The sequence below is a fragment of the Saimiri boliviensis genome, chromosome 20, assembly GCF_048565385.1.
Source record: "Saimiri boliviensis isolate mSaiBol1 chromosome 20, mSaiBol1.pri, whole genome shotgun sequence".
NCBI lineage: Eukaryota > Metazoa > Chordata > Mammalia > Primates > Cebidae > Saimiri > Saimiri boliviensis.
In genome coordinates, this window is record NC_133468.1 from 3,051,565 (window position 1) to 3,192,165 (window position 140,601).

Sequence of the window (140,601 nt, forward strand, 5' to 3'; positions counted from 1 at the left end):
CAAACGCAGTGGCTCACGCCTGTAATCCCAGCACTCTGGGAGGTTGAAGTGGGGGGGGGGGTCAAAAATATATGTTAACCTTTATTTTCACCTCACGCTGTAACAAAAAATTTAAAATAGACTTTTTTTTTTTTTAGATGGAGTCTCGCTCTTGTCGCCCAGGATAGAGTACAATGGCAGGATCTCAGCTCACTGCAGCCTCTGCCTCCTGGGTTCCGGTAGTTCTCCTGCCTCAGCCTCCCAAATAGCTGGGATTCCAGGTGCCCACCACCATGCCTGACTAACTTTTTTTTGTATTTTTTATAGAGCCGGAGTTTCACCAGGTTGGCCAGGCTGGTCTCCAACTGCTGGACCTCAGGTGATCTGCCAGCCTTGGCCTCCCAAAGTGCTGGGATTACAGGTGTGAGCCACCACTCCCAGCCCTTAGAATAAGAGCTGAACATACTGACTTGCTGATTCTCTGAAGAGAAACTTGGAGTTCACTATACCTAACAATAGTAAGGGCAAGAGAGTCCTCAGCAGAATTTCCCTTTTAACGAAAAGCAGCCCCAAAGTCATTTCTTTTCCAGCAAAGAGCATCCTGAAAAATTGAGCTGCAAACATAGATAAGCCAGCTGGAAGCTGGCACGGGTGAATGCCGGTAGCTGAGCCAACAGAAAAGGGCTACCTGGGACCAGGTATGTTCAACACAGAAGCTCCATCTTCCCTTTCCTTTGTCGCCCAAGAGTGCAGTACAGAAACAGGCAACATGGCCTAGGGCAGGTAGAGAACCATCTGCCTAATAAAGATTGGGGTTGGGGGGCAGCCAGCTTTTCCCACCCTATGCAAATGACACCTAGCCCTAACCAGTTTTTCTCCCCTTATGCAAATGAAACACCTGATCTGACCTATCTTTGGGGCCCTATGTAAATCAGACATGGCCTCCTCAAGCTCTTTTATAAAACCTGCCGCATTTCACCACAAAGCCGGCAACCCATTTCTCCGAGACCCCTGTCTGATACCAAGAGCTCTTCTCTCTCTGTCGCGTATTAAACTTCAGCTCTAAACCCCACTCTTTATGTCTTTGCGGCCTGTTTTCCCCATGGCCATGAGACGACGGGTATGTACCCCAGATAATGACACTTCAGTAATTTTCTGGCACTTTCCGGAGAGTCATTAGCCAATGTGTAACTTTAAAAGTCACAGAATTTTGGTCCATTAATTGTACTAGATATTTATTTCTCTGTATAATCATTATGATGTTATACACAGATTGAACCACAAGGATAATCTTGCAATGGGGGGGAAATCTCAATCTAAATGTCCAACCACAGTGACTGCTTAGATACCTAGAGTTCTTCCAAACTCTGGAACAGGAAAAACGGTGTTGTGGGCTGTTTTTTCTACCCCCGATAACAGTCCTGCCCCGAGTCTGGTTGAGGGATACAGGGAGTTCCGGCAGGCCCAGGTCTCCGCTCCTCCTGCGGCACTGGGCCCGGGCTCCGCTGCTCCTGGCCCTGCAAGATCTGCTCCCCGAGATCCCCGGGCGACCGACCCCGGGCCGTGCGGTCTGCACAGCGCCAAGCCTGCATCGCGCACCCGCCAGGACCAGAGCGGCGCGAAGGTGGAGTCCCGAGCGCCCCAAAGTGGTGACGTGTGCGGCACTGACCCAAAAATCCAGAAAGAGTCGCCTAAAACCGCACTCCTCAGAGAGCATCTGACGGTCCTCACAGGGAACTGTAAACCGTTACGAAAAAGCACGGTCTTATGGGCCCACGGGTTGTCTTTTGAAGGGCGACCCCTGCCCCTACCCCTACCCCCGCGTGGCCTATGGTTCTTTGTTTACAGTTTAATAAAAGTGAAAAATGAAATGTAGAAATGAATGGCATCACAGTACCTTTGTTGAGGTTTTTCTTTTTACCAGGGAATCTTTCTAGCGAAATGAAGTCTTTTTGAAAAGGCAAGTTACCAAACGCAATGCAAAGTATTCTTATGAAAAACATAGCTCGGCCTGGCGTGGTGGCTCAAGCCTGTAATCCCAGAATTTGTGAGGCCAAGGCAAGAGGAGTTCGAGACCAACCCGGGCAATATGGTGAAACGCGTCTCTACATAAAATACTAAAAGTAGCCGGGCCTGGTGGCGTGCACCTGTGGGTCTAGGTGCTCCGGAGGCTGAGGTGGGAGGATCACTGGAGCCCAGGAGGTCGAGACTGCAGTAAGCTGTGTTTGCACCACTACACTCCACCCTGGGTGACGGAGCAAGACCCTGTTTCATAAATAAATAAATAAATAAATAAATGACATAGCTTGTAGAGCTGAGTGGGGTGGCACAGTCCTATAATTCCAGCTACTCAGGAGGCTGAGGTGGGAGGATCCATCAAGCCCAGGAGTTCGAGCCCACCTTCAGCTAAATATCATAAACCCCACCCTCTGCCTCAAAAGACAAATAAGTTAAAGTATCCATTAAAATAATCTACAAAGCTCTAAAACAAAATATTAGCAATATGTGTGGCATGGTTGACGGTGCTTTTCATGTTCTTTAAGCTCATTTATGCTACTTTTTCTTCTTCTTTTTTTTTTTTTTTTTGAGATGGAGTTTCGCTCTTGTTACCCAGGCTGGAGTGCAATGGCGCGATCTCGGCTCACCGCAACCTCCGCCTCCTGGGTTCAGGCAATTCTCCTGTCTCAGCCTCCTGAGTAGCTGGGATTACAGGCACGCGCCACCATGCCCAGCTAATTTTTTGTATCTTTAGTAGAGACGGGGTTTCACCATGTTGACCAGGATGGTCTCGATCTATCGACCTCGTGATCCACCCGCCTCGGCCTCCCAAAGTGCTGGGATTACAGGCTTGAGCCACCGCGCCTGGCAATGCTACTTTTTCTTCTTAGATGTGTCTCATTATTCCATAGTGAGCACGTTAATGAAAAATGTTTAGTGTCTAAACAACAAACAGGAACTCATCAGGAACTGAAACAGCAGGCTGGAGGGGACAGAAAAGGCGTCTGGCATGAGCTCCGAAAGCACCATGGGGGCTGAGCTCTGATAGAAGCCGCCTCTGTCTCCCGATCACCCTGGTGCAACACAATGGTGTGCTCACCTAGCCTGAGGATGCCAAGGGGACCCAGGAAGCCAGCGTGCCACACAGCAAGGAGGAAGGACAGGACTCCCCCTCATCCCATCCCAGGGGCATCTTTCAACAAGTTACAAAAACAAAGACATGTAGGAAAGCCTGCTCTGCTGAGAGACTCTACTGTTTTCGGTTCTCAGGCCTGTAACTGTCATAGGGAGAACTCAGAGATGGCCCCAAGATTCCCACCCTGATGCACACGCCCTGTAGACCACCTGCCTCTGAGTGAACATGACAGCATGTCACTCCCACAACCATGTCACATTTTATGGAACAAAGGATTGTGCGGCTGTGACTGAGGTCCCTCGTCAGTTGATTGTGATTGATTAAAAGGGAAATTCTCCTGGGTGGGTCTGACTTAATCAGGTGAGCTCTTTAAAAGAAGGTGAAGTGCCAGAAACTGTGCACTGCTGGCCTCAAGGAAAGGGGCCTCTGGTTGCTGAGAGTGGCCCTCAGCTGATAGCCAGCAAGCAAACGGAAGATTCCAGTCCCACAGCCACAAAGAAACACATTCTGTCAACAACCAGAAAGGCTGGAAGAGAACCCCCTGCCTCAAACGAGACTGCACCAATAACCAACTGATACCACAACTTGCTGCGGTAACAGTAGAAGACCTTGCTAACCTGTACCCCACAAAATGCAAGATAATAAATCTGTGCTGTTTTAAGACACTAAATCTGTGGCAATTTGTTACACACTAGTAAAATCTAATACAATAGCCTTTCCAACTAAGAGATCTTAAGTGTGAATTGAATACACTTGCTTGTACACATGTGCACACACAGGTGTACCTATCACTGAGATCTAAAAGGAATATTTCCAGCATTACAAAAAGTTTCCTCATATCCCTTGCAGCTCAGTACCTGCACCTCCTTCTCCCAAGTGACAGGATTTTTAACTTCCGTTACCATAAATTAGTTTGGCTCATGCCTGAATGTCATATGCGAAATCAACAGAATGGAGATCATTGGTGTCTGGCTGCATCTGCACAATATTGATGTTAGTGAAATCCAGTCATGCTGTTTGCAGCAATAAGCTCATTATCGGTGTTATAATTATCCCATATAAGGCTATATACAATTTTACTCATCCAGTACAAAGATGGTGGGCATTTGGACTGTTTCCAGATGTGAATTATTATGAACGAAGCTGCTAAGAACGTTTCTGCTCATGACTCATAAAATCAATACATATGGCCGGGCGCGGTGGCTCACGCCTGTAATCCCAGCACTTTGGGAGGCACAGGCGGGTGGATCACGGGGTCAAGAGATCGAGACCATCCTGGTCAACATGGTGAAACCCCGTCTCTACTAAAAATACAAAAAATTTGCTGGGCATGGTGGTGCGTGCCTGTAATCCCAGCTACTCGGGAAGCTGAGGCAGGAGAATTGCCTGAACCCAGGAGGCGGAGGTTGCGGTGAGCCGAGATCGCGCCATTGCACTCCAGCCTGGGTAACAAGAGCGAAACTCCGTTTCAGTAAATAAATAAATAAATAAATACTCCCAGCCTGTTGTCTGTTTCGTTGTTATTGTTGGGGTTTCTGTTTGTTTTGTTGTTTGGTTGGTACAGGATCTTGCTTTGTCACCTAGACTAAGTGCAGTGGGGTGATCTCCGCTCGCGGCTCACTGCAGCCAAGACCTCCAGGGCTCAGCCTCCTGAGTAGCTGGGACTACAGGCACACACCATCACACCCAGCTAATGTTTCTATCTTTTGTAGAGATGGAGTTTCGCCATGTTACCTAGGCTGGGGTTTTTTGCTTGTTTTCCTTTAGGTTTTTATTTTTCTTTGTATTTGTTTTTGATTTTTTGAAGTGAGAGTGTAGAAGTCTTCCCCTGCTCTGGAGCCCATTCCCCAAAGGGGGCCGGCAGTGGCTTCCTGAGCGGCCTTCCCAAAGCAGATCCTGAGGCCCGCGCTTTGAGAATCCTGTGTGTGAGTTCCCCGACGGAGCCATTTCCCAGCCAGGGGATTTGGGGGAACGCATCCTGCCTTGGTCTTCCCTGTGGATTCACCCCAACGCCCTGTTGGCCCAGAGCCCCTTGGGACACTTTATACAGAAGGAAAACATGTAAATGTGTCATTGTGGTGAGGTAGCCTGGCCGAGCGGGGTAAGGCACTGGATTAAGGCTCCGGTCCCTTCAGGGGCGTGGGTTTGAATACCACCGCTGCCAGTTTGCTGTCGTTGAGTCACTTTTCTGCCCTGTAAGTTATAAAAGGAGTAATGGGCCCCGCATTTACTCAGGATCTGAGGTTCCATTTGGCAGCGTGCAGCTGTCGAGTGGATGCGCTCTGTGATGAGTTTGTCCACAGCAAGTGAAGGTGGGTTGAGTTCTTAGAAGTACGGGTGGTTGAGGCTGGAAAGCAAAAGAGTAGGTGCCCTCTTCTCTTAGTGCCTCTGCACCCGGTGGACATTGACAGTGGGGTGTTCTAGGTTAAGTCCCCAGTGTAGTAAGAGTGTGTGATGAGATAAAATTTACTCTAAGCTGTTTCCCTCCGGTTTCAGACCGGGGATCCTTTGCATGTTACACGAGTAATAGCCACTATGCCACAGAAACCCACAACTTGCCAGCTTGTCATAATGTTAGACGAGTGTTCTCTAGCTGTGAAAGGAGAGCCCCACAACCCTCAAGAGCATACACCTGCGTGTGGGTCTATGGCCAAAGTCTTAATAGCAACTCTTGGTTCCGGGGTGGCTTGCTTAGTCTCTTATTCACGATTCTTTCCAATCCCCAGCATTCCCGGAAATCTTGGTGATGCCACCACTAGACACTGTTGTGGGGCAAAACTGTCAAAGTAACACAAAATTTAGTTGAAATGAAAAAGAGTGGGCTCGTCCGGGATTTGAACCCGGGACCTCTCGCACCCAAAGCGAGAATCATACCCCTAGACCAACGAGCCGGCTGCCGGGAGCGGCGCAGAACCTTCCCATGATTGTGCTGCTCATGGGTCCGTTCACCGAAGAGCGGATTTTTTTCTGCCAGCTTAAAATTCTCAAGATCTCTCAGTCCAAGCCCAGCCTGTCCTCGCTGCTCATCTCCGCCTCCGCCTCCATCCTCGGCCGCCGGTCGCTCGACGCAGGGTAAATGCTCGGCACAGCCCTGCCTGCTCTGGTCTCCCGGAACCCGAATGAGCGCCTGGCTACCGTCGGTCCGCTCGGGCAGCAGCAGGGGCGTCCGTCCGCCCTCCAGGCTGGGCGCCCCTTCCCGGGGAAGTCCGAGAAAGGCGCAAATCCTGAGGCCCAGGGGCAGGACGCAGAGGTTGGCAGAGCCGGAGCGCTCGGGAGAGAGCGCCGGACCCGCTGTATCAGTAGCTGCCAGGAGCGAAGCGAAACCAGGGGCGGGGGCTCTTTATCGTCTTAGGAAAAGAATTTGAAAAATGTTCAGGAAATGTAGGGAAGTGTAGGGCAGAAACGATCGATAACCGGGAACTCTGTCTTCTGGTGGTGACTCGGGCCCCTGGGTTGTTGCACAGCTCCGAGGCTGGGACCCGCGCGCGCGCTCCCGGGGTGCAGGGGCCGGGGTCCTGGCTCTTGGCCCTAACCGCGTTCTCTCGGGATTGTCCCCGGGCCGCCTCCAGCACAGGGCAAAGCCGGGGTCTCCAGCTGGGTGGGCGCCTTCCTCTTCCTTCGCCTCGGACCTACTCTCGCCTAGCGCGCTTTAATTACACTGGTTTATTTATTAGTAAAAATAGTGACTCGGGGCCGGGCGCGGTGGCTCAAGCCTGTAATCCCAGCACTTTGGGAGGCCGAGGCGGGTGGATCACGAGGTCAAGAGATCGAGACCATCCTGGGCAACATGGTGAAACCCCGTCTCTACTAAAAATACAAAAAATTAGCTGGGCATGGTGGCGTGTGCCTGTAATCCCAGCTACTCAGGAGGCTGAGGCAGGAGAATTGCCTGAACCCAGGAGGCGGAGGTTGCGGTGAGCCGAGATCGCGCCATTGCACTCCAGCCTGGGTAACAAGAGCGAAACTCCGTCTCAAAAAAAAAAAAAAAAAAAAAAAAAGTGTCTGGGATTCCCTGCTGTAAAATTCGCGATAATCTACTCAGCGCTCAGTCACAGGTTTATTTTTGTGTCACTAAAAGAGACATTTGCTGTAAAACAGCGTGGGATGGTGGTTAAGCGACTCCGGGGACCCAAGGCTCATTTTTCCATTCGCTGTCTCCGCGATCTTGCTCTGCCTGCGCCCGCCGCTGCCCTCGCGCCTCCTCTCCGCCTCTCCACGCTGGACTCTCCTGAATGCCGCGGCTCTTCCCACCGTGAGCGTTTCAGATGAAATGTGGACATTTCCGATTAAACGGCCCTGGGTCCGCCCCGCCCGGGACAGCTCTCCCTGGTCCCAAGCCTCGCAGCCACGCCTCCACCAGCGCCACCTGGACAGGAGCGCGAGCGTGGAAGACCTCTCGGCCCCTCACCTGGATGCCATCGAATTCGGCCAGGTGACCAGTGAGGGCATGGGAGCGGCTGTGGGGCCCAGGCTTTGAACGCCCCAGAATGCGAGGCCTGAGGTTCGCCCACCTGTGTGTCCGCTGACTGTGCGGTCTGCCTGCCAACACCCCCACGCACAAGCGCACGCACGCACCCTGGGAGCCCGCGGTTTCCGTCCCGAGGGTATCGTAGCTCGCTGCTGGTCCCCGTGGCCTGACTTCTAAAGTAGGGTGATCTTCCTGCGGGGCAGGCGATGCGGGATCCACGAGTTTCCGAGCGGCCCCAGGCGCGCGGGCGCCGCCATGTGCCGGTGGGCTCCCGCCCTGCGCGGAGCGAATCCCTCCCGGCCTTGACCGCAGTCTCGGCTCTCCGGACCGAAGCGGGCGTGGGTGACCGAGGGAAGCGCGTCCTCCCGGCCGGGGCCGCAGGCCCCGCTCGCTCCTCCTCCCCACCCAGTCCACGCGGTCACCGCTCCGGTCTCTACCGAGGCGGCTGCGAGCGGTTTTCTCGTCTTTGGTGCACCGGACACGAAGTTTTCGAACCCTGAGCGACCCCGGAGTGGCGCCTGTACAGGCCGCGGCCCCACGTGCGACGGGGACTCGCTCACGGCTTTTTGAGGCCCCTTCCGCTGGAGAGGGGGCGCCTGCGACGGGGGCGTGCGCGGAGGGGCCGGGCCGCCTCCGCCTGTGCTCAGGCCCCGGAGTGAGCCTCGCGGGAAAGACCCAGGCGCGGGCGGTCCCGAGAGCCCCGGGGGCCCCTCCTGCGCCCGGGCGCGCCCCCACTGTTCGCGGAGGCCTCGGGCTCCCTTTCCACTCCTCGCGTAACAGCAGGAGTGAATCAGTCGGAAGGCCAGCATTCGTTCGGTGTCTGTTTTGTTTAAAATAAGTTTTTTCTAAAGGCTTGAAAGCGAATCTTGGCAGGGAGAGCCGTTAGGCCCGGGTCACAAGTACGGCCGTCCGCGCTCCTCTGTGTTAACGCACGGAGAGGAGTCAGAGCTTGCAGCGCGGAGGCCGCGGGGACCCGGAGGCCGAGGGCGCGGAGCCGCCAGGCGCGGAGCTGTGGACCCCACGCTCAGCGCGCGCGGGGAGCACGCCACAGACACGCCAGGCGGGAAGGGGCGCGGTAGTGCCGTCGTCTCCCCCCGGAGAGAGGGACAGAGACACAAAGGCGAGTCCCTGGCAGGAGCGGGAAGAACGGAGGGGAAGGGAAAAACGCTCCCGGCGAGCGCGCGCAGACGCTAAGTGAGCGGGGTCGCGGAGAGAGGGCGCGCGGGGCTCGTGAACCCGTGATGAAAAAGGAAGCCCGCAGCGGGTCTGACTCCTCAGGAGATGAGAAAACGGCAGGGAAGCAGCCTTCCGCGGCGGGTACCTGGGAGGTGAACAAAGTCACTCCGCCACGGTTCCGCCTCCCAGGAAGGCAGGAGTAGGTTCGCGCATCTTCCACTGTTTTTCAAGGAACAAAAGCAGAAGCAGGCCCCAGCGAGAATTGAACTCGCGACCCCTGGTTTACAAGACCAGTGCTCTAACCCCTGAGCTATGGAGCCAACTACGGGTACCGCCTTCGCGCACAAGCAGTTGCCGCCGTCGCCAGCGTTGCGCAGCCGCAGTCCGCCGAGCCCGGCCGAGCTCCGCGGCGGCTGGACCCAAGCACCGCCCCCGGCCTGAGTCCCGGGAGGAAGCTCCGCGCAGACCGCGCTGGCGTTGGGCGCTGGCGTTGGGCGCGGGCGCGGGCGGCGGCGGTCCGGTCGGGTCGGGGCGGAGCCCAGCGCGGAGGGCGGCGCGGGGCGCGCGGATTGGAGAGCCCGCGTCGCGGCGTGTTGTTGGTGAGGCCCCTGGGCCGGAGGTCGGGGCTCTGCAAGTCACGGAGGGGTGTGCGCACGCGAGCGGGGGGCCCGGGGCCGAGCAGGTCGGGCGCGACCCGGAGCGAGCGGGCAGTCAGTCGGGGAGCAGTGGAGGCCGAGGGGGGTGGGGAAGCGGGGAATCGCGACGGCTGGGCGTTTGGAGGCGCTGGGGCAGAAGGGTCTCGGTAGGGTTGCGGGGGGGTGCTAAGGCCCCTGGGTTCCCCCGCGTCTGGATACTGAGCGGCCCCGTGAGGTTCTGATGGCAGAGGCCTGGGCTTATGGCTCAGCAGCTGGGGCCAGCGGGTGGATAAGAAGGGCCCAAGTTAGGCCAGTTGTTCTCACAGACCCAGAGATCTCTAGAGTTCATAACGCCCAGAGTATAGGAGAGGGATGTGTATACACGTGTCCTCACACCAGCATCCTGACATCCAAGTTACTGCACTGCTCTGGTGACCAAGAAAGAACATCTCTTCCCTTCGACATGCAATTGTTACAGTAACTGTTGTTACATTTCTTCAGATATATAGATATGTATGTAGTTATTCTGCAAACACACACTCTCAGACACACGATTACACCCATGAACACAAAAACTGAAAATATACATGTGGAGAGCTACTCCCAGTCCCTAGACCTGACCCTTATGTGGTGCCTCCACCAGACATTGCACCTTCTGGGACCTGTCATGCGTTCTGATGCCCGGTACATTTATTGGATGGTACAAAGGGAATTATGATACTTAATCAAAAAGCCATACAAGCCAGAAAACATTAGCGCTTAACAGTAACAATAGGTGATTTAGTTAGGAAATGAATGTTAGAGATTGGTTTTCCTTACGGAAATCGGAGGTATTCAAATGCCGGAATTGGCTACCAGGTTTTAGAGGTGCTCTGCGTGTATACGCAAGACATAGGATTCATTCTCTGGGATGCTTCTGTAGGCAGGACTTTTAATTGGTCCTGTCCTCAGCCCAGAGGATACAGTATTCTGATTATCTGGTGCTGTGTCAACTGGGCCTGCCTTTGGTAGTGTCATGCCTGCCCCTCGAGAACCCTATGTGCAAAGTGAGCTTGAAGCATCTCAGAGACACAGCACTGAAGCTCCATGACACAGGGCAGTTCAACTGTCATTGTCCCTGCTTGCCAGCACATCTGTCTAAATAACCTGTGTGGACAGAATTAGATCTGAGCCTGGTATTCTGTTCATCCAGCCTGGTAGCCAAGTAGTGAGCAAAGAAGTCTGTGGCCCTTGCCTAAATAGAAGGTGGTTAATATTTAAAAACAAATCGACAATAGAATATGACCAAACTGACTTCGGTCTGTTTGCGATACTTGAACCTTATGCCATGCTTATAAATGCTCTCTCCAAAATACACACACACATACACACACACACACACACACACACACACACAAGAAAGGTGAGATATAAACACACACTGCTCCTACATATAAACATGCACACTTACTCACTCTGGCAGAAACCCTGGCTCATACTTATGCTCTTGCACTCGGATCTAGGGAGCAGAAAATGAGCCAAGCTAACTCTAAAGAGAGTTCATAGTCTTCATTTTCGTCTCCCCACCCCCTTCCCAGGGGAGCACTGAGCAGGGAGCAGCCCACTGCCACCCTTCCAGAAGCCCAGCTATCCAGAAGCTGGAGAACAAGTAGACAAGGGCTGAGGTTGGCCAGGGGAATCCCCTCCAGCGCATAGGCTGAGAAGGCCTTGACAGCAGGGTGCTCTGCTGTTGGCAGTTTCCTGAAAGAGTCTGTCAGGATCATGTTTGTGCTGTTTGTGCGTTGTTCAGAACTGGCTGCATCTTTAAAATTGTAAGTACTGGCCGGGTGCGGTGGCTCACGCCTGTAATACCAGCACTTTAGGAGGCTGAGGTGGGTGGATCACAAGGTCAGGAGTTAGAGACCAGCCTGGCCAAAATGTTGATAACCCCGTCTCTAATAAAAATACAAAAATTAGCTGGGCGTGGTGGCACGTGCCTGTAATCCCAGCTACTCAGGAGGCTGAGGCAGGAGAATCGTTTGAACCTGGGAGGTGGAGGTTGCAGTGAGCCGAGATCGCGCCATTGCACTCCAGCCTGGGTGACAGAGTGAGACTCCGTCTCAAAAAAAAAAAAAAAAAAAAAAAAAATTATAAGTACCATCTTGTGTTTTGTGTTTCAGAGTTCCAGAAGCCAAAACAACAAAAAGCAGTTCAGGTACAGTGGCTCACACCTGTAATCCCAGCCCTTAGGGAGATGGAGACTGGAAGATCACTTGAGGCCAGGAGTTCAAGACCAGCCTGGGAAACATAACAAGACCCAGTCTCTAAAAAACAGTTAAAAAGAGGCTGGGCACAGTGGTTCATGCCTTTAATCCCAGCATTTTGGGAGGCTGAAGAAGGTCGATCACGAGGTCAAGAGATCCAGACCATCCTGGCCAACATGGTGAAATCCCGTCTCTACTAAAAATACAAAATTATCTGGGTGTGGTAACAGGCACCTGTAATCCCAGCTACTCGGGAGGCTAAGGCAGGAGAATCACTTGAACCCGTGAGGTGGAAGGTTGCAATGAGCTGAGATCTTGTCACTGCACTCCAGCCTGGTGACAGAGTGAGACCCTGTCACAAAAAAAAAAAAAAAAAAAAAAAAAAAAATTAAAAAGAAAAAATAAAGTTCCAGAAGCTTTGATCTCCTTATCCCAGAAGTGTTTATACTTTGGCACTGGAAAGTGGGGGAGTCAGGTGTTTGTGAGAGCACATGCTGGTTGTTGCTTTGGTCAGGACGCACCCATCACTGTATCTTCTGGCTAAGAGTGCTGGAGAGCTGTGATACCCAATGGCTGTTGTCCTGGTCTTCTCTCTCACAGACTGTCTAAGGACCTCCTTCCAGTTCTGGCCTAGACTGTCCTCTGAGCTGGGAGCACAGGGCTCCTCCCTGAGTAGATGACCTGTCAGGCCAGCTGGATCCAGAGGTCCCAGAACTTCTCAAGGCAGAGCTGGCAGCTATCCAGAAGGCAGCAGCCATGGTAACAAACCTGGCTGGCGGGGGCCCAGACCTGTCCCCTGGCAACGGGAAACAGCAGGACTGGCTTTGACATTTTTTTAGGGAGTCGGATGCCTTTCCAGTCAGGGCAGAAGCCCTTTGGAGAGCTGGGCTCCCGACCTCACCAGCCTCCACCTCCTGAGGGCTCTGGCCAAATCCACATGTGTCCTCAAGAAAGAAACCCCCAAGAGTCCAAAGTCTCTCTTCCCCTGCTCAGTTGGCCGTCGTCTCAGTCTCCTGCCTCAGGGTTGTGTCTATAGCAGCCAGGATCTGGAACAGGGAGGGCAGACCCAAGATGGACCAGGGAGCTCTGGGGAGGCGATATCCCTTCCCACCGGCAGCCCGGAGACAGCAGCTCCCCAGCAGTGCCGCTCAAGGCCAGATTCGCAAGTAGGTGCCCGTGGAGCAGACAGAGAAAAGCGGGAACACGCGCTCCTGGAAGTTGACACGGAAGGTGTAGAGGTGGCGCATGTCCTCCACGGCGTAGAAAGACACGGCTCCCACCTCCAGGTCCAGGGCCACCCGCACACGCGACAGGTGCCCGCAGCTGAGGGGCGACCTCTCGGGGCTGGTCACGGCCCAGTACCGGCCGCCGTTGAGCTGCAGGGCCCAGACGCCCTCCTCGGGGGTGAAGGGCGTGAGGCCCTTTCGGCGCACGCTCTCCCGGGCCACGCCGAAAGCCCAGCCGTCCTTCGAGCCCACCTCCACCTCCCAGTGGTGCCGGCCCGAGGAGAAGCCGCAGGACGCCAGGACGCGCGTGTTGGTGTCGAAGCGGCGGGGATGGTTGGGCAGGTCCTGGGCCCGCTCGCCGAGACGCACACTCTTAAGATCCAGAGAGAGGATGAGGCGCGGGTTGGCCGTGTCGGGATCCAAGGTGAGCTCCACTGCAGGCAGAGACGGGGAGAAACGTCCCCACGAAGGCTTGGCACAGTCTTTGCAGGGCCCGCCCGCCCCTGCTTGGCAACCTGCGTGCCTTTCCCTCGAGAATCCTCCCAGCATCCAGCGCCAAGTCCCAACCAGCCCCCACTCTCTGCCTCCCAGCTATTTTGCTTCCCTCCTCCCTCACCACTCAACAAATACTGAAATCAAACAAATGGAATGTATGGGCCTGATCTGAACCCCAATTCAAACAAATCTGAATGCTAGACATTGGAAAGAATCATTAATCTCTCCAGGTACGATGACTGCTTTATGGTTATGTTTTACAAACTGTTTCTTTAGAGCTAACACACTGAAATATTTATGGCAATAATATGTTGTCTCTGATGGGCTTTAATACAGTGGGGCCAGGCACCTTGACTCCCGCCTGGAATCCCAGCGCTTTGGGAAGCCGAGGGGGAGGATCGCCTAAGGTCAGGATTCGAGACCTGCCTGGCCAAAATGGCAAAACCAGTCTCTACTAAAAATATAAAAGTTAGCTGGGTGTGATGACATAGACCTGTAGTCCCAGCTACTCTGGAGGCTGAGGCAGGAAAATCGCTTAAACCCAGAAGGCGGAGATTGCGGTGAGCAGACATCATGCCACTGCACTCCAGCCTGGGAGACAGAGGAAGACTCCTGTCTCAAAAATAAAAATAATAATAGGCCGGGCATGGTGGCTCATGCCTGTAATCCCAGCACTGTGGGAGGCCAAGGCAGGCAAATCACAAAGTCAGGAGATCAAGACCATCCGGACCCACCTGGTGAAACGCTGTCTCTACTAAAGCTACAAAAATTAGCTGGGTGTGGTGGCACATGCCTGTTGTCCCAGCTACTCGGGAGGCTGAGACAGGAAAAGTGCTTGAACCCGGGAGGCAGAGGTTGCAGTGAGCCGAGATTGTGTCACTGCACTCCAGCCTGGTGACAGAGAGAGACTCTATCTCAAAAAAATAAAAATAAATAATAATTATTATTATTATACAGTGGAGGCTAGCCGAGATGGCTCACAGCTGCAATACCAGCACTTTGGGAGACCGAGGCCGCTTGATCACTTGAGGTCAGGAGTTTGGGACCAGCTTGGCCAACATGGCGGAAACCTTGTTATGTATTTTCTCTACTGAAAACACAAAAATTAGCCTGGCGTGATGTCCTGTGCCTGTAATTCCAGCTGTTTGGGAGACTGAGGCATGAGGGTCACTTAAACCCAGGAGGCAGAGATTGCAGTGAGCGGAGATCAGGCCACTGCGCTCCAGGATCTCACTCTAGAGCAAGACCCTGTCTCAGAAAATAAAAGAATCCCATGAGAAGTGGATAGCAGTGTCTATGGACGCTATGGCCACTAATTGACCACTGCTGAAGGTGAGAGACGGGTATGTAACCTTCTTTATACTCTTCTCTCTACTTTTGAGTATGTTTGAAATTTCCCATGATAAAAAGTTAAGGCCAGGTGCAGAGGCTCATGCCTGTAATCCCAGCACTTTGGGAAGCAGAGGTGGGAATACAGCTTGAGCCCAGGTGTTGGAGGCCAGCCTAGGCAATATAGTGAGACCCCGTTTCCACAAAAAAGAGAAAATTCAGCAAGCATGGTGGTGTGCTTCTGTAGTCCCAGCTACTCGGGGCGGCTGAGAAGAGAGGATTGCTTGAGCTTGGGAGGTTGAGGCTGCAGTTCTACTGCGCTCCACCCTGGGCAACAAAGCAATACTTTGTCTCCAAAAAAAAGTTAAAATACGTACACTTATTGTGAGCACTACTACCGTCCAGGCCCTGGGGATAACACCGAGTATCACAGTAGTTCGGCCTGCCTCCAGCTTCCTTCCGGCACAAGAAGGATTGTGGATAGATGATAAACATAGCAGATAAAAGGGACCAAAAGAACAGGCTGTAACTTCAACCGGAGTGGCCAGGGAAGACCCTCACTGAAAAGGGGCATCGAGCAGACAGATATAAAGAAGGCGAGGAAGGCTGAACGTGGTGGCTCACGCCTGTAATCTCAGCACTTTGGGAGACCCAGGCAAGCGGATCACAAGGTCAGGAGATCAAAACCATCCTTGCCAACATGGTGAAACCCCATCTCTACTGAAAATACAAAAATTAGCTGGGCGTGGGGGCATATGCCTGTAATCCCAGCTACTCGGGAGGCTGAGGCAGGAGAATCGCTTGAACCAGGGAGTCAGAGGTTGCAGTGAGATGAGATTGTGCCACTTCACTGCAGCCTGGCAACAGAGTGAGACTCCCATCTCAAAAACAAAAACAAAAAAAAGAAGGCGAGGAAGCGAGCCATGTGACTGGCTGGGGAAAGCATGTTCCAGGTAGGGGGCTGGGGCGGGGGAGCCTTGCAGTGCAAAGGCCCCGAGATGGGTGTGTGCTTGGTACACTTAAGGAGCAGCAGGCAGGATATGTAGCTGCGTGGAGTAGCAGGGGTGTGCAGTGAGGCCCGATCCCTCGGGGCCTGGAGGCCCCCATGAGGACTTTGACCTGTACTAAGTTAGAGGGGCTGTGGCAGGGCTCTGAGCAGAGGAGGGCCTAGTCTCACTCAGGTGCTTTAGGTGTCACCCAGACACACTCTGACTTAGCTCAGACATCAGCATCAGGAATATGTGCCCTCCACCCCGCTCCCCTGAATGCTGGATCCCAAACGCTGGAGCTCTGCAAGACTGAGAACCATATTCCTTCCAGCCTTCAGCCTCCCCTCGCTTTCCTGGTCCCCTGTATACACCTCATCTCTAGGAGAGGTTTCCACCTCTCTTGGAGTGGGGACTGGGGAGCGGCTTGACCAGATGGCCGAGCTGCCTTCCCCAGTCTGAATATCTCGTGGTATGGAGCATTCCTGCTCCTAACCTGCCTGCAGCATTTGGGCCAAGAGGCCCCACTGCCATCTGTGTCAGAGTTCCCAGGCAAGGACAGGGAGGGGTAGGGGACAGAGGGACAGGGTTGCCGAGGTGGGTCGGTGGAAGGAACCGACCATATGCAAAACCCTGAGGTGGTCACCAGCAGGGAGTAGGTTGTCTATGTGGCAGACAGTCCATACCCACCATCATAGCACGATCCCTACCTTTCTCCTCTTTCTCCAGCTCTCCCCGAAGGTCCTCTGAAGAGGAGAAACAAAACAGGGTGTGCATGAGCGACATGGGAGATTCTACGGCAAGGTCACCAGCTCTTTATAGCCCAACTGACTCACTCATTCCTGAGACTCCTGAGGCCAAGAATGAATGTGCAGGCACAGGGCCAAGCATGGGGGGTGGGGGGCAGGGGGCCAATGCCCAAGCATTCTAGCTCTACCTGAGTGGCTCTGAGTTGAGCTCTCCCTACACAGCCATCTTCCTACCCCCAGAACCCCTAGCAGCACCCTCTACCCATCTGTCTCTATGGGAAGCTGCGTGGCCTGGGGAGGGGGCCTGACTAGATTTGCCACCACAGGCCCTACACCAATCTACACCAATCTAGCCATGGCACAGCCATCTCCTATGTCAACACACAGCTTCTGGAAAGCACACCCAGGGACCCCTGAGCCTCTACCACACTATGTGGCCCCGCTCGGTACCCAGGCCCCTACCTTTGAACTTCTTCAGCAGCCCTTTTAAGACAAAGGTCTTGAGGGAAACATTCCAGACTTTATTCTTCATCTCGGAAGAGACTGTGGTTGGCTTGGGGCCAGGCACATTGCTGCACCTGCAGGAGAGGGGCTCTGAGAAGGCCATGGGCACCGTTTTGCTCCCACGGGCTATGACAGTTAGGATGGCAAGGTCTTCTTGGCAGAAAGAGGTAGAAAAGGGAGAACCAGACCCCTTTCAGAAAAACCCATGGCCAGGCAGGCAAACATTTGTCTCGGAAGGTCCCCGGGCAAGCCAGTAGGGGGATCAGGAGGTGAGAACTCAGCGGGTGGGGAGAAAGAGAAGGCTCAGTGAAAACGGAAGAGGCAACTTAGAGAGGCCCCAGGAGCTGTGAGGTCACTCACCTGCTCAGCGTGCTTTTGAATTCCTGGAAGGAAAGGTGGAAGAAACCAAATCAGCATCAGGTAAACTCCATTCGTCTTTGAGAAACAAAGCTTGTCCCTTGCTGTGCCTCCAAGATGTAAGCAATAATTAGGTGTGCCACACCTCACTGGCCGCATGGACTTCAGGTGACAGCAGCTTCCAGGGGCTACTGGCTGCAAGGTGTCTCATCCACACAGTGAACTCCCTCACCCTCTGCCACAGCTCTTCACATGCTTTCTATCTTTTTTTTTTTGAGGCAGAGTCTCCCTCTGTCACCCAGGCTGGAGTGCAACGGTGTGATTTCAGCTTGCTGCAACCTCTTCCTCCCAGGTTCAAGCGATTCTCCTGCCTCAGCCTCCCAAGTATCTGGGACTACAGGCGTGAGCCACCATGCCCAGCTAATTTTTGTATTTTTAGTAGAAACAGGGTTTCAGCATGTTGGCCAGGATGGTCTTGATCTCCTGACCTTGTGATGTGCCCACCTTGGCCTCCCAAAGTGCTGGGATTACAGGTGTGAGCCACCACACCCAGCCGGTTTTTTGTTTTTTAGAGATAGGATCTCACTCTATCGTCCAGGCTGGAGTGTAGTGGCGTGATCATGGCTCACTGCAGCCTCAAAATCCTGGGCTCAACCAATCTTCCTGCCTCAACCTCTCATGTAACTGGGACTACAGGCTCCTAATTTTTTAATTTTCTGTAGAGACGGGGTCTTGATATGTTGCCCAGGTTGGTCTCAAACGCATGGCCTCAAACAATCCTCCTGCCTCATCCTCACAAAGTGCCGGGATAACAGGGATAAACCACTATGCCCAGCTGCTTTCTTTATTACAGAATCATCACTGGCGCTATCCCGTGGACCCAGTGCTGCCTATGTCCTGAAAACCATCTGAGGGAGGTCACAGCCCTTATGTACCTACTGCTCACTCAGCACAGTGATGACTGTTCTTAACCTATCTGTGGTTTGTGAAGTTTGTCTAGTGGTTTATAACTATTTTGTTTTTTAGTGAAATACAATAGAAAACATCAAAGTGTATACACCTAGCAAAGGTATTATTTTCTGAGCCTTTTTCTCAAGCATATGATTCTGAAATATGATATAAATTATTGTGGCTCATAGTCAAGAAAGTTTTATCATGTCCCTCTAGATCTCCAAACCCAGGAAAATCAGGGGGACTTCTTTCCAGTCCCCTTCAGCTCCAGATCATGTGATTCTCCTAACCTCCCAGGACTGACACTGTTCTCTAGCTGCGGGTCCTGATACCTCAGGATAAATGACTCAAGCTCCTCGCTTAGCAAGACTCACCTGGAGAAAGTCAAGGTCAGGCTTTTGAGCTGTCTCCTGGATCTGGCTGCTGAGCTTGGACAGCTGGGTGATCTCATTCCCGAGCTGGGCCAGGTTCTCATTCTGCTTCTGTGTCACCTCCCGGGACAGTTCCTCCAGGCGACCTAGCAGCCGGCCCTCCTGCTCCACTAGGAAGGCCCTCAGCGCCTGGAACTCTGCCCCCACCTTCTCCTGCTCCGCTGCCATCTGCTTCTGTCTCAGGAAGAGAAATTAGAGAGGTAGGGGGCTTGGGCATGGAGATAGAACATTTGGCCAGGGACCTGAGTCATCTCACCGGGCAAAGCTTCGTCCCTGTCACTGCTGGAGGATCAGAGACACGCCATCTATGCACATAGTGCATACTTTATTTTCAATGTCCCAGCTCCAAAGAAGCTATAGTCTCGACACATGCTTTTCTCTCCCTTGCCACAGATGTGCCTGCACATGTCTGTGGACCTGGGCTCCAGCACCTAAAAGCCTCATACTCTACCTAGAAGTACGCCAACCTGCAGCTTCCGTACTTGAAAAGTAGAAGGGAGGCCAGGTGTGATGGCTCACACTGGTAATCCCAGCACTTTGAGAGGCCAAGGCTGGAGGATCACCTGAGATCGGGAGTTCAAGACCAGCCTGAGCAACATGGCGAAACCCCGTCTCTACTAAACATACAAAATTAGCTGGGCCTGGTGGCACATGCCTGTAATCCCAGCTACTCAAGAGGCTGAGGCAGGAGAATCACTTGAACGCAGGAGGCGGAGGTCGCAATAATCCGAGATCATGCCATTGACATCCGACCCAGGAGGCAGTGCAAGACTCCGTCTCAAAAAAAAAAAAAAAAAAAGGCAGAAGGAATAAATTAGTGCCTCCTGGGGCAACCATAGGATTAAATGGAGATTGCTTTTTCTTCCTCAAGCACATTTACTCCATCACTCTCAAACTTTCACTCTTCACTTTACTTCTTTTTAAAGGCGGTCTTTCCGTTTAGTAATTACAATGGTAACAAATGCTCAAAATACAAACCCTGGGAGATGCAGGAGAGTAGAAAGGAGGAAGAAAAATCCAATGCCAGTGACCAGACGTAGCAGCATACCCCCAAGGAACTAAGTGAGAATATGCTACGTGCAAGCTGGCTATTCTATTCTTTCCATTAACGGCATACGCGGGATTTTTTACTCCTTAGTTTTCAGATGCAGACTCATTCCCTGATCTCTTGATTTCTTTTATGTGAACACATTTGTGGTACTCAGTATGTCCCACCAGGAAGTTCCTCTTCCTTGAAAACTCCTGGGCGGAGGAAGGGAATTCCAGGAAGTTGGGAGACCCGGGTTCAGGTGTCCCACAGTGCCCTCACCTTACCTTCAGCTTCCAGGCAGGCTGCAGTAGCCCTTAGCGCCTTACAGGTATTAACTCCCTCAACCCTGACAGCAGCCCAGTGAGGTGGGCACACTTCCCCTCGAGTCTTACAGGTGAGGAGACAAAGACAGACACATCACCAGAAAGTGTTAAGCCAGGCTTCTAGGCCAGGGAGCCAGACCCCAGAGCCTGAGCTGCTGGCAGCTACATCATATTGCCTTGCAAGGAAATAACACAGGTGAAACAGTATTTGCCAACATACTAGTCTAAACCAGGGTTTCCCAACCTTAACACAGTTGACATTTTGGGCCAGATACCTCTTGATCGTGGGGGGCTGTCCTATGCTTTGCAGGATGTTTAGCCAGCCCTTCTGGCCTCTACCACCAAATGCCAATATCGTCCTTATCCCATTGTTGACAACCAAAAATATAGTATCTCCAGACTTTGCCAGATGTCCCCTGGGGTAGAAGTATTTTCAAATAAGAATATTTCCTCTCCCTTTTATGTTGCAGCGATATTTAGACTCTACCTCTCATGTTTCATTAAGCAGGGTATTGTAAATGACACGAGTATCGTAAATCATAGAAGTATTTTATCACTGTGAAGAATGGGTGGAGCTCATTCTTTATGTAGTCTCCTGTAATCTCAGCACTTTGGGAGACCTGTAATCTCAGCACTTCGGGAGACTGAGAGGAGTGAAGTCTGAGAAGGGGGATTGCCTGAGTCCACAAGTTCCAGACCAGCCTGGGCAACATAGGAGACCACCCTCTGCTACACCTCTACAAAAACTAAATTAAAAATTCGCTGGGTGTAGTGGTGCACACCTGTAGTCCCAGCTACTCAGGAGGCTGAAGTGGAGGGATCACTTGAACTACTGTAGCCATAGTGACAAAGTGAGACCCTTCTAAAAGCAAAGCAAAACAAAACAATAAAAACGAATGTGGGGGTGGATGGGCGGGTGTTGGCAGAGGACAGGGCTGGAAGGTGCGAAGCAAGGCCTGGGGAGTTGGCTCAGAGACCTCCGCTGCCACCAATGCCTGGGAAGGCCCTCTGGTTCATGGATGTCAACCACTGACAGAAGAGCTGTGTTGGGACTGTATCTCCAGCGGAGGAGGGATGAAGGTCTAGAGGGTGAGCTCACGGAGGGAAGTAAGTGATCGAATGGGAAGGTCTGGGATGAACACTGGATGCAGGCGTAACAGATGTAGTTGAGGGTCTGGAACCGACCTTGGGGTGTTTGAACTCCAGGCGTCTCCCCTACCTCTCCTGACATTGAGGCTAGGAGGGTCCTCTCGTTCCTCTTCCTCCAGTTCCCTGCCTTGACAGGCCCTAGAAGGTCCTTTCATTCTTTCAACACCTATTTACCGAACTGGGAACTGAATTTGCAAGGTAGAAAATGACCATTGGTGATTCATGTTTGCCTATCTTCACCAAAATGAGCCCCCATTTCACTTTCCTGTTCTATTCTAAGAAAGAGAAAATATCTTCCAACTTCGGGTGGAGAAGTGCCAGTACCCAGACCCTGGGCTGTGCAGCAGGGGTTACCGTGAACCCAAGACTCCAAACTTCCTCCTTCTACCAGAGCCAGGGGGCAGCCCTGACACCCTCTAGCCGTTTCTCCCTTAGCTCAATTTCAAATCAAAATCTCTGAAAATGAAATTTTTTTTTCACTACTGTTTTGTTGACAAAACATGCCATGAACTGATCTGAGGCTCTTTATTGTATTAATATTCCCGCTTACTGAATATTAATGTTTCTCTGCAGAAATATTAATGTGTTCTACTACCAGATGCTTCCACAGGCCCTAACTGGTATGTTATGTAATATCAGAGTGACTGTACATTCTGATTCACCGGGACAGTTGCAGTTTAAGCCAGTAGTTTTGCAATAATTATTTTAGCACTCTCAAAAGCGCTGGTTTGTGCAATAATTATACGGTCACCCTATATAATATACACTCCATTATCTTTGTGAAATCCTCCCTCTGGTTCCATAGCGCGTACTCTAACACCGCATACCAAGCCCTGATGCTGAGTGGGCCTCTGTTGTCGCCCACAGGGTGCCTGGCTCACCAGGAGCTCCTTGCTCTCCTTCTCTTCCGTGGACCGGAACACCTCGTAGTCCTCCAGCTCCTTCTTCAAGACCCTCAGCCTGGACTCCAAGAGCTCCTGCGGGTGAAGGGAAACAATTTCAGGTGTGGGGAGGTGGGAGGATTCTGGAAACCGGCACCTGTGCCTTCCTGGAGCCAGCCAGGAGAAAGGGAAGCCCCTGCTCACTGAGGGAGAGGCCGGGTAGAAGTCATCTCTACAGGCTGCAGGCCACACTTCGAGGCGACTCTGAGGGCCTCGGGATCTTGCTTCCCCAAGAGCATCTGCTGGACCAGCCAGACTGAACACGAGCCTCCCGCAGCCCTACCTCTCTAGTCGTCTCCTCTGCTCTCCACCCCACCATCAGGAAGCCCTCTGGGTAGGAGAGTTGGAGCAGGACAGGCGAGCAAGGAGAGGCTGGGAACTGCCACCCGAGCCGCCCCGCCCCCACCCCTGCGTACACATTTGCGGGGCTCGGCGAGAAAATAGCAGAGGACGGGCGCCCAGAATCGACAGCCGTGGCACAGTCAGACGGCTCTAAGTGCGCTGCTTAACCCGGGAACCCCAGCCCTGGACCTCTTGGAGAGGTCCTCCAACCCAGTTCCACGAGGTGAGAACTTTGAGCCGAGCCCGCTTCAGGGAAAAAGATAAGATTCGGGGCGGCGGCTGCGTGGCTGTGCCGGAGACTTCCCGCGGGCTGAGAGCTGCGGAGATGCAGACGAGGCTAGAGGCTCCAAACAGACAGGAAGAACATCGCCAAGTCCGTGGGGGACGTCGCGCAGGTGGCCCAGTGTCTGGCTCAGAGGGAAACGCAGCGGTGGTGGGGTGGGGTATTGGTGATGTTAGGGGTGACAGAGAACAGCGCTCAGCCCAGGAACGAGTCCGAGGCTTCCCGGAACAGGCGAAAGAAGGGAAGGGCTCACCCAGGCCTCCTGACTACCCGTGTGTTCTCTGCACCGCGAGCGAGGGAGCCGGGGACCCGAAGGGAAGAGTGGGGCCTGCGCTCACCTTGGCCTCCTGCACCGCCTCGTCCAGCGGCAGCACGGCGTGTTCGCGGTGCTCGCGGGCGCGGTCGCACACCACGCAGATGGCGCGCCCGTCGTCCTGGCAGTAGAGCTTGAGCGGTTCGCCATGCTGCACGCACCGGGCGGCCGCTGCCCTCTGGGACCCGTGCTCCCCCGGGGCGGCCGCGGGCAGGCTAAAGCGCCGTAGCAGCGTGGCCACCGCGGCCAGCTGCCGGTTGGGCCGCAGCTGGCTGGGGCGCGCGGGCTCGCGGCACTGCGGGCAGGGCAGTGGGAATGGCTGCGCGCGGGTCGCGGCCCCTACGGCCCCGGCGCCCGGGCGCTCCCAGCAGCGCCCTATGCAGGCGCGGCAGAAGCTGTGGCCGCACTCGACGGACACCGGCTCGCGAAAGAGCTCTAGGCAGATAGAGCACGTCGCCTCGCCCTGCAGCTCTGCCGCCAGCGCTAGCGCCTCGGCCCCGGTGCCGGGGCCGGTCCGCGGCCCCACCGCCGCCATGTGCGCTCTCCGCTCGCCTAGGTCTGGTCGCGCCCGGGCGGCCACTGGACCTCACAGGACGCGGGTCGGAGCGCGACGTCCGGGCTGGCCGCCGAGTGCCCACTGGGAGAGGAAGGGCGGGGCTGCCGCTGGACAGGCCGAGACCTGAGCCCAGGGCGCGCCGGGCGGGGAGCCGCGAGGCGCGGCGCAAGTCGACTGCGGGCGGGGAGGCACCGGGCCGTTTAAGTGCTGGACAGCGCCCCGAGCCCCAGTCTGCGCGCTCCCCGCGCCCCGCCTCTCCATCGCCCCCGCCCTGACCGAGTCAGCCGCGGGAAACAGACCGCGACAGGTGGGCGCACAAACCCTGCAGGGCGCCGCTCCCGGTTCTTGACCGAGGCCGACCCAGCATCGCCGTGGCGAGGGCCTGGTGCCCGGGCCAAGGTGTCGGGTTCCCCTCGCGCAGGTTCGCCCCGGCCCTGTGCTGAGCTAAGTTTAGCGTCTGGAACCCGGCCCTGTCTCCTCACCCGCAGGCGTGGCCTTGTGCCCACTCCATTTCTGCGACTGTCCTCCCTCTTCTTACTATTTGAACAAATAATACATTTATGATTTTATTCAATATTATTTCCCCCCACCCCAAAGAAAAAAAAACGACAGCGCCCTGCGTGCCCCGTCTGTCCCCACAGCCCCACCGGAGAGCTGCGGGTGTCAGCCACGTCCACGCCCTCCCTCCTGGTTCACTCTGGAGGCCGCTTGCGTCAGGCGTTCCCCCTGCATCCTCCTCGGAAACCGTCAGCGTCACCGGGAACGCCCGCGGTTCTGACCCGAGGGCCTCGCCCCCTCTCATCTGCCCGCGGATGCTGACTCCGTCCCGAGGTCGCCTCTCAGCGCCTCCCAGCACCGTGTCCCCGACCTTCCTTCCTTCCGCTGTTGCCGAACCGCGTGGCCCCTGCGCTGGCTGCCCCCCTTGCATGGACCTCTTTTCTCCCCCCACTTGCACCTCATTCTCCCTCCCGCCTCCTTCGGTTTCAAACGTCTGCGCCCCGAAAGCACACGCTGTGTCAAGTCGCCTCCCGGCGCGCCCGCCGCCCGGGGCTGGCTCTGGGCCTGCACTCTGTCTCCTCCGGCATGTCAGCTCTAACGTGGACGGTACCAGGTCTGCTCACGGCCGAATCCTGTTTTTAGAGCAGTTCTTGGCAAGCTCAGTAACGTTTTCTTGAATTAAACGGGGTTCAGAATTCCGAAGACGAGCCGCAGTTCACGGTGAAAAGCAGGCCCATGGGCTGTGTCCCCCCGAGCAGTGAACTTCACAATCCTGGATCCTGTCAGTCGAACACTCTGTGTTTTACTGCCTCGATCTCTTCTCTTGTTCGGGTCACAGTGCATTTTTGACACCCCGCTTGATGATTTTCTCTCCTTTTTCCACCGCTGCTTAGCCGGGCCTAACTCCTCCCTCTTGGAATCCCCTGGTCGAGATCCGCTGCTGTGGAGTCGGCGGGGGACCCTGGGCCGGGTTTTTGCAGCAGCTGAGATCAGCTCACAGCGGCCGCCGTCCACGCCGGGTGCCGCGAGCTAAGCAACGAATAAGGTCGGTCCAGGAGGAGCGGGCCCCGGAGGTGGGGATGTAGCTCAGTGGTAGAGCGCATGCTTTGCATGTATGAGGCCCCGGGTTCGATCCCCGGCATCTCCAGCGACGTTTTGCACCTTCAATACCTGTTTTCGATTTTCCTTTCAAATTTTGAAATTTAGCACCTTCGCAGAGCGCCAGGAAAAACCCCAGAGGTTGGACGCTGCTGGGTGGAGAAACACCGCGGCGGCCCCTGCCCTCCTCTGGGCCCCATTCATTGTCTTTCCCTCCTGTTTAAAAATCCACACGGTGAGAGCTCCAGTGGCGTCAGGATACACTTGTTTTTCCATCTCTGTGCCGTGAGCTTCATCTCGGGTAGAAAATGGCTTGGTCGGCCGGGCGCGGTGGCTCAAGCTTGTAATCCCAGCACTTTGGGAGGCCGAGGCGGGTGGATCACGAGGTCGAGAGATCGAGACCATCCTGGTCAACGTGGTGAAACCCCGTCTCTACTAAAAATACAAAAATTAGCTGGGCATGGTGGCGCGTGCCTGTAATCCCAGCTACTCAGGAGGCTGAGGCAGGAGAACTGCCTGAACCCAGGAGGAGGAGGTTGCGGTGAGCCGAGATCGCGCCATTGCGCTCCAGCCTGGGTAACAAGAGCGAAACTCCGTCTCAAAAAAAAAAAAAAAAAAAAAAAAAAGAAAATGGCTTGGTCGCTGGTAGGGTGGAAGAAGCAGAAAACAGACATAAGTGGGAGGGACGGTCAGGTTTGAACGGATGACAGAGTTTGAATTTCCCAGGAGTCGAGACACTTTCGTAGTTTTACCACACTCCAAAAAAATCCAAATTCAAACTCGTAGCTGAGTCCAAATCTAATCTAGAATAAAAAATTGCCGAGGGCTCGGTACCGGGCGCCCGGCTAGCTCAGTCGGTAGAGCATGAGACTCTTAATCTCAGGGTCGTGGGTTCGAGCCCCACGTTGGGCGTGGCCAGTTCTTTTACTCCTAGATCTGCGATTATTGGCTATACCTAAAAATACATTTGGCTGAACAACTCTTAGGTAAATAATCTGTTCTGAAGTCTTCTGCTTCCGTGTGTGCCATACTCATGTGGGGGCTCCACAGTTCGTAGTCTGATGTGTATCTAGTGACACGATTAGGGTTTTAAACTCTGATAAAATATACCCAACAAAATTTACCACTTTTTTTTAAAATTGCATTTGAGGTTTGGGGGTACATGTGAAGAACATGCAAGATTGTCGCATAGGTACACACATGGCAGTGTGATGTGCTGCCTTCCTCCCCTTCACCTGTATCTGGCATTTCTCCCCATGCTATCTCTCCCCACCTCCCCAACCCCCATCCCTCCCCCATTTCGCCCCAACAGACCCCAGAGTTTAGGGCTCCCCTCCCTTTTTAACTGTGTAGTTCTATAGCATTAAATACATTCACATCGTTGTACATCCATCTCCAGTCCTTTTTCATGTTTCCCAGCTGAAACTCTAAACCCATTCAACACTAACTCCCCATCCCCTCTGCCCACAGCCCCTGGCAACCACCATTCTACTTTCTGTCTCTATGAATTTGCCTTCCCTAGGTACCTCATATAAGATGAATCATGCAATTTTTTTTAACTGTCTTATTTCACTTCATGTCTTCAAGATTCATCCATATTGTAGCATGTGTCAAAATTTCCTTCCTTTTAAAGCTGATTAGCATTCCATTGCATGTGTATATACCACATTATCCATTCATCTGCCAATGGACACGTGGTTCCTTCCTTTTTTTTTTTCTTTCGTTTGAGACAGAGTCTTGCTTTGTCGCCGGGCACCAGGCTGGAGTGCAGTGGCGCGATCTCACCTCACTGCAATCTCCACCTCTGGAGTTCAAGCAATTCTCCTGCCTCAGCCTCCCAAGTAGCTGGGACTACAGGCGCGCGCCGCCACGCCTAGCTATTTTTGTATTTTTTAGTAGGGACGGGGTTTCACTATGTTGGCCAGGATGGTCTCGGTATCTTGACCTCGTGATCCGCCCGCCTCGGCCTCCCAAAGTGCTGGGATTACAGGCGTGAGCCACCGCGACCGGCCGCTTTTTCTTTCTTTCTTTCTTTCTTTCTTTTTTTTTTTTTTAAGAGTATGCATCACTAAGTGAAATTACTGGTCATATGGCATTTGTATGTTTAAGTTTTTGAGGAAGTGTCATACCATTTTCTACAGAGGCCACGCCACAAAATCACCTTTCAAGTGATTCTCCTGCCTCAGCCTCCCTAGTAGCTGGGACTACAGGCGCCCACCACCATGCGGCTAATTTTTCTATTTTTAGTTGAGAAAGGGTTTCACCCTTTTGGTCAGGCTGGTCTGGAACTCCTGAACTCAGGTGATCCGCCCACCTGAGATTCCCAGAATGTTGGGATTTCAGGCGTGTGCCACTGCACCTGGCCTTTTTGTTTATTTTGTTTTTTGACAGAGTCTCTTGCCCAGGTTGGAGTGCAGTGGTGCAATCTCAGTTCACTACAACCTCCACCCTCCATGTTAAAGCGATTCTCCTGCCTCAGTAGCTGGAACTACAGGCATGCGCCACCACCATGCCCAGCTAATTTGTTCTGTTTTTAGTAGAAACCGGGTTGCACCCTGTTGGTCAGGCTGGGTCTTGAACTCGTGGTCTTAAGGGATTGCCTGCCTCAGCCTCCCAAAGTGCTGAGATTACAGGCTTGAGCCACTGTGCCTGGCTGGTACAAGTATAGTTTTATTTTTCTGTATTTTATACAAAATTTTGTATTTTATTACTGTTATATTTTGAAGATCTTCTTATTTCAAGACACAAAAAATGTCTTCAATCTTTTTTTACTGCTGCACCATATTCCACTGTAGATGAACCATCTTTTATTTAAGAGATCACTTATGGATGGACATTCATATTGTTTCCAGTTTTTTTATGCTACAGTTAATGATGTAGCAATTGTCATTTTACGCTTTTACACTTTATCTGTGGAGGTAATTACCAGAAGTGAGATTTGTTGCATGCAGGTTTACATGCAAGTAATTTTGTAAAATAGGTAAATCGCCCCACTGTAGAACCTACCATTTGATATTACCTTCCACTAGCCATGAATGAGATTGCCTGTTTCTCCACAGTTTTGGGGAAAATGGGCTGCCTTGACAAAAGATTTAAATGTGTGACTCCCCAACTTAAGGTTGCTGGAGTCCCTCACTGGCTGCCTACAGGACATACCCACTGGAGGGCCTACGGGGTGCCACCTGATAGGGAGAAGGACCCTCCCACACCCCTTTACATCACACAGGAATGTACTCAGATAAAAGATTTTGCAGAGTACAGTGTCACTTTTGTTTATAGTTCTTAATCCAATTCTATATGACAGCACTGTTTTTTCTCTTTTCAGGGCTGTTTCTGAAGAGGCTATCAAGTTCTCTTCACTTGCAAAGCCAGGACACCATTAGAAAGGACGGCTCGGTTGTTTCTTACTCTACACATCTTCTTCCTTGCACAGGAAGAATCCAACCAGACATAAGAAATAAAATTTATGGCTGGGTGCAGTGGCTCATGCCTGTAATTCCAGCGTTGTGGGAGGCAGAGGCGAGTGGATCACCTGAGGTCAGAAGTTCGAGACCAGCCTGGCCAACATGGTGAAACCTCATCTTGACTAAAAATTAGCTGGTGTGGTGGTAGGTGCCTGTAATCTCAGCTACTCAGGAGGTTGAGGCAGAGAATTGCTTCAACCAAGGAGGCAGAGGTTGCAGTGAGCCACAGTAAGCTGCAGTGAGCCAAGATTGAGACATTGCGCTCCAGTCTGAGAGACAAGAGCAAGATTTTGTCTCAAAAAAGAAAGAAATAAAATGTATATGTCATTTTCCATTTGGCCTTGGTGTCATATGGAACATGTATAAATTATTAGAGCACAAATATGTTTTGTGAAGTGGTCTACAAAAATGATTTCACATAATTTATACATAAATTATTAATCAACAATTTCTGAACGTTTTTATTTTAAAACCTCATTTCAAGGCCGGGCGCGGTGGCTCAAGCCTGTGATCCCAGCACTTTGGGAGGCCGAGGCGGGTGGATCACGAGGTCAAGAGATCGAGACCATCCTGGTCAACATGGTGAAACCCCGTCTCTACTAAAAATACAAAAAATCAGCTGGGCATGGTGGTGAGTGCCTGTAATCCCAGCTACTCAGGAGGCTGAGGCAGGAGAATTGCCTGAATCCAGGAGGCGGAGGTTGCGGTGAGCCGAGATCGCGCCATTGCACTCCAGCCTGGGCAATGAGAGCGAAACTCCGTCTCAAAAAAAACAAAAAAAACAAAAACAAAAAAAAACCTCATTTCAAACAGAAAATTATCTTCAGGTTTAATATATTCATGGCTGTTATCTACCCTAACCAGTCTAAAATACTCCAGTGTCTCTTTCTTTACCAATCACTGGTTTCTCTTTACTAAACTTGAGGAAATCATTCTAGGATCTCTGTGGTAGCATCAGGGGAGATGGCTCACCTGCCATCAAATGCTCACTCCACTGTTTCGTTGCTGTTTCTATCATATCACATTGGATTAAAGGTGTAAGTCCCTCAGGCAAAAGGCCGGCCTCCGTCACATGCTGGTGTTCTACAGCTACCTAATTCTGGAGGACTGCCTGCAGAAGGAGGAGTGGCCAAAATGTTGACCCAGAATGGCCTGCTCTTCCATTCCGTGTTGGGACCAACTGGAGTAGAGCCATAGGATATTCTGAGAAATGTCCCTGCTTATCACTGTCATTTGAGATGTTTAATATCTAAGGGTGAGGGGGGACACTTTTGAACACAAAACAGAATACATGCTTGCTTTGTGATTAAAATTCAATTTCTTAGAGTAGTAAATGTTAAGGCCTAGTTTTTCTGAAGGCTTTATGTTCAGCTTATAAATATTGTTATTTTTCTATAAAGCTATCAATTTTTGAAACAACAAGAACGATCCCTTCCGCTGGTTCCTTCAGTAACTAAGGCTATCAAACAGAGGCATTCTGAATGGCTAAGACTGGTAATATTCTCTTAAATGTTTCAAATTACAATTATGAATTTTATATTTATGAACCCTCATTGCGTGGACAAGGAGGCAGGAGAATGAGGGATTAGGTGACAGCTGGCAGTGGAGAGCTGGTATCCAAACTTCCTTTGCTGTTACAGACTCCCTGCTTTAATCACTAACCCACAGCACTTTTAGAAATCCTGGGAGTATTGTTTATTTGAAATCTTCTGAATAAAGCTATGTACTTATCTATCTGTCTTTCACAGTCCTGCACTGGGACCCTACTGTGTGCCTCATTAGCCTGGGGGTCCCATAAGATGCAGATACAATGTCTTCCACTCATTTTTCAATCTCTTTGCAAAACAAAAACAGCAACTGGTGTGGACGGAGTCATGAGAATGCATGTTTAAGGAAGTCTAGCTGTGGCTCCTTACCTCCCTACAAACAAGGTCTTCCCTCTTGAACACATCAACCTCACTCCTACTTCAGGGTCTTTGATCTGCCTCCACTTCCTCTCCCAAAAGCCTCTTCTCCGAGATCTTTAAAAGGCTCCCTTTCTCTTTTCCTGGCTCAACTCAGTGTCACCTGTTCTGCTGTCTCTTTCCTGGCCCCTCTCTACAGTGCCATCTTGTTTACCTGCCACTCTACCAGATTGCCCTCATTAATTTTGTCACAGTCCCTATCACTCTCTGAGGTGGTTTTTGTATCTGCCTGTTGTTTGCTATTTAAATCACCCATCAGAAAGTGAACTTCAGGAGGGCAGGGACCTGATCTATCCTTTTTACTGCAATATAAATGAATGAGTAAATGCAGTGTCATTTTAACAGTGCACACCACAGGTTGCTTGTGAGGATGCAATGAATCAGTGCATGCCTAGCACATAGGACAATGCCTGGAATGGCGGTGTGTGCCTGTAACCCCAGGAGAGAGAGCTGAGGCAGAAGGATTGGATTGCTCGAGCCCAAGAATTCAAGGTCAGTCCTAGCAACACAGGGAGACTCTAGATTCATAAAAGAAAAAAGAAAGAAAAAGAAAAAAAGAAGGGGCCGGGCGCGGAGGCTCGAGCCTGTAATCCCAGCACTTTGGGAGGCCGAGGCGGGTGGATCACGAGGTCGAGAGATCGAGACCATCCTGGTCGACATGGTGAAACCCCGTCTCTACTAAAAATACAAAAAATTAGCTGGACATGGTGGCATGTGCCTGTAATCCCAGCTACTCAGGAGGCTGAGGCAGGAGAATTGCCTGAACCCAGGAGGCGGAGGTTGCGGTGAGCCGAGATCGCGCCATTGCACTCCAGCCTGGGTAACAAGAGCGAAACTCCGTCTCAAAAAAAAGAAAAAAGAAAAGAAAAAGAAAAAAAGAAAAGGACAGTGCCTAGTCCCTACTAAGGATTTAATTTACGAGATTTGTAGCTGTTAGTATGATTCCCTAATCCTCAGAGGGTTATAGAGTATCAGGACAGCCACAGGGAAAGGGAGAGTCAGTGATGTGACTGTAGAGGGACCGTCCAGGAGATCTGGGAGGATTAGAAAGAACAGGGCAGTGGGTTGGAGATGGATGAAGACAGGGATAAAACAGGAATGGTGGGAGAGCAAGAGTTGTTGAAGCTGGGAGATGCATATTTGGTTTAATTACACCATTCTCTCTAAATTTTTAGGCAAGGTCATGCTCTGTCACCCAGGCTGGAGTGTAATGGTGCTCTCTCGGCTCACCGCAACCTCCACCTCCTGAGCCCAAGCCATCCTCCCACCTCAGCCTCCTGAGTAGCTGGAATCACAGGCATGTGCCACCATGCCTGGCTAATTTTTGTAGAAAATATGTATTTTCTACTTTAACATAGAAAAAAAAAAGATAAAATAATTTTGTAATTTTTGTTTTGCCATGTTGCCCAGGCTGCTCTCAAACTCCTGGGCTCAAGCAATCCACTCACCTCGGCCTCCCAAAATGCTGGGATCACAGATGAGAGCCGTCATGACTGGCCTGTAATTACTTTTGAGTGAGAGGTTAAAAATCTAAGTAGAGGCCAGGCGCGGTGGCTCACGCCTGTAATCCCAGCACTTTGGGAGCCTGAGGCGGGTGGATCACGAGGTCAAGAGATCGAGACCATCCTGGTCAACACGGTGAAATCCCGTCTCTACTAAAAATACAAAAAATTAGCTGGGCATGGTGGCGCGTGCCTGTAATCCCAGCTACTCAGGAGGCTGAGGCAGGAGAATTGCCTGAAGCCAGGAGGGGGAGGTTGTGGTGAGCCGAGATCGCGCCATTTTACTCCAGCCTGGGTAACAAGAGCGAAACTCCATCTCAAAAAAAAAAAAAAAAAAAAATCTAAGTAGATAATTTGGTAGGGAAATGATGTTGGGGTTTATTTGGGAAAAAAACAAACAAAAAAAAGCAGGCAGGGCATGGTGGCTCACGCCTGTAATCCCAGCACTTTGGGAGGCTGAGGTGGGCGAATCACCTGAGGTCGGGAGTTCGTTCGAGACCAGCCTGACCAACATGGCAAAACAAAAATTACAAAATTTTGTTTTCGTAGAGAAACCCCATCCCTACTAACACTACAAAATTATCGGGGCATGGTGGTACACGCCTGTAATCCCAGCTGCTCCGAAGGCTGAGGGAGAAGAATCGCTTGAACCCGGGAGGCGGAGGTTGAGGTGAGCCTAGATAGTGCCCTTGCACTCCAGCTGCAAGTAAATAGAACCCTCAGTGTGAAATCACCTCCTTCAAACTATTTCTCTAGGGTACCTGCAAGTGAGGGAGCCAGGTGCTTTGGCTCCATGCGCTGTCCTGGCACCCGGAGTGGCTCTTTTCTTTTATTCTTCACTGAAGAAGAAGAAGAAGAAGAAAAAAACTATCAAACGTCCTGAATATTCTGCATCATAGGGTAGAGAAGATACGGACAAGCCAAAGCAGCATTTGGAAATGGGTGCTTCGAAATTGTCAGGACAATGGTGAAAGGACAAAGGGCCGTGGCAAAGGGACATCACCAACAAGCAGCTGCAATTCAAGCATCAAAAAGAGAGTAATAGCACTGAGTTCCAGTTAACTGAAACAAGATGAGTTAAGGAAAGCTGTAAAGACATGACGACAAGCTGGCATTGTGTAACCTAAGGCCAGCCACAGTGGCTGCGACCTGTGACCCCATCAACTCTGGGAGCCCTCCGGGAGGATCCTTGGAGGCCACCGCCCACTCCATGTCTCTAAAATATATATAGTATATATAATATGAATATATGATATATTTATTATTTATGTAATACCCATAAAATAAATATGTATTATATATTTTTATAAATATATAGTTACAAATATATATTATCTGTTTTATAAATATATATATAAAATATAGAGAGAGAGACATGGAGGGGCCAGTGGTCTCAAAGAGTCCTCCTGAAGGATCCTCCCAAAACTCCATCTCAAAAAAAAAAAAAAAATACACATATTTATTATTATTATTACTATTATTTGAGACTGAGTGGAGTTTCACTCTTATTGCCCAGGGAGGAGGGCAATCGCACGGTCTCAGTTCACTACAACCTCCACCTCCAGGTTCAAGCGACTCTCATGCCTCAGCCTCCCAAGTAGCTGGGATTACAGTCGTGAACCACCATGCCTGGCTATTTTTGTAGTTTTGGTAGAGATAGGGTTTCACCATATTGGTCAGGCTGGTCTCGAATTCCTGACCTCAGGTGATCCACCCATCTCAGCCTCCCAAAGCGCTGGGACCACAAGCATGAGCCACTGTATCCGGCCCGTTTCTAAATATTTTTAAAAGTGTAATTCGAAATATGACTTCAAACAGATTGTTTCCTGTACATCTTGTTGCCCCATGCAGCTAGTTGGCTGATGTTGATTTTGTTGCTTTGAATTTGCTTCTCTGTCTCCACAAGGAAGACCAATGAGAACTGTTTTATGTTAGCTAAGACACAGAGCAAAATACACTTATAGAAGAGTGACAAAGGACTGAGCGATGATCCCGGCCTCCCAGAATCCTGGTAGCCAGGGAGGTCAGCTTGAAGGGATGCAGAAGGCACTCTGTCAGAAAAGTACAGACTCACTTCAAACCTGAGGGAGGGAATGCGAGGGGGGCTCGGTGAAGAAGGGATGAGGAGGAAGAAGTTGGGCCAGCAGGGGAACTCCGGGAGATTTATCCTGCATAGGGTCTCTAAGTTCTAGGCTGGCTGCCGGACTTTCTGATCCATAAATTCTGGGACTAGATACAATTAAGCGTGAAAGAGCAGTAATAAAGAAACGGGCATGACATTGATGTTTTCTGTGAACTTCATGCTAACGCTATCCCAACAAGTTTTGCCATCGCGGGACTCTGCTTTTATTACGCTTTGTCTGCATTTAAGATGTATGAAACGTTAAAGAGAATTTTGGTTTTTGCCACTTTTCTTTTCTTTTCTTTTGTTTTATTGGCTCTGTGCCCAGGCTGGAGTGCAGTGGCGTGATCTTGGCTCACTGCAGCCTAGACGTAGGGTAGTAGCTGGAACTACAGATACGCACCACCATGCCGAGTTAATTAAAAAGATTTTTTCCCTCCAGAGATGGGGTCGAGGGGGTGTTGGGGCAGTCTCACTATGTTGCCTTGGCTGGTCTCGATCTCCTAGGCCCAATTTTCGAGTAACTGGGGCTAAAAGAGCGGGCTGACCTTGCTTTGCCACTTAGATGTGGCATTTATTTGACTTTCCAGTTGAGCAGAGGACTCTGGGAAGGAGGTGGCCTGTCCCCTGCACGCGCACCAGTGTGCCCGTGCGACGTGAGAAAGGTGGAAGCCCATTTTCCACGCGGGGAAGCAGCCTGCGCTGCAGGGGCCGCGCGGCACGAGGGTTTCCCCCGACTTCTCTCTGGCCAGGAGCGCTGTACTCGCGATCCCGACCACCGCTGCGGCTGCTTCTCTGAAGCCTTTGCTGCCTTTTCGCTGGAATGGCTGCAGAGGCCCCCTGGGGAGTGGCTCCCCACTCACCCGCCAACCAACCACCGCCCGAGGCCTAAGCGCTGCAAATGACTATGGGTGCAGAGGGAAACCGACGGCGACGCCTTGGAGATGCTGGTGGTCCCCTTGACTGCCCTCCACCGCCGCCACGGACGCAAAAGCCTTGTCAGGGCTGCAGGCGGGCCTGCACTGGGGACACACGCCAGGAACCGGAGCGGACCACGTGGATGCGAGGCGCCGGGGCGGTCCCGCGGAGCAGAGGTGGGGGCAGGCGCGAGAAGTCAGCGGGGTGCAAAGTCTCAGCCTCTCTCGCGCTCGCTGCAGAGGGGTGACAGCCAGCACTCTTCCGCAGCGCCGCGCCGCCGGGCGTGGGTGTCTGCACCGCTCGGGTTTGTCCTGAAACTTACTGGAACCCCGCTTTTCACGCAGTCACCAGCAGTCCTCCGCCCGAGCCTGCGCGAGTTTTCCGCCTGCATTTCAGTTGAATTTCTCTGTGCCGTTTATCTTCCATTCCCTGTCCTTTAGCTCCTTTGTGTGACCTGTCCCTGCCTGTGGCCTCATCTGTAAACAACCCTCCCAGAACGGTTAGGTTCCTCCGAGGGAAGCCCAGGGCCACGCCTGCAGACAACTTGCTGGGTGGTAGACGTTGTCGCTACCGCCGTCACTAGGGGCCTGCCGGTGCACACCTTCCAGCAAGCATTTCCAACCCGAGTCTTCCTGCACGTTTTAATCGCTGATCTGTCATTCCGTAGCATTCCCTGGCGGCTGGCTGTATTTGATTCGCCTGGGCGTTGCAGGCAGACCCTAATCATGACCAGCAAGACCACTTACTTCTCACCTTCATATTCCAGACCTAGACGTGGAATACACCGGTTGAAGTTGATCGGCAATGGATTGAAAAAATCTGGCTGGTCTGGAAGCGGTGGCTCACGCCTGTAATCCCAGCACTTTGGGAGACCGAGGCGGGCGGATCACAAGGTCAAAAGATGGAGATCATCCTGGCTAACATGGTGAAACCCCGTCTCTACTAAAAATACGAAAATTAGCTGGCCGTGGTGGCTTGCACCTGTAGTCTCAGCCACTAGGGAGGCTGAGGCAAGAGAATCGCTTGAACCCGGGAGGCGGAGGTTGCAGTGAGCTGAGATCGTGCCACTGTACTCACTCCAGCCTGGCGACAGAGTGAGACTCCATCTCAAAAAAAAAAAAACCTTTTTGAAGCAGGGTGTGGTGGCTCACGCCTGTAATCCCAGTACTTTGGGAGGCCGAGGCAGGCGGATCACGAGATCAGGAGTTGGAGACCACCATGACCAAAATGGTGAAACCCTGTCTCTACTAAAAAAAAAAAAAAAAAAAAAAAAAAAAACAAAAAAAAAAACAAAAAAAAAACACCTGGGCGCAGTGGTGTGCTCCTGTAATCCCAGCTACTCGGGAGGCTGAGGCAGGAGAATTGCTTGAACCCGGGAGACCAAGGTTGCAGCGCGGCTCCACTCCAGCCTGGCGACAGAGTGAGAAAGTCTCAAAAAAATAAATAGATGAAATAGTAAATAAATAAATAAAATTAGAAATATAGGAAAAAAACTTTTTGAGCTTGAAAGAAAACACAACTCAGATGCTTCTACCTGATTTCAAACCTAGGACCTCTCACGTATTAGGCAAACGCAAAAACCACTACACTAGGGAAACAGGTACCCATGATGTGCGCTATTGTTTTTGTAAGTCTTCTCGTCAGCATCTAAGTGTCGGCTTCACCAACTGAGTCAGGGCTCTGAGACCCATTCTTCCCCGGAATACCAGTCTTCTTGTAGCTCTGCGTAGTGGTGTTTGTCAAACTGTAAAGTGTGACCTCTAAGGGTACCCCAGTCACGTCCAGCAATTAAAGCAAAACAAAACAAAAGAAAAAACTAGCGAGTATTACAGGAGGAAAGGCACATGTGCCTTCGGATATGCTTCCACACTGCTTCCTTGTCTTCCAGGAAAGACAGCCCGAGGTTTTAATTTTCACATGATTTGTGCCTTATCGACAGTAATGACAAAGAGTTTATTTAAAAAGGCAAAATGGGCCGGGCGCGGTGGCTCAAGCCTGTAATCCCAACACTTCGGGAGGCCGAGGCGGGTGGATCACGAGGTCAAGAGATTGAAACCATCCTGGTCAACATAGTGAAACCCCGTCTCCACTAAAATACAAAAATTAGCTGGGCATGGTGGTGTGGGTCTGTAGTCCCAGCTATTAGGGAGGCTGAGGCAGGAGAGTTGCTTGAACCCGGGAGGCGGAGGTTGCAGCGAGCGGAAATCGCACCACCGCACTCCAACCTGGCCCCTGGCGACAGAGTGAGACTCTGTCTCAATAAATAAATAAATGAAATGAAATTATTTTGTCCTTTCATTTCTATGAATTATGCATAATTATTACAATGAAGAGCAAATATACATTAATGAATATCAGAGTTTTAAGTCAGTTGTTGAAGATAAATCTGAAATTTTTATTGCATTTTAAAAGTTCGATGAAAAATTTTAGGTATTTTAATAAAATTAAAACTTGCCAGCCAGGCACGGTGGCTCACGCCTGTAATCCCAGCACTTTGGAGGTGAGGCGGGCGGATTGCCTGAGCTCAGGAGTTCGAGATCAGTCTGGGCAACACGGTGAAACTCTGTTTCTACTAAAATACAAAAGATTAGCCCGTCGTGGCGGCGTGCGCCTGTAGTCCCAGCTAGTTGGTGGGCTGAGAGAGGAGAATCGCTTGAACCCGGGAGGCGGAGGGTGCAGTGAGATGAGATCGCGCCATTGCACTCCAGCCTAGGGGACAGAGCAAGACTCCGTTTCCAAAAATAAGAAAAAATAAAATAAAAATAAAACTCGCCAATCCTAGCATCCAAGGTATGTACAGAGTTGGACCGAAGCTTAACGCTGGTCGTATAGAGATTTGCATATATGCAAATTTAAAAGTAGTAGCGATTGCCTAATATTGTAAGATGTTTTTCCGCCGCCGACGCCTAATTTCCAAATGCCTGGAGAGTTTGGAAGGGAGGCGCAGTCCTGTTGAACAGGGATCCTTGCTGCCTCTGTGACCTCGAGGCGGTCAAGGTCACCACGGGCCTCCAGGTGGCCCAATCCACCTTCTCCGAGGAGACCGTGTGCCGGACCGGACCCTGCCAATCTCCTTCCTTGCACTGTGGGCGCCCTCCGCCTCAGCTGTTCTCCCAGCCCAACTCCGAGCGTCACATCGGCTTGCAGCAGGACCCACTCCTTAGCTCTGTCTCTGGTTCCAGCAAGAACTGTTCTCCCAAGCTTCAGATCCACGCGTGTCTTCGGCAGCTTTTCTAGCTGTCTGGCAGCATCTCATGACTAATCTGTTCGAGACCTAAGTCACTGTTTTTTTCTCCCCTTCCCTCTGGCATCCTCAAGTCTGTGACCTCGGTTGTGGAACCACCCCACCTACCTCCGCCGCAGACTCTGCATCCGCTCCTTCAGCTGCGTCTCCCTCTGGCCGCCTCCTGTGTGGACCAGGCCTGTGTCCTTCCAGTCCCTGTCCCGGACAGTCTTACTCCCCCTCATAGTCCCTGTTTGCACCATCCCTGAAGGAACCTCCTGGAATAGAAATCAGAGTGGTGCCTCGATCTCCTCAAGCTCCATCACCACAGGCCTTGGTGGGGGAGACCGGAGATCCCACCAGGTTCCATGTGTTTATCATGCTCCTCTACCTGTTGAACGCTTGCCGCCTTCGTGCCCAGAGCAGCGTGGGTCACTTGCCTGGCACGGCATCTCAAACCTGGCCTAGGCTTGGATAGGTGGAAGGGTGGAGAGGAGAGAGAGCAGGAATTGCAGCAAAAAGCTCTAGCGGACGTTCCCTCGGCTTGCTGGGGGATAAAGAAGAGAAGCCTGCCCACTTCATGTCCACTTTAATTAAAAAGCCAGAATCCTTTAAGAATGTTTTCCAGTCCCAGTGAAGGTGGTAAGAAATAATCCTGAAACCACACTCTGCGAAAGAATCCGAAAGCGTTTGTGCAAGGTGAAATGTCAAACTTCAAACTCATTTGAACACCAGCTTGTTGAGACTCTCCCTGATGTTCCAAGACCACAGCCCCAGAAAGTCAAGTGCTAGGATTGCACTAGCGACGCTACCTATTTACAAATTCTGACCAACTTCTGCCCAGACCGCCCTCACGGACTACATAACGCTCCTAAATCCCCCCCTTGACACACGTCTGAGACAGAAGACGATGCTACCTTTTGCTCAGCGAATTTAAGCCAGCTTTCTATGATCGACAGACTTCTCTTGTCGTGTGGTGTGCATGCAGAGACTTCCACAGCTTAAAAATATAAAACGGGCCACATTTGCAGGACTATGGAACGGTCAACACAGTTTTTCTTGGCATAGATGCGAATCTCATTATGTTGCCCAGGAGTTCAAGGCCATACTGGGCTCAAGCGATCCTCTCGCCTTGGCTTACCAAGGTATTGGGATCACAGGCATGAGCCACTGCGCATGGCCCGTTTTTACCTTTCTTTATGTTCGGGGAAAACGTGGAGGCTGGTATGTGTGGGGCAACATCTCACAAAAACAGGCTCTTAAAATCAAGAGCATAAAAGACAATATACTGAAGACAAGTGTCTCGAATTACACGAAGCACCTTTCTTGATAGGGAGTCAAAAGCAGGTCGCAATGAGGCAAAGGGCGAATCCTAACCGCTAAATCTCCTAGTAAAGTGGCAGTGAATCAGATAGGTTTTGACACTCACCAATGCCGGGGGCCGTCCTGTGGTCTCACCCTAGTTTCGGTAAACCACATCAAGTCTCCGGCACTAGGGCAGGGCGTCTGGTAAAGAGAAAATACCTAATACGTGCTGCCCGCGGGTGCGTGGACTACAGCAAAGCATCACGCATGCACCATAGGTCACGGTGCCGGCCGGCAGGAATTGGTTTGCAGGTACCCGCCTCTCACCGAGAGTTAGCAAGGGTGCAAAGGTGGTGAGAATTCTTCTCAAGGCCTTCAGCACACCGGGTAAGCCCAAGCTCTAGCACCCACCGTTGATGAATCCGCTACCCACCAGATCTTCGTCCATTGCTGCATTTATGTAACACAGCTTGCCCTAATCTTTCCAAAAGACACTCCACCCAACGTGGGGCTCAAACCCACAACCCTGAGATTAAGAGTCCCATGCTCGGGGCCGGGCGCGGTGGCTCAAGCCTGTAATCCCAGCACTTTGGGAGGCCGAGGCGGGTGGATCACGAGGTCAAGAGATCGAGACCATCCTGGTCAACATGGTGAAACCCCGTCTCTACTAAAAATACAAAAAATTAGCTGGGCATGGTGGCGCGTGCCTGTCATCCCAGCTACTCGGGAGGCTGAGGCAGGAGAATTGCCTGAACCCAGGAGGCGGAGGTCGCGGTGAGCCGAGATCGCGCCATTGCACTCCAGCCTGGGTAACAAGAGCGAAACTCCGTCTCAAAAAAAAAAAAAAAAAAAAAGAGTCCCATGCTCTACCGACTTAGCAAGCCAGGCAGGTGTGTTGATGTTCTTCGTCTCGGAAGACTGACCTTACCTTCAATGTTTGTACGTTCCCACTATACAAATACTAAGAAGCCCGCGCCTGGCTGTGTTCTAGGTCCCAGAGACAAGGATCTGAAATCTACGCATTCCTTTACATGTGGCAGCTGCATGGGCTTCAGAAAGGAAAAGCAAGAGATTAGATAAGGTGCAAGACCTGAACACACATTGCGAGCATTTATTAAGGGCCTGCTCTGCGTCGGGCTTTCCCTCAGTTTTGCTTCAGTCCCTGTTCCTCCGAAAAGCCGGAACACACACAGATCCTTCCTTCCAGGCGAGGCCGAACTCGGGAGAGGGGTTCTCTTGGCCAGACCAAAAAGCAGCTGTTTCCGCCCGGTTTCGAACCGGGGACCTTTCGCGTGTGAGGCGAACGTGATAACCACTACACTACGGAAACCTCCCTGGGCACCGGCGCGCAGGCGTCGTCCTGAAGGCGCACGTGACCGCGCGGCCGGCGCGCTCCGAGGGCGGATCGGGGCCCGGGCGGGGGCCAGCCGCGCGGCGGCGACCCGGCTCCGGGCCGGACTCCCCCACCGCGGCACGGGCCGCGGCTGGCCCGCGCGGGTTCGCGGTGCCGGTGCCTCCGCTCTGACGTCCGCAGAGCCCGAGCGAGCCCGCAGGAAGCACGACAGCCGCCCGGCGTTTCCCCGCGCGCCGCCTCGCGGGCCCTGGCGCCGCGCCGAGCCCGACACCCGCCGAGATCCTGCGCGTACACCGCGGCCCGCGTCCGTTTACGGACTTGGGTACTACCGACATCGACAGTCCCTGTAAAAATAAACCCGACGTCCGAGCGCGGCGGCCCACGCCTGTAAGCCCAGCACATTGGGAGGCCGAGGTGGGCGGATCACGAGGTACGAAGTTCAAGACCAGCCTGGCCAACACGGTGGACTCCCCATCTCTGCTAAGAAGACAAAAATGAATCGGCCGTGGTGGCGCGTGCCTGTGATCCCCGCTACTCGGGAGGCTCAGGCAGAAGAAGCGCTTGAACCCGGGAGGCGGGGGGTGCGCTGAGCCGAGATCGCACCACTGCACTCCAGCCTGGGCGACAGAGCAACACTTTGTCTCGAAAAAGTAAAATTTAAAGAGCTATCTAAGCATCAAATAGTATTTCGACTGCACAAAGCATCTATTTTCGGAGGGATGCTGTGAGAATGTACGTGTAATGATTCGTCACCACTTTTTCTTTTTTTGAGACGGAGTTTCGCTCTTGTTACCCAGGCTGGAGTGCAATGGCGCGATCTCGGCTCACCGCGACCTCCGCCTCCTGGGTTCAGGCAATTCTCCTGCCTCAGCCTCCTGAGTAGCTGGGATTACAGGCACGCGCCACCATGCCCAGCTAATGTTTTGTATTTTTAGCAGACACGGGGTTTCACCGTGTTGAGCAGGATGGTCTCGATCTGTCGACCTCGTGATCCACCCGCCTCGGCCTCCCAAAGTGCTGGGATGACAGGCCTGAGCCACCGCGCCCGGCCCGTCACCACTTCTTTACTGCTGGGCAGTTAGGGAAATTCATCCCAACCAGGAGACGGCGCTGGGTTAGCGATTTCCGCGCTGGACGCGGAACGCAGAGCACAGTTGGAAGGGTGGGGCGTCTGCGGCCCAACCCTCGCCGCGCTTTCTCAGGCCCCGCCCCCAAGTCCGACCCGGACGACCCCCTGAGTCCTCCACCACAAAGTCGTCTGCCTAGAAGGGCCGGAAGTACTTCAGAGCGCTCCGCGGGCCCGCCCCCTCGCTTCCGGCATCGGCCGTGGGGAGTACCGGCAGCAGTCGGCTGTGCCGGGTGGGTAGGATGGCGCCGGGCCGATGCTGCCATAGCACCGAAAGCAGGCGGCCACCAAGCGCTCCCTCCGTCCCCCGAAGTTTCTCCCCAGCGGCCGGGGATGGGGGTAGGCGGTTCCTCTGTTCTCTCTGCTTTCGCCGCGGCCCTGCACCGCAGAGACGTGGGCCTCCAACGTCCTAGCCCTCCCGCCCTGTTCTCGAGTGCGGGCTAGAGCGTCTCCTCGCCGTTTCCTGTCGTCTTGGGGCCCCGGGGGGAAAAACGGGGAGTAGCTGGACAGCGGAGGGAAGTCGCGAACTTGGGTGGTGTGCAGACGCCGGAAGTGTTTGGAAGGAGGCCGGAAGCTAGGGGCGGGGCCAGGAAGTGAGGAGGGGCGGGGGTTTCTGAGGCGTCCAAGGGAGCATTGGGGCAGATTTGCACTCAGAGCCACCTGAGGGACTTGAAGGTGGCGCCCAGCTCCGTCCCATCCCCTCCCCTCGCTGAGACACGGTTGTCGTTCGGGAGTAGGGAACTCCGTGCGGCGGAGTGGGTTGTCTGGGGGACGTGTCTCTGGCTGCTCTTGGGGCCAGGTGTGGAGGGGGAGGGCCGGGGGTGGGGCCGGGTCGCCCTGGCGTCGGTGGGGGAAGACCCCCCGCCCCCCGCCCCCCCGCCGCACCTCGACACCGGCTGGCTGGACGCTAAGATGGCTGCCGTTGCCATGACACCCAACCCTGTGCAGACCCTTCAGGAGGAGGCGGTGTGCGCCATCTGCCTCGATTACTTCACGGACCCCGTGTCCATCGGCTGCGGGCACAACTTCTGCCGAGTGTGTGTAACCCAGCTGTGGGGTGGGGAGGAGGAGGAGGACAGGGAGGACTTAGATCGGGAGGAGGAGGAGGAAGACGGAGAGGAAGAGGAAGTGGAGGCCGTGGGGGCCGGCGCAGGGTGGGATACCCCCATGCGGGACGAAGACTACGAGGGTGACATGGAGGAGGAGGTCGAGGAGGAGGAAGAGGGTGCGTTTTGGAGCAGTGGCATGGGCAGGTCCGGCTGGGACAACGTGGACTACGTGTGGGAGGAGGAGGAGGAGGAGGAGGGCCTGGACTACTACTTGGGGGACATGGAGGACGACCTTAGAGGGGAGGACGAGGAGGACGAGGAGGACGTGCTGGAGGAGGACGAGGAGGAGGAGCTGGAGCCCGTCACCCCGCTGCCCCCACCGCCGGCCCCGCGGCGGTGCTTCACGTGCCCCCAGTGCCGAAAGAGCTTTCCTCGGCGGAGCTTCCGCCCCAACCTGCAACTGGCCAACATGGTCCAGGTGATTCGGCAGATGCACCCGACCCCTGGTCGAGGGAGCCGCGCAACCGATCAGGGTATCTGTCCCAAACACCAAGAAGCCCTGAAGCTCTTCTGCGAGGTAGACGAAGAGGCCATCTGTGTGGTGTGCCGAGAATCCAGGAGCCACAAGCAGCACAGCGTGCTGCCATTGGAGGAGGTGGTGCAGGAGTATAAGGTGAGAGGAGCACAGAGAGAAGATGGGAGTTTAGTAAGGGGAGCTGGGAAAAGGAAACATCTCTTCATCCACCAAAGACCCTGATGGTACCGGGGAGCTGAGTTTGCTTATCTAAGCACTTACTGCCACCAGGGTGGGTTAGAATGAGAAGGATCCTGTATACCGAGCAGATGCAGTGAAGACCACCAGGGAATGGCGGCTTCCTCAAATGGAGCAAAGCGGGTAATGCCAGATCAGGTCCCTAGGGCTTTACCAGCAGCCTCGTTTTCTTTCGGGTGAGTCTTAAGTCTATCCTTGACAGAAACACTTAGAGATGGAAAGAACTGGGGGCTTCAAAGAGCAATGAAAGGCTCAAAAGCAGAATACAGAGATGACTGCTAGTATTCAGTGTCAGAGCCAAATGCCCTGCGCGGGCCTCCCAATGGGTTCTGCGCCCACCACAATATGGCTGGGTTCTGCCCTCAAGGACTTTCGTTGGTTCTGTGCCAGTCTTATGTACTGACTAGAAAAGAGGAGCTTTTCAGTCAGAAGACCTGGCTCTGCACATTTCACTGTCAAATCTAGGTTAAGTGTCTTGAGTGTCTTTGAACTTTAATTTCTCCAGGATCGATAGTGACTAATTCACTGGACATTTGTATGTATACCGGGCATGGTACTGGGCACTTGTCATGGACTGTCTCATTAAAACCCAAACAACACTGTAAGTTTGATAGGTTTCCCATTCCCATTTTATAGATTTGGAAACAAAGTCAGAGAGGTTTTAAGTACTATACAGAGAGCCACAGAGCTTTAGGGATGATTGACTTGGTTATTTACCTTCCCTTCCCCTGGTGTGTACTAAAAATGCCACCACCATTTGGATGTCTGTTGTTTGACTTTTCTGATGGGCGACTTTCTTGGAGTTTGATTCTAGTTTGGCTAATATCTTGTCCCCTACTTCTCATTCTGACTCTTCTTTGGACATAGGTAAAGGAGATTTGTCTGCAAGGCCCCCAGCACAGAGCACTGCTTAGTGAAGGCCTGGGTGGGTTTGAAGCAGTGGGACCAGGAGGAGGAGACGGTAGCCTCTGTGTGGTCTGCACAGAGCTTTTTTGTTTTATGACTCACATTTTTACACCTTTTCCTGATTCCTACTATAACTTTGTTTAGGTGTTATTTTTGTTACCCCAAATTTAGAGTAATGTGCCTGGGGCGTCTCAGCTCTGAGTGCTACAGCTAGACAAACATACCTAACTTCATCAAAAGTAACAATTCCTTCCACACAGTGATTGTTTGTTTGTTTTTCATTTTTCAAGACGGAATCTCTGTTGCCCAGGCTGAAGTGCAGTGGCATAATCTCGGCTCACTTCACCTTCCACCTCCTGAGCTCAATTGACTCTCCTGCCTCAGCCTCCTGAGTATCTGGGATTACAGGTGCCCGCTACCACACCTGGCTGATTTTCGTATTTTTCAGTAGAGATGGGGTTTCACCATGTTGGCCAGGCTGGTCTTGAACCCCTGACGTCAGGTGATCCGCCCGCCTCAGCCTCCCAAAGTGCTGACATTACAGGCATGAGCCACTGCGCCTGGCCACACAGTGATTGTTGTTAAACCTGCCTGATTGTTGGAATTACTAGGGGAAGTTTTCAGAAGTACAGTGGGTCCTGCCACTAGAGTTTCTCAGTGAGTAGGAGAGTATCTTTAAAAAGCCCGGTCTACCGTGGGAATCACTGCGTTGGTGACATTGCCTACCTGTGAAGCCCTACATTTTTAGCAGAGATTGTGAGCTCCTTTATAGCTCGTCAGTTCCTAATTAATCATACCCATCATGTCATGTGTGGTCGTCGTCTCTACGGGAACCCCAGGCCAAACTATCCATGGGCATTCCACCCTTTCTCTTTCACCTCCCCCTATAGGACTCCTCCAAAGAGCTTCTGAAACTGGATTTTAATTTGTATTAGCCAAATCTGTTGAATGCCAGCTGCCTGAAATCCCGTATTAGGTCCTGAAGTAGGTGAGGAATTAAAAAAGTCATAATCTCTTTTCTTGATCTGTTTACTGGGCTCTGCAGTTTGGGAGGCTGTATACACATATTTAATCTGACATTCAATGATGAGTACATGTAAATACATAGTTTAATTGTGTAGAACTAATTTGGGTGATTCCCTTTCTGACTTAATAGGCTGTTTTACAAGTGGGTCATTTATTTTCAGGTATGTACATGCAGTACATGCAGTAACCGACATTAGTTTGGCACAGTGTTGTTTTGTAAAAATATTTTTTTGCTAAATAGGTAATAATACACAAATAATATGTAAACATAATTCCTGAACAGTTACCTTTTTTTTGAGATAGGGTCTTGCTCTGTGGCCAGGCTGGAGTGCAGTGGCATGATCATAGCTCACTGCAGCCTTAACCTTCTGGGCTCAGGTGATCCTGATTAGTAGTATAGTAGCTGGGCCTGCAGTTATGTGCCATCATGCCCAGCTAATTTTTTTTATTTTTATTTTTGTAGAGACAGGGTCTCGCCGTGTTGCTCAGGCTGGTCTTGAACTATTGGCCTTAAGCAGTCTTCCCATTTTGGCCCCCCAAAGTGCTGGCATTACAGGTGTGTACCACTGTGTCTGGCTGACAGTTAAATGTTTTTGAAAATACCTCTCGAAGAGCTGAGTCCGGTAGCTCACACCTGTAATCCCAGCACTTTGGGAGGCCAAGGCGGGAGGACAACCTGAGGTCAGGAGTTCGAGACCAGCCTGACCAATGTGAAAAAACCCCATCTCTACTAAAAATGAAAAATTAGCCAGGCATGGTGGCGCATGCCTGTAATCCCAGCTACTTGAGAGGCTGAGGCTGGAGAATTGCCTTAACCCGGGAGCCTGACGTTGCGGTGAGCAGTGATCGTGCCGTTACACTCCAGTCTGGGCACCAAGAGTGAAACTTCATCTCAAAAAGGAAAAAAATTTCTTTTAAACTGGCTGGGTGCAGTGGCTCACACTTGTAATCCCAGCACTTTGGGATGTCAAAGAGGGTGGATGACGTGAAGTCAGGAGTTCGAGACCAGCCTGGCCAACGTGGTGAAATCCTGTCTCTACTAAACATACAAAATTAGCCAGACATGGTGGTGTGCCACTGTCATCCCAGCTGTTTGGAAGGCTGAGGCAAGAGAATCCCTTGAACCCGGGAGGTGGAGATTGCAGTGAGCCAGGAGCATGCCACTGCACTCCAGCCTGGGCGACACAGCAAGACTGTCTAAAAAAAAAAAAAAAAAATCTATTTTAATTTGTGCTTATGAATTTTGGTTTTGGCAACAATTTAGGGGCCAGTCACGATGGTTCATGCCTGTTATCCCGGTACTTTGGGAGACAGAGGTAGGCAGTTCGAGACTAGCCTGGCCAACATGGTGAAACCCCGTCTCTACTATAAATACAAAAATTAGCCGGATGTGGTTGCAGGCACCTTTAATCCAAGCTACTTGGGAGGCTGAGGCAGGAGAATGTCTTGAACCCGGTAGATGGAAGTCGCAGCGCGCGGAGATGAAGTCGCAGTGAGCCCAGCTGGCGCTGCTGCGATAGAGCAGTCTAGGCCATAGAGCAACTCTGTCTCAAAAAAAACAAAACAAAACACTAAGTGGTAAATTTAAGCATTATAAATTCTGAATGAATGGAGAAATTATTGACTACTGTAGAAAAGTAGAAAGTTAGAAGGCCAAATGTTGTCTAGTTTATGCTGTTTTCATGTTATGAGTTGACTAATTCCATTATTGCTATAATTTTGTCTCCAACCACTTATTCTGTGCAACAACTGCCGTTTGTACTCCGGCTTGGTAACCTCTTTAGTTCAGGGGTCATTATCAGGATGTCACCGGCAGTTGAAGCTATAAGTAGCAAATATTAGATAGGTAACATTTACTGGTCTTTTGCTACATGCCAGGCAGTGCATGCACTAAGTGTACTATCCTTGAGGTATGTTCTCTTATTTGAAGCTGAGGAAACTGAAAGTGTGACTTGTCTGAGATCACTTCATTTCATTCTGGTCCTGATCGGAGTGTAGGCTTGGGCTCTCCTACCCTATATTATCTCTCAAAGAAAAGGAGAGAGCAAGGCTAGTAGAAAACATAAAAAAGGAAAGAGCAAATAGGTAGGGCTTATTCCACTCGTTCTGGGCTAACAGCTCTTTATTTTTATTTACTTATTTATTTTGTTTTAAATTTTTTTGACATAGAGTCTTGCTCTGTTGCCTAGGCTGGAGTGCAATGGCGAGATCTCAGCTCACTGCAACCTCTGCCTCCCGGGTTCAAGGGATTTCTCCTGCCTCAGCCTCCCGAATAGCTGGGACTACAGGCATAAGCCACCATGCCGGGCTCATTTTTTAAAATATTTTTAGTAGAGATGGGGTTTCACCATGTTGGCCAGGATGGTCTTGATCTCCCGACTTCGTGATCCACTTGCCTTAGCCTCCCAAAGTGCTGGGATTACAGGTGTGAGCCACCACACCCGGCCCAGCTAACAGCCCTTTAAAGAAAAAGATTTGACTACAAAATGTGGAAACACAGAGCTCGTGTGCCAGTTGGCTGTGACAGTTACAACCTTTGGAAGAGGGGTTTTGTCTTTGTGTCCCATTTAGCAAGTAAGTGAGCAGGAGAGAAAACACATGAGCAGAACCATAGAAATTGAAATAAGTCAAGTGTGGGGAGGGACTCCACAGTGTCCTGGAGGAGGCACACCTGTCAATTATTGGTGCCCTGGGAAGTAATGTATTAGATATTTCTTGGGATCACAGGGAAGTTGGGGGTGGGGAGGATCAGGGCCATTTTCAGGGAGCTGTGTTTCAAAGGAAGAATACCTTGGGCCAAGTGGGGAAAGGCAGTCTCAGACAGAGGGACTCACGTGGAAATATACTCAGGAAATGACAAGTAATTCCATGTGGCCAAACCTCTTAAGAGTCTGTGTGGAAGGCGTTGAGTGTAGAGGTGAGGCTAGAAGTGCGGGATCAATGTTTTGGAAGTTGGCAGAGAACCATGGAAGGGTTTTTAGCATAGGCAGAAAATCATTAGAAAAGGATTGAAGAGAAAAGGTCTGGGGAAGATGGCCTGTGAAGGGGCCAGGTACCAAAAGTAACAGCACTCTTGGAGAGACTGGTACAGGGTTCAAGCTACTTCCTCCTCAGCTGTGAGTGTGGGGGCTGTCTAGTTTTGAGGCTCCTAGCTTTAGAGAATACACAGGGCCTCTACAAACTTGCACAGAGGGGATTGGAGGCTTTTGTCACCTGAAAGAAGAAAGTGGAGGAGGAGTAGGGTACTGGACACCCACTGAGTGGGTAGGGATCGGGCTTTGAGGCCCAGCTTGCTGTAGGGAGGATTGCAGAGGTGAGCTCTGAAGAGGCAGGTGCCTCTCCCAGCCCCCACTTTTCTGTTTCCTCAGGCCAAACTGCAGGGGCACGTGGAACCACTGAGGAAGCACCTGGAGGCTGTGCAGAAGATGAAGGCCAGGGAGGAGAGGCGAGTGACAGAGCTGAAAGTGAGTGAATGTCCTTGACAGGGGCTGATGGGCACTGTCTGTGGTTGAGGCAAGGAAGGTGGTGCTGCCCCTCTCACAAGTGCTGACTTGGTCCCGAGGAGGGGACAGCCAGTGCCTGGGAGAGGGGTAGCTGCTTTCCCTAGGTGCTGAGGAGAGGGAGCCTTAGAGACTCAGTAGGCATGTTCATTCTTGAGTTCCAAAATGGAGTGGAAACTGAGGCCTGGATTGAAGGGGCTGGGTCCCTGGCCCAAGGCTACAGAGCAGGCTTTCTACACAGACACCAGAGCTTGAAGGGGGCAAAGCAAAACTCACATGGCAGCCAACAGAGAAGCTGCCGGCCCCAGGATCAATGTACTCAGTGGGCAGAGCAGCCCTGAGCATGAGCCCGACTCTGTCCTGGGATACTGGATGCGTCCCGGGAGGGGGCCAGTGTGTTTTAAGCTGGGGCAGGAATTAGTGTATATTAGCATTGCAGAGACTGAATGTTTCCTAGTCCAGTGTTTTCTCAGCACTTCTTCCTTTTTTTTTTTTTTTTTTTAATTATTGCTCACCCTTCTCCAAGGAGCCTTTAAGATAGTTTTCCAGCCGGGCGCGGTGGCTCAAGCCTGTAATCCCAGCACTTTGGGAGGCCGAGGCGGGTGGATCACGAGGTCAAGAGATCGAGACCATCCCGGTCAACATAGTGAAACCCCGTCTCAACTAAAAATACAAAAAATTAGCTGGGCATGGTGGCACGTGCCTGTAATCCTAGCTACTCAGGAGGCTGAGGCAGGAGAATTGCCTGAACCCAGGAGGCGGAGGTTGCGGTGAGCCGAGATCGCGCCATTGCACTCCAGCCTGGGTAACAAGAGCGAAACTCCGTCTCAAAAAAAAAAAAAAAAAAAAAAAGATAGTTTTCCATCCCCCACCCCCGGCCTGTTTTCATAAACCCAGCGGGCCCTGCTGGAGTGGGCTGGCACTGTGAGCTTCATAGACCAAGCCAAGACCTCCCCTTCTGTCCCTCTTCCCTTCTCCCTTCCCAGCCAGTGCCTGGGCCTTGCCACTGTCCAGGGCCCATGCTCACTGCCACCTAGACATGAGGGACTGTGCTGCTGGCGGCTGCTAGGCACTGAATGTTAGAATCCGTCTGGGAGTAGGATGCCATCCTGCTTCTGGCCAGCTGCTCAAGTTGATACTTCTGGGCTTTCCTGGGTATAGAGGTAACAGGATTTGTGTGCCCCTGGGGTAGAGTGAAACTGACCGTGGCAGCTGTTAACCCTCACGCATCCGGTCAGTTAGGACCCTACTCTGGCCTGTTATTCAGTGGCTCCAGCTGATGGTAACTGGGTGAAAAGTATGCCCACCACCCAGCATGGCCCATTCTTGGCAAATGGGGTGGGACTGGGCAGGAGATTTTTCTTTTACAGGATATTAGGTGTCTACATTATAGCCTTAATTTTTGCCTCTTAGCCCACAAAGCATAAAAATATTTACTATCTGGACCTTGACAGAAAAAGTTTTTCAGAATCCTGATCTAGGGCTTTTGGGTGACTTTCTTAAAGTCACTGTGTTTAATGGTAGAGTCAAGACCCTCACTTCATGTCTTGATTCCTGAATTCTTTTATTTATTCATTAAAAAAAATTTTTACCAAGTGCCTACTCTGGTTGCTGCTGTGTCGGGGTCTGAGGACGCTTTGGCAAACTAAAGACGTTCCTAGTCCCTGCTAGTGAGAGCTGATGATACACTGGGGGGAAGGAGTTAAAGGATATGTCATTGTAAACACAGTATTTCGTGTGTGTTTGTGTGTGTATGTGTGTGTGTGTGTGTGTATCAGTTTTGCTCTGTCGCCCAGGAGTGCAGTGGCAGCATGATCTCAGCTCACTGCAACCTCCTTCTCCCGAGCTCAAGCGATTCTTCTGCCTCGGCCTCCTGAGTAGCTAGCACTACAGGTGCATGCCACCACACCCAGCTAATTTTTTGTATTTTTAGTAGAGACAGGGTTTCACTGTGTTGGCCAGGATGGTCTCAATCTCCTGACCTCATGATCTGCCTGCCTTGATCTTCCAAAGTGCTGGGATTATAGGCATGAGCCACTGCGCCCAGCCCAACGTTTCAATGTTATGTGTGCCACAAAGAGATACAGTGATATTTGTGGGGATGGTCCCGATTTAGATCTAGAGAAGAGGGAAGGCTTCTCTTGGAATATTTAAGGTTGGGCCTGAAGGATGAGTCAAGTTAGTTAGACCACGTGGAGAGGAGTGTTCCAGGCAGAGGTTGGTGAGTTTGGGACCAGTGTGCTGGGAGCAAGGGGGTGGCATCTGGTAAAGCTGAGAAGTAAGGCTGGTAGGAGAGAAACCCCTTTTTGGGACTTTCTTTGACCTGGGGAGTATAGGGCTCTTTTGCCTCGCAGTGAGAAGCGGTAGTTGTGAAACTGGAGGTTATCTTCCTGTGTGTTGAGGTGGTATCCGCCATCCCCTTTGCACCATTCCAGAGCCAGATGAAGTCAGAGCTGGCAGCAGTGGCCTCAGAGTTTGGGCGGCTGACACGGTTTCTGGCTGAAGAGCAGGCAGGGCTGGAACGGCGTCTCCGAGAGATGCATGAAGCCCAGCTGGGACGCGCGGGAGCCGCAGCCAGTCGCCTCGCAGAGCAGGCCGCCCAGCTCAGCCGCCTGCTGGCTGAGGCCCAGGAGCGGAGCCAGCAGGGGGGTCTCCGGCTGCTGCAGGTAAGCACTGTCCCCTCCTTGTCCCCTAGCATTCTTTGTTGGCTGTCAGGCAGTGCTTACCAAACGCCTGTCCAGAGCTGCTGCTTCTCACTGGGAGGAACCCACAATGATTTAACCTGAAGACCAAAAACATTTTTTAAAGCTGGAGATAGAGTTAATGTCGAATGTGGTTATGTGTGATGATTATACCCGGTGAAAAACATAAAGATTCGGTTGTAGGAAAGGTTTAAATGACAGATGAGGAAAGGATTTTTGACGATGACTTCCCGAAAAAGGTGAGCAAGTCACATTATGGAAAGGACAGTATTCCTGGGCTCACAGCAGGAAGAGACGAGTGGGTATGGTGAGGCATGGGGTGGTTGAAATGATGTATGTTTGCTGAGGCTGTGAGGGTGCTGCCTCTCCCTTCCTGCTCAGGTTGTCTCTGGCTAGAGGTTGGGGAAAGCTGTCCCTATGCCGCTGACACTTTGTTTCTCTCTTTCTCCCTCTCCCTCTTTCTGTTTCTCTTATTCCCAGGACATCAAGGAGACTTTCAATAGGTGTGTTCCCACTCTTGACCCTTTGTGACCCAGTGGAATCTGGTTCCCTGTCCCTGCCTCTCTTGGGTATCCCTTTCCCCTCCTTCCTTCCCTAGGACCTGAGTTTCTGCCTCCTGGACCCTCCTCTCCTTCCCCTCAGCTTTTGTTCTTCCCTCTGGGAATATCGTAGTCCCACCCCTGCCCGGTCCCCTTCCTCCAGGTGTGAAGAGGTACAGCTGCAGCCCCCAGAGGTCTGGTCCCCTGACCCGTGCCAACCCCATAGCCATGACTTCTTGACGGACGCCATCGTGAGGAAAATGAGCCGGATGTTCTGTCAGGCTGCGAGAGGTAGGGAGGTCACCTCCGGGACCTTCCTTTGCCTTTCCCTTCATAGACCCTAGACTGGGTCCTGAGGGAAGTTGAGCCCCAGGGACACTGTGGGGGTTGAGGTGGAGCAGGATGTAACCTGAGGTTGAGGGTTGAAGCCATGAGCGTCCTAGTCCAGGCAGGCCTGGTGCGTGGGGGTGGGGCGGAGTGGCAAGAAGAGCCGGGGCAAGGGGGAGACCTGTCGGGCATCCTGAGAACAAGAGCAGCAGGAAGGAGCCTGTTGGAATCTGAGGCTGGCCTCTGGGATGCTGCGGGGAGCTGGATTCAGAGAGGAAGGAGGCAGGAAAGGCCGAATCTGCGGAGTTGGCGGCCGATAGGGGAACGGTGGCTCTAGCTCTGGCGTATTTGTCCTCCCCGCTCCCAAGTGGACCTGACGCTGGACCCTGACACGGCTCACCCGGCCCTGATGCTGTCCCCCGATCGCCGGGGGGTCCGCCTGGCAGAGCGGCGGCAGGAGGTTGCTGACCATCCCAAGCGCTTCTCGGCCGACTGCTGCGTCCTGGGGGCCCAGGGCTTCCGCTCTGGCCGGCACTACTGGGAGGTAGAGGTGGGCGGGCGGCGGGGCTGGGCGGTGGGCGCTGCCCGTGAATCAACCCATCATAAGGAAAAGGTTGGCCCTGGGGGGTCCTCCATGGGCAGCGGGGATGCCAGTTCCTCACGCCATCACCACCGCCGTCGCCGGCTCCACCTACCCCAGCAGCCCCTGCTCCAGCGGGAAGTGTGGTGTGTGGGCACCAATGGCAAACGCTACCAGGCCCAGAGCTCAACAGAACAGACGCTGCTGAGCCCCAGTGAGAAACCACGGCGCTTTGGCGTGTACTTGGACTATGAAGCTGGGCGCCTGGGCTTCTACAACGCAGAGACTCTAGCCCACGTGCACACCTTTTCGGCTGCATTCCTGGGCGAGCGTGTCTTTCCTTTCTTCCGGGTGCTCTCCAAGGGCACCCGCATCAAGCTCTGCCCTTGATCATCCTGCCACCCGCAGGGGCCCCTCTGGTCAGCACTTGGGGGGCGGGTGGTGGAGGAGGGTGGCCCGTAAGTTGGAGGGCTCAAAAGGCTCTTCCCACTGTTTAGTGTTGCTTCCCACTCCCCCTTGACCCCAGGCCCCTGCTTCTACCTCTAGGAGCCTAAAGAACCCTCCTGGCCTCCAGCTCAGCCTTCTCTCACCTACTCTGTCTGTCCACCAGGTCTGCATGGGTCCCTGGTAATGAGAACAGCTGCCTGGTCTTCTCTCCCTGTCTGCCTAGCCCAGCCCTGGAACCTGAATTTGAGTAGGGGATGAGGGGAAATTGCAATTTCATTCCTTAACTTCCTTTTCCTCATCCATGCTCTTCGACCTGCACATCAGTTCTGAGGCTGGAGGGTTTGGGCGAGACAGTGTCCCCATTCCAGTTCCATTTTCTGATGCAAATTTTAGCTGAGGGATTTGGAAGCCATTTGGGGAGGCAGGCTGGGCCAAAGGGTAGAGCTGGGTAATAAATGTCTATTCTCTTGCGGAGGAGGGATTCTAAACTTTCCTTCCGTCCTCAATTTCTACCTCCATAGACCGGCCAGAATTTAGCTTCACTTGAGAGAGATCTGGAATGGTCGCCATGATTGAAACCACGCACCATTACATCGCCCAATAAATTATTTCTTCCCCTTTCCCTTCTCCAGCACTCAACTGAGGAGCAAAGCTTATGCCACCTCGCCCCCACCCAGGTCTGCTCAGTGCCAGGCTCCTCTCCCCTTTGTTCAGCGGACCTGGCTTTTCTTCCAGTCCCTTTCCCTGTCTTTCGTTCCCTCCACTTGGCAAGCCCTGAGAGGAGCCTGAAGACAGGGGTCTGGGTCCCCAAGAGGAGTCTTGGGTATAATCTATTTTTCTAGTAACCCCTTGCCTGGTCACTTACCAGCTTTTGCCCTCTGCTTTGATGGCTGAGGTGAACTCGTGTTCTTTGGGAAAAGGGAAGGGGTGCTATGGAAATAAAATGTTTATTTGCTTCTTTTGTGAGGTCCATTCCTTTAGATGAGGATACGACTCAGGATTTCTTCCTTCCCTACCCCTCCAACGAGAAGCCACGGAACTCAGGCATGTTTTGCATCTGTTATCACCCATGAACAGGGATGTAGACCCTGCTCCGCATTTTAATATCCTACCTAATTTACTAACGTTGAGAGATGTTTGCCACTTCCTTCCTACCATTACTTTGAAGCTGTAGGACTCGGGTTCCCCCTGAGAATCTCTATACCCACAGTTACCAAGCCCAGGTCCTGGAACAGTACACACATACACAGACATAAAGACTGAAGCCAGAAATGCCTCACCACCATTGCAGGTTGAGGGCAGTAGGGAGTGGAGGGTGAAGCGGGCCTTTGGTTACCCGTGACACAACTGCAGAGAAAACTTAAGGGCAGTGCTGTCTCAGCCGTGTTTTGAGCCGTTCCATCCCTGAGTTTTCTATGTGAAGCTAATTCTAATTAATTGTAGTTTAACAGCTGACTTCTGGCTTTTCACAAGGCATCTATATCCTCTTGCGTAAACTGTGAGTGGTTGAGGGCCAGGTTATAGCAGCAGTGGAAATGTTTAGTAGGGCCAACTTTATGGTTATATTTATGAATACTTTCTGACCACCCCAAAACCTAATCTGTAATTATGAGGAACAAGTAAGTTTGATCAGGCTGCAGGTTTTTCTGGTGAGAACTGAAGAATTAAAAACCCAGATGGGCGTGGTGGCTCACGCCTATAATCCCAGCCCTTTGGGAGGCTAAGATGGCAAGATCACTTAAGGCTGGAAGTTCTGGACCAGCCTGGCCAACATGGCAAAACCCTATCTCTGGTGAAAAATATACAAGTTAGCTGGTGTGGTTAAGTGCGCCTGTAATCCCAGCTACTTGGGAGGCTGTACTGAGCGGAGATCATGCCACTGCGCTCCAGCCTGGGCAACAGAGCAAAACTCTCGTCTCAAACAAAACAAAACAAAACAAACCCACAACAAAAAACCTCTTGATTTTCCTCAAAGACCAAGTGGATAGAGACTGCTAGGGCAAGCTTAAGAACTTTTCTGAATTATATTCAAGTCTTTAGAGGAGTGAGGATTCATCTTTCTTCCATTCTTATGCGTCAGGAGTTGGACTTGAGTCTGCTTTTCCTAAAAATTGACTGCAACCACCTTGAAATCATCAGTCCTTTCCCTCAAGAAGGTTCCCCAGGTTGAAGGCGGGCCCTGATGATCTGCACCTGATAGGTAGTACACTGATGGGGTTTAGGTTCAGGGAAAATGCTATGTGATTTCTCATCAACATCCCACCTTATGCTACCCCAAGCCTGAGAACTTAGCTCCCCTTCCCCCTCAAAGCCTTCTTAGTCCATACTGTGTGTACAGCTTGTTAGTGCAAACCTCATGTTTAAGCAATAGAGATAGGATAAAGCCAAAAAACACCTTCTAAAAGTCAAAAAAGCTAGTTTTTTTCTTTAATTTGTAAAGCTGTGCCACAAACTTCTAGCGGGTGCCAATGGTCACTTGCCACACTCGCACCAGGTTGTCTGTGTAGCCAGCAAACAGAGTCTGCAGGGGAGAAATGACAATGACAGGTCAGGTTGGCATCATAAACTCTACAGTTTCACATTAAGCACAAGTGACCTTTTTGAGAGAGTCTTGCTCCGTCGTCCAGGCTCCAGTGCAGTGGCGAAGTTCCGGCTCACTGCAGCCTTGAGTCCCTGCGGTTCAAGTGATCCTCCCGCCCTAGCCTCGCAAAGGCATGTGTCACCATGCTGGGGTGACTATAAGAAACCCCCCTCTTGGCCGGGCACAGTGGCTCACGCCTGTAATCTCAGCACTTTGGGAGGCCAAGGCGGGCAGATCACAAGGTCAAGAGATGAAGACCATCCTGGCCAACGTGGTGAAGCCCCACCTCTGCTAAAAAATACAAAAATCAGCTGGGCGTGGTGGCGCATGCCTATAGTCCCAACTACTCAGGAAGCTGAGGCAGGAGAACCGCTTGAACCCGGGAGATGGAGGTTGCAATGTGCTGGGATCATGCCACTGTACTCCAGCCTGGCAGGAAAGTGAGACTGTCTCAAAAAGAAAAAAAAAAAAAACAAAAAAACAAACCTCTCTTTTTAACAGTCAGATTATATAAGGGGTTATGTATTCCTTGAGGAAGAAACCGCTGGTGATAAGGATCTGAAAACTGGTCACATTAATCAAGGTATTAACTGAAAGCTGATAGCCACTGCCCTCCAGATCAATCTCCCCTCTGATGTAGAAACATACTCATGGCAAATTAGGGCATTATGCTTATACTGTCATTTCACTTAATGCCAAAGACCCTGCTCTTGTGTCTGACAGACTAGATACACTAACAGAATGAGGGAGAAAAGTCATTGGCCAAGTTACCCGAGAGGACAGACCCACTTACCTGGCCATCAGCAGACCAGGCCAGGGAGGTGCACTGGGGTGGTTCTGCCTTGCTGCTGGTGCTGATAACTTCCTGCTTCAGTTCGTCTACAATGATCTTCCCCTCTAAATCCTGGGGAACAGGGCAAAAGCACCCTTACCACTTTTACCAATGACAGACTCCCCTCTTAAAAGCCCCTTTATAACTCAAGATTTTCAAGTTATAAAGGGATGATTTTGCCCCCTAGGGTACACGTTATCAAAGCCTACATGCAGTTTTAGTTGCCATTAGTGGAAGGGTGGTTTGCTACTGGCATCTAGTAGATGCTGGAGATGCTGTTAAACATCCTAAAATGTACAGGACAGCACTCCACAACAAAGAGTTATCCGGATGTCAGTTGCGGATGTTGAGTAAGCTTAGTCGCCACATGGGAGTCAGATGGCATATATAGTAACCAAAACACGGTCAGGGCTTAGAGAGTGTAGCCAGGTACTCGGTCAGCTGTCATCTACACTTACCCAAATCTTGATGCTGGGGCCTGTGGCAGCACAGAGCCAGTAGCGGTTAGGGCTGAAGCACAGGGCGTTGATGACGTCCCCCCCATCCAGGGTGTAAAGGTGCTTGCCTTCGTTCAGATCCCATAACATGGCCTGGCCATCCTGGGCAAACAGGAAGGTTAATCACGACACTGTGACCTCTTCCAGATGTTAATCCTGCCCATCCCAAGATTCCACCAGAATCAGTTCTTACCTGTCTTCCATTACCCCAGGTTTCTTGAAAGCTAATGACTCAAGTACCAATTTATTTCTATAAGCCTTTCCTTTAACGCAAGACCTTACCAACCGTATCAATAAAAACCCTCCCAATCTACATAAACACTGTAATCACTTCTGAAAACTAGGATCTCGATCTCACCAATTGCTTCAAGAAACCAACTTCACAGAGAATAATCTTTCAGCCAGGCACGGTGGCTCACGCCTGTTAATCCCAGCACTTTGGGAGGCTGAGGCAGAATTGCTTGAACCCAGGAGGTGGAGGCTGCGGTGAGCCAAGATCGCACCATTGCACTCCAGAATGGGCAAAAAGAGCAAAACTCCATCTCTAAAACACAACCCAACTTTTTCTTCTAGACAGTATGCCTTAACTGTCATTTGCTGAATAGTAATCTTTGGAAACACATTCTCAGATTGTCACCATCTCGTTATCCTAAAACCATCTTGGCGAATGTCTGTCATTTTATGGTAGAGGTGCTGGTTAAGTGCTCCTTCCATGACACCGTCTTTCACTGAATAGGAGACTCCTAGCCCCCAAATACCTTGCCTCCAGAAGCACAGAGGGATCCATCTGGAGAGACAGTCACTGTGTTCAGATAGCCTGTGTGGCCAATGTGGTTGGTCTTCAGCTTGCAGTTAGCCAGGTTCCATACCTGCACAAATACGACGCTGACAGGTGACCATCCTAGCTCTGGATCAGCTAGGGTCAGGCCCAACAGAAAAGGGCTTGGCATTCCTGGATACAATAGCCATTTATCATTCAGTAACACATCCTGGTCACTTAAAAGTTACATTATGACACACATCCAGTGCTGTGTCCGGACTTACAAAGGACATCAATTAGCTTCTTCAGATCATGTAACAAGAGAAAGCGTCAACTGAGGGAATCTGTAAAGCTTTACACAGGAGTTGGAGCCGATGACCACCCGGGAGCACACCCTGCCTGGTAAAGCCCCTGCTTTGGCTCGAAGCTCACCTTGACCAGCTTATCCCAGCCGCAGGAGACAATGATAGGGTTGCTGCTGTTGGGCGAGAAGCGGACACAAGACACCCACTCTGAGTGGCTCTCATCCTACAGTGGATGAAAAGGAAATAGGGTAAACAGTCCAATCCTGTGAAATGCTAGACCCTCCAGTAGGATGATGGCTGACAGCACCTTTCAAAAACCCAGAATGAGAACCTTTAAGCTCAACAGAATCCCTTTAGATTCTAGACAAGACAGTTTTGTTTTTTTTTAAATTTAGAGATGGGGGCTGGGTGCAGTGGCTCAACACCTGTAATCCCAGCACTTGGGGAGGCTGAGGCAGGTGATCACCCGAGGTCAGGAGTTCCAAACCTGCCTGGCCAACATGGTGAAACCCTCTCTACCAAAAATACAAGAATTAGCTGGGTGTGGTGGCAGCCACCTACAATCCTGGCTACTTGGGAGGCTGAGGCAGAGGACGGTTTGAACCCAGGAGGTGGAGGCTGCAGCGAGCCAAGATTGTGCCAGTGCGCCTCAGCCTGGGCAACAAGTGAAACTCCGCCTCGGAACAACAGAAAACAAAAGTAGACACAAAATTCTTGAGATTGGGGGGGGGGGGGCGTCTCAGTACGTTTGCTAGGCTGCTCTCCTGACCTCAAGCAAACCTCCCACCTTGGACCACCAAAGAGTCCGGATTACAGGCATGAGCCCAGTCCAGACAGAGGTGGGAAGAGAACCTTTGACACGTGCTCACTTTACCTGGACAGTGTATTTGCACACACCCAGGGTATTCCATAGCTTGATGGTTTTATCTCGAGATCCAGAGACAATCTGCCGGTTGTCAGAGGAGAAGGCCACACTCAGCACATCCTTGGTATGGCCCACAAATCGCCTCGTGGTGGTGCCCCTGAGAAGGAGGACTTTGTCATTCTCAAACTTCGACAGTCAGACTGATTTCCTATCCTAGGCCTTGTCTCTGTCTCACTGCATCATGCACACAACCCTGGACATGGCTCTGATCACAGTAAGCCCTTGACTTGAGTATATGACAGAGAATCCTTTCAGAATTGCAGGACATGTCCTCACTCCCCCATAGGGATTGGCTGACAATGTCGTCTGTCATCACCAGGACCCTCTAATTCCATCTGCCAATTAGCTGAGCTTTCAAGGCAAAACATGTTCAAACTGTTGTCTACTCAAAACTGTTGCACCTGGCAAGTTCAACGTTCAACCACACTCCTCAGCAACGCTGAGTAGTGAGTGAGGGAGGCCACACATCTTTTGTAGGTGTGCTCTGCTTTCCAGTTCCCAAACGGACTGGATCTCCCCATGGGAAGCCAGCCAACTGCATCCACTTCATTTCTGCCCAGATTTTTCCCCATGCCCCGGAGCTAAGTGAGCAGCTACTTGCGTTGTGAGATCCCAGAGGCGCAGGGTTCCATCCCAGGAGCCTGAGAGGGCAAACTGGCCATCTGAGGAGATAACCACATCACTGACAAAGTGGGAGTGACCTCGCAGAGCACGCTGTGGAATTCCATAGTTGGTCTCATCCCTGGTCAGTTTCCACATGATGATGGTCTTGTCTGAAGGAGGTAAACGGAAAAACCAGTGAGGAACCCGCAGCCCGTTTCTTAACACACTGGATAATTCACTACGTGTCAAGGTCATCAGTGGGTTAACAACAACAAAGGACACTTACGGAGGGATGAGAACAGCAGGCTACAAGGCCAGGGTTGAGTGGCTCTATTCCAGACTAAAAACGGAGGGAGAGCTAAACTGGACCGTAATAACTTTTTTTTTTTGGATAAAGTTTCACTGTTGTTGCCCAGGCTGGAGTGCAATGGCATGATCTCAAGATCCTGGCTTACTGCAACCTGCGCCTCCCGGGTTGAAGCAATTCTCCTGCCTCAGCTTCCCTAGTAGTTGGCATTACAGGCACCCGCCACCACACCCCGCTAACTTTTTGTATTTTTAGTAGAGACAGCGTTTCACTATGTTGGCCAGGTTGGTCTCAAACTCCGGACCTCAGGCAATCCACCCACCTCAGCCTCCCAAAGTGCTGGGATTACAGGTGTGAGCCACCTCACCTGGCTTTTTTTCTGTGCCCAGGTTGGAGTGCAGTGATCTCAGCTCACAGCCTCCACCTCACTTCCTGGGTTCAAGCGATTCTCCTGCCTCAGCCTCCGTAGCTGGGATCACACAGGTGCCCGCCAGCATGCCCCGCTACTTTTTTTTTTTTTTTTTTTTAAGTAAGACAAGGTTGGCCAGGCTGGTCTCGAACTCCTGACCTGAAGTGATCCACCCGCCTCGGCCTGTATCCTAAGAACTTAATCCAGGTGCCAGAAACTGCAGACACCCTTTCCTGAGGCGGGTCTTCTCTGCACCCGCATGCACAGCAGTCTGCGGCTGCTGAGTAGTTAGGGGCCGACAGACATGGAGGCATGAATGCTGGAAAAGGCACTTGAAGCGCTGCGGGATTGGATGCTTTTGCCGAAACCTGCTCCACTGCACACATTTTACGACTAACAGGCAGGCACGGTTCCAGAGTGAGACACTTCTCAGCAGCGCAGGAGCCCACGGAACGCCTACAGCGTCCAGACGCAGCGCGGCGCCCGGGGACGGGCCGCGGAGGACCGGGGCGAGAGCGCGGGCCGGGAGGGGGCCACGCGGCCTTCCGGAGCCCGCCCGCCTCCCCAGGAGCCCCGGGCCGCGCGGCAGCTCAGAAACAGCCTCTGATCTCAGCACCCGCGCTCAGATGGCATGTTGGAGTCATCACCGCGCCGCGCGGCCCGCAGACCCCCGGCCGCATTCGGAAAGGGAAGGCGGAAGACACTCTCCAGCCCTCCCGGCAGCTGCGAGCCGATCGACGCCTACGCTCGCCCGGGCTCAGGCCCCGGCTCCGGCCCGCAACCCCCGACTCACACAGGGGCAGGACAGTCTGCCAGGCCCCGTCAGCGCGCGCGCCACTGGGCTGTCCCGCGCCACGCCGAATCCCCGACCCTGCAGGCGACCTCCGTCCGTACCTCGGGAGGCGGACAGGATCATGTCCGGGAACTGAGGAGTCGTAGCGATCTGTGTCACCCAGCCGTTGTGGCCCTTGAGGGTGCCACGAAGGGTCATCTGCTCAGTCATGGCGGCGGAGGGCGCGCGTGCCGCTGCACCGACGAGGATGGCACTGGATGGCTCAGAGACACCGGCACCACAGCCGCTCCCGCCGCCGCCTTGCAGTGAAAGAGAGCGAGCCGCCGTCCGCCGGAACCGGAAATACCCGCCCGACCAAGCAAAATGGCGAGCCCTTTGAGACGCCTCTGTTCAAGATGGCGGCGCCCAGTAGTGCAAAAGGCGAAGGGAAATTGTACGGCATCACGGTCCCCTCTTCCGTACAACAGAATCTGGAAGCGCTGTACAAACACATTCTGAAACAAGCACACTTAAGTGTTTAAAACACCTTCTCAAGGATGCTGCCGATTCTACAGCACCCTTGAGAGGCGAAGGGAAAGAGGTTATGCGTACGGCGCGTTCCCACGAGGACCGCCCAGCGGCTTCCCCGCCCCTGTGTGGCAGGCGCGAGCTCCGCCTGTTCCACTTGGTGCCGGGAGGGGGCGAGCTCGCCCCAGGTGAGCTTAATTGTGAGTTCACCCTCGTGGGTAGCGATAGGCAATTTAAAAAGTATAGTATTAACGTTTTGAAATTTAACTAAATAAACTCTACAACTGTGCTCCCGCAAGAGCTGTTCTCCCAAGAAGATTTTGTTCTGATGCACACTTGGTCCTCGTCCAGGCTGGACTAAGGCAGGAGACGGTTACTCTGGATGAACTAAAAATTGGTCTGGGGCGGGCATGGTGGATCCACTTGAGGTCAGAAGTTCGAGACTAGCCTGGCTAACATGATGCAACCTCTTTACCAAATAAATACATAAAAGAAAAAAAAAATTAGCCGGGGGGTGGCGTGCACCTGTAATCCCAGCTACTTGGGAGGCTAAGGCAGGAGAATCTCTTGAACCTGGGAGGCAGAGGTTGCAGTCAGCCGTGATCGTGCCACTGCACTCCAGCCTGGGCATTTCATCTCAAATAAATACATATTAAAACAATAAAGTAAAAATTGGCCTGTGTGTTGCTACAGTACCAATCCGTTCCTGCCTAGGCCAAAACGCAGGAAGCTCTGGCAGAAATGGAAATGCCCAAAGGAGGACCTTAAGGTTCTGACTTCTGGGGATGTCTAGTGGAAAGCTCTCTCTGAGCCCAGCCGCTGCACACAAAAGCCCAGGGGTCTGGGGGTCCAAGCGTGCCCTGAAAGCTGTGCCCCAGACAGGGAAGCGGTGGAACATGAGTACCTGGCTGTCCTTCTGCCTTCCGCTCAACCGCAGGACTGCAAATAAGTAATACCTTCCATTCTCACACATCTCTGACTATAAGAGACAGTACTGGCAGCATGTCTATTCAAGTAGTTTTAAAGAGGGGCACAGATCAGGGTGATAGCAGCCACCCATACCTAAAAAAAATAAAGGGGGCATTATACGTAAGTATATACTTTTTGTAATATCTATCAACTTTCATTTCTTATCTGTGAAACGAGATTGGAAATAATATTAGTCTCTACATTACATGGTGGCTGGAAAATAAAGAAGCAAATGTAAAACGCCCTGAACAACGTCTGGCCGAGTAAATCCTGTGAAACTGAATGAGCACCTCTTGGGTACCAGGCCTTGTTTTAGGTCTTGGGGACGCAGCTGTGAACAAGACAGAGGGGGATCCCTGTTTGTTTTGTTTGCAGTTTCCTTCCTACGGTATGCGAAGAGGGGAGGTGACAGCAGCAGACACACGGGGACAGCCCTGTGGGTATATGGGAGAGTAACGTTCCTGTGGGAGCGAAGGCATGTGGGGCAAAAATGTTTCAATCAGAGGGAAGAGTTAGTACCAACGTACTGAGCTGCAGTGTGCAGGGGCTGAGGGCACAGTAGTGAAACGGAGGGCGCCGTTAATCTAGGGCCTTGAAGGCCTGGAGAAGAATCTCGGCAATGTAGGCTAACAAGCCTGCGGAAAGGCGGAAGACGGGGGAGGGACGGTGGCAGAGCCGCCGTGGGCTATAGCCATCCAGGTGTGCAGGGCAGGCCAAGAGCCCTCCCCGACACAGCTTGCTCGCCTGGTCCCTGGCAGATTCCCCTGCCTTCTGCCCAGTCTTCCTTGGACTACGCGGGACGCTGTCCTGGCTGTGCTCCTCTGCGTTCTGTGGACCATCCTCAGGGTTCCAAGTCTGTACCTCACCTGCCTCCCTGGCACCCCCAGCTGACTGTTCTTTCGCTTTTCCAATACTGGACGAAATCCCGACCCAGGTGTTTTGTTTCTGTGGTGGTCATGGAAGACCCCTACCTTCACCCACTCGTTAAACAGCCTGCTGTCCCCGACTCGCGTCACGCCAGTGCCTCCCTGAGCTCTGGGGCACAAATAGATGAACTACCTCACCCGCCTCCCGCGGTTCCAGGGGTTCCCAGGTTGGGGACCTAAAACGCTGAGAAGTTCCAATTTGCCCTCGAAAACACGCAGTTCCTCCATTCCCGGCCGCCATCAGCCCTGTATCACACGGTTACATTTTTTTCCTTTTTGAGAAACCTCATTCGGTTTTTTTGGAGACGAAATCTGGCACTGTCCCCCAGGCTGCAGTGCGATGGCGCGATCTCGGCTCACTGCAACCTCCTCCTCCCGGATTCAAGCAATTCTCCAGCCTCAGCCTCCCGAGCAGCTGGGACTACAGGCGTGCGCCCACCGCGCCCAGCTAATTTTTTTGTATTTTTAGTAGAGACAGGGTTTCACCGTGTTGGCCGGAATGGTCTTTATCTCCCGACCTCGAGATCCGCCCCTCTCGGCCTCACAAGGTGCCGGGACCACAGGCGTGAGCCACCGCGCCCGGCCTGGAGAAGTCCAGGTTTAACGCGAACCTCCCTCCGGGTCCCCCTGAGGCCCCAGGAGAGGACTTTCCCACGCCGCGGGTTCCAAAAGCAGGAGGTCACCGTGGCCTGCCCACCTGGCCCCGCCCTGTTCTCCGTCCCGCTCCGCCCCGGCGCCTCCCTCTTCCCCCGCCTTGAGAGACCGAGACCTCGGGAATGCTCCGGCCTCTACCGGCCCCCTTCCCTTGCCCTGAAAACAGGCGATTCTGGCAGTGCCCCTCCTATGAGGCCTTGGGGGCAACTGGGGTTTTGTCTTGGAGCCGCGTGGACCCCGATGGCGATGGCAGCCGGAGAGGGAGGGCGGACTGTGTGGTGGACTTTCCAATGATTCAGGATTCGGCCTTTCCCTTCGGAGTTTTCTTTTACCCTCCTACTACCCCAACAGGGGATGCCCGCAGGCTACAGGGGTCACCGAAGGTCAACCCTGAGCCGAAGGAGAAGTGGCCTTGACCCTGGGGCTTGAGGTGCAGCGGCCACCTTTCCCATTGGGCACCCAGCTGCAGCTGAGCCCGTCTACTCCCAGTCTTCTCGGCATTGGGCACGCGCTGTGGCCTGGGGCCGGGGGCTCCTGCTTTTCCAGGAGGAATCGCCGGGTTGACCCTGGGTCAGCAAAGGGAGCCCGGCCTCTTCCACCGAGGGGGACATCCTGCAGCCGCTGTAGGAGGCTGAGTCAGCCACGCTCTTCCCACCAGAAGTCTATCCGTGCCTGCGCCCGCTGGGCTCGCGGGCCTCTTCCTTCTCATCCAAGAGGCCTCTCCTCCAGCCTCACGGAGGTGGGAAGCCTGCTGGAGGCTCTCACCTGCCTTTTGGGGAAGACCCCGAGGCTGGCCCACGCCCTGTTGGCAGGACCCTTCCTGAGTCCACCGTTCCTCTGGGTCTCACCACTTCTCCAAGCCCCTAGGCTGCCTCCTCTCTACCGTGTCTGGGACCCCAGGGGCAGCACTTCCATTCTACACAAGGTAAGAGTCCCAAGGAGAAATTGGAGAGACTCTTCTATGAAAGTCCATCTCACCATTCTTTTTCTGGGAGGAGTCCCCGGGACCTGTACACTTGGAACGAGCCCCTCAGGCTTCCCTGTCGGAGACCCTTTTCTCCAGGAGCAGCGGCATCCATCCTTTCCTGCCAGCATTCCAGACCCCGGAGGGCTTGTGGGGTGGCAGGTTTCCCCTTGAATGCTGAGGTGAGGCTGAAGGAAAGGTGAGTGGCCAGGCCCAGGGGGCCTGCTGACTGCCAGCTAAAACTCCGGGCAGGAGGCTTTCCCAAGTACTTGAAGTTGACGGCCAAAATCTTTACTGTCTCCTTGCAGAATCGGTGTGGCTGACTATGGCATGTCCCATACTCTGTGTTTTGTGGCCATACAGGCCCTCCCCCTATCCTCCAAACTCATTCTTTCCCACGCAGAACACACATTGTTCTGCCTGGAAGGCCCATCACATCCCTCCCCAACTCTCTTGGTTGAATCTAAGCTTCCTTGGGGGTCTCAGCTTAGGTTGCCTGCTCAGGGAAGCCTCCGGGACCCCCAGGTCTAGGTCAGGCTTGTTCCATGCTTTCATAGTGGTGTACTGTATACTGGTCCTTCTTATCCCTCAGGTCACTCAGTGCCCTGAGGACAAGGACTGCTCTGTTTCTGCTCAGTGTTGCATTCTCATCACTCAGTAGAAGGTTTGGCCTATGGAAGATTCTGATTTTGGTGGCCAGCCTCATGGGTTGAAAAGTAAGGTCAAGCGGTTAAAGGAAGGGTGTTCTAGGCAGTATAGGTGCAGAGGTTAGGGAGGGATAGCTTTGAGAGGTACCCTTAGGATGGAGTGAAACCCCTGAGGGGCAAGGAGCCCCAGTCAGGATGGCACTTGGTGCTAAGGGATCTGGATTTTGTCCTGAAGCCTAGAGTAGTCTCTGTAAGAGTCTGATCTCAGCACTGTCCTGCCTAGACTACTTTTTTTAGAAGATTTTTTTTTTTTTTTTTTGCTACCTGCTAAAAGCATTTATTGTCAGGGTGGAAGCTAGGTTGGAGGAGTAAAACTAGAAACAAGCATTAACAAGCTACTGCAGTAATCAAAACAGATGAGTCATGCCAAAGGCTGAGGTGCTGTACAAGAGGGTCTCTAGGAGGGACCCTAAATTTAGCCAGGAGTATTGGTGCAAGACTCCTATGAAGTGGCACTAAAAAAGGGACTGAGTACTTACTAGAGACTTTATGATTAAGGGGTGGAACCTCTTCCAGTCCTCTCATTGCTACCCTGCTTCCTTCACTCCAGTGTCTAGAATTGGGCTCTGTATATAGGAGCTATTTGGTTGAGCACAGCTCACATCTGGAATCCCAGCACTTTCGGAGGCTGAGATGGTAGGATCACTTGAGCTCAGGTGTTCCAAGACTAACTAACACAGAGAGACCCCATCTCTAAATTTTTCAGAAAAATTCGCCAGGCATGGGTGGTGCACACTTGTAGTCCCAGCTACTTAGGAGGCTGAGACAGGAGGATTGCTTAAGCCCTGAAATTGGAGGCTGCAGTGAGCCATGGACACATCACTAAACTCCAGCCTGGGCGACAGGGCAAGATCCTGTCTCAAAAAAAGAAAAAAAATATATGCACAAAAAGTTTGGAGACCAGAAAACAGGAGTACAAGTTTAGGTGCTGTTCTACTCCTAGTGAGGTGGGCTGGGAAATTAAATAAGTTCCTGGAATAAATCTTACAAAGAGATTAGAATATCTTCATTTTGCTTTTGTTTTAGAGACAGGATCTCACTCTGTCGCCCAGGCTGGAGGGTAGTGGTGCTATCTTGGCTCACAGCAACCTCTGTCTCCGGGGTTCAGGCAATTCTCCCACCTGTCTCCTGTGTAGCTGAGACCACAGGCGTGTGCCACCGTGCCTGGCTAATTTTTGTCTTTTTAGGTAGAGACAGGATTTCACCATGTTGGCCAGCCTGGTCTTTAGCTTTTAAAAAAAAATGTGATTTGGACGGATCCAAGATGGCCAATTAGGAGCAGCTCAGGATTGCCACTCCCAGTGAAAGCACGGAGGGTGAGTGGATGCTGCATTTCCAGATGGATTTTTTTTTTTTTTTTTTTTTGAGACGGAGTTCCGCTCTTGTTACCCAGGCTGGAGTGCAATGGCGCGATCTCGGCTCACCGCAACCTCCGCCTCCTGGGTTCAAGCAATTCTCCCGCCTCAGCCTCCTGAGTAGCTGGGATTACAGGCATGTGCCACCATGCCCAGCTAATTTTTTTTTGTATTTTTAGTAGAGACGGGGTTTCACCATGTTGACCAGGATGGTCTCGATCTCTCGACCTCGTGATCCACCCGCCTCGGCCTCCCAAAGTGCTGGGATTACAGGCTTGAGCCACCGCGCCTGGCCAGATGGATTTTTATTGCCCACAGACTAGGAGATTCCCAGGTGGAGGAGCCCCATGGGTCGCCAGCGTGGCTGTTTTGGCTAGTGCGGCTGTTTCGGCTGGCGCCCCAGGGCGGCGGTTCTCCACACAAAATACACGGGTCCGGGCACTGTTTTAGCTGGCGATTGGAGCTCCTGACAGAAAGAGTCATCCATTCATCTGATTAAAAAGGGGACTGAAACAGGGAACCAGGCCAGGAGATTTCCAGGCAAAAAAGTGCCACGACTCTCAGCATGGCTGCTTAGCTGGTGCAGTGGGTCACCGCACGGGACATCACACAGATCCCAGCACCTTTTCCACAGGTGACTGCAACACCCGGGAGACATTTGACTGTTCAACTAAAAAAGAAAAAAGGCTCTGAGGCAGGGAGACAGGTGATCAGGCTCGGCTGGTCCCACCCACACAAAAAAACAGCAATTTGAAATGCTCTTGATTGAGAGTTTCACAACAAGCACAGCTGAACCCGGGATAGTCCAGTTTTGTGGGGGAGAGGCGTCCACCATTACCGAGGAACTCCACCACTACAGGGGTAGTTTGCTATTGCTGAGGCAGTCCGAGTTACAGAGACAGTCTGCCATTATAGAGATGGGCCACCATTGCTGATGCAGTTCTAACTATAACCATATAAACAGGACTGCAGGGAAGTTTACATGGCAGCCAGGTGGAGCCCACAGCAGCTCAGCAAAGCCTCTGCAGGCAGACGGTGACTAGGCTGCCACCTTGCTGGGCAGGGCAGCCCTGAAAAAAAGCAGCAGCACAACAGAAACTCATAAATAAAGCCCTAACTCCCTGGGACAGAGCACCTGGAAAAAAAAGCAGTGGGTGGGGGAGGGTTATCAGTTCTGCTGCAGCAGACTTAAACGTACCTGCCCAGCAGCTCTGAATGAACAACGGAGCTCACAGCTCAGCACCTGAGCTACTATAAAGGACAGACTGTCTCCTCGAACAGCTCCCTGAGCCCCGTATATCCAAAGAGTCACCTCATAAAGGAGAGATCAGACTGACATCAGGCGGGTATCCTTCTGGGACAAAAATAGCAGAAGAAGAAACTGGCAGCAACCCTTACTGTTCTGCAGTTGCTGCAGGGGATCCCCAGACAAGCAGGGCCTGGAGTGGACCTCAGCAGTCCTACAGCTGAGGGGTCTGATTGGTAGAAGAAAAACTAAGAAACAGAAAGAAATAACTTCATCTTCAACAAACTGGACATCAACTCAGAGACCCAATCTGAAAATCAACAACTACAAAGATGACAGGTGGATAAATAAACAAAGATGGGATGAAACCAGCGCAAAAGGATGAAAATACCCAAAACCAGAACACCTCTCCTCCAAGGGATCACAACTCCTGACCAGCAAGGGAACAAGGCTAGATGGAGAATGAGTGTGATGAATTGACAAAATCAGGCTTCACAACGTGGGTAATAAGAAACCGCGAGCTAAAAGAACATTTTCTAACCCAATGCAAAGAAACTAAGAACACTGAAAAAAGATTTGATGAAATGCTAACGAGAATAAACAACTTAGAGAGGAATAGAAGTGAATTGATGGGGCTGAAAAACACAACACGAGAACTTTGTGAAGCATACACAAGTTTCAACAGCCGAACTGACCAAGCAGAAGAAAGGATATCAGAGGTCAAAGATCAACTCAATGAAATAAAACGAGAAGGCAAGATTAGAGAAAAAAGGGTAAAAAAGAATGAACAAAGTTGCCAAGAAATGTGGGACTATGTGAAAAGACCTAATCTACGTTTGATAGGTGTACCTGAATGTGATGGAGAGAATGAATCCAAGCTGGAAAATACTCTTCAGGATATTATCCAGGAAAACTTCCCCAACCTAGCAAGGCAGGCCAATATTCAAGTCCAGGAAATACAGAGAACACCACAAAGATATTCCTCAAGAAGAGCAACAACCCCAAGGCACATAATCATCAGATTCACCAGGGTTGAAATGAAGGAGAAAATGCTAAGGGAAGCCAGAGAGACAGTTCGGGTTACCCACAAAGGTAAGCCCATCAGACTCACAGCAGATCTCTCAGCAGAAACCCTACAAGCCAGAAGAGATTGGGGGCCAATATTCAACATCCTTAAAGAAAGGAACTTTCAACCCAGAATTTCATATCCAGCCAAAGTAAGATTCATAAGTGAAGGAAAAATAAAATCCTTTACGAACAAGCAAGTACTCAGAGATTTCATCACCACCAGGCCTGCTTTACAAGAGCCCCTGAAAGAGGCACTAAACATAGAAAGGAACAACCAGTACCAGCCACTCCAAAAACATACCAAATGGTAAAGAGCATCAAAACAATGAAGAAACTGCATTAACTAATGGGCAAAACAGCTAGCTAGCATCAAAATGGCAGGATCAAGTTCACACATAACAATACTAACGCTAAATGTAAATGGACTAAATGCCCCAATCAAAAGACAGACTGGCAAATTGGATAAAAAGCCAAAACCCATCTGTGTGCTGTATCCAGGAAACCCATGTCACATGCAAGGATACACAAAGGCTCAAAATAAAGGGATGGAGGAAGACCTACCAAGCAAATGGAGAGCAAAAAAAAAAAAAAGCAGGAGTTGCAATTCTTATCTCAGATAAAATAGACTTTAAACCAACAAAGATCAAAAGAGACAAAGAAGGACATTACATAATGGTAAAAGGATTAATGCAAGAAGAAGAGCTAACAATCCTAAATATATATGCACCCAATACAGGAGCACCCAGATACATAAAGCAAGTTCTTAATGACTTACAAAGAGACTTAGACTGCCACACAACAATAGTGGGAGACTTTAACACCGTGTTGTCAATATTAGACAGATCAACCAGACAGAAAATTAACAAGGATATCCAGGGCTTGAACTCAGACCTGAACCAAGCAAACCTAATAGACATTTACAGAACTCTCCGCCCCAAATCCACAGAATATACATTCTTCACAGCACACATCACACCTACTCTAAAATTGACCAGTAACTGGAAGTAAATCACTCCTCAGCAAATGCAAAAGAATGGAAATCATAACAGTCTCTCAGACCACAGTGCAATCCAGTTAGAACTCAGAATTCAGAAACTAACTCAGAACGGCACAGCTTCATGGAAACTGAACAGCTTGGCTCTTAAATGTTGACTGGATAAACAATGAAATGAAGGCAGAAATAAAGATGTTCTTCAAAACCAATGAGAACGAAGACACAACATACCAGAATCTCTGGGATACATTTAAAGCAGTGTCTAGAGGAAAATATATAGCAATAAATGCCCACATGAGAAGCAAGGAAAGACCTAAAATCAACACCCTGTAATCAAAATTGAAAGAGCTAGAGGAGCAATATCAAAAAAACTCAAAACCTAGCAGAAGACAAGAAATAACTAGGATCAGAGCAGAACTGAAGGAGACAGAGACACAAAATACCCCTCAAAAAATCAATAAATTCAGGAGCTGGTTTTTCAAAAATATCAACAAAATAGACCACCAGTCAGATTAATAAAAAATAAAAGAGAGAATAATAAAATAGACACAATAAAAAACGATAAAGGGGATATCACCACAGATTCCACAGAAATACAAACCATCATCAGAGATTATTCAAACATCTCTATGCATATAAACTAGTAAACCTGGAAGAAATGGATAAATTCCTGGACAGTTGCATCCTCCCAAGCCTAAACCAGGAAGAAGTCGAAACCCTGAAGAGACCAATAGCAAGGTCTGAAGTTGAGGCAGCAATTAAGAGACGACCACCCAAAAAAAGCCCAGGTCCAGATGGGTTCACAGCCAAATTCTACCAGACATACAAAGAGGAGCTGGTACCATTCCTTCTGAAACTATTCCAAACAATCCAAAAAGAGGGAATCCTTCCCAGATCATTTTATGAGACCAACATCATCCTGATACCAAAACCCAGCAGAGATTCAACAAGAAAAGAAAACTTCAGGCCAATATCCATGATGAACATAGATGCAAAAATCTTCAATAAAATACTGGCAAGCCGCTTGCAACAGCACATCAAAAAGCTTATCCACCATGATCAAGTAGGCTTCATCCCAGGGATGCAAGGCTGGTTCAACATATGCAAGTCTATAAACATAATTCACCACATAAACAGAACCAAAAAAAAAAAAAAAAAAAAAAAAAAAAACAAAACCCCACATGATTATCTCAATTGATGCAGAGAAGGCCTTTGACAAAATTCAACAGCCCTTTATGCTAAAAACCCTCAATAAACTAGGTATTGACGGAACGTATCTCAAAATAATAAAAGCTATTTACAACAAACCAACAGCCAATATCATACTGAATGGGCAAAAACTGGAAGCATTCCCTTTGAAATCTGGCACTAGACAAGGATGCTCTCTCTCATCATTCCTATTCAATATAGTATTGGAAGTTCTAGCCAGAGCAATCAGGCAAGAAAAAGAAATAAAGGGTATTCAGTTAGGAAAGGAGGAAGTCAAATTGTCTCTATTTGCAGACAACCTGATTGTATATCTAGAAGACCCCATTGTCTCAGCCCAAAATCTCCTGAAACTGATAAGCAACTTCAGCAAAGTCTCAGGATACAAAATCATTGTGCAAAAATCACAAGCATTCCTACACACCAATAACAGACTTAAAGAGAGCCACATTCAGAACAAACTGCCATTCACAATTGCTACAAAGAGAATAAAATACCTGGGAATACAACTAACAAATGATGTAAAGGACCTCTTCAAGGAGAACTACAAACCACTGCTCAATGAAATAAGTGAGGACACAAACAGATGGAGAAACATTCCATGTTCGTGGTCAGGAATAATCAATATCATGAAAATGGCCATATTGCCCAAAGCAATTTACGGATTTAATGCTATCCCCATCAAGCTACCAATGACCTTCTTCAAAGAACTGGAAAAAACCACCTTAAACTTCACATGGAACCAAAAGAGAGCCCGCATAGCCAAGTCAACTCTAAGCAAAAAGAACAAAGCGGGAGGCATCACACTACCAGACTTTATACTACAAGGTTACAGTAATCAAAACAGCATGGTACTGGTACTGAAACAGAGATATAGACCAATGGAGCAGAACAGAGGCCTTGGAGGCAACACCTCACATCTACAATCAGCCAATCTTTGACAAACCTGACAAAAACAAGCAATAGGGAGAGGATTCCCTGGTTAGTAAATGGTGTTGGGAAAACTGGCTAGCCATGTGCAGGAAGCAGAAACTGGACCCCTTCCTGACACCTTACACTACAATTAACTCCAGATGGATTACAGACTTAAACATAAGACCTAAGACCATAAAAACCCTAGAAGAAAATCTAGGCAAAACCATTCAGGACATAGGTGTAGGCAAGGACTTCATGACCAAAACACCAAAAGCATTGGCAAGAAAAGCCAAAATAGACAAATGGGACCTAATCAAACTCCACAGCTTCTGCACGGCAAAAGAAATAGTCATTAGAGTGAATCGGCAACCAACAGAATGGGAAAAAATTTTTACAATCTACCCATCTGACAAAGGGCTGATATCCAGAATCTACAAAGAACTAAAATAGATTTATAAGAAAAAACAAACAAGCCCATTCAAAAGTGGGCAAAGGACATGAACAGACACTTTACAAAAGAAGACATATATGAGGCCAACAAACATCTGAAAAAATGCTCATCATCACTGATCATTAGAGAAATGCAAATCAAAACTACATTGAGATACCATCTCACGCCAGTTAGAATGGGGATCATTAAAAAATCTGGAGACAACAGATGCTAGAGAGGATGTGGAGAAATAGAAACACTTTTACACTGTTGGTGGGAGTGTAAATTAGTTCAGCCATTGTGGAAGACAGTGTGGTGATTCCTCAAGCACCTAGAAATAGAAATTCCATTTGACCCAGCAATCCCATTACTGGCTATATATCCAAAGGATTATAAGTCATTCTACTATAAGGACACACGCACATGAATGTTCATTGCAGCACTGTTTACAATAGCAAAGCCCTGGAACCAACCCAAATGCCCATCGATGATAGACTGTTCAGGGAAAATGTGGCACATATACACCATGGAATATTATGCAGCCATCAAAAACGATGAGTTCGTGTCCTTTGTAGGGACATGGATGAAGCTGGAAACCATCATTCCCAGCAAACTGATGCAAGAACAGAAAATCAAACCGCATGTTCTCAGTCATAGGGGGGTGTTGAACAATGAGAACACATGGACACAGGGAGGGGAGCATCACACTGGGGTCTGTTGGGGGGAAATAGGGGAGGGACAGCAGGGGGTGGGGAGTTGGGGAGAGATAGCATGGGGAGAAATGCCAGATATAGGTGACGGGGAGGAAGGCAGCACATCACACTGCCATGTGTGTACCTATGCAACAATCTTGCATGTTCTTCACATGTAACCCAAAACCTAAAATGCAATAAAAAATATTTATTTCCTCATAAAGATTCAGCATATATTTTAGGCAGAAGTTTGCAGTCTAACAGTCCCCTAGAAAGCATTCTGTTCTTTTGGGGCTTCCTTGGGAGATGGACTATGGGATAGGGCTGGGTGCTTTGGCAGAGTCAGAGGCTGTGGAAAGGGGATGGTCTAGGTAGGACTATAATAAATGCAGGGACAGCCTGGCATGGTGGCTCATGCCTGTAATCCCAGCATTTTGGGAGGCCAAGGCAGGCACTCATCTGGAGAACAGCCTGACCAGCATGGCGAAACCCCATCTCTACTAAAAATACAAAAATTAGCCAGGTGTGGTGGCACATACTTGTAATCCCAGCTATGTGGGAGGCTGAGGCAGGAGAATCACTTGAACCCAGGAGGCTGAGGTTGCAGTGAGCCAAGATTGCACCACTGCACTCCAGCCTGGGCAACAGAGGGAGATTCCATCTCAAATAAAATAAAATAAAATAAATGCAGGGAGAAGGCAAGCTTCTGGCCTCCTTTTTTCAGATGTTTTATCGGTTTATCACCAGGGTGGAGTGCAGTGTAATCTCAGCTCGCTGCAATCTCTGCCTACAGGGTTCAAGGGATTCTTCTGCCTCAGCCTCCTGAGTAGCTAGGACTACAGGTGTGCACCATCACGCCCAGCTAATTTTTGTATTTTTAGTAGAGACTGGATGTCACCATGTTGGTCAGGATAGTCTCGATTTCTTAACCTCATGATCCACTCAACTTGGCCTCCCAAAGTGCTGGGATTATAGGCATGAGCCACTGTGCCTGGCCTTTGGCCTCCTTGTGAAAGGATTTAATTGCATTAGATGGTAGAGAGAAACAAAAGATGACTCAAGTTTCTGTTTCTCAGCTTTCTACTGGAAAGAGAACTTCATATGAACTAGGGTGGGAAAGAATGCCAGAATGGAACCCTGGGGCTGGGTAGCTCACAAGCCTATGAGGGATGAAGTTCAGTCCTCTCTGCTCACACGTCGGCTAAATGGCCAGCGCCTGCTGAGACATCACATCCTTTGCTGTAGGGGTAGAAGGAATTCTCTGTGCCTAGGAAATGTCAGAGAAAAAGGGGATGTGAGCTCCATGTGACAATTCCAGCTGGCACTAAGCAGAGTCCTACAAAGATAAAGGTCCCTCTCCAGGCCACTAGGAACCTTTATCTTTGTAGGACTCTGCTTAGTGCCAGCTGGAATTGTCAACCAAAGGGCTCTAAGTTGGGATCTCAGTCCCTTAAAATGAGGGAAGATGGCTGTGTATGGTGGCTCATGTCTGTAATCCTAGCACTTTGGGAGGTTGAGGTGGGCGGATCCCCTGAGGTCAGGAATTTGAGACCAGCCATTTTAGAGCCCTTTGGCCACTTCCTTCCACCTTTGCAGGTCTCCTGATAATAAGAACCTTGTGCTGTATCTCCTGCACACCTCATAAGCAGAGATGAGCTCACTGCCCCATCCCCAGGAGTCTCATACCATACTTCTGAGGACTCTCTGGTTTGGACAGACTACAGTTAAATTTATCACAACCTTTAGTTCTCATGGCCTGGGAGGCCATCTCCTCTCCTTTGACCCTGTTACTCCTAGATCTTCTCCTCTCAGCTGTCAGCACAGACTGCTCTCCCTTCCAAGACTCTAAGATCTCATCACCTTCATCTGCTGTAAAAAAGAAAGAATCCACTTACCTACTTTAATACTAGATTTTGCCCCCCATCCCATTTTCAAAAAGTCAGGCACAAAAGAAAACCTTATATGTATATCCCTCCTATTTCAAGGCTCCAGCTCCAGCCCCAGCCCTTTTTTGATAGGAGCTAATACAGTTTATTTTCTAATTAGTTTCCCTTAGTTTTCTCCTGTCTCATTGCTCAGTGATTCATGTGTATCAGAAGTGATAGGTGGCTCATCATTTTGGTCAGATTTTAAAAATACACTATTTTCTCCTTTTATATCTAAAAATATTACCTTACAGCCTACTGTCTCAGCCGAAAAATAAAAGTTGTTTCATTTCTGGTTTTATCCTCCCTCTTGGATTTGCTACTCCCCAGGGCCCTAGGAAGAACTAGACTTTCATTGTACAGAACTGTATGGTTAAATAGGATTTGATAGCTACTAGCTACATGTGGCTAATTAAAATTAAATTAAATACTATCTTAAAAATTGAGTTCCTAAGTTGCATTAGCCACATTTCAAGGGCTCATGTCATATGTAGCTAGTGGTATCTAATACTGTATTAGACAGCAGATATGGAATACTTCCATTGTTACATGAAGTCCTATTAGCTTGAACCTGGAGGACCAGCATCCTCAGCTCCCTTTCTTATAACCCCATTTGAGCAGCCAGCAAGTATTTGCAGTAACTTCATTGTTACAGGATTCCTTTCAGAGGGGTCAGGAATTGGGGGTAGGAAGCAGCATAGAATCTACAGGTCTTAGGTTTTAAGATGTACTTTAGGGGCTGGTTTTTTTTTTTTTTTTTTGAGATGGAGTCTCACTCTGTTGCCAGGCTGGAGTACAGTGGTATATTCTCAGCTCACTGCAACCTCTGCCTCCCTGGTTCAAGCGATTCTCCTGCCTCAGCCTCCCAAGGAGATGGGACTACAGGTGCATGCCACCATGCCGAGTTATTTTTATTTTTAGTAGAGACAGGTTTCACCATGTTGGCCAGGATGGTCTTGATCTCTTGACCTGCCCGCCTCAGCCTCCCAAAGTGCTGGGATTACAGGTGTGAGCCACCACACCTGGCAGGAGCTGATGTTATATTGTCAACTTCCGTGCTGGAACTGATGAGCAGCTGAAGTGATTGTTACTATTCACAATCTCTAGAGCTTGATTTTGTAAACTGCTTTATCTGTCATGGTTTTTGTTCTCCCAAATCTAAGTGACATAGGCAGCACTCATGTTTAGGTTTGTTGACCTTCCCACCCCACTCTAAGAGTTGGGAGAAGTGGGTGTCATATCCATTATTCCAGTGATGCTCAGGGTACTTTTAATAAGATTCTAGCTAGGCAAGCCTATTCTTCCACTCAAGAGTATGTGTTCCACTTTTGAACACCTATGTCAGGCACTGGCTATAGGGCCTAAGAGAGGCTGATATGTGGATATATGACCACTTTCCCTGAGTCTACACCAGTGGTTCTCAATGGGGGATGATTTTGCAATGTCCCTTCATGGGACATTTGGTAATGTCTAGAGACATTTGTGGTTGTCACAACTAGTGGAGGGATAACTACCTGAATGTAGTAGGTGGAGTCCCGAGGTTCTAGTAAGCATTCTACAATTCAGAGGACAGCTGCTCACAACATAGAATTACCTCACTCAAAATAGCAATAGAGCCGAGGCTGAGAAATCCTGGTCTGTGCTAGGTATGGTGGCTCATACCTCCAATCCCAGCACTTTGGGAGGCCAAAGCAGGAGGATCACTTGAGCCCATCAGGAGTTCAAGACCAGCCTGGGCAACGTAGGGAGACCCTGTCTCTACAAAAAATAAAAATAAATTAGCTGCACTATAGACTATAGTCCTAGTTACGTAGGCGGCTGAGGCAGGAGGATCGCCTGAGCCTGGGAAGTGAATGAGCTGTGATCACACTACTTCACTCCAGTCGGGGCAACAAAGTGAGACTCTGGCTCAAACAGAACAAAAATACTGAAAGAAAGAAAAATGAATCTTTGTTTAGATGACAACATGGATCAAGTATTTATGCCAAAATGAATCGTGCAATTTGGCCCAGTAGGATAGTAAGGCTGTTAAATGTCTGAAAAATTGGGAAGGAAAAAAATATGGAGTCAGTGAAACAGTGGGCTCTCTAAAGCTGAAGGGCAGGTATAATTGGAGTGTATTAGAAGGCTAAGAGCTAAGGTCATAGTACAATGGGAGTTGATTTCAGATGTGTAGCCAATCTGTGTGAAGATGAGATCCAGAGTATAGCCACAGAAGGGTAGAGGAACGAGTTTAAACAGTCTGACTTGTGACACAACCAAACCTAAGAGGGAAGACATTCAATAAACACGAACTATACCAGTTTTTCCTCAGTGTTTTTGTAACCCACACCTCTACTTTTCATATGCCTGAAAATTCACATTTGCCCCGCCTTCTGTGTTATGTAAGATTTCAACCCTAAGTATCATGATTACAATTAATGAAAGCAATAGTAATTTTAGAAGGAATAAATTTATTCAGATGATGTGGTAGCCATGACACGATTAAGCCTGAACTTTTCTTTCCTGGGTGGTGTAGAAGATGCAGGAGAACACAAATTGCTTTTAATAACATTTGCACTGTTTTCTCCCAAAAGCTAAATACATCCAAAAATTAAAAAGTGTTTTAAGGTGTAAGGAGAAAATGGAATAATGAATAAAGCCTTCTCATCTGTTGAGTTATTTTACACCCAAGTTTCTCTAGAGTATTTATCTGGAAGTTTCTAGTCAAAACAATTAGACTTTGAGTTTCACAAACTCCTCTTGAAGTTCTTCCAGTGAGGCCTGCATATCGGTATGAAACACATTCTTTCCAAAAGCTACCACAGGTAGATTTTAAGAACAAGGTCAGGAGCACATCACTGAAAATTATTCTGAGTATTTTTTCCTTGAAATAACATTCATGAATCTGGTCCTTGAAAGACTAGCCAAGAAAATTAGATATTTTTCACATTAGTTTGCTCATACATAATATGCTATATTTTTATGGCTGTATTTTGTCAAGTTTTGGTTGAAATGCTTCACAATGGACAGTGAAATTGGTGTTTGCCCCTTGACATTTCAGTCAATGTATTTTAAGCTTCAGTGTGTTAAAACTGTTGAAAAATTTAACTTTGGAAACGTTCAGGTATAGATTCATTTTTATTGTTCTTTCAACATCGGGGTTGTTCTGTCCACAAATGCAGAAAAATCCATTTTTCTTTGACGACCAACCAAGAAACTTCAATGTGTAACAGAAAACACCGAATGGCATTTAGATCTTCAAAAAGCCGGGCAAACTGGAACGGAATGTACTATTTCTCACAATGGTCTATGCTGACAGCCAGGCTGAAGGTTTCCTGTAGGTTATGGGTAATCGATGAAAGCTGATGTTTGGTGATGATGGCTGCAATACACCTTGACTGCCGGTTTTCTTCAGTTTGCCAAAAACCCAAATTTAATACAGTTTGCTCTAGTGCCAGTAATATATATTCCTATGAAATTTCATCCAACTCAGTTCATCTGATACAGCTTCATATTGTCTTTGGTGGCCAAGCACTAGGCTCATAAAAACAGCGTGTCTACAGTTTTGAGAGCCTTATTCTGAACATAAGCAAAGTAGTTTTCTTCATCAGTAGATTCATCTCAGCTAACAGCAATGAAGGGTGAGCTGATGTTTTTTAAGATCTGAAGTTTGATATATTCAGTCATTAAATCAGAGTTAAGACGCAGAAGTAGATGAAGAAATTCTGGAATTCCGTATTTCTTTGTGGCAGCACTCCGAATGCAAGGTTTCACAAGTTTCTCCATTTTTTTTCTCCTTTGCAATTAAAAGGGCTACTTAATATTATGCTTTCATGGCTTTGAAGATTCCTGTGAATATTTTGATACTGTCCAATCTTAAAGTAGCAGAGAATCTGCTTTGCAGAACACTCCATCTTTTTTAATGGCATGAATTTAACAGGGTTTGGCATGGTGTCACTGCCCAACACTTTCAGATAACTCAACTGAAGAAGGTGACCCTATGTTTTGCATCATAACATGAAAATATCCTTGAGAAAAGCCTCAGCACTTTTTTTGGCTGCCATTTTTAGCTACCTCAAAAGAGAAAACAGAAAAACACGGAGTACTGATGATGGCAGCTGAGTGGCAGGACGATCCAGGCATCCAGTTATGCCTGAGCCCGAGTACGTGAAATCTTTGTTCATATTCTTTTTATACACCCATCTGCTGCCTAAAACCTGACATCATTTAATGGTACCCTTGGTCAAATCTAAATGATCTGACTTTCATAATCCTTTGATACTAGCTTGCAGAGTCAAGATGAACTCTAACTCATGGGATGGACAAAATGAAAGACGTAACGTTTTCAGGGCTAAAAAGCCTCTTTTTACACAAAATCAAATTTTAAACGAACACTGACCTAAAAACAGTGAAACTGTACTGGTTATACAATAGAAGTAACTCTACAAATGGAATCATAGCCTTAATGAACACCTATGGCTACTCAACTTTTCATACATCTTATTATTCACAGGCCTTGCTGTGAATGCTCTCTTGCTCTATCTGAAGTATTTCCATCAAAGAGTTCTTCCCAATTTTATTTCCTATATTATGAAAAATGAAGTTTTTTTCAATATTCTATCAAAGCATGATAGAAAATGTATACTATATTAAACCATAATTGTACTGTTAACTATTATTATGACATTTCTCAGTAAAGTTCTAAATCATGTAACTATAATTGACATGTAAGGAAGTGACAATGAACTACATAAAGAACGAAAGAGAGGCCAGGCGTGGTGGCTCACACCTGTAATTCTAGCACTTTGTGAGGCTGAGTTGGGTGGATCACCTGAGGTTGGGAGTTCGAGACCAGCTTGACCAACATGGAGAAACCCTGTCTCTACTAAAAATACAAAATTAGCCAGGCATGCTGGCACATGCCTGTAATCCCAGATACTTGGGAGACTGAGGCAGGAGAATCACTTGAACCCAGGAGGCAGAGGTTGCAGTGAGCCAAAAATGTGCCATTGCACTCCAGCCTGGGCAACAAGAAAAAAAAAAAAAAAAAAAAAAACAAAAATAATGAAAGAGAATATTCTAATTACTATCAGCTTACACAAAACTTACATAAAACACAAATTTTTACCTGTTCAGTATAATTCCAACATTTGGCAACACGATTACATCTGAAAGTTCCGGTGTATGTTTGAAAATAAAAATGTAATTTAAAGAGATGGTTACAATTTGTTTGACTTAGTTTTGCTGTTCTTTATACTTACTAATATGCTTTATAAATAACTTCTCAGGTTTCTAATGAATGCCATCTGGCCTCCCAGTTGAAAAGACCATCTCTTTTCCCTCACCTAAATTAACTTTCAATTAAAATTTCAGTTTCAAAATCCTTTTCAGCAAAAGTCAGCAGAGGAATGGAAGGGTCTTTCCTTTCCTCAGCTTCACTGTACTAAAACCCAGAAGCATAGGACGTCAGTGTTTTCCATGGGATAATTTAGTTGTTGCCTTGGGTGAAAACATGGTGCTAGGATTTGTCCTTAAAGTCAGATTAGTGTGACAGAGGTAGCAGTGATTTGTAGTTAGATTTGTGTCTTAACTGTGCACTTACCAATATTTGCTATAAAATGGGGGCAGGGGGTGATAATAATATCTAATACATGAAACCTGTAGGACCGTGTTCTGTTTTTGTGTTTTGACTGCAACCCAAAGTAAGCAATGTATTTTTAGATGAAGTATACACCTGTGCGTATATGCAACTGAAAAGTTTCATAAAGCAATGTTCCATGTGTTCCGATATTTTCTCTTATTTCAATTTGAGGTAATGCTAGGCATGACCCAGGTCAAAAAACAGAATTTGATAACACTGCTGTAGGAGAACAAGAGAAATACCTTTACAAACGAAAGCACTATTAAGATGTGGGCAGCAGCTGCTGAACATCCAGGCTCACCTTTATTGGTCTGAAGACGACCTCCTCTCCTTCCTTTGGGCACTGCTAGGAGTCAAATCCACCCAGACTTTTGGTGAGAAAGGTGGTACTCATGCTTATTGTCACTGAGACAATGATCTGATTCTTAGAAGTCAGGACTAGAAAGCAAGGCATTACCATATCAGCATGCAAAGAAGGGAGGACAAGTTACAAGAAAGCCAAATACAACAGCAAGCATGTTCGTGCACATTTTTGGTGTTTTATTTTTCTGCTTTTTGTTTTGAAAACCTTGGAATTAAACTTTCTGGCACGTTGGTCATTTCCCTTGGGCAGGCTGGACTGGCCCACACCAGGAAGGGTCTACCATGAGATGGGGCTGAGAGCTGGCAGCCGTGACCTGAGCCTTGGGAGCGTCATGCCAGCTCTCTCCTGACCTTCCCCCATTGTGGTTCCCCCCTCTCCTGTCCTCAGGGAAGGTACAGATGCAGGGAGATCAGGAGCAGGGTGTTTTGATTAGGGGAAGACCTTGAACTTAGTCTCCTCTCCTCCCATCACCTGCCTGACCTGAAATTCCCACAAACCCAGGAGCCCTTTGGCATTCAAGATGATGCATGCAGGGGGCCTCTCTCTTGCTGCAGCCAGAGACTGAATGGACAGAGGCGTCAGGCCACTCTACCCTGCATCCTCTCCCTGGTACATGGGCAGAGAAGAGCAAAGGGGTTTTATGCTTAAGGCCTAGCACTGGAGAGGCTCTGAGAAGACCAGCTCCAGCCCCTGCTTCTCTCAGCCTCATCTAATACACGGCCGAGAGGGGCAGGGGTTCAGTCTATCCAGGCCAAGACCCTGGGAACCTGCAGGACCCCATCTGCAATGCACCGCAGCTCCCTCCCTCTGGCCCCCTTCCATGGCTTTCTCCCAAGCCAGGACCAACGCTACCCTCCCCCCGAATTAGCCTCAGTGAGCCACTGCCAAGAGGAATTCAGTGCACAGCCACACTTCTCCCTCACCTAGACCCTGCTCCTCCTTCGCCAGCAGCATCGTGGGGCTCTCGCTTCCCGGGCTTCCTCCCTGTCATTGACCGTGGAGAGGAGGAGCCTAGAGAGGCCTGGCTGAGGCTGTCAAACCCTTGGCATGGACAGCTGGCAGGATGACTCCTTACACTGGCTGTTTGCCTTGAAGGGTGGCTGTGTGGCTCCTGTGGATCCCACCGTTCGCTGCTGTGGCAGTGCAGGGCAAGAAGTTAAGAAGATGTAGGGAGGCAGCCTTGGCCGCAGTCACAATTTTGCTGTACCGTGATCTGTAAGCTTCTCCACAAAGAGGAGAAAGACAGGCCAGGGTTGGGCCTTCCCCTGGCTTTATTTATTTATTTTTTTGAGATGGAGTTGCGCTCTGTCGCCAGGCTGCAATGCAGTGGTGCAACCTCTGCCTCTCGCATTCAAGCGATCCTCCTGCCTCAGCCTCTCGAGTAGCTGGGACTACAGCCATGTGCTACGATGTCTGGCTAATTTTTTGCAGAGATGGGGTTTCACCATGTTGGCCCGGATGGTCTTGATCTCTTGACCTCGTGATCCGCCTGCCTCCGCCTCCCAAAATGCTGGGATTACAGGCGTGGGCCACTGTGCCCTGGCTGCCCCTGGCTTTTGTTGCTGCATCCACACCTGGCCAGGGCCTGGATACCTGCACATCCCATGTTGTCTGGCTGGGCTGAGTGAGTTCCTCCTGGCACCAGTGCAAACCTGGCTTCTACAACTGTGGGACTGCACCACAGGACCACCCAGGAGAGTTCCAGGAAGCTGCGGGGAGGGAGGGTAGGGAAGTGGGGAAGCCGAAGCATCAAAGGCAGCTGGTAAGAAAGCCTTGCCATGTGGTGGGCATGGATTCTGCTGTCATTCATCAAATGTCCGTGATTCACCTTTGCTCACTATTGAATTCCTTCAGTCACCCATTCACACCTAATCACCAAGCAGCAAGCCACGTAGAGCAGCCGGGGCTTCTGGCAGCCCATGGAAGGCTAGTGGTGTAAGGCCAACTCCAGAGAGGTTAGCAGGAGAGGTTTGTGCCAAGCGGGGTGGATTTCAGGGCTGCCTGAGGCCTAGAAATCTGCCTCAGCACTCCTGCAACACGGGAGACACCCTGGCCTTCCTGAGTGAGAATCCCTGGTGTTGAGGTGAGGCTGCCTGGGTCTGGGCCAAGGGAAGGAAGCCATTCCCAGGAGCAGGCTGTGGCAGCGCTGTGGGTTGGAAGCTGCTTTCCTCACCATCTGTCATCTGGGGGAAGAAGCCCTGCCAAGCTGCCACACTGACCCTGATCTGCAGGCCACCTCTCTGCTCCTGAGGGTGCTCAGCCCTCTTCACGTGCCCTGCTGCTTGGCCTACTCCTGAGACTGTGGCACTCACACTGGAGGGTGTGATGAACTCACTGTCTGTCCCATCACAGGAGCAGCTGAAGGAGCTGCCAAGGAGAGAGGCACGTGTCCTGGCTGGTCAAGCTGGGCCCAAAATGCCTGCGTTTGGCTGAGCCAACTGACCAGTCAGTGCCATGCGGGGAGACAGCAGGGATGGCAGCAAGAACTGAACAGGAGGCTTTCCTCCCTTCCTGGGCCTGTTCATCCCTCTGTGGAATTAGACACAGGATCCCTGGGTTCACCTCCACACTGCCTGTGGGGTGCTGGTGGAATCACGTTCCTTCACCTTAAGTTTTGCAGGTACAGAAGACTTAGACAAGTATGTGCCAAGGATGGGGTGGGAGGGCAGGGGCTGAGTGTGCGTACCCTGGAGAGCCAGGTTGGACAAAGAGGATACTCACACAAGGAACATGGAGTCTTGGCCGGGCGCGGTGGCTCACGCCTGTAATCCCAGCACTTTCGGAGGTCGAGGCGGGTGGATCACGAGGTCAAGAGATCGAGACCATCCTGGTGAACGTGGTGAAACCCCGTCTCTACTAAAAATACAAAAAATTAGCTGGGCATGGTGGCGCGTGCCTGTAATCCCAGCTACTCAGGAGGCTGAGGCAGGAGAATCGCCTGAACCCAGGAGGCGGAGGTTGCGGTGAGCCGAGATCGCGCCATTGCACTCCAGCCTGGGTAACAAGAGCGAAACTCCGTCTCAAAAAAAAAAAAAAAAAAAAAAAAAAAAAAAAAAAAAAGGAACATGGAGTCCTGTGGTGGGGAGGCCACCATGGGGACAGCTGGGGGAGGAGTTGTCAGTTGTCCAGGTTGTCAGGGGCTTGTAGAGATGCTCTGGGGCTCTTAGGTTCTAAAATGGACTTCGTGGCTCCACGGGCAGGACTCTGGGCTAGCCTCCAAGGGAAATCCAAACAGGTGAAGTCAAACGCAGTTGCCAGCAGCTCAGAATCCAGTGGAGGAGCAGATGCAACAAGGTTGGACAGTGGTGCTGTTGGCAACAGGAGGGACTGGCACGCTCAGCCTTGTGTGTCTGACCACCCTTGGCGAGTCAGGCTGAGGGCTGCTCCAGGAAGGAAGGATTAACAGGACTCAGGATAATGGAAGATGGTGCCCCAGGCCAGTGCGAGGTGTGGCATCTGTCCCCTCTCCAGGCTTAAGTGTCCTCTGCTCACCAGCCCTGCCCTGGGAGTTCCTGCACAAATGTCTGGCATTGGCGAGAGGCAGGAGACAAGATGGGCTGAGGAGCCTGCATTCACCACCAAGGTGTGGAAAACCAGCAGGAAAACGCTGTGAGGTTCAGAGGCAAGAGTTTGCTGATGGGCATTCATGAGAGCTTGAGATGCCCTCTTTAAACCAAACAGCCAGTGAGGCCATTGGGAAGAGCAAAGTGACCCTACCCCTAGGATGATGGGCAGCCTGGGGCCTGAGGCTGTCCTGTAGGGGTCATGAAGGGATTGCACCAGCCCACGGCCTCTGCCCTTTTTCATCTGGAGGAGATGGTTCTACAATCAATCCCACAGCCCCAGAGGTGAAGGGTCCTGGACACAGAGGAACACAGAACTGGACAGGAACTTTCAGCCTATCCTGTCCAGACCTGTCACTCCAAGAAGCCACTCCCAAAGGGACAAGGTGCCTCTGGGTAAGGCTCCCTGAACTTCTCCAAAGCCCCTGTATCAGAAAATTCGGGTAAGCCACCAATCAAGGCCTGTGCTTGCCTGGCAGGCCCTAATACTGGGGTCCAGGCTCCTGTGGGCTAGGTAAGTTCAGCTACAGGTCGTGCCTTGGGGTAGGAACACAGAAAGATGACACATTTATACCAGTTGGTGAGACTGGCCAGCCGGGAGCCTCCTCCTTTTCCACCCTGTCCACCCCAGGGAAGAAGACCCTTAGTATATCCAGGGTTGAGGGAGCCCTGCGGGTCCAGCCGGGCACTCATGCCTCCCACTAGGGGGCCAGACCTACCTTGTCCTTTGACTTCAGTCTCACTGTACAGCCACGAAGCTCTGCTTTTATCAGTAAAAAAACCAAAAAACAAAAAACCCATTATTACAAAACCTTATTAATACAGTTGTACAATCCCTTACTCAAACTTACAGGGCAAATGTATGTTTTAGAATTCTTTGGACTTTAGAAAGGCCCCAAGGTGCGAATGCTGAATGTTATGTAACAGTCCCAGAGAGGCCTGGGAGGAAACATCCCATAAGCAAATGCATCAGCATTTCCGTGGGAAATTGCAAACAGGCAGGCTAGAGGAAGTAAATGAAGGAGAGTCTGAATGACCTATCTGCACTGAGGTGGGCACTGATGCCCACCTCATAACCGCAGGTAAAGAATCGTGCACCCGTACTCACTGTCCGTGTACAGAGCAGTGTGGTTGTGATGAGCCTTCCAGTGCAGCGGCAAAGCTCCCAGACTGCAGCCAGGCTGCCTGGCCTCGGGTCTGGCTCTGCCATGAACAGCTGTGGGACCTCGGGCCAGGGACTCAACTTCTCCGGCCTCAGTTTCCTCACCCGTAGCACAGGAGTAGTAATTGGGCACCAGGCGTGCTATGGGGATTCAGTGGCTTGGCACATGGGAAGTGCTGCATGCGGTCAGTCCAACATCCATGATGCTGCCCTGAGACAGGCAGATACTTCAGACGCATCCATCCATAAAACCTGATAGTTACCAGCTGAGGCACTGCTGCCACCAGCACAGGCTGGACTTTTTCTAGTTTCAAAGTCTTTCCCATCCTTGGGCTTGGGGCCTCTGGGCTGCAGAACGCCAGGTTTTCTCCCTATGGGAGGCTCAGTCACTGCATAGGGTCTGATAGGCTCAGGTCTAAGGAGAGTCAGAGGGGGGCCTGGGAGGGTCCTGGCCACACACCTTTTATCCACCGAACTCCAGCTCTATGAGTCCCAGCACCTTGCACACTGGATACCTGGGAGACACAACTGTTGCATAAACAAAGATGTGTCGTCCTAGGATGTTTTCCTTCGCAACGGAGACATGGGGTTTCTGCTCCAATAAAAATGCCGGGAAGGTGAGGCTGGCACCCATCCCCACAATGCACCACTGTCCCTTACTAAAGGGATCACACACGTGTACATGAACATGTTTATGTGGTTGCTATTAAAAAGCCAAAAAGTAACAGATGCTGGTGAGGCTGCAGAGGAAAAGGAATGCTTAGACACTGTTGGTGCAAACTAGCCCAGCCACTGTGGAAAGTGGTTTGGAGATTTCTCAAAGAACTTTAAAAGAGAACTACCATTCCATGCAGCAATCCCACTACTGGGTATAGACCCAAAGGAAAAATCATTCATTCTATCAAAAAGACACCTGCATGCTTATATTCTTTGCAGCCCTATTCAGAATGGCAATCAACCTAGGTGCCCATTCACAGTGGGCTGGATAAAGAAAATGTGGTACGTATACACCATGGACTACTACACACCCATAAAAAGAACAAAATCATGTCCTTTGCAGCAACTTGAGTGCAGCTGGAGGCTGTTATCCTAAGCGACTTAATGCAGAAACAGAAAACCAAATACTGCATGTTCTCACTTGTAAGTGGGGGTTAAACATGGAGTGCGCGTGTATGTAAAGAGGGGAGCAATGGACAACAGGCACTTCTAGACAGGGGAGGGGGATGTGGGCTGAAGAACCACCTGTTGGGCACTGTGCTCACTCCCTGGGTGACAGGATCACTGGGACCCCAAGCCTCACTGTCACGTGAACACGTTCATGTAATGAACCTGCACAACGTGTACTCTTTACAGTAAAAGTAGAAATTGCATGTAAAAAAGGCACACACATTTTAAAAAGTCAGGCATTGGGAGATTTCTTCCCAGTGCCAAAGGTGCTGGATGTGGCCCCCCAACTCCTCCTGAATCTTGTTCTGGTTCTTCCTGAACTGCCGGGTGCCTGTTTCCAGGTGGGGAAGTGGGGACAGGAATAATGCAGCCAAACTCAGGGGACGGCTGTGAGACTCAAGTGTGATGGACACTCACATGAGACCACTCAGCCAACTGTCCAGTGTGAGATGGAGCTGAGAAAAGAGTATTACTGCCCTCCTCTCCACCCACAAACAAAGTCCTTTTAAAAGGACTTCAGGAAGTCGGCAAAGCTATCTCAGCATCAGAGGCAGGGAGGCCTTCTATGGTCAGATGGCACCTGTCACCCAGTGCAGCCCGGAGGCCCCCAAGCACCCCTTGGTCATGTCAAAGGAACTTGCATCAGCCGAGGGACCCAGCAGCCCCTGCCCTCCCTGGGCTTCAGGATCCACAGAGGACTCTCCATCTGTAAGAGGAGGCAGGGAGGTGGTACCAGCCGCTCCTGGCCTTCCCGGTGATCCTGCCTCCTCTGCCCACACACCCAGACTTGATTCCCTCTCCCTGTCTGCCTGGAACTGCTGGCTCCTGCCGGGGGTGGTCCGGGACAACTGGAGGAGAAAGGGGTGCGGCCAGGTCTGGAGACTGGGTAGGCAGCTGTCCCACCATCCTGACCCATCACTGGTTCTAAGGCATCGCAGCCATGCTTGGGCACATCTGGACTTCCTCTCCGTGACCTGCCCATCCACAGTCACCTGGGCTGGCTCCTGAGAGTTCCCACTGGAACTGGCTGTGGGCAGAAAGAACACAGAACAAGAGACTAGGTGGGGGGTGGGCAGAGGTGGGAGAAAGGGGCAAGGACGCACTGGGTCCCTGCCTTCCCTCACCCTGCCCCCTACCCTGGGCTCTTTTCCAGGGTGGGCTGTGTTCTTCCTGTGACTGTGGGGTCCCCAGGGAGGCAGATGGCTGTGGGTGGGGGCACCCAGGCTGAGGGAGGGAAGCAGAGCACTCCTCCCCAAGGGGCTGGACCAGCCAGGGGGACCCCATCCCTTTATTTTTTCCCCACCTGTCCTGAAGGTGGGTCAACGTCTCCACTACAGCTACCGGCACAGCAGTGACCAGACCCCAGAGCTGGGCCCACAATGGCAATGAGTTCACCATGACAGGGTGATGCTAAGGAGGGCAGAGAAAAGAGGCATTGCCCCAGACAATGTTGCTGTCTCCTGGTGCCCTGGGACCCTCTCTCTACCCCCTTGACCCGCCCAGCTGGCCCAGCTAATCGTCACAGGCCATGGTGAGTGTGAAGTTTAGGCTGGGGCCTCACGCACGGCAGGTGCACCAGGCCTCCTCCATGGCCGCCCAAGCCTGCAGGGCGCATCTCCACGTGCTCGGTCTCTAGGGTCAGCTCCTCCTGCCCAGCCACCGGCTCGGTGAGACACCACCAGCACCTCAGTGTGGCTTCTCTGTCCTGAGCTCTGTGCCTTGTCACCTGCACTGCAGGAGGTTCTGGGGACGGAAGTTGAGGGAGTAGGCTGGTGAGCGGCCACTCTCTGCCCATCTCCATGCTTTATCCCAGTGCCTCGCCATTTTCCAGGGCTGTGGTCAGAGAGGAAATGGGGGCAGGTCTTTCTCCAGGGAAGGCACTCACGCAAGTTGAAGCACAGAGCACCCATCAGCAGCCCTCGTAGGGGGGCAATGTCCTGAGAATTCCCATGGGGAATGGGACCTCCCACCTCAACTCTGGGGAGGTACATTAAGGTCCTGTGTGGCCTCACGCAGCCCCCTTCTTCCCACAGAGCTCCTAAGGTTTTTTCAGCGACTATACGACTGTCTGCTTACGTTAAGTGCTTAATAAACGGCTGCTAAAGGAAGGCGAGAATGATGGCACTCCTGCAACCCTACCCAAGGCAATTCTATAAAACCAATTAGGGAAAACGTAAAATCCCGCCAGGCTTGCGGGAGCAGTCATCGCCCAGCTGCCCTCTACCCCTTCCCTGCACGGCTGCTGCCCACTGCCCTGGGACAACTCGGCCGTGGTCCCAAGCCGCTTCATCTTTTCCTGTAGACAGTCTCAGATGCTGTGGGTTGACACGCATTGAGTCTGAGCTGCTGCTTCAGGTTCTGTGCACTGAGGGACACAAGGCAGCCTGCAGGGTCCCACAGGAAGCTGCCGAGTGGGGGAACGCGCCCGCGCCCTGGGGATTTCACCCCCTCACCCTCCCCTGACCCATCACCCTCCCTCTCCACACCTCCCCTCAAAACCCAGGCCCAGAACCCCTCGAGGAATGAATTGGAGGCCAGAGTGCGCCTTTCATGTCCTCGCTGGGCGCCTGGCCATTGCTGAGGTTTCTGTGCTGCAACCTGCCTGCTGGGGTGTCCTCTGTGGCTGCGAGGTGGGCACAGGGACCTGGCGCTGCTGCTGCACTTTCCCCACCTCGGAACTGGGCTGCCTATGGGCTCTGGAGGGGCAGCCTAGGGGAAGCCATGCTGGACCCCTCTGCAGCCCTGTGACCTGAGGGAGGCCCTGGCGCCCCTATGGCTCTCAGAGCTCCATGGAATCCATTATTCCTTCCTCTCGGAGTTGCTCTGAGGACTCCAGGAGCGAAGCCAGGGAAGCAGCGCAGAAGACGCCTGCTGCCCAGTGAGAGGCCAGCTCAGGCCTATGCAACAAACAACCGTCTGGTTTTTCAGGGAGGCAGGTGCTCTTATTACTATCCCTGCATGCTGATGAGGACAAGGAAGCACAGGGAGGGCAAGTAACCGGCCCAAGGTCACACAGCCAGCAAGCCCTGGAGCCGGTGTCCGGATCAGGAGGGCGGGACTTCAGTGCCTGAGTCCTGAAACACCACATTCTGCTCTTACAATCATACCTGGTCCTTTTCTTCTTTTCTTAAAAAATAAATAAATAAACAAATACATAAATACATAAATAAATAAGAGCGACAAGGCTTCACTATGTTGCCCAGGCTGGTCTCAAACCCCTGGGGCGCTGGCCACATGGTCTCCTGTCCTTGCTGCGAGGAATGTCTCACCCATTGCCTCAGCACGTTCAGCCCCCTCGGCCTGCAACTTCCCTCACCTTCATAACCCACAAGGCCTCCGCCCTCAACACCCCCAGGTGCCTGTCTCCCCTAATGTCACCTGTAAACCAAAAATGACATCCTAATCCCCCACCGCAACTGACTGAATGGACCCCCTTGGGCCAAGGGAATCCCGGAGGGACCCAAAAAACAGAATTCCCGACGAGGACGGGAATTGACAACCAACACACCTCAGTATACTCCTCCTTTTGGAATTACGCACCACTGATGTGTATCTTGCCTGTAACTTCGGTCTTCCCAAAATGTACAAAACCAACCTGTAACCCGACCGCCTTGGACACACTTTCTCAGACCTCTTGAGGCTGTTCCCAGAGCCATGGTCACTCACATTAGCCCAGAATAAACCTTTACATATTTCACAGTTTGTTTTTCCATCAACACATCCCAGAGCTTGTGCCTTGGACCTAAGCGCTTCCTGTGTCTCCAGCCCAGCTGCTTGGGGTCAGAAGTTTAGGGTTACCTGGAGGCTGGGGGGCATGTTTAGAATAAGGGGTGCATGGAGGGAGGGGGCAAAGGCCTCAGCTTCCCTGGCAGCCTTGAGCTGGGAGTGTGTGGTGAAGGATGTTATTCCCTTGGGCATGGGGTCATTGAGCTGTCTGACCCACCCCTGCCTGGAACAGCGGCATGTGAGGGCCTGGGGGCCAGCACAACTGCAGGGCATTGAAGCCCACAGAGACTTCCCCTTGCTTAACCCACATGCTCTTCAGGTGAAGAAATCGAGGCTCACAGTCGGGGTGCTCCTTTTCCAGGAGCACACTGAGGGGTAGCAGGACCCTTTCTCTGCCTGACCAGGAGCAAGGCATCGGCCCGGTCTTTATCCCTCTGTGTGAGGAAGCCCTGCTCATCAGGGTCTTTCTGAGGCCTGGTGGGCTTATCTGGGAGGGGGACACAGCTTGTCCTCCTCCCTCCCAGGCCCCTGTCAAGTGAGATGGCTCTGAGGATGGGAGTGTAGGATCACACCGTGTCACTGTGGCTGGGCCTGACCTATGTGGGGAGGCTCTGACCTGCAGAGAGGTGAAGCAGAGGCTGTGCCAGGAGGCTGCGTTGTGCTTTGTGGAGGCTGATACCCAGCTCAGTGTCTCCAGGTCCAGCGACAGGTGGTTCTTCCCGTGGAGGCCAAGCTTCTGGGGGCTGAAGGAGCTGCCACCCTCCTGGATCTCCAGGCTGGACACGCCCCGGGCGCCATGTGCACCTCTGCCAATGGGCAAAAAGGAGTGAGCAACAGGGGTGGGCAGTGTCCGTGAGAGCTGAGGGTACCCACCAGCCCCAGGGTCTCGAAAGGGTGAGGGGGGGTGCTGGGTAGGGTAGCATAAAAAAATCCCCAATTCTCATGAGCAGCGGGACTGAGAGACCTGCATGGCCCTTGTGCACCCCATCAGAGAACCCCTAGGCCCGTGTGTAAGACACATTGTTATTTTATATGCCACTAGGAAGGATAAAAGGCAGGTGTTTAGAGGGTAAGCCACCCTCAGTGGCAAGACTGAGGCATGCTCTGAGTTCTGAGATGTTAAGTGGGAAGTCCACCCCAGGTCAAGTTTGTCCTGGCCGCCCCGGGCTGGTTCAGACCAGCTCCATCTGCTCTTTTCCGGGCCTCCGTGCTCCCATGTTACCTTGTTTATATATCATTTATTTACTTTTGAGATGGGGTCTCACTGTGCTAGCCTGCTGCATCTCCTGAGCTCCAGTGATCCTCCCACCTGGGCTTCCAAGTAGCTGGGACCACAGGCACCCCAAGCCGGCTGTTTGGTTTCACACTGACCCTGGCCTTAGTGGAGAGTACGTGACCCACTGCTGGGACAAGAAGGTTGAGGCTGAATCGCCCCCATCCTCTTACTGGCCCTGCACAGAGCGAGTGGGTCCTCAGCAGGTGCCTTTCTACCCTAAGCTGTCTGCGCCGCCCCTGCCTGGCATGGCAGCATTTGAGAGCCAGCAGTGGCATGAGGGAGGCATCCGGGGAGCTGGAGAGGAAAACCTCCAGGTGTCAGTGCTCTGGAACCCTGGCAGCCAAGCAGGAGGCATCATGACCCAGTCCCGCAAACGCTCCTGGAGCTGCCCCCCGCTGGACGCTGGGCCACAGTGATTTGAATGGTCCTTGAGCTGTCCCATAGTGGAGGATGTAGCAGCCTGCGGTGTGTGGAGGTCAGGACCTGCCCTGTGCACTGCCCTTGTGGTACTGGTCCCCCACATGCCCTGCATCTCCACCTGTCGCTCCATCTCTCAGGCCCACTGCTGCTGGGTTTTGCCTTCCAGTACGGGGCACCCCCTGCCACCCCCAGGGTGATCAAAGCTTGGCCCTGCCTACAGAAATGAAGGGCTGGTGGTCCATGCAGCCCACAGCTAGAAACCAGGGCCTGGCTTGGACAGGGTAGGTAGTGTCAGTGGAGAGAGCAGGTTCAGGTGACCGTGATGGGGTGGCAGGAGGAAACCTATCCACAGAGTATTCGCTGTCAGCAAGATCAAGAAATTAAACTTCAGCACTCTCTGTGCAGTGGTTCATGCTTGGAATCCCAGCAATTTGGGAGATGAAGGTGGGAGACTTGCTTGAGCCCAGAAGTTCCAGACGAGCTTGGGAGACGTAGGGAGACCCCATCTTTACAAAATAATAATAATCATCTCTGTTAGGCTCGCACGGTGGACGGGTCCGTAGTTCTAGATACTCTGAAGGCTGAGGCCAGAGGATCCCCTTGAGCCCAGAAATTGGAGGCTACAGTGAGCTATGATGGCACTACTTCACTCCAGCCTGCATGACACAGCAAGGCCTTGTCTCTAAAAAAAAAAATAAAAATAAAAAATGAAGAAAGAAATTAAATTTCAGTTTAGGGTAAGGGGTGGGAAAAGGGAGAATAGGAAAGTCATGCTTAAAGGGGACAGTTTCAGCAGGGAAGATGATGTTTCTGAGGTGGGTATTGGTGAAGATTGCATAACAATGTGAATATATTTAATGCCACAGAACTACACACTTAAAAATGGTTAAAATCATATATGTTATGTTATGCATATTTTATCACAATGAAAAAGTACTCTAATAGTTTAAATAAATAAGAATTGATCAATAAGTCAATCAAACATTGGGGCCAAAGTTCATGCTCAGGGTGCCAGATAAAGGCCAGCATCCTCCTTAGCTGTAGTTTTACTATTTCAGCACACTTTTCTCAGAGATACCCATGGCCCACTTCTCTACCTAACTGAAAATGAAGATTTTCTTCTTCCTGTTTTTTCTTTCAAAACTTTTAAGTTCTGGGATACATGGGTAAGATGTGCCTGTTGTTAAATAGGTGACAATCTTTGTACCATGGTGGTCTGCTGCACAGATCGACCCATTACCCAGGTATTAAGCCCAGCATCCATTAGCTCTTCTTCCTGATGCCGTCTCTCCTGACACCCCAGTCCCCTCCAGGCCCTGGTATGTGTTGCTCCCCCGATGTGTCCATGTGTTCTCACCATTTGGCTCTCACTCGTAAGTGAGAACATGTGGGAATTGGTTTCCTGTTCCTGCATTAGTTTTTGCAGATAACATGATCCTGTATCTAAGAAAACCTCCTCATCTCAGCCCAAAAGCTCTTAGGCTGATAGGCAACCTCGGCAAAACCTTTCTGAGATACAAAATCAATGTGCGAAAATCGCTAGTATTCCCATACACCAACAACGGGCCAACGGAGAGCCAAATCAGGATTGAACTCCCATTCACAATTGCTACAAAGACAATAAAATACCTAGGAATACAACTAACAAGGGATGTGAAGGAGCTCTTCAAGGAGAACTACGAACCACTGCTCAAGGAAATCAGAGAGGACACAAACAAATGGAAAAACGTTCCATGCTCATGGATAGAAGAATCAATATTGTGAAAATGGCCGTACTGCCCAGAGAAATGCATAGAAAACACAGTTTTTGCTGGGCTGTCACCTTCCCAGTGAGGCTTTCCAGACCGCTCTTCCACTCACTGCTCAGCCCTGTCTCTGTATTACTTTTCTTCGGAGTGACCTGCCCTGAAGGGTATGCCTTTACTTGTTTATCTTTGTCATGGTCTGTCTCTCCCCTGCAACATCAGCTGCTCCTCAAGGCTCGAACTGCTCTCTTCTGTTTGGCCCAGAACAGTGTCCGCCACACGGAGAGTGCTCCATGTTTGAATGTTATGTGTGGAAGAAATCAAGACACACCCCATACCTGCAGCTCTCTGTTGACCACCTCTCTGCTATGTTCTGGCAACACCGAACTCTGCCAAGCCCTTTGCACGTGCAGTCCCTTCTGCCCCAAGCATATCCCTCCCTCCCTCAGCTCAGACAATCTCTCCTAATCCTTCAGGTTGCAGTTCCGGTGCCCTTCCCTCCAGGAAGCCCTCTGGATTCCAGGCTGACATCCCTCCGATGGGCTCCACAGTGTCATGTGCTCTCTGCAAAGACTATGAGCCTCTTGAAGGTGGTGGCACCTTTGAGTCTGCTACTGCAGTTTCCCCAGGGCTTGCACATAGTGGACACTACTTTCTTGCAGTTTTTGAACTGGACACAAAATGATGGCATAAATGGCAGTGACAATAATTGCAGCTGCTCCTTCTGGGGTGATAGCAGTGTGCTCTGCTGTGTCTTGCGTGTCTTTCACCATCACAGTTGACCCTCACTATAACTCTAAGGAGTCAGGCGACCAGTTCCATGTTACAGATGAGGACAGTGAGGCCCAGTGAAGGTCAAGTGCAGAACCCCAGGCACACACTGAAAGGCCGGAAGCCCGGACCCCCCTCCCCAGACCCTTCTCCCCTTCTCTAAGCTGAGGAGGAGAATTGCCTGAACCCAGGAGGCGGAGGTTGCGGTGAGCGGAGATCGCGCCATTGCACTCCAGCCTGGGTAACAAGAGCAAAACTCCGTCTCAAAAAAAAAAAAAAAAAAAAAGAGTGATCAAGACCATCCTGGCCAACATGCTGAAACCCGCCTCTACTAAAAATACAAAAACATTAGCTGGGTGTAGTGGTGGGTGCCTGTATTCCTAACTACTCGGGAGGCTGAGGCAGGAGAATCACATCAACTAGGGAGGCGGAGGTTCAGGTGAGCTGAGATTGTACCACTGCACTCTGATCTGGTAACAGAGCGAGACTCTGTCTCAAAAGAAAGAAAGAAAGAAAATACCATGATGACGAGGATGTAAAGAAATGGGAACTCTCATACACTGTCTGCAGGAAGGTAAATTAGTGAAGCTGCTATGGAAAACACTATCAGGGTTCCTCAGTAAACTAAAAATGGAGCTACAGTATGATCCAGCAATCCCACTACTGAAAACTTACCCAAAGGAGAGGAAACACCCCCATGTTTATTGCAGCACTATTCCAAATAGCCAAGATATGGAATCTACCTAAGTGCACATCAACAGATAAATGGTTAAATGTCATACATACACCCACTGAAAAACTATGTCATAAAAAGAATGGCATCCTGTCATTCAGAATGACACAGATGAGCTTGGAGGACACTATGTTAAGTGACATAAGCCAGGGACAGGAAGACAAATGCCCACATGTTGCCACTCCTACATGGGAGCTAAAATAGTTGAGCTCATAGAAATAGAGAGTAGCAGAGTGGTTACCAGAGGCTGGGCAGGCTGGGTGGGCAGGGAGATAGCCAGAGGTTGCTTCACAGACACAAAAATACAGCTAGACAGGAGGAGTAAGTTTAGGTGTCCTGCAGCACTGTAAGGTGACTATAATTAACTGGAATTTATTGTATATTGTCAAATAGCTAGAAAAGCAGATTCCGAATGTTCTCAACACAAAGCAATGGTAAATGTTTGAGGTGTTGGATGTGCTAATTACCCTGACTGGATCATTACGCACTGCATGTATGAATTCAAACATGACATGTACCCCATAAACATGTACATTAGGCATCAATTTAAAAATAAGAAAAGGGGAAAAAAATAAAACAAAAAGAGGGAGGCAGAAGGAGACTCCATGACTGTCCAGGGAAACGTGTAGTGCAGGGGAAGCTGGGGGAGTGCTGGGGAGATCCTGCTGCTGCCCTGCACAAGGAGGCACCCTGATCCCAGGAGTGCCACCGTGGCGCTGGAAGAGGCCAGGAGAGAAGGCTCCTTCCAAGCTCCGGAGGGAGCGCCAATACCTTGGTTTCTGCTCAGTGAAACCCTCTTCAGACTTCGGATCCCCAGCACTGTGGGAGAATCAATGTGTGGTGTGTTAAGTCAGCACGCTGTGGTCCCTTGTCACAGCAGCAGTGGGAAATGACCACGCATCCCCTGGACTAAGGCCTGCGCGTGCTGGGAGTCCCAGGACTGCTTCAAACCTGTGGGTACTGCAGGCCCACCCTGAGCTAGGCAGGGAGGAGGCGGCCTGGTCTGGGAGGAAAGGCGGCCTCTGAGAGCTTCAGAGCCCACGATCTCTGGGTCACCACCAAGACAGAGGCCCAGAGATGGACAATGGCGGGCACCCTGGTGCTCCCTCCACGAAGCAGAGGCAGTGAAGGTGCGTACCTGTTCTCCCCCAGGTGAGGGGAAGGCACGGCGGAGCAGGTAACCCCAAGTCAGGCTGGGGGAGAAGGGGAGCAGCACACATCCAGTTGTTCATAGCTCATACCAGGGGACCATAGAGGTGAGCTACACCCAGCTAATTTTAATTTTCTATTTTTTTTTAAATTAGTTTCTTTTTTCTTTGAGACAGGGTCTTGCTCTGTGCCCAGGCTGATGCACAGTGGTGCAGTCCCAGCTTACTGCAAACAGTTACAAGTTCTTTGTAAATTCTGAATATTAGACCTTTGTCAGATGGGTAGATTGCAAAAATTTTCTCCCATTCTGTAGGCTGTCTGCTGGCTCTGATAGGCTGGGCGCGGTGTCTCATGCCTGTAATCCCAGCAGTTTGGGAGGCCGAGGTGGGCAGATCACGAGGTCAGAAGTACAAGACCAGCCTGACCAATATGGTGAAACCCCTGCCTCCACTAACTATACAAAAATTAGCTGGGTATGGTGGCACGGGCCTGTAATCCCAGGTACTCAGGAGGCTAAGGCTAAAGAATCACTTGAACCCAGAAGGTGGGGGTCATAGTAAGGGGAGATCATGCCATTGCACTCCAGCCTGGATGACAGTGACTCCATCTCAAACAAAAACAAACAAACAAAAACCGCTTTGTTTAACAAAAACCACCAAAATTTCCAACTTCATAATTAAGAAATACAAATAAATAGAAAAGGCAGTCCTCACTAATTTTCTGGTCACAAAGAATAGGATTGAAAAATGAATCCGATCAGGATTGGTGGCTCACCCCTGTAATCCCAGCACTTTGGGAGGCCAAGGCCGGCAGATCATGAGGTCAGAAGATTGAGACTATCCTGGCCAACATGGTGAGACCGTGTCTGTACTAAAAATACAAAAATTAGCTGGGCGTGGTGGTGCCTGCCTGTAGTCTCAGCTACCAGGGAGGCTGAGGCAGGAGAGTCGCTTGAACCTTTGAGAAGGAGGTTGCAGTGAGCCGAGATCACACCACTTCACTACTCCATCCTGGTGGATGACAGAGGGAGATTCTGTCTCCAAAAAAAAAAAAAAAAAAAAAAGAAAGAAAGAAAAGAAAAGAAAAATGAATCCACAAGTTGTAGATTTAACAAAATAGATAATTTGCAGATTTAACTTTTAAAAAAAGAACAAAACTATACATTGGAAAATGTTTAACAGATAAGTATTTTATTGTATCACAAATTAAACATTTTAGTAAAACTATTTTGTGAAAAAATATTAGAAATAACTCACAAAAATGTCAAAATACAACCACAAAAACCACAACTACTACCACAGGAATCCTCAACCAGTGATCATAGAAGAAGCTGAAAATGTTATCTAAGACTACCTCTACACAAACCTTCTAGAAACACATACATGTGGCTGGGCGCAGTGGCTCAAGCCTGCAATCCTAGCACTTTGGGAGGCCAAGGTGGGTGGATCACCTGAAGCCAGGAGTTCAAGACCAGCGTGGTCATCTTGGTGAAAACCCATCTTTAAAAAAAAAAAAAAAAAGAAAGAAAGAAACACATACATGCATACCTGCCATAAACGTTTAGCCTGAATCTAATCAAGCCTTGAATCCTAACGTGCAGTTTACAGGAATTTCGGGAAACAGAGGAAGAACATGTTAAATGACACTTTCAGGAAACAAAGACCCAGAATGAGGGATGTTTTCCAAGACGATGGCCCAATTCTCTTCCAAAAGTCAAATGAAAAATAGGCAAAGGACACAGGTGATTCACCAAAGAAATGCCACATCCAATACACCTGCAATAAATATTTTCACTTACAAGCAATTGAAGATATACTCACTATAAACGTAAGAAGAAACTACTTTTCAAATGGGTAAAAAAAACAAAAAAAAACAAAAAAAAGTCCTTATAGATAGCACTCGATGCAGAATGAGAGCAGTGATACAAGTACTAAGATGCACTGCCCACAGGCACATACATAAAAACCCCTCTGAAAAACCAGTTGCCAATTACCATCCATGAAAATGACTCAATGCTAACATGTATGAATCTATCTTATGAAAATAAAAAAACGTGTGGTTAGGCATCGTGGCTCACGCCTGTAATTCCAGCACTTTGGGAGGCCAAGGCAGGTGGACTATCTGAGGTCTGGAGTTCGAAACCAGCCTGGCCAACATGGTGAAACACCATCTCTATCAAAAAAATACAAAAATTAGCCAAGTGTGGTGGCACGCGCCTGTAGCTTCTCGGGCAGCTGAGGCAGGAGAATCACATGAACCTGGGAGGTGGAGGTTACAGTGAGCCGAGACCGCACTACTGCACTCCAGCCTGGGTAATGAGTGAAACTCCATCACAAAAGAAAACAAAAAAAGTGATCCAAGAATTACTTTGAGGTTGTTCAGTGTGAAGTTCTTTATAATACAAAGTACAAAAATGCTTAAATGCTTAACCACACAATTGTGACTTCAATTATAATGATATTTAAGTCATAAAAATGAAATATTTGAAAAATTTTAATGACAAAATTTATAAAATAGGGCTATAACTAAAAATGTTTGTATACAAACATGATTTTTTAGTGACTAGAAGTACCTCAAAAAGTTAACAAAGCTTTTCTATGGGTGGTAGAATTATCCTACAACATATACATTTTACTCTAAAATTTCCAGAACACATACTACCTTTAGCTTCAAAAGAAAACTGTAAGTGTTATTTGTGTGTATTTTTTTACACGATTTTTTTTTTTTTTGAAGACAGAGTTTGGCTCTGTCACCAGGCACCAGGCTGAAGTGCAGTGAGGCGATCACAGCTCACTGCAACTGCCACCTCCCGGATTCAACCAATTCTCCTGCCTTAGCCTCCCGAGTAGCTGCGATGCCACCACACCCAGCTAATTTTTGTATTTTTAGTAGAGACAAGGTTTCACCATGTTGGCCAGGATGGTCTTGATCTCTTGACCTCGTGATCTGCCTGCTATGGCCTCCCAAAGTGCTGGGATTACAGGCGTAAGCCACTGCGCCCCACCACAAAATCTATTTTTAACACATCCTGATGAACACAGATGTAAAAAATCCTCAACAAAATACTTGAAAACTGCATTTGACAAGACAGTAAAAAGATCATCTGCCATGATGAAGTGGTATTCATCTGAAATATTAGGATGATTCAATAAACACATATAAAGGTGCTACATCACATTCAGCAAATCAAGAAAAAAACCCGTATAATCATTTCAGTAGATGCTGAAAAAATAAAATTCAACATTCCTTCATAATAAAAATTCAAGAAAGCTATTTCATTACTGCTACCACCAGAAAAAGATACCTAGAGATAAACTTAACCAAAAAGTTGTAAGTTCCCACAATGAAAACTATAAAACAGAGATGAAAGATACTGAAGCAGACACATGTAAATGGAAAGATATCCATGTCCAAGCACTAAAAGAATATTGTTAAAATATCAGTATCACCCAATGTGATCTACAGAATCAATGCAATCCACGTTAAATTACAAAGGACATTCTTTTATATATATAAAAAAAATCCTAAAATTCACATAGAAATGCAAAATACCTCAGATAAGGGGCAAGCGAGAGACAGAGAGACAGACAGACATAGAGGAAGGACAGACACAGACAAATGAAACAGAATAGAGAACTCAGAAATAAATTCATGCATTTAGTCGACTCATTTTTAACCAAGGCACTAAGAATGCACCTTTGGGAAGGACAATGTCTTCAATAAACTGTGCTACGAAAACACAACACCCACATGTACAAGAATAAATAGAGACGGTGATCTTACCATACACAAAAATCTACTCAAAATAAAGATTTAAATGTAGGGCCTGAGACTACGAAACCACTAGAAAACAGCATAAATGCTTCATGAAATTGGTTAGGACAAGGGATTTTCAAACAGACATCAAAAGCACAAGCAACAAAACCAAAGAGTCAAATGAATTACATTAAACTTCGAAGTTTCTGCAAAATAGAGGAAGCAATCAGTAGAATAAAGACATAATCCATACTATGGAAGTATTTGCAAACTATGCATCAGGCAAGAGGTTAATACATAAAACATGTAAAGAACTCAAACTACTCAAAAGCAAAAATACAAATAATCTGAATTAAAAATCAGAAAAAGATCTACCCAAACCCTTTGTCCCCCAGCACTATTTCCCCATGTTGTTTTCCTGACCGCCTTGGGCACCCCTCCCCACGCCACCCTGTTTCTTCCTCCATCTACCCCAAAACCTTTCCCCCATTTTTTCTCCACCGTCTTTTCACAAAGCCTTCTCTACTCTCTCACTCACTGCTGTTTTCTCCACCCATCTACTCAAAAACTTTTCTCCAAATGCCAGATACAGGTGCCGGGGAGGAAGGCAGCAAACCACACTGCCACGTGTGCACCTATGCAACAATCTTTCATGTTCTTCACATGTACCCCCAAACCTAAAATGCAATAAAAAAATTAAAAAATAAAATAAAAGAAAGGGAAGAAAGAAAGAACACCTCATGAAATGAGCATAATCAGATGCTTTTTATCTGCTTGCAAGACCTGATGGCCCTGAAGAAAAGAAACCTGATTAATATTTAAGACTGTTTTAAAAAAGACAAATGAAAATTTGGAAAATGTATTCATTATCTCAAGAAAACAAAAACAAAAACAAACCTTTTCTCCATTTTTCCCCACTGTCGTTTCTTTCCTTCCTACCCTCTAACCGCCCGTCACCCGCTTTTGTTCCTCCATCTATCCAAAAACATTTTCCCGCATCTTTTCCCGAAACCTCCTCCCCACTCCTGCTACTCAGCACCCCTTTTCCTCCTTCATCTATCCCCAAACTATTTTCTCCGCCGTCGTTTTCCCCTTCCTCCTTGCCACCCTCTTTCTTTTCTCCATCTACCCAAAAACATTTCCCCAGCGTCTTTCCGCAAAACCTTCCCCACGTCCCACTCACCGTCTTCCCTCCCCTCCCCTGCTTGCCACCTTTGTTGCCCTCTATCTACCCCGAACTATTTCCCCCGCCATCTTTGTCCCAGCCCTCTTTCCCCACTCCCTCTGCTTTTCTCCTTCCCACTCGCCACCGTCTTTTCTCCCTCCATCTACGTGAAAACTTTTCTCTCCGTCTTTCCGCAAAACCTTCTCTCCCTCCTGCCTGCCCACTCTCTTCCCCTCCCCCTGGCACCCTCTTTTCTTCCGCCACTTGCCACCCTCTTCCCTTCTGCATCTGCCCAAAATCTTTTCACCCACCGTTTTCTTATCCTACCTTTCTTTCCACCCAACTGTGTTTTTTCAGACCTTCTCTCCCTCCTGCTCATGCCCCTGTTCCCCCTCACCATCCTCTCTTTCCTCCTCCCACTTGCCACTCTCTTTTCCCCTTCCATTTACCCAAAAACGTTTTCCCCACTCTTTCCACAAAAGCGTCTCTTCCTTCTGCTCACCAGCTCGTTTCTTCCCCCTCCATCGCCCCCCAAATAGTTTTCCCACCATCTTTTCCTCATTGTCTTTTTGCAACGCCTTCTCCTGTTGGTCATCCTCTTTCTCCCGTTGGCACCGACCCCGCTCTTTAGCCCTCCCACTATCTCAACACTATTTTCTCCCACCTACCGCTCCAGCCGCGTGACTCCATGGCTGTCACCAAGTGCGGCGAGGCGAGCCGCAAGCTCCAGCCTCCAGCACGCGGCAGCTGGCTCTCCCGGCTCCCGGTCCTCCAAGCCGGGCACCGCGCAGCCCAACGAGCACACGCAGAAGAGCCTGGAGGGGAGCGACTGCCCTTCACACTGCTTATATACTGAAGTTTTGCACGGAAGTTCCTGAACTCCATGTTCTGATTGGAGGAGAACAAGTCTTAGGACAACCAATCAGAGCATGCAAGCAAAGCCCAATCAGAGTAGGCCTTGAGGTTTTCGCTCGTCCAGTCAGAACATGCAGTCAGGAGCCGTGCGCATAACCTCACTATATAAGGCATGCTCGCGGGGAGCGGCTCGGTGCCCGGCCTCGAGGACCGGGAGAAAGGGCGGCGGAGGCAGCTGCCGCGTGCTGGAGGCTGCAGCCTGGGGCGCTGTGGCTGGCCTCGCGTGGTGGCGACGGAGACCGCAATGTGGCCGGAGCGGTAGGAGGCGAAGCCGGGAAGGCAGGAGTGGTAGGAGGGAGGCTGGAGAGGTAGGCAGTCTGGGGGCTACACGGCTGGCAGTGGGGGCCGTGTTGGGGGTACTGTCGGGGGCTGAGCTGCTGCCACTGGTGGCGGGGGGTTGCTGCAGAGACGGCGGCGACAGTGCTGGCCTCCAACGTAGGAGGACTCAAGGCTCCAGGAGGAGCTGTTGCTCGCGTTGGAGCGCAGTAGGCGCTCTGAGCACGGCAGGGCCCCCACACCCACCATGGTTTCCCAGCACTCACCCTCTCGCTCCCTGTTGCCGTGGTTATCTGGGACCTCCGGGCATGTGGTGGGTACCACGGGGGACAGGGCTCTGTGGGTGGAGGCGTCAGGATCAGGAATCGGTACCTGGGTGGGGAGGGCTGGCTGGGTCTGAGTTCCTGCTGCTCCCGCTCCTCAAGGAGCACTGGACACTATGGTGTCTCCGGTCCCCACCCCCTGACCAGGAGCCCGGCTTGGGCCGGGAGGAGAGTCTGAACTTTGGAGGGCGCTGTGAGTGTTTTCACTGAAACCGGCCCCTGCCACGCGCTGGCCAGCATGACAAGGTGAGGCTCTAACACTTTTCTACGTTCTGTTGCAGGTTTTTCTGGCTGTGCCCGCCCAGCTGTTCCAAGCCAGGCTGGAGGAGGAGGTGAAGGAGTCGTCACCTGTGCTGAGCTGGAGGTTGGAGCCTGCAGATGGCACGGCTTTGTGGCTCACCTCCTGTAGTTATGGCAGCCGTGATAGTGGAGACTGCAGCTTGACGGAGCGGTAGAAGGGGGCCCGTGCAGGCCAGGTGGTAGGAGCCTTGTGTGCTGGGCCAGTGCATGGAGGATGACAGCAGTGCTGGTTGTGTCGTGTTGGGCACTAATGGTGGCAGCAGCAGCAAGTTGGGGGGCTGGGAAAGCGGAGTAGGAGTGCTTCGGGCCGGCCTGGCCCGGGGTGGGTTCTGTACTGCAGGCCTTGGTGGCGGCGGTGGAGGCGCAGCCAGGGCAAGGAGGAGTCGTCCTCCTCCTGCTGGTGCCTGAGCCAGGGGTGAGTGGCAGCATTGTCTCTTAACAAAACTTAGGGAATGACCGTGTATTTTATTTTTTTGTTGTGTTAAGTTATTCCTGAAGGGACAAAAGGCTTCTTTGGCTGTGTTTTGGTGGGGCGGGATCCCCTTCCCATGTAAGACAAAGGGTGCTTTCCTAGCAAGGGGTGTGTTGGAGAGAGTTCACCAAGGGGAAGGAAGGGAACCTCCCAGGAGGGTGGCTGCTATGGCACGTCCCCTACCTGTGGGTATGGGTAGCCTCTGGGTCACTTAGTTTCCCCTGTGGAAGACGGGAGGCCTACACCTGTATGGTCAAAGAGGTGTCCTGGCTGGCTGGGACTTCCCAATTACTTCTTCAGCCCCCCCCATGCCCATGGTGTCACCTAAAGAGGATCCTTAGGCCACAGGGGCGGAGGCTTCTCTGGCAGGCCGATTGCTGTACTGAGTTCTGTCCTGCCTGAATTTCTTGTATCTGAATGGCAGCCTTTCTAGCAAGACTAGAGAACTTGCCTGTTATTCCCTTAAATATACTTTCTTAATTGGTAACTTTTTATTCTTCTCTTGTAGGAATGCCAGTAAGTTTTGGTCACTTCACATAATCCCGTATTTCTTAAGGGCTTTGTTTTTTAATTCTTTTTCTTTTTTTTATATTCTTTTATTTTTGTCTGACTGGGTTAATTTGAAAGACCTGTTTTCAAACTCTAAAATTATTTATTCTACTTGGTCTGGTTTATTGTTAAAAATTGCAACTGTGTTTTGAAATTCCGTTAGAGCTTCTGGAATTAAAAAATTCACTTTTTGTTTTCTTTCTTTTTTTTTTTTTTTGGTAATATAGCTATTCATTCGTTGATACCCTGAGTTGTAACCTGTGTGTCCTCCATGCGAAGCCTGTTGTGGGTCTTGCTTTGGGAGCAGCATTGCACTCATATTGGATGTGGGAGTTTCACCATTTTCTGTGTGGATGGGGCCTTCGATTAGGAGTTCTTGACTTGAGAGTGATTGAGAAGTGCAGTTTTAAGTTTCCCAAATACATATTTTTTGGGGAGGTGACTTCATTGCATTTGGCCAGAGAATATGTGACCTTTCAGTTGTTGAGGAGTGCTGTGTACACCTGGGGGCTGGGTGTCCACGTGGAACCTGATGTACCTCTTGACCTGGTTGTCCACGTGGGTCCTGGGTGTCCACCTAGAGCCTGACGTTACCCAGAGGCCTAGGTATTCTCTTGGGTCCTGTTGTCCATCAGGGGCCTGATGTTCATCTGGGACCTGGTGTTCACCTAGGGCCTGATAGTCACCTGGGGACTGGGTATGACCCTGGGGCCTCATGTCCACCTGTGGTATAGTTGTCTATATGGGGCCTGTGTCAACCTGGTGCCTGATGTCCACCTATGCATTAGACACTCATTTGGGCCTGGTGTTCAGGAGTTTAGGTGTGCATATGGGACTTGGTGTTCATCCAGGCTGGATGTCCATTTAGAGTCGTGTCCACCTGAAGCTTCATGTTTACCTGGGGTTGGGGTGTTAATTGGGCACCTGGTTTTGACCTGGGACCTGGGTGTTTACCGATGTCCACCTAGAGCAAGTGTCTCCAAACTTTTTATTCAGGGGGCCAGTTCACTGTCCCTCAGACCGTTGGAGGGCCGCCACATACTGTGCTCCTCTCACTGACCACCAGTGAAAGAGGTGCCCCTTCCTGAAGTGCAGTGAGGGGCCGGATAAATGGCCTCGGGGCCGCATGCGGCCCACAGGCTGTAGTTTGGGGATGTCTGACCTAGAGTTTAGTGTCCACATGGGGTCTGATGAAAACCTGGAGACTGATGGAAACCTGGGGCCTGGTAGTTACCTAGGGCCTGGGTGTCCACCTGGGGTATGATGTTCAGCTGGGGCCTGGAGTTCTCCTAGGCCCTGGTATCTACCCGAGGCTTTTGTGTCAACCTGGGACTGGATGTCCCCCTGGGGTCTCAGTGTCCATCAAGGCCTGATGACTTCCTGGGACCTAGTTGACTTAATGACCCAACATATGGGGCCTGAGTGTTTACCTGGGGCCTGGGTGTCCAGCTGGGGCCTGATGTTCATCTGGGTACCTGGGGTGCACTGACATAATCCTGCTGTGTCTATCTGTGGCCTGGGTGTTCATGTGGGGCCTGGTTTTCAGCTGGGAGCCTGATAACACCTGCAGCCTGGTGTCCACCTAGAGGCTCATCAGTCTGTTTGGTATCAGGTGTCCACTTGGGGACTGGGCATCTGCTTGAGACCTCGTATCCACCTGGGGCACAATGTTCACCTGGTTCCTGCTGTCTACCTAAGGCCTGATGTCCGCCTTGAGACTGGGTGTTCACTTGGGGGTGTGATACTTACCTGGGGTCTGGATATCCTTGTGGGGGCTGATGTCCACCTGGAGCCTGGTGTCCACCTGAGGCCTGATGTCCATTTGTATCTTGGTGTCCTCCTGGGGCCTGGTGTCTGCCTGGGGCTTGGTGCCCTCCTGGAGACTGGATTTTCACCTTGGGCCTGTTTACCTGGGTCCTAGGCATCCAGCTGGGATCTGGTGTGCACCTAGGGCCTATGTCTGCCTTGTACCTATTGTCCTTCTCGGGCCTGGTGTTTACCTGGGGCCTGGTGTCCATTTGTATTTTGGTGTCCACCTGGGGCCTGGGTGTCAGCCAGGGGCCTGACATCCACCAGCAGTCTAGTGTATACCTAGAGCCTGGTCAGCCTTCCTGGGGTCTGGTGTCTCCCTGGGGACTGGGTATTCACTTGTGACCTTTTCTGTACCTGTGGCCTGGGTGTGTACCTGGGCCCTGAAGTTGACCTGTGGCCTACTTTCTTCCTAGGGCCTGATGTCCACTTTGAGATTGGGTGCTCACTGGGGGCCTGATACCCACCTGGGGCCTGGGCATCCTTCTGGAGCCTGATGTCCACCTGGGGCTTGATGTGTACCTGGCCCCTGGTATTTACCTAGAGCCTGGTGTCCACCTGGGATGTGGGTGTCACCTTGGGTTTTGATGTCCTGTGTTGCCCTGGTGTTCATTGGGGATATGGTGTGTGCCTGGGTCTGGTGTCCACCTGGGGACTGGGTATTTACTTGGGTCCTGGTGTCCACCTGTGGTCTAGTGTTCACATGGAACCTGAGTGTCCACATTGGGCCTTATGTGTTTCAGGAGCCTGTTGTTTACCTGGGACCTTGGTGTTCATCTGGGGCCTGGTAATCAGTCAGGGGCCTGAGTTATGTTTGTGGCATTGCTTTTACCCAGGGACTGGGTATCTACCTGAGGTCTCTGGTCCAACTGATACCTAATGTCTGCCTGGGACCTGGGTGTCCACCTGGAATCTGATGTTTACCCTGGGCCTGCTGTGTGTCAGGGGCCTGATGTCTCCCTTGAGCCTGGATGTCCACCTGAGACATTGGTATCATTCTTGGGCCTGGTGTCCACCTGTGGCATTGTGTCCAACTGTGGCCTGGGTGTGAATCTGGTGCCAGACATACACCTTTGGTTTTGCGTCCACTTTGGGCCTGGGTTTCAGCCTGGGGCCTTATATTTACCTGGGTACTGGTGTCCACCTGGGGCCTGATGTCCACCTGGGGCTAGATGTCCACCTGGGGTCAGAGTGTTCACCTGGGGCCTGATATTACCTACCGTAAGCATTGCACAGAATACACACAGGTTCGAAAGGAAGAAAGAATGAAAACGTGGGACCTATGTATGCAGTATAAGAAAAGTGAAAATAGCAACCAGGAAAGAACACAAAAAAAGCATGAGAAGGATGGTATGAAGAAAAAACATTAACCAACCTGGGCTCGGTTTCCCAAGAAACATTGGAACCCTCAAGGTGAAATGAAATGTCAGACCTCATCAAGCCATCTCTGGATTTTCAGCTGTGGGCTGCTCAGTGTCAGTGGGGTAGGGAGCAACTGGAACTCTCCCGAGATTGCTGTTAGGCCTAGAAATTGCTAAGGCCACCTTGAAGTACCCCTACCCACTTTTCAGAAAATCACAGCCAGAAAAGTACCGCAAAACCAAAGAAGGCCAAGAGCTTACCCTGGACAAAGTTCTTGCAGCCTTGGGCGCTGCTGTCTGGCTGGCTCTGTGCTTGCTTTCCCAGCAGGCAGCCTTTTTTCAGCCCTGTCTCTTACATCAGGTGGTGGTGGCTGATGACCTGCGTGGCCTTTGCATGAACCAAGGCCAGGCCTTAGTGCCCTTGAGGAGCAGCCCGGCAGGTTCATCGAGGCCTGAGGCAGCAGTGTGTGGGCAGCTTTCTCTGGCACTGGCCTTTTCCTGTGGGCAGCAGGTTGGGGTGAGGCTCCAGGGCCCCAATTCAAGCACCTGATTTGGAAGCGCCTAGCAGCCTGGGGCAAGGCACTACTTGGTGGAGGGCAGCCTGGGTGACTGCAGCTGTATCTCTGTCTCCCAGTGCCCCCTCCAGATCTTCATACCCCAAGCAGTTACCTGGTCCAAGTCACTTTCCTGGATAGTGTCTTCAGGAGGGCACATTACTGAACTGTGAGGGGTGGGTGCACAGCAGCTCTCGACAAGCTTTTCCCAGGAATGGGGCGGGGTGCGTTGTGCCACAGCCCTTTTTGGGTAGATAGAAGGCCCCAAGTGAAAATCCAAGCCTCAGTCAATATTCAGGATCCAAGTGGAGACCTAGATTCCAGGCAAACATCAGGCCTCAAGTGGACAGCCCCAGGTGAACATTGAGTATCAAAGGCCAAGTTGACACTGTCTCTTAGGTGCATGCCAGTTCCCAGGTGGATTCCAGTTACCAGGTGGACATCAGGTTCCCAGTTGACGAATAGGTTCTAGGTGTACACCAGGCTCCAGTTGAACATCAGGCCCCAAGTGGATGCCCAGGCCCCACATTGACACCTGGCCCCCGGTAGACATGAGGCCCCGGGTGAATACTTAACGTTTCTGGTGGACGTTAGGCCTGAAGTGGATGCCCTGTCTCCAGGTAGATATATGGCCTTGCGTGGCCATCAGGTCTCAGGTGCACCCTGGACTTGAGGTATACGTCAGGCACCAGGTTTACACCCAGGCCCCAGTTGGACAGAATGTCACAGATGGACTTCAGGCCCAAGGAGGATACCAAGGCTTCAGGCAGACACTCAGGCCTTGTGTGACTCATTAGGCCTCAGGTGAAAATCAGGCCCTAGTTGGATACCTAGTCTTCAAGTGGACATTATAATGCCCCAGGCAGACCCCAGGGTTTAAATGGATACCAGGTTCCAGGTGGACATTAGGTGGACATTAGGCCCTAGGGTGATACCAAGGCTGCTGGTGGATGCCTACATTGCAGGTTGATGTAGGGCCTGAGAAGGATACCAGGCCTCAAGTGACCACCAGGCCCCAGGTGGCTATGTAGGTCCCAAGTGGATATCAGGCATCAGGTTTATTCTCAGGGCCCAGGTGAACACCAGGCCACAGATGAACACCAGGTGCCAGGTGGATACCCAACGTGATGTCCACTTGCAGACCAGAGTTCACCTAGGGTCTGATTTCTCCTTGGGGCCTGGGTATTTTTCTGGGAACTATAATCTGCCTGGGGTCTGGTGTTTACCTATGGCTGGTTATTTACCTTGGGTCTGATGTCCACCTGGGGCCTGACTATCCATCAGGGGCCTGATGTTCACCTGGGGCCTTCTGTTTACCTAGGGCCGGGTTTCCATCTTAAGACTAGGTGTCCACCTGGGATCTGTGTATCCCTGTGACTTGGTGTCCAACTGGGACATGGTGCCTGATGTACACCTTGAGTCTAGTGTCCACTTGGGGCCTAGCTATCCACTTGTTAGCTACCTTAGGCCTGCTGTTCACCTGGGACCAGGTGTTGTGCTGGGCCCTAATGTTTACTGGGAGCCTGGTGTTCACCAAGGGGTCTTGATTCCCACCTGGGCCTGAGTGTTTACGTGACGTCTGACACCCTTCTGTGGCCTTGGATTCAATCTGTGGCCTGATGATCACCAGGCAGTAGGTATCCACATGAGGCCTTGTGTCGCCCTGGGGCTTGACGTTCACCTGGGGCCTGGCAATTTACATATGTCCTGGTGTTTGCCGAGTTGCTAGGCATCAGCTTCTGTTTTAATTTCGAACATAAACCTGGTGTCCACCTGGAGGCTTGGTGTCATCCTAGGCACCGAAGTCCACCTGAGGTCTTGTGTTTATCTGAGGACTAGATGTCCACTTGGAGCCTAGGTATCCACCTGGGTCTGAATTTCACCTGGGGTCTGATGTCCACTTGGAGTGAAGTGTCCCCTTGAGTCTTCATGTAAACCTGGGGCCTGCTGTCAGCCTTGAGCCTGATGTTCACCTGGGGTCCTGTGTCCACCTTGGGACTGGCTATTCGCTTGGTGCCACACGTGCACATAAGGCCTGAGTGTTTACCTGGGCCTGATGCCCACCTGGGACCTTATGACTACCTAGGTATATTCCTTAGGCCAGGTGCCTACCTGGGTTCTGATATTCATGTCAGGCCTGGTGTTCACTTGGGACGTGGGTGTTCACCTGTGGCCTGATACCTGCTTGGGGTTTGAGTATCCTCTTGGGGCCTGATGTCCTCCTATGACCTGGTGTGCAGCTGGGACCTGGTTGTCAGCCTGGCACCTGAGTTCATTGTCTGTTTGGGGCCTGATACCCACCTGAAGCCTGGGTGTTTAGGTGTGGCCTGTTAGCGTTCTGTGGCCTGGGTGTTTATCTGGAGCCTGGTGCTCACCAGGCTACCTAGGTATCTGCATAGGCCAAATGTCTCTCTGGGGCCTGATGTTCTTTTGTTGTCTGGTGGTCACCAAGGGCTTGGGCATCTGCCTGTTGACTGATACTCAGCTGGGGTATAGAATTCACCTGTGGCCTGTGGGTCCCCCTGGGGCCTCACGTCTGCCTGAGGCCTAGTAATTCCCGTGGGGCCTGGTGTTTACCGGAGGCCTAGGTGTCAGCCGCATCCTGATGTTCCCCTTGGGCCTGGTGTTTACCTGAACTCCGGGTGTCAACTTGGACATCATCCTGGGACCCTGTATCCTAGATGGGATGTCCAGTTTAGTTAGATTTCTACCATCGGTACTAAATTAGGGCTTGGTGGTGAAATTTAAGAGAGAGCCTGAAAAGCTCTCATGCTAAGTGAGGCAAGCAAAGGAAGGTCATTCCATTCCAGCAATGAGAAGAATGTGAGCCCAGTGATGGAGCTATGAACAGCTCAGTATATGTTGGGATCTGCAAGAGGGAAGTAAGTTGTGGGTGCATTGGAATACCGGACCAGGGGTGGGAGGATGCTCTTCAAGCTGCCTTTGCTTTCTCCTCTAACATCATAGGAAGTCAGGCTTACTCTTTGTAGGTCAGAGTTGAGTGTTAATGCAACATGAACGTTTGCAGGAATGAAATGGAAACACTTTTTGTAAATAGAAGAAACAGCACTTGCAACATTTGAGAAATGTGAGGGAACATAAATTGGGAATGATTTTGTTTTCAAAACATTTAGTACTTTAGTTTCTTTTTATTTATTTTCTTTTTCTTTCTTTCTTTCTTGTTTTTTTTTTTTTTTTTTTTTTTTTTTTTTTTTTTTGGTGAGACGGAGTCTCTCTTATCCAGGCTGGAGTGCAATGGCGTGATCTTGGCTCACTGCAACCTCTGCCTTCTGAATTCAAGCAATTCTCTGCCTTAGCCTCCTAAGTACTGGGATTGCAGGTGCCCGCCACCACACCCAGATAATTTTTTCACCATGGCTTCAAGGCCTGAGCCTGGTCAGGCCAATGCGCAGCCACAGCGGAGTCCTCCAGTGTCTGAAGGGCAGAGGGCACGGCCTGTCCTGGGACCCCCCAGCTCACCTGCCAGCCCGGGGCTGGAGGGCCTGGAGGGTCCAGGGGGAGCTCTTGGCGCTCTGCATCTCTGAGTTCTCTACTGGACCGGAACTCTATTATTATTATTATTATTATTATTATTATTATTGAGAGAGAGAGGAAGGGAGAAAGGGAGGGAGGGAAAATAGAGTAGTAATAGTTTTTTAAGGCAATTAATTTTTTTTTTGAAAGAGAGAAAGGGGGAGAGAGAACAGGAGTCTTGCTCTATTGCCCAGGCTGGAATGCAATCTAAAAATAGGTGTTAAAAACCTCTTTTATGCCAATAATTGTTCTTAACAGCAGAGACAGGAAGGAATAAGGGAAGAAAATAACAAACAGCCAACCAGTATTTCATTTAAGTCTGTGAAATGCTATGCAAATGCTGAAGAGTGATTTACTTCCAATTATGTGGTCACTTTAAAATAGGTGCAATATGATACTGAGAAAAATGTATGTTTCATGGACCTGGGGTGAAGAATTCTATAAATATTCACTGAATTTACTTGTTCCAGGTCTGAGTTCAAATCATAGATGTTCTTGTTAATTTTCTATCTCATTGATCCGTCGAATATTAACAATGTGGTGTCAAAGTCTCCCACTATTATTGTGTGGGAGTCCAAGTCTCTTTATAAGTCATTAAGAACTTGTCTTATGTATCTGGGTGTTCCTATATTGTGTGCATATTTATTTATGATCATTGACTCCTGTCGTTGCATTGATCCTTTTACCATTATGTAATGTCCTTCTTTGTTTCTTTTAGTCTTTGTTACTATTAGTCTATTTTGTCAGAGACGAAAGTTACAACTCCTATTTTTTTTTTCTCTCCATTTGATTGGTAAGTCTTCTACCAACCCTTTGAGTCGTTGTGTCCTTGCTTATGAGCTGGATCTGGATACAGTGAAGCGATGGTTTTTGACTTTTTATTCAATTTGCCTGTCTGTGTCTTTGATTGGGGCATTTAATCCATTTAAATTTAGGAATATTTGTGAGTTTAATATTGTCATTTAATGCTAGCTGGCTATTTTGCACATTAGTTGATATAGATTCTTCATTATGGAGATACTCTTTACCTTTTGGTAAGTTTTTGGGATGACTGATACTGGTTCTTTTCTGTGTATAGCACTGCTTTCAGAAGCTCTTTTAAAGCAGGCCTGGTGGTGATGAAATCTCTGAGTGCTTGCTTGTTCATGAAAAATTTTATTTTTCCTTCATTTATGAAGGTTAATTTGGCTGGATATGAGATTCTGGGTTGAAAATTCTTTTCATCGAGGATACTGAATATTGACCCCCACTCTCTTCTAGTTTGTAGAGGTTCAGCTGAGAGATCTGCTGTGAGTCTGATAGGCTTCCCTTTATGGGTAACCTGACCTTTCTCTCTAGCTGCCCCTAGAATTTTCTCCTTTATTTAAACCCTGGTGAATCTAACAATTATGTGTCTCGGGGTTGCTCTACTTGAGGAATATCTTTGTGGTGTTCTCTGTATTACCTGAAGTTGAGTATTTTCCTGCCTTACTAGGTTAGGAAAGTTTTCCTGAATAATATTCTGAAGAATATTTTCCAGCTTGGATTCATTCTCTTCATGACATTCAGGTACACCTATCAAACGTAAATTAGGTCTTTTCACATAGTTCCATATTTCTTGGAGACTTTGCTCATTCCTTTTTACTCTCTTTTCTTTAATCTTGTCTTCTTGTTTCATTTCATTAAGTTGGTCTTCGACCTCTGATATCCTTTCTTCTGCTTTATCTATTAGACTGTTAAAACCTGTGCATACTTCACAGAGTTCCCATATGATATTCTTCAGTTCCATTAATTCACTTATATTCCTCTCTAGATTGTCTGTTCTCATTAGGATTTTGTCAAACCTTTTTTTAAGGTTCTTAGTTTCTTTACATTGGGCTAGGACATGTTCTTTTAACTCACAGAAGTTTCTTATTATCCACCTTCTGAAGCCTAAATCTGTTAATGGAATGCACTCGTTCTCCATCAGGCCTTGTTCCCTTGTTCATGAGGAACAGTGATCCCCTGTAGAGGGAGAGGCATTCTGATTTTGGGTATTCTCAGCCTTTTGACACTGGTTTCTTCCCATCGTAAATTTATCCACCTGTTGTCTTTGTCATTACCAACTTTCAAATTAGGCCTCTGAGTGGATGTCCAACTTGTTGATTTCCAGCGCTGGAATCTGAGCAACCCACTGCGCTGGCCAAAACAGCGGTGTTAAGATTCGTGGTGCGTTTCTGCCTGGGAATCTCCGGCCTGGCTTCCTTCTTGAGTCCCTTTTTCAATCAGCTGAATAGGCGACTCTCTTCCCAGAGCTCCAAATGTCGACCTAAAGGGGACCCAGTCCTGTTTACTCTGTACCAAGAGCTGCGGCACCAACCGCCGCACCAGCAAAACCACCGTGCTGGCCGCAAGAGTTGCGTTGGCGACCCGTGGGGCTCCTCCGCTGGGAATCTCCTGGTTCGTGAGCAACAAAAATTCGTCTGAAAGTGTGGCGTCCTCTCGTCCTCTGCGCTTTCACTGGGAGCTACAGTCCTGAGCTGCTAGTAATCAGCCATCTTGGATCGATCTCTCCTGTTTTTTTAATTTTTAATTTTAGCAAGCAGCCCACTGAACATGGCACTAAACCTCTCTCCTTCCCAGGCAGGATTACTGTGAAGGGCAGGTGTGCTTTTCCTTTATCCTCTCTTAGCAAATGGTGCCTGTTCCGTGCTGGAGTTAAGTTTGAGCCCCTCTTTCCACATCCTGTTCCTGGATATACCAGCAAGACCTGGTCTGAATAGAGCTGAGAAACTCGCTTAAAACAGGTAGAAGTGGGCTGGGGCAAGGGGGACTCTGTGGGAGTTGGAAGGGAGAAGCACAGAGGGCCCAGGAAGGCATAGCGGGTGAGGGAGCAGCTGGTGTTTCTGTCCCTCTAAATATCTGGGCTTCCTGCTTACCCAACCTTGGAGGGTGAGGTGGGGGGTGAAACTAGATGCAAGGAACTCTGGGGCCCTCTGGCTGTTGAGTCCAACCCTGCCACCCACCCGCCAAAGAGAAAAAAGAAAAGAAAACCCACAGGGGCATAAGCACACCCCTAAAACTCAGAAAACCCATTGGCACACTGCTTGTTGATGGAGATCTGGATCTCTTCCTCCGTAGTTGTCAAAGTTACTGGCATCCCCAGGGCCTGTGAACTTTGGGATGAAGGGAGCGTCCGCCTTCTTCTCGTAGATGGCGACCCAGGTGGTTGTGGTGAACCACTTGTGGTTCTTGATGTCGCCGGCCCCATTCCGGAGGTTCCCGAAGTGCTTGGTGACGTCCACCTGCAGCAGGCTCCGCAGCAGGTCCTTGAGATCAGAGCTGACATGGGAGGGAAACCGCACCTTCCCAGAGATGATCTTCTCGTAGATCTGGATTGGCTGGTCGGCGAAGAAGGGCGGGAAACCCACGACCATCTTGTAGATCAGCACCCCCAGGGCCCACCGGTCCACGGCCTTGTTGTAGCCTTTGCTCAGGATGATCTCGGGGGCCAGGTATTCGGGGGTCCCACAGAAGGTCCAAATAAGGCCCCTCACGTGCTTGGTGAAACCAAAGTCCGTCACCTACAGGTAGCCCTGCTAGTCGATGAGGAGGTTCTCGGGCTTCAGATCGCGGTGGATGAGGTCGAGCAAGTGCAGGTACTGGAAGACCAGGACGATCTGGGCGGCATAGAAACAGGCATGGGGCTCTCTGAACCTTCCGTGTTGCACCATAGGTGGGAGAGCGTACTCCACCGCCAGGTACAGGTCGGAGTTGTTTCCTGAAGGAGAGCTGCAGCTTGACGAGGAACAACGGAAAGTCGATCGCCTGCAGGAGGATGCGCTTCTTGTTCAGGATGTGCTGGACCTGCTTCAGCTTCACTACCTTCTGCTTGTTGAGGATCTTGACGGTATAGTGGCCGCCGCTCTCCCGGTGCGTCACCAGCATCACCCGCCCAAAGGAGCCAGTGCCCAGCGTCTTGAGCAGTTCAAACTGATCCAAGCTGGCGATGTTCTGAACGGGGTGTTCCCATCTGTAGAGGAAATCTTTGGCTCTGGCTAGGAACTCTTTCACGTCCTCCTGCTCGGTGTCCTTCTTGGCAGGGGCATTTCCCATGGTGATGGTGGTGGCCAGGGCCTTATCTGTTTCCTAATGTGGGCAGAGTCACCGTACCCTCAGGTACCCCAAGGACATTTTCAGAAGACCTGGACTCAACACATTGAATGCAAACATCCTGGAAGCAATGATGTTACCACTTATGTGTGAGAAGGGGCTGCTGAGGAATCCCCTAATAAAGGATGGGAGGAGTGGGAGGGGGCCAGGGACCGCCATCTCCACTGATGAGTCAGGGCTTAGCAGCATGGGAAAGCAGGGCTGCCCTCTCTTGCTCAGTCTCAGCTCCGGTGTGAGTTGATTACTGTCATTGCTGTGGTGTGATGTCATGCTGCCAGCGCTGGAGCCACCTTCCTGGGAGAGTGGTGCTTGCACGTAGGCGGCTCTGGAGGCCAGCACAGGGCTGGGCTCCCACAAATCTGATTGCTGGGGCTTGGAGAACTGGCATCCATAGGCAGATTCTGCAATGGCAGAGGCATGGGTTGGGGTGCTCTGCCTTGCCTTTGGGCTCTCGGGGAGGAGTTTGTGTCCCCGTTCAGAGCTGGGACAGAGTTAGAGAGGTCTTGTTTCCAGCGATGGCTCATAACAAAGGGGTGCAGAGGCATGGGCTGGGCTGCTTTTCCTCGCCTTTCTGCTCCTTCCCGTTGCTGAAATTGCTCCTTTGGACTAGACTCATATCTTGCTTCATGGTTGGTTAGTGGCCTCGGAGGACAGAAACACATGTCCCTCACCCAAGAGGGGCCACCTAGGCCAGAGCCCATCCTGATTTCCATCCTGCCCATAGTCCTGCTTCTTGGCCCCTGGTCAGAAGTTTATTAGATAAATGCTTCTGCACAGATACCACATGGGCTCAAAGGGCATCAGAATCCCAGCTGAGAAGAGCCTCAGCATTAGTCACAAACGTCTCATTTTACACATGGGGAAACTGAGGCCCAGCGGGAGGCATGAGTTTGTCACACATTATCAGTTGAAGACTTGATACTACCACCCTTCCCCGCATGGCCACCCCACGTTGGGTTTGGATTCCTTCTTGCTCTTGAAGTTGAGGTCTCAGAGGTCTTCGTTCCTGAGGTTGGATAGCAGTGTCCAGAAGCAGGTGACGTCTGCCCCAGCACTGGGCCGCCTGGCTGTGCCCTGGGCTTGTCTGAGCCCCAGTCTGTGCTGGGCTGAAACCTGCTCTAGAGGCTCCCAGCTCTCTTCCCTTCACCCTCCACCGCAGCAGAACCTCAGGCCTTTTTTGTGCTCGCACCCCGAGCTCTCCTTGGACTCTGCTCCAGAGTCTAAGGCAGCCGGCCTGGGGACCTTGGCTGCCACTTCCCCCCCATTCCTCCTCTCACCCTGTGATCAGGGTATGTTCAGACCCCTCCCTGCCCCAGAGCTGCAGTGGGTCTCAGAGGAGCCCAGCTCCACCCCATGGCCTGTCCTGGGAAGGTGGAGACACATCTGATCAGTCACTGCTGGGGCTGCCCCCATGTGGCAGCTGCTCTGCTGGGGCTTCCCTGACCCATCCGCAGCTGCAAGGCCCATGTCACTGTTGTGCACAGGCACTGAGCTCTGTAATTGACTTTGTCATGTCCACATTAAGTGTTTGGTGACACCAGGACCCCTCGAAGCTCAGTTCTCTCACGGCCAGTAGGGATGGGTGTGAGGCCCCAAGCATCAAGCATTGGGGAAACCATGTCAGCTGTGCCTCCCATGCAGGTGCCCATTGTGGTGTGTGCTTCTGGCAGTGGACACTGCCTGAGTGAACTCCCCTGTCTCACCCTCGTGGACCTTTACCAGGTTTCAGAGCTCCTCAGACACCTGCATGTCACTGAAATGTCAGACTTTCTGAGGAAGCTTCTGGGGCACCTGCCTTCTAGAGGAGGCTGAGGGCAGCTGTGGATGGTTATTTAATGTAGTGTTCTTGGCCTGGGCTGCAGGAAGGTGGGTAAGTGGCTTCGGATGGCAGCTCAAGGTGCCCTGGCTTCTCTGCATGCCTGTCACCTAGTGGAGGAGCCCAGGCCTGCCACCAGGTTGAGTCTTAGCTTATTCTCTGTCCTGAGGTGGGGTACCTACCCTGTCTCTGCCTCAGTTTCCTCCTCTGTGAGACAGGGATTTTTAACAGGCCCTATGGCAGTGGTTTTGATGAAGTGCATGGTGTGGTTGTGAAGCACCTGGAGCAGGCCCACTGGCGGACTCTCACATTGCAGACTCAGAAGTTAATGTTGAGAAGGGGCCGGGGCGGGGCAGAAAAGGGCAGGCCATTTCAGCTCCAGGTACCTGGGCTGACAGATTGGGTTAATTTAGCATGTGCCTTGCCGAGTTCACGGGAGACAGTTGCCCAGGCCAGAGGTACCAGGGTCAGAGCTGGTGATGCCTTGGCCTCTTCACCCCAGGCTTGGGCCAGTGCATGATGTAGTCAACTAGGGGTGGGCTCTAGAGTCCTGAAGCTGAGGGGGCCTGGTGACCCGCAAAGGACATTCACAGGCCACTAGGTTCAAGCCAGGCCTCACTCTGCGAAAAAATTTGATTGTAACCTAGTTGGCAGTTTCCTTTGCATAGGAGTGGGAAGTATCTGCTAGCAAGGCTGGTGATGAACTCCTGCCACAGCTGGGAAATTTATTTGAGCCAGGAGTGCTCGTTATCTTGGCCAAGCTGCTGCAGCTGGACTGGTCGGGTGTGGGGGTGTGAGTGGTGGCTGTGGTGTAGGGCCCGGGCCCCTCAGAGCAGAAGACTGGACCTGTGTGCAGAAGGCAGCCTTGGGGTGTTGGCTTCCCCAGTGCCCAGTTGCTGACAAAACCTCCCACCCATGGCAGAAGGCTGTGACTTCTAAGGGTGTCAGGAGGCTCAGGTCCTGGTCACAGTTCACCATGAGTGTGAGAGATTTCTGGTTCTCCATTTCTCGGCACAGAATGGGGAGAGGAATGTCTTTGTTCACCAGTGGGTGGCTCAGGTGGAGTCCTGGAGGAAGAAGCCTCCAGGAAGAGAGGACTATTCAGAGATGGTGCCACCTTTAAGGCTAGGGCCAGCTCCCATCTCTGCTCCTCCTGCTGCCCCTCCAGACCATCCCTTCCAGTTGGTGGCACAGGAGGAGAGGTGTCTGAAGAGGCCCTGCATCCCACACTCATTCCCTGCTCTACATTTTAGGAAGAAGAAATTTAAATCTGGGACTCGGAGGTTCTGGTGAGCCGAGATCATGCCATTGCACTCCAGACTGGGCAACAAGAGTGAAACTCAGTCTCAAAAAGATTAAAAAAAAAAAAAAAAAAAAAAAAAATTAAGCCGGGCGCGGTGGCTCAAGCCTGTAATCCCAGCACTTTGGGAGGCCGAGGCGGGTGGATCACGAGGTCGAGAGTTCGAGACCATCCTGGTCGACATGGTGAAACCCCGTCTCTACTAAAAATACAAAAAGTCAGCTGGGCATGGTGGCGCGTGCCTGTAATCCCAGCTACTCAGGAGGCTGAGGCAGGAGAATTGCCTGAACCCAGGAGGCGGAGGTTGCGGTGAGCCAAGATTCGCACCATTGCACTCCAGCCTGGGTAACAAGAGCGAAACTCTGTCTCAAAAAAAAAAAAAAAAAAAAAAAAAAAAAATCTGGGACTCACACTGCACTGTCATGATCACAACATTTGTCCTCATTGGACACCAGGGAGGTAGCTGCCCTTGGCATTTATTGAGTGCCCAGTGTATGCACTAGGCCAGCAACAGACCAGGCGTCCCCAAACTACGGCCCCCGGGCCGCATGCAGCCCCCTGAGGCCATTTATCCGGCCCCTGCCGCACTTCAGGAAGGAGCACCTCTTTCACTGGTGGTCAGTGAGAGTTACACAGGATGTGGTGGCCCCGCAAAGCGCGGCGTTGCTCACGTACAGTACTACTTCTGGTGACGCAGGACGCACGTGTCACGGCTCCGGAAGCACGTCATATGACGCACATCCGGTCTGCGGCTGCGGCGCCCCACATCACTGGAAGCAGTGTGAAATAACAGCAGAAGTAGGAAGAAAGGCAAAGCACTATAACCATTACTACACAGTACAGTGGCCCCCACACTCCCCCAGATGTACAACAACATAATGGCCCCTATAACCTCCCTTTGCCCAAAAGCCTCCCCCCACATTACTACACACTGTGTTTCCCCTATTATAAGACCTTGTCTTATATTAATTTTACCCCCAAAAGACGGGTGCTGCCTTATTTTTAGGAGGTGTCTTATAATAGAGGAAACATGCAGCAGTGGGCTTCCCACAGAAGAGGCCCACGGCTGCTGCAGATGTCCAGGACGCTGTACACACAGAGTCACAGGCTGATCACCGCCATCCCTGTGTACAGCACTGGAGGCGGTGCTGGGCCTGTGACACTGTACACCGCTGTCTGGGATAGTGGAGGCAGCAGCACTGGCTGTGAAGGGTGTCACACCTTGCATAGTGCGGTCCTCCAACAGTCTGAGGGACAGTGAACTGGCCACCTGCGTAAAAAGTTTGGGGACCCCTGCGCTAGGCTGTCCATGCACCATCAGAAGCCAGTGTTTTCTTGATGATTTGATAGAGAGATGCTTAAACTGAGGGCACTAGGAATGGAACAGGCTGTCAGATTTTCCAGCTGGAGGGACTAACTCGTGAGTGTAATTGGGCTGTGGAGCCATGAGCTGAGGCAGTTGGCTCCCCACATGAGGCTCCTGTGGACCGCTAAGTCCAGCCTGCCCCAGGCCTTTGCTCCTCACCTGCTCAGGGCCGGATATCAGGCCATGATGTGATAGGCTATCTGATGCTTTGTTATGCCCCTTTCCTTTTATGGTTTAGACACAAGTGTGCTGTATGAATGTTCCAATAAGAATCATAAGACTGACAGAATAGAAGCTTTGTGACATCAAGTTACCAAATTATGAACAGCAGTAGGCAAGGATTGAGTCACACACTCGTAAGCTTAAGGAATAAACTGTTCTGTCACAGGGTTTTCTTTTTCTGTTTTTTTTTTTTTGTTTTTTTTTTTTGAGACGGAGTTTCGCTCTTGTTACCCAGGCTGGAGTGCAATGGCGCTATCTCGGCTCACCGCAACCTCCGCCTCCTGGGTTCAGGCAATTCTCCTGTCTCAGCCTCCTGAGTAGCTGGGATTACAGGCACGCGCCACCATGCCCAGCTAATTTTTTGTATTTTTAGTAGAGACGGGGTTTCACCATGTTGACCGGGATGGTCTCCATCTCTTGACCTCGTGATCCACCCACCCCAGCCTCCCAAAGTGCTGGGATTACAGGCTTGAGCCACCGCGCCCGGCAGGGTTTTCTTTTTCTTTAACAACTAAATAAGCACAGTTAAAGCCGTGGTAGCTCAGCACCAGACACTCACTGACTGGCCCCCCAAACCCTGTTCTAGCAGCCATAACTACAGTTCTTAGGGACAGGAGACTGTTTTCAGTAACTCTTGTATGAAGAGACCACCCACCATTCACCGATTGTGTCCAGTTACCTGCCTTATGTCCTGAAAACACCTTTTGAGGTAAAAAGCCTAATTGTAACACATTTAAATATTGTCTTCACCCCCAAAGTGAACATGGAGGTTATGTTACATAACCTCCATGTTCACTTTGGGGGTGAAGACAATATTTAATTATGTTACATGTTTGGTCTGTACATGTGCATCAGACCACTGTCATGAACATTCATAGTTCCTCCTGTAACCTGTTGAAAGTTTCTGTTTAGCCAGATTGTCCAGAGTAAAGCTCCTGCCCCAACTCCTCCTCCTACCACGTATTGTGCAGGCTCTTCCCTTGGTGGGACGCATGCTTCCAAGCCTGCAGGATGGTCCCTTTGTGGGCTGTATGTAACATTTTTTTTTTCTTTTTTTTTGGAGACGGAGTTTCGCTCTTGTTACCCAGGCTGGAGTGCAATGGCGCGATCTCGGCTCACCGCAACCTCCGCCTCCTGGGTTCAGGCAATTCTCCTGCCTCAGCCTCCTGAGTAGCTGGGATTACAGGCACGCGCCACCACGCCCAGCTAATGTTTTGTATGTTTAGTAGAGATGGGGTTTCACCGTGTTGACCGGGATGGTCTCGATCTCTTGACCTCATGATCCACCCGCCTTGGCCTCCCAAAGTGCTGGGAGTAACATTTTATAAAAAATAAAATCTCTTGCTGAGCAGCAGCTCTTTAGTTCAATTAGGTCCAATGGCAGACCTCAGCAACACACGATTTACCTGTGGAAAACGCCTGCACGTGAAGCCCTGAGTCTAAAGTGTAGGAAAAAAACGTGTCCTCTCCATTTCCAAATGCTTACATCTTGTGATTGTTTAAGTTAACAAAGTGGATGAAACGGGTTCTTCGGAGAGCAACAGTTCAGGTCCACGCTGTGTTGTTACCTGTTACTCTGTAACACACTTTGGTTAGTTGAAATGTTTGTATTTACTTGTCAGTCAACTCACACTGGCTGATGCAGAAGTAAAACCCACACTTAGCTTGGCCTGGGCCGTAAAATGACAGGTCCTTTTTCACATATTTGAGAGGTATCTCTGTCCTGGGGATTTTACAACTGGAATATGCATGTGACTTTTAAAACATGTTTGCAGTTTCCTTACTATTCTCCTTTTGAGAAGTGGAGTCTGTGCCCACAGCCACTGGTTAACCACACTTGACACTAGCGCTTACTTGTCACTGGCAGATGTTGTGAAAGTGATGTATAACTTCTAAAATTACGTTAGAAACGCCATGAGCATCTGCCTCCTTCACTTGGGACCCTCACCAGTGTCCGAATGTCCTGAGACTGCCTTGTGCTTGGAAGTTCAGGGAAGTCCAGTAAATTCTCCAGCCCAGCCCAGCTCCTCTGCAGATGTGAGCGTGATGTCACGTCCAGATGATTCCAGTCCCCTGCTGTGGATTCAGTCCCACTCCGTAAGACTTCTCTGCAGTCCCCAGATATCAACAAGCACCAATAAGCTATCTTTTCTGTGTTTTGCCTGAATTCCTGTCCCTATGAGGCATTAGCAAGTTGAAATGTTTGTTTTCTACCAGCATTTGGGGTATTAGATTTTTGTTTATTTATTTTTTATTATACTTTAATTTCTTTCGTACATGGGCAGATCTTGCAGGATTGTTACACAGGAATACACTTGCCATACTAGTTTGCTGCCTCCATCCCCCGTCCCTTACATTAGGTATTTCTCCCAATGTTATGTCTCCCCAATCTCCCGACCCCCTGCTATCCTTCCCCTAGCCCCCCACACCCTAGTAGACCCCAGTGTGTGATGTTCCCCTCCCTGTTTCCATGTGTTTTCATTGTTCATCACCTGCCTATGAGTGACAACATGCGGTGTTTGGTGTTCTGCTCTTGCATGAGTTTGCTGAGAATGATGGTTTCCAGATTCATCCATGTCCCTGCAAAGCACATGCAGTCATCCTTTTTTATGGCTGCATAGTATTTCATGGTGTATATGTGACACATTTTCTTTATCCAGTCTATCATCTATGGGCATTTGGGTTTGTTCCAGGTCTTTGCTATTGTAAACAGTGCTGTAATGAACATATGTGTGCATGTGTCTTTATAAATATAGAATGATTTATAATTTTTTGGGTGTATACCCAGTCATGGCATTGCTGGGTCAAGTGGTATTTCTGTTTCTAGATCCTTGACGAATCGCCACACTGTCTTCTAAAAAATGGTTGAACTAATTTACACTCCCACCAGCAGTGTCAAAATGTTCCTATTTCTCCACATCCTCTCCAGCATCTGTTGTCTCCAGATTTTTTAATGATCACCATTCTAACTGGTATGGTATCTCACTGTGGTTTTGATTTGCATTTCTCTAATGACCAGTGATGATGAGCATTTTCTCATATGTTTGTTGGAGTCATAAATGTCTTTTGAAAAGCGTCTGTTCGACACTTTACAAAAGAAGACATACATAAAGCCAAGAAACATATGAAAAAATGCTCATCAACACTGATCATTAGAGAAATGCAAATCAAAACCACATTGAGATACCATCTCACGCCAGCTAGAACGGTGATCATTAAAAAATCTGGAGACAACAGATGCTGGAGAGGATGTGGAGAAAGAGGAACGCTTTTACACTGTTGGTGGGAGTGTCAATTAGTTCAACCATTGTGGAAGACAGTGTGGCGATTCCTCAAGGACCTAGAAATAGAAATTCCAATTGACCCAGCAATCCTATTACTGGGTATATATCCAAAGGATTATAAATCATTCTACTATAAGGACACATGCACACGAATGTTCATTGCAGCACAGTTTACAATAGCAAAGACCTGGAACCAACCCAAATGCCCATCGATGATAGACTGGACAGGGAAAATGTGGCACATATACACCATGGAATATTATGCAGCCATCAAAATAGATGAGTTTGTGTCCTTTGTAGGGACATGGATGAACCTGGAAACCATCATTCTCAGCAAACTGACAAGAGCAGAAAATCAAACACCGCATGTTCTCACTCAAAGGTGGGTATTGAACAATGAGAACACATGGACACAGGGAGGGGAGCACTACACACTGGGGTCTGTTGGGGGGAAATAGGGGAGGGATAGTATGGGGTGGGGAGGTGGGGAGAGATAGCGTGGGGAGAAATGCCAGATATAGGTGAAGGGGAGGAAGGCAGCACATCACACTGCCACGTGTGTACCTATGCGACAATCTTGCATGTTCTTCACATGTACCCCCAAACCTAAAATGCAAAAAAAAAGAGAAAAGCATCTGTTCATATCCTTCACCCACTTGTTGATGGGGTTGTTTTTTTCTTGTAAATTTGTTTAAGTTCTTTGTAGATGGGTAGCTTGCAAAAATTTTTTTCCCATTCTGTTGGTTGCCATTTATTAAACAGGGAATCCTTTCCCCATTGCTTGCTTTTGTCTGCTTTGTCAAAGATCAGATGGTTGTAGATGTGTGGCATTATTTCCAAGGCCTCTGTTTTGTTCCATTGGTCTGTATATCTGTTTTGGTACCAGGACCATGCTGTTTTGATTAGCCTTGTAGAATAGTTTGAAGTCAGGTAGCATGATGCCTCCAGCTTTGTTCTCTTGGCTATGTGGGCTCTTTTTTGGTTCCATATGAAGCTTAAGGTAGTTTTTTCCTGCTCTGTGAAGAAGGTCAGTGGTAGCTTGATAGGGATAGCATTGAATATTTACATTACTTTGGGCAGTATGGCCATTTTCACAGTATTGATTCTTCCTAACCATGAGCATGGAATGTTTTCCCATCTGTTTGTGACCTCTCTTACTTCCTTGAGCAGTGGTTTGTAGCTCTCCTTGAAGAGGTCCTTCACATTCTTTGTTAGTTGTATTCCTAGGTATTTTATTCTCTTTGTAGCACTTGTGAATGGGAGTTCGCTCATGATTTGGCTCACTGTCTGTTATTGGTGTATAAGAATGCTTGTGATTTTTGCACACTGATTTTGTATCCTGAGACTTTGGTGAAGTTGCTTATCATTTTAAGGAGATTTTGGGCTCAGACGATGGGGTCTTCTAAATATATAATCATGTCATCTGCAAGTAGAGACAATTTGAATTCCTCTTTTTTGAATACCCTTTATTTTTCTTGTCTGTTTGCTCTGACTAGAACTTTTAATACTATGTTCAATAGAAATGGTGAGAGAAGGTGCCCTTGTCTAGTGCAAGTATTCAAAGGGAATCCTTCCAGTTTTTGCCTATTCAGTATGCTATTGGCTCTGGTTTTGTCTTTTGAAAAGATCAACAAATTAGACTGACTGCTAGCCAGACTAATAGCAAATAAAAGTGAGAAGAATTGAGTAGGTGCACTAAAAAATGATAAAGGGGATATCACCACCGATTCCACAGAAATACATATTACCATCACATATTGCTGCAAACAGCTCTATGCACATAAACCTGTAAATCTAGAAGAAATGGATAAATTCCTAGACTCTTACACCTTCCCGAGACTAAAGCAAGAAGAAGTTGAATCCCTGAGTCGATCAATAACAAGGTGTGAAGTTGAGACAGCAATTAATAGCCTACCAACCAAAAAATGTCCAGGTCCAGACAGGTTCACAGCCAAATTCTACCAGATGTACAGAGGAGCTGGTACTATTCCTTCTGAAACTATTCCAAACAATACAAAAAGAGGGAGTACTCCCTAACTCCTTTTATGAGACCAACATTATCCTGATACCAAAACCAGGCAGAGACACAACTAAAAAAGAAAATTACAGGCCAATATCCATGATGTACATCGATGTAAAATCTTCAATAAAGTACTGGCAAACCAAATCCGACAGCACATCAAGAAGCTTATCCATCATGATCAAATCAGCTTCATCCCTGGGCTGCAAGGCTGGCTCAACATAAGGAAATCTGTAAATGTAATCTACTACACAAACAGAACCAAAGACAAACACCGCATGATTATCTCAATGGGGGCAGAGAAGGCCTCCGGTAAAATTCAACAGCGCTTTATGCTAAAAACTTTCAATAAACTAGTTATCAGTGGAATTTATCACAAAATAATAGGTTTTTATTAAAAAAAACAAAGTAGGCCGGGTGTGGTGGCTCATGCCTGTAATCCCAGCACTTTGGGAGGCCGAGGTGGGTGGATCACAAGGTCAAGAGATCGAGACCATCCTGGTCAACATGGTGAAACCACGTCTCTACTAAAAATACAAAAAATTAGCTGGGCATGGTGGCACGTGCCTGTAATCCCAGCTACTCAGGAGGCTGAGGCAGGAGAATTGCCTGAACCCAGGAGTCAGAGGTTGCGGTGAGCCGAGATCGCACCATTGCACTCCAGCCTGGGTAACAAGAGCGAAACTCCGTCTCAAAAAAAAAAAAAAAAAAAAAAAAAAGTAAAAACATCAGGAATAACACACTTGCAGGTCATTCACGAGGTACAGAAGAATGCATACTGAAATTTGGACTTGTCTTTCCCTCTTTTGCAACCTGCCAGCTTCTGCCTCTGGAAGTAACAATTATGAAGTTTCTGCACATCTTTCCAGATTTATTAATTGAAAAATCATGTAGCACTGATACCATGACAAAGCTTTGTAAAAGGGCTTTGACTGCCAATGTGAAAGTCTTATTTATTTTCGTTTACTGTGAACACTCAGGTGGCAGCAGGAAGGAAAATCTTATGCTTATTTCTTTTTATTCTTTCTAATATACTCTGTTTTAAAATTTTTTTTCCCCATTTTGGCATTAAGAGATATAAATCTGTTGTCTAGTTTTTCAAATTAAGTTTTCTCTCTCTCTCTCTCTCTCTCTCACACACACACACACACACACACACACGTGTATATTTGTATGAGCAGACCCACACATTTTTCTATTCAGTTGTTGATACTTAAAATTCTCCATTTCTACAGGTAATACCATACGTTCCTTCCCAAATCCTGTTAACCACACCTTCAGTGAGATAATTCCTGAAAAAAATTGCAGCATCAGCCAGGCACAGTGGCTCATACTTGTAATGTCAGCACTTTGGGAGGCCTAGGCAGGCAGATTACGAGGTCAGGTGTTTGAGACCAGCCTGACCAACATGGTAGAATCCTGTCTCTACTAAAAATAAAAAAATTAGCCAGGCATAGTGGCATGTGCCTGTAATCCCAGCTGCTCGGGAAGCTGAGGCAGGAGAATTGCTTGAACCCAGGAGGTGGGAGGTGGAGGTTGCAGTGAGCCAAGATAGCACCACTGCACCCCATCCTGGGTGACACAGTGAGACTCACTCTCAAAAAAAAAAAAAAAAGCATCTATATCATTGCAGTTTTTATACCTCATCATTGACCCATTTAATAATTCTTAAACCTTGCGATGAATCAACACTGATGGAAATTTGTACAGAGTCATTATATAGACACGTGTGTGTGTGTGTGTGTGTGTGTGTGTGTGTATTTTGCAGAGTCTTGCACCATTGCCCAGGCTGAAGTGCAGTGGCATCATCTCTGCTCACTGAAACCTTCACCTCCTGGGGTCAAGCCGTTCTGCTGCCTCAGCCTCCCAAATAGCTGTGATTACAGGTTCCTGCCACCATACCTAGCCAAATTTTTTTTTTTTAAGTAGAGATGGGGTTTTGCCATGTTGGCCAGCCTGGTCTCTAACTCCTGACCTCAGGTGATCCACCTGCATTGGCCTCCCAAAGTGCTGGGATCACAGGTGTAAGCCACCATGCCCAGCCTCATTTCATAACATAATAGGTATCTACTTTTTTAAAAAAATGACAACTCTCATTTTCCAAAAATTTTATTTCTATTATGCTTTGGGGGCTTGTCAGTTGCCTTCAGAGTGCTAATTGTCATGGCCAGAGTGTAGGAACATGTGTGATCAGGTGTTGACTGATGAACCAGAATGAATATTGGATCCTGGAGTTTGAGGTTACTAGAGCTCTCCATTTAGAAAAGCATTCTTTGTAGATTTTCAAACAACCCACGGTGAATACACAGTGCTGCTTTCTTATTCATTTGTCAGTGAATAGCCAGTCTTTCATATGTACATTATTGGAGAAATCTCTAAGTAAACTCAAGAGATCCACAAATCAGTATGCAAACTTAGTTGAATAAAGAGAAAAAAGTAGGTGTAATATATGTAGATGATCAGAAGATTTTATAGAATTATTAAGAACTGCATTATCAGAGATTAACTTCAAAACTGAACTTGTACATTTTAAATTTAATTTGGAACTCGTTTAAAATTGTTGAATCCAGGATTGGTAACTCAGGAGTAATAGAAATGGGTAGGGATGACTTTTCAGATCAAGCATTGAATCTCCCTTTATTCTCAGTGTATTAGGTTTTCCTCTCTTCACCCTGAAATTTTCACTATCAAATATATTTGGGAGGTAGATCTTTTTTTCCCTTTAATGTTTGTTTCATACACACAGAATAATACTGTGGGTCTGGGATTCAGTTTTTGAAATGAAACATGCAGTCTAAGTGACCTTTGTCCATGTGAAAATGGTCTGGTCTTTGTGACACGTATGCTTGTGAAAATTCTATGGTGATCTGTTGCTGAGGTGATCTGATGATGTAGGTCTTGCCTTTCATTTCAACTGCCATTCTGGCAACCGAAGGTTGGCTGGTAAAGCAGCTTGGAAATTTTCTCTGGCTTGCAAGATGGGGAATGTTTCTATCTGCCGCCTCAGAGGTATATATGTTAATTCGTTAATTTCTGTTTTCTGACTGCAATTCTTCAGATGGGCCAGTTTTCCTGTACTTTAAATGTCATTCGGATTTCTTAAATTTCTCCAACTCTGATTTGTCTAGAGGTTTATAAATATGATTTAGAGTGTTATTACACAATTTGTATTTTTTATTCTATCAAGCTTCTTGCCTTACATATTTTTTTTCTCTAGGAAAAAGTACTGTTTCCCATGCCAATATTTTTGTACACACGCTTCCATAGAATAGATAAGATACACAACAACATCGCCTTCATCAGAGTCTTGATACAAAATACAGTATGAGACATTCCACGAAACACCAAAGTCTTCTGAATATAGATGCCAAAATCGGAAAACAAATATTAGAGCAGCTTAAAATTGGAGAAATTTAGAAAGTAAATTTCATGATTGGAAACATAATTTTGCCTACTTTAGAAGTTTTGAGGGATTTTTTAAGAGTTTTTAAAAGATAAATACAACTAAAAGGTCATAAAAAGTTAAATAGGAAACATTATTAGAAGTCATGTAAGATTTCTGAGAATTTTACCTTGCAGGTTTCCATCAGTCTCCAGGTTTTCATCAGACCCCATGTGGACACTAAACTCTAGCTCAGGCGTCCCCATACTACAGCCCGTGGGCTGCATGCGGCCGCCTGAGGCCGTTTATCCGGCCCCCCCGCCGCACTTCAGGAAGGGGCAACTCTTTCATTGGTGGTCGGTGAGAGGAGCACAGTATGTGGCGGCCCTCCAATGGTCTGAGGGACAGTGAACTGGCCCCTTGTGTAAAAAGTTTGGGGACTCCTGGTCTGAAGAAACAATGTGTATCTCAGATGTAATGTGTCTTTTTTACACTTGGCTTTTTGATATCTGGGAATTGTTTCCTAGAAACAGGAAACATCTCATGCTAATAGTAAGAGCCCTGGGTATTTCTCTTGGAAGTTACTGTTCTTCCTGTTTACATTCCTCTGTAATGTCAGTTCATGGCTGATCACTATGTCTAATGAAATTCTAGTTACTCTTTTCATCTGATGTGACTTCCACATTATTTCAATATATTTTCTTGAGACACCGCCCACTCTCTGGCAGTCCTTAGTCCAGGCTGCTCAGATGGTTGCGTAGATCAATAGTGAGACATCGGGGGTTGAAGATTTAATTCATTAAACCACTGAAACACCAACTTGGGTGGCCACACTTTCAGTTAATTTCCATTAACTGCTTGTGCAGGGTTGATCAGTTGAAAGGAAGTTGATTCTTGGCACAGCCATCACGTGGCAATTGGTTTGGAATGTCCTGAGATCTGAACCAGCTTGAGAGCCAAGCAGAACTCAGTACCTTGGGGTGGTCAATTGGTCATGGAGGGGTGCTCACTTCCAGATAGCTGACAGTTCAGGGCTCTGGGTAGGATGACTAGACACTTGAATTTGTTCCTCAGAAAGGCTTAGTTTGCAAGAAAGTGCCATATTTTAGCCCAGTAATTAAAACCTAGAGATAGTTTTGTTTAATGATTTGAGCTCTTCTCTGGGCTCAACCACCTCTTCCAAGACATCAGCTTTCCTCAAGAGCCCTTGGTGCAGGAGGATTGCGAAAGAGAGTGGAAAGAGCTCCAGGTTCAGGGTCCAGGCCGCGATTTAGAGGCCTCAGGTGTGCAGGGATCTCTGTCCCCAGAAAACCAACCAAATACTTGTCCCAGATCTATCCTTCATCAGTGCTGTGACTCTAGGGAGGTTGCTTCAAATCTCTTCATTTCACTTCCTTAAACTGTCAGTTCCGGGTGGCAGCCCCTGGTCTGCCCATCTTTCTGGGCAGATGTGGGCATCACAAAAAAGAACAGAAGCTTTTCACAAGTTCCAAAACATGAGACCCATGACAAGAATGAAGAGAATTTTACTCTGCACTGTCCTAGAATCTCCCAAGTGCCTTCTCTGTATTAACCACTACCGAGGGCTTGGCTTATTCTTCCAGACATAAAATAGTTGAACGCTTTATGGCACTTAGGAAGCAGCCACCTTCTTAAGGCTTTATGTCCGCTTCACTATTTTTACCCTTTTAACATAACGTAGGCCATTATCATTTCCACGTTCACACCAGGGAGTGGACGCACAGAGAGGTCGATAGAACTTCCTCAGGTTCAAGCAGCATCTCACTCAAAAGGCCTTGAGCTCAGATCTTACACACCAGATCCTATGCTCTTGGTCACTCCAATCTACTACTTTTTTTTTAATGTCTCATCTCAATACAGGTAATGCCTTTACAGTTATAAGGGCAACTTCTCTGATGTTCTGCAGCAACATATCAACAGCTGTCTTCATTTTAATTCCTTTCTTAGCATGTTGCATCGAAGAACAGGAAGTGGTGGATCCTGAGTTGACTGGAGAATCCTCTGTCTGCTGCCACAGCCCTAGGAAGGGAATCCTTCATTGCTCACCTCCCATCTGTGTACATGCTAGAGCTACATCAGTGGAAGGTATCCTAGAAATTCAGTTGTTCAGTTCATTCATTATACAATTTCTAGATTCTTCAGTGTGTTCTATTTCAGAGAATTATAAAATTGCTCTGCTGTATTCTTTATTTTATGTGTGCAAATGTAAATGTATGAAGACAATCTGTAGGCTGGGCCCAGTGGCTCATGCCTATAATCCTGGCACTTTGGGAGACTGAGGTGAGTGGATCATGAGGTCATCAGGAGTTCAAGACCAGCCTGGCCAATATTTTGAAACCCTGTCTCTACTAAAGATACAACAAAAAACAGATTTAGCCGGGTGTTGTGGTGCATGCCTGTATTCCCAGCTCCTTGGGAGGCCTAGGCAAATCTCCTATAGCAAGATACCGACTGTCTTTACTTTAATTCATTTCCCAGCATGTTCCGTCCACAATGGGGGCGTGGATCCTGGGGTCAGCAACGAATCCGCTGTCTGTCACTACAAGTGTAAGAAGGGAGTTTTCCGTCACTGGCTTCCCAGATGTGTACGTCCTAGAGTGGCACCAATGGAAGGTATAATGAAAATTCAGTCATTCAGTTCATTCATGTTATGATTTCTAGATTCTTCAGTGTCTCTCATTTCAGGCTATCATGAAATTGTTACGCTATATTCTGTATTTCATGTGTGCAAATTTAAATGGATTAAGTCAATCACTAGTGCTACAACTATAGAAGTAAAGGTGTATTTCCATTCCAGGTTTGGGTTTACTTTTAATAGTAAAGAACGTTTCAGTGCAACTTGTAGATGTTTTGCTGATTGCTAAACATTCACTAAAAGGATCTTTTTCTGAGATAAGTGTTGTCAGGTTTGTAAAGTAATGGATATCACTTCAAACGGTTTTGAATTAACCTAAAAATGGAGGAAGTGGTACAGAAAATTTTTGTATACTCAACTTTCCTCAGTTTTCTTTTTGTGATCACATCTTATGTGAGTGTGATAACACTTGTGACAATGTCTGTACCTAAAAATTCTTATTAGGAATAGTCTAGGGTTAGCATCAAAGTTCATTCTGTGTTGTCCAGGCTATGGGTTCTGACAAACCCCGGCAGCATAATGTCACATCCTGAATGTAACCTGTGCTGCACAATTCCTGTCTCTCTTCTTGATGATTCCTGAAAACCATGGATGATTTTACTGCCCATATAGGTTTCCTTTTCCAGAATTTTATAGAAGTGGAATCATAGAGTATGTAGCTCCTCATGACTAACTTATTAGCAATGTACATTTAAGATCTTTTATATCTTTTTGAAGTTTAACAGCTTAATGATTTTTGTCAGTGAATAATATCTTACTGGATTTGTCAAATGGTGTCAGTTGGTTCATTCACCTCCTGAAGACCGTCTCAGCTGCTCCAACCAGTTTGGGCAATTATGAATAAAGCTGCCCACATTCTTGTGCAGATTTTACAGTGAACATAATTTTTAAGTTCAGCTGGGTAAATGTGTAGAATTTTGGTCACTTGCTGGTAAGACTATATTTTCCATTTTAAGAGTTAGGTAGAATTCACTAGTAAAATATGGGCATTTTTTAGTAATTATTACTTACTAACTTAATTCAATAATGGATGGAATCCTACCCAGACTATCTATCTATCCTTTGGGTGGTTATGATAGTTGCTTCCTTTGAAAGCATTTGTCAACTTCATCTAAGCTAGAAAATCTGTGGGCATAGATACTTGAATCTCGCAGGCTGCCTGCTTGATTCTCTTCCAGGGGCATTGCGCTTCCGCCTACTCTAAAAGTTTTTATTAAGTTTTCACTCCTGCACTAAAAAAATTGCAGGCATAGATTTGTTCAGTGTATTCTGTTATTATTTTCTTAATGTTCATGGAATCATCAGGGATAATTTCTCTTTTATTTATATTACTTGTATGTTGTATCTTCTGTCTTTTCTTTGTGATTAGCCTGGCTGGAGGTTTACCAGTTCTGTTGATCTTTTCTAAGAAGCAGCAGTTGGTTTTGTTGAGTTTCTTTATTTTGTTATTTCTATTATGCTGATTTCTGCAAATGTTGTCTCATTTTGGGGGGGTGGTGTTGGCTGGTTTACATTACGCTAAACTTTTTTCTCATTTCCTAAGGTGGAAAGTAAGACATCTGGATTTGGGTTATTTTTAGTTTATTGCACAGATTTGTGAATGGCACTAATGCCGCTGCAGTGTGCTCTTGATTATTAAAATAATAAATACCATGTATTTTGGCCACAGGAATGACTTTATTAAAGCCAATAAAATGGATAAGTACAGGAGTATCATATGTAGATCCAGGAAAGATGAATGACATAACATTTCAACAACAAAAAAAGGAAATTTACCAGGCCTCAAAAGGCACAGGGAAAGGATGGGACACTGTCATGGAATCATCAGGGCATTTGTGTGTCACCCTGTGCGAACACTGCCTGTTTCACAGTGCTGAGAGAGTCTTCGCCAGGGAACCGGGCCCTGATGTGTGGCTTACCTGATGGTGTCGTTTGCCTTCCCTCGTCACCGAGGAGGGTGTCCCAGTGGCAGCTAAGTTTCTGTTCTTAACCCACCTCCTTCGCACACACCAGCCTTGTGTCCCCAACACCTAAGGTTGCCTAAGGGATTCCTTCAGTGGAATGGACATGCTGACAGTTACTCTGTGTTTTCTAGATCACAAGGAGGACCTGTCGCAGGAGCCTTCATCTGAGCCCGTCCCAGGCATTCACACGGTAAGTTCTTTTTTCTTTGTCTAAGGTGAAAATTTTGTTACTCTTGCTTTTGAAAAAATTTTATTTGAATTGAGATATGAAAATTTTACTACGTGTATTATAGATGACTTACAGAATTTTTTGGTGGGAAAATGTGAGGGTTCATTACCAGGTAAGAAATGATCTCAGATGGCATTCTTAGATGACATCTCAGTTAGGAACTGTATGGCAGCAAGCATTTTTTGAGGGCAAAACTTTCTTCTTAAATAGTGGTGACTGTACAACAAAAACAACCTTGAAAGTCTTGCATAAAAATCTTGTGCCTTTCTAGAAGTGTCTTTTAGGCTTTATTTTCAGCCATTGCCTCAACCACTGTCTCCCATCTGCTTTTCGAATATCAACAAGTAAAGAAAAGACCTGTATGGTGAAACCTGATCGCTGCTAAAAATACAAAAATGAGCCAGGAATGGTGACCAGCACCTGTAATGTCAGCTACTAGGGAGGCTGAGGCAGCAGCTTCACTTGAGCCCAAGAGGCAGAGGTTGCAGTGAGCAGAGATCGTGACATTGCACTCCAGCCTGGGTGATTATAGTGAGACTCCATCTGAAAAAAAAAAAAAAAAAAGAAAAGAAAAGAAAGAAAACCCCGTGCACACAGGACATAGCATGGTCTGACCCTTACAGTGTTTGTTTTGTTTTTTCCTCTAAATGCAGGTGGACACGACCACGGAGGCGAACAGTACGTATTCTGGGATCACTCCGATTCTACAGAAGAATTCTAGTGTTGAGAAAGGTGACACTTTCTTGCCTCCTTTTTCTGGAGAGCCAATCTGGTTTGAACTTCCTGCCAGTGATGAGGTTCAAGCAGTTTTGTCTTAAAAAGGGAAGAATCCATTCAAGAAATAGGACCATCTACTCTAGTGCCTGGAAGGAACAGTGTAATTTAGATGGAAGAGGGTGGTTGGTGTGCATCAGGGTTGGGAAGTATGGAGGATGGAGTCAGCGTGGAGTGATTGTGACTGTCTCTGCGAGTTTCTGTGCTTTACCCCAGAAAACGTGTCCTCATGTGCAAAACACAACACGAAGACTAATATTCTAAAAAGAAAACCTAATCCTCATTATATTTTTTATAAATCAACCCATTCATTCTCCATTACAGCTGTAGCTGAAGGTGAGTTTAATATCCCCCGTCCTCATATGAAGATGATGCATAGATGATTTTTTCAAGCTTTTGGTCACCTAAATGGAAATGGCAAAGATGAACTCGGGAATAGGTGGGAGGATGATGCTTTGGGCTGCTAGTCTGAGGCCCTCATGTAACTTGTCAGAGAGTCCTAGAGAGTCCTAGGATCTATGTGTGTTTGTGGAAGTATGTTGGCCTATAAAGATCTCAAGCACTGTGAATCACAGTATAATGGTCGCAATGGTCATCTGACCAAGAGTGTGAGTAGGTACATTGTACAGTGGATTTTGATATGGTCATTAATATGAAACACATAGAGACAGCTGCCAGGTCATTTGTCTTAAGTGATGGAGCATTTCTCAGTTCCTGGTCAAAAAAGGAGAACATTCAGGAGCATATTTTATTTTATTTAATGAGATCATCATCACAAATATTAGAAATGCTCTAATTCAGTAGCTCACATACCCAAGACACTGCACCCAAACAGATGTCAAGGAGCAAATTGGCTGTTAGCCTGGTGCTCATCTCCTCTGCTGGAACCTTCTGCACAGCTGGGTTAGAGAGGGTCAGCACCCCACCTGCTGCCACTCACTCATGAAGAGCTGTCCCAGTCCTGGAGCCGGTGTAAGATCAGCAGTGGACCCCATGTCATGCACACGAGGTGATAAAAGCAAAGAGTGTAAAGACGAATACCACATGCAAAGTAGGGGTTGTCTTTAAAAGAGAGGATAATTGAATATTTTCAAATTTTGGTTTAACTTTTAATACAAATGATTGAAATACAGTAGCATATGTCGGCTAGAATTTAATATAGTCTCTGAAGAAAGGCTGTTCCTTATCAAGTACAAAATCTTTTAGATGGGGTAATAGGCAGAGCAGCACCACTTGCGGATTGTGGGACGAAATGACCTTGGAGAGGATGAGGAACGGAGGGTGAGATAGGTCAGATTGGAAAGGAGGAGCCCCGAAATGCTGCAGGGAAACACAGCCTGCCCTGTGTGGTGTGCCCTGTTTCAGATGGCCTATTTCACATTGTGGTCGTCTGGAGCTACAAACCTACAGGCCCTGATTCCCTTTCTTCTCTGCTCTGTCCTTTACCTGCGACCCTCCTCCTTCACCCACATCATGGCGTGCCCCTGAACTGTAAATGAGCAACACCACCAAGGTGCTGACGGTCACTTTGCATTTTTCTAGGGCCTGTTGTTCAACAGGAAGACCCTTCGAGGGATGCTGCAGAGGACGAGGTAAAAGATGACGTGAATGTCAGGCCCACAGGATATGTCGGAGTAACACAGTTGCTTTCTTGTCTTTATCTTCTTGAGTTAGGATCAGAGAATCTTACGTAAGATATGAGAATTTTACCGTATAAATTGTAGATGACTTACAGAATTTCCTTGGTTGGGGAGGTTTAACCAAGAGTCTCTACTTGAAAAAGTAGAGACTTGATTTAAGACAGTGGGAGAAAATGACAGGGTCGACCACACCTTTTGCCTTACCAGATCTGTTTTTTTTTTGGGACAAAATGATTTAGTGGCCAAGCGACACATTTGGAAGTAAACGTCATCCAAGAAAAACTTGCCTTTAACATGAGTCGGTTTGCTCTGTTCTTCTTCTGGGTTTCTTTGATTGAACACTAGTTTCCATCTTGTTTTTAATGTCACCAAGTGCAGGAATGTCAGGACATAGCATAGTCTGATGCTCATAGCAATTTATCTTTTGTCTTACAGGAAACCACAGGACTGCAGCAAACTGGTAAGTATCTGGGGAAGCCCTCTCATACTGAGGAGTAATCCAGAAGATGGGGAATGTGGCACTGTCTCTGGCTTTCCTGTAGACAGGCAGCCTGAGTTGAGCTTCCTGTTTTGAATGAGGATGCAGAGATGGGAGAAATGATTTTTCCAGATAAGAAACAGTGGCCACATTTGGCAGGCCCTGGGAGCAACTGCATTCTCTGAAGATGGGGTGGGATCCTGTGCATGGGGCTGGCCCATGTTTTTTGTGAATTCATGCAGTGTCATGGTCACTGTGTCTCGGGGTGTGTGTGTTGGTTATCATACATACATCCCCGTATTTACTGGTGTCCACATTCTCAACAGAGATTTTCATCACGATTGCAGTATCACTGTAGGCACAGGAAAAAAATCAATTTGTAAGCTTACAACGTGTGCAGTTGATTGCATGGGAAGGACACTTTAATTAGCCTAAAAGAAGTTCTGTCAATTCCCAGACAAATTCTCAAGGTGTACCAAAAGAACAGGACTGTGTCAGGATCTCTGCTAATACTATTTTTTTCATTCGCAATTCTCTGCTATACTTAATTTTCAAATAAACCTCACCTGTTTACAGGCCTTCCTGTTCCTCCTGGCATTGGAGTGGTCATGACACCTCGCTCTAGCCCAGGCGTCCCCAAACTACGGCCCGTGGGCCGCATGCGGCCCCCTGAGGCCATTTATCCGGCCCCCCCGCCGCACTTCAGGAAGGGGCACCTCTTTCATTGGTGGTCAGTGAGAGGAGCACAGTATGTGGCGGCCCTCCAACGGTCTGAGTGACAGTGAACTGGCCCCTTGTGTAAAAAGTTTGGGGACCCCTGGTCTGAAGAAACAATGTGTATCTCAGATGTAATGTGTCTTTTTTACTCTTGGCTTTTTGATATCTGGGAATTGTTTCCTAGAAACAGGACACATCTCATGCTAATTGTAAGAGCCCTGTGTGTTTCTCTTGGAAGTTACTGTTTTTTCTGTTTACATTCCTCTGTAATGTCAGTTCATGACTGATCACTATGTCTAATGAAATTCTAGCCGGGCGCGGTGGCTCAAGCCTGTAATCCCAGCACTTTGGGAGGCCAAGGTGGGTGGATCACGAGGTCGAGAGATCGAGACCATCCTGGTCAACATGGTGAAACCCCGTCTCTACTAAAAATACAAAAAATTAGCTGGGCATGGTGGCACGTGCCTGTAATCCCAGCTACTCAGGAGGCTGAGGCAGGAGAATTGCCTGAACCCAGGAGGCGGAGGTTGCGGTGAGCCGAGATCGCGCCATTGCACTCCAGCCTGGGTAACAAGAGCGAAACTCCGTCTCAAAAAAAAAAAAAAAAAAAGAAATTCTAGTTACTCTTTTCATCTGGTGTGACTTCCACATTATTTCAATATGTTTTCTTGAGACACCGCCCACTCTCTGGCAGTCCTTAGTCCAGGCTGCTCAGATGGTTGCGTAGATCAATAGTGAGACATCGGGGGTTGAAGATTTAATTCATTAAACCACTGAAACACCAACTTGGGTGGCCACACTTTCAGTTAATTTCCATTAACTGCTTGTGCAGGGTTGATCAGTTGAAAGGAAGTTGATTCTTGGCACAGCCATCACGTGGCAATTGGTTTGGAATGTCCTGAGATCTGAACCAGCTTGAGAGCCAAGCAGAACTCAGTACCTTGGGGTGGTCAATTGGTCATGGAGGGGTGCTCACTTCCAGATAGCTGACAGTTCAGGGCTCTGGGTAGGATGACTAGACACTTGAATTTGTTCCTCAGAAAGGCTTAATTAGCAAGAAAGTGCCATATTTTAGCCCAGTAATTAAAACCTAGAGATAGTTTTGTTTAATGATTTGAGCTCTTCTCTGGACTCAACCACCTCTTCCAAGACATCAGCTTTCCTCAAGAGCCCTTGGTACAGGAGGATTGCGAAAGAGAGTGGAAAGAGCTCCAGGTTCAGGGTCCAGGCCGCGATTTAGAGGCCTCAGGTGTGCAGGGATCTCTGTCCCCAGAAAACCAACCAAATACTTGTCCCAGATCTATCCTTCATCAGTGCT

General features: G+C 49.5%; 3 protein-coding genes, 2 long non-coding RNA genes, 7 other non-coding genes and 1 pseudogene across 16 annotated transcripts; 5 read left to right on the forward strand and 8 right to left on the reverse strand.

Annotated features, from left to right (window-relative positions):
* Positions 1–5,931: 5,931 nt before the first annotated feature.
* TRNAP-UGG (transfer RNA proline (anticodon UGG)) lies at positions 5,932–6,003 on the reverse strand. Its single transcript has one exon. It is a non-coding gene; the product is annotated as a tRNA-Pro (tRNA).
* Positions 6,004–9,003: 3,000 nt separating this feature from the next.
* TRNAT-UGU (transfer RNA threonine (anticodon UGU)) lies at positions 9,004–9,076 on the reverse strand. Its single transcript has one exon. It is a non-coding gene; the product is annotated as a tRNA-Thr (tRNA).
* Positions 9,077–9,198: 122 nt separating this feature from the next.
* LOC141582518 (uncharacterized) lies at positions 9,199–12,056 on the forward strand. Its single transcript, XR_012515357.1, has 2 exons — positions 9,199–9,355; positions 11,551–12,056. It is a non-coding gene; the product is annotated as an uncharacterized LOC141582518 (long non-coding RNA).
* Positions 10,068–24,994, reverse strand: TRIM7 (tripartite motif containing 7). 2 transcript variants are annotated; one of them, XR_012515356.1, is made up of 8 exons: positions 23,069–24,994; positions 22,046–22,141; positions 18,606–18,836; positions 17,284–17,306; positions 16,882–16,997; positions 16,381–16,416; positions 12,316–13,294; positions 10,068–12,274 (listed from the first exon to the last, which is right to left on the reverse strand). XR_012515356.1 is itself a non-coding variant. In XM_010332726.3 (7 exons), exons 1-7 carry the CDS (start codon positions 23,576–23,578, stop codon positions 12,783–12,785), a joined length of 1,524 nt encoding a protein of 507 aa, XP_010331028.2. In that variant the 5' UTR covers positions 23,579–24,994; the 3' UTR covers positions 10,068–12,782. The 2 variants fall into 2 exon arrangements, 1 of the variants encoding a protein (XP_010331028.2); XM_010332726.3 differs by having other exon boundaries at positions 10,068–13,294.
* LOC141582519 (uncharacterized) lies at positions 22,137–28,838 on the forward strand. The gene is made up of 3 exons (XR_012515358.1): positions 22,137–22,670; positions 24,991–25,142; positions 28,521–28,838. It is a non-coding gene; the product is annotated as an uncharacterized LOC141582519 (long non-coding RNA).
* On the forward strand, positions 25,173–25,244 carry TRNAA-UGC (transfer RNA alanine (anticodon UGC)). Its single transcript has one exon. It is a non-coding gene; the product is annotated as a tRNA-Ala (tRNA).
* Positions 26,035–26,107, forward strand: TRNAK-CUU (transfer RNA lysine (anticodon CUU)). The gene has a single exon. It is a non-coding gene; the product is annotated as a tRNA-Lys (tRNA).
* A 12,112-nt stretch (positions 28,839–40,950) lies between the features above and the next one.
* On the reverse strand, positions 40,951–41,023 carry TRNAV-CAC (transfer RNA valine (anticodon CAC)). Its single transcript has one exon. It is a non-coding gene; the product is annotated as a tRNA-Val (tRNA).
* A 1,305-nt stretch (positions 41,024–42,328) lies between these two features.
* TRIM41 (tripartite motif containing 41) lies at positions 42,329–54,982 on the forward strand. 4 transcript variants are annotated; one of them, XR_012515329.1, is made up of 7 exons: positions 42,329–43,895; positions 49,295–49,390; positions 51,862–52,092; positions 52,609–52,631; positions 52,831–52,958; positions 53,363–54,184; positions 54,543–54,982. XR_012515329.1 is itself a non-coding variant. In XM_010332731.3 (7 exons), the coding sequence occupies exons 1-7, from the start codon at positions 43,086–43,088 to the stop codon at positions 54,591–54,593; spliced, it is 1,521 nt and encodes a 506-aa protein (XP_010331033.1). In that variant the 5' UTR covers positions 42,329–43,085; the 3' UTR covers positions 54,594–54,982. The 4 variants fall into 4 exon arrangements, 3 of the variants coding, with proteins under 3 accessions (XP_010331033.1, XP_003944799.1, XP_010331034.1); XM_010332731.3 differs by having other exon boundaries at positions 53,363–53,544; XM_010332732.3 differs by having other exon boundaries at positions 42,330–43,895; positions 53,363–53,538.
* Positions 54,983–56,417: 1,435 nt separating this feature from the next.
* Positions 56,418–62,361, reverse strand: RACK1 (receptor for activated C kinase 1). The gene is made up of 8 exons (XM_010332733.3): positions 62,135–62,361; positions 60,523–60,694; positions 59,871–60,018; positions 59,124–59,219; positions 58,690–58,800; positions 57,893–58,033; positions 57,396–57,506; positions 56,418–56,542 (listed from the first exon to the last, which is right to left on the reverse strand). Exons 1-8 carry the CDS (start codon positions 62,241–62,243, stop codon positions 56,477–56,479), a joined length of 954 nt encoding a protein of 317 aa, XP_010331035.1. The 5' UTR covers positions 62,244–62,361; the 3' UTR covers positions 56,418–56,476.
* LOC120360430 (small nucleolar RNA SNORD96 family) lies at positions 60,166–60,244 on the reverse strand. The gene has a single exon (XR_005576929.1). It is a non-coding gene; the product is annotated as a small nucleolar RNA SNORD96 family (small nucleolar RNA).
* Positions 61,827–61,893, reverse strand: LOC120360433 (small nucleolar RNA SNORD95). The gene has a single exon (XR_005576931.1). It is a non-coding gene; the product is annotated as a small nucleolar RNA SNORD95 (small nucleolar RNA).
* Positions 62,362–116,338: 53,977 nt separating the features above from the next.
* On the reverse strand, positions 116,339–117,378 carry LOC101053098 (cAMP-dependent protein kinase catalytic subunit gamma-like; annotated as a pseudogene).
* Positions 117,379–140,601: the final 23,223 nt, after the last annotated feature.

Coding starts and splice junctions, on each gene's coding strand:
- RACK1 (XM_010332733.3), bottom strand. CDS start 62,243: ATGACTGAGCAGATGACCCTTCGTGGCACCCTCAAGGGCCACAACGGC. Junction 58,034..58,689: donor TCTGTGCTTCTGGAGGCAAG/GTATTTGGGGGC, acceptor CTGTTTGCCCAG/GATGGCCAGGCCATGTTATG. Junction 56,543..57,395: donor CCTGGTCTGCTGATGGCCAG/GTAAGTGGGTCT, acceptor TCTCCCCTGCAG/ACTCTGTTTGCTGGCTACAC.
- TRIM7 (XM_010332726.3), bottom strand. CDS start 23,578: ATGGCGGCGGTGGGGCCGCGGACCGGCCCCGGCACCGGGGCCGAGGCG. Junction 16,998..17,283: donor TTCAAAAGCACGCTGAGCAG/GTGAGTGACCTC, acceptor CCTCTCCTGCAG/GTGCAGCAATGTGCCTGGCC. Junction 13,295..16,380: donor GCTGGAGAAAGAGGAGAAAG/GTAGGGATCGTG, acceptor CTCTGCCTGCAG/TGGAGCTCACCTTGGATCCC.
- TRIM41 (XM_003944750.4), top strand. CDS start 43,086: ATGGCTGCCGTTGCCATGACACCCAACCCTGTGCAGACCCTTCAGGAG. Junction 52,632..52,830: donor ATCAAGGAGACTTTCAATAG/GTGTGTTCCCAC, acceptor CCCTTCCTCCAG/GTGTGAAGAGGTACAGCTGC. Junction 52,959..53,362: donor GTTCTGTCAGGCTGCGAGAG/GTAGGGAGGTCA, acceptor CCCGCTCCCAAG/TGGACCTGACGCTGGACCCT.